Consider the following 124,513-nt stretch of genomic DNA (forward strand, 5'->3'; position numbering starts at 1 on the left):
ATTAATTGGGTCAGATATAAAGTGTGCGTACGCACACGAAAATGTGCGCTCCCATATTTTACACACAAGTCGGCATGTAGAAAAATGAACGTGGCATAAATATACACTAACTCATTACTTGCTGAGAAAATGTGCACTTTTTTATAGACAGTAATAAACTAATAAAGCACCAAAACCCACCTAAATACACTGAATTCTGACTCATTTCAGTGTCATTTAATGCAAAGAGCATCAAACCCAATGTTTATGACTTTAATCTTTTATTGATTAAACTTAAACAATGAAACTGAACCACATACATCCTCATAAAATAAGGTAACACACACACACACAAAATTAATAAATATAATTAAACTAAATGTTGTGAAAATCACAGTCGGATGTAAACAGTAAATTTCCTTGGTTTTCGTCCCGTCGGTCTACGCCCCGAGGCACAGAAAATGTCTGCCAATATTAAGGGGCACATTTATTCTGACTGAAAAAGAAAACATGGTTGGATCAGCAGATCAGCTCCAAACAGGTCAAGTTTGATGATTCTGACGGTGGACAAAGTGTGTTGAGAATCACACCTTGTCCACCACAAAGATGTGTGTAACAGTGGAACAATGTCAACTTTGGCACTAATAGAGAACATCGCCAGTAATTGAGCATGTGTTGAGAGATCATATTGATCTGTTGGGACGTGTTGATGGTTTATTAGTCTTAAGATTATCCAGAGTGGTCACCCTGGAGCTCTGTCCAGAATTGTCCCAGCCTTAAAGAAGGAGCAGTGGGTTAACGGTGCAGCTGGAGCTGCTGGCAGGTCAGACAGTCATCCTGCAGTCGAGCCATTCCAGCTTTCTGAATTCTCTTTTATGAACAGAAAGCATCTCCTTTCTGTAAAGGTGCAATTTATATGAACAGAATTGACTAATAAATGTAGTAGCATGTTGGCCTGGTCCAACACATGATTCCTCTGTTAGCAATAAACTTCCACATTCCCCATTCAACACAAAGCTCTCTCTGAAACACTGTCTTTAAATACCAGCTGAACACTCTGCTGTTCAAACAAGTATTTCCACTTGGATTAATCAACACATTCCATCATTTTATGCTCTAAATGTCCTGTTTTGTTTTCTATTTGGAATGTTTTGTTACATTGGTTTTATTTTTAGTGAAGTGACCTTGTGTGCCCTGGAAAGAGATTTTTTTTTTTTTTAAATAAGTAGTAATTACTGTCAGATGCTACTAGAAGCAGGAACCGTTACCATGGTTATTTGGATGTGGTGTCAGCCTTCTGGGTATTTATCCTCAATTGGGATCTGTGCGCAGCTGCATGCGTAAGAGCGACACTTTTCAAAATTTGTTCCTCACCAACTTTTAGCAGGAAAGTTGTGCATTCTTTTCTACATGAGGGCCCTGATGCTGTCAGAGGGATTCCAATCATCAAATCCAGAAAAGGTAAGAAGATGAGGGTGAAGAACCACATCTCCCACAATGCATTCAAAAAAATGCTGTTTATCCACAGCAGCCATCATAGGATCTCCTATCTGCTCACTGAAACTCTGCAGACTTCATACATGACATTAGGCGATAGGTTTACAGAAAACATTCAAGGGATCCTCGGTTTTATTAAAGCAAACGAAAGAAGTGCATGAAAATTCAGACACAAGTTGGACTTTATAAGAGTTGTGAATGGCTCTAAGACAGTCTCTGGTGCTTCAGGCCATGCCTGTTAACCTCTCACTTACTTCCCAAAGCTTCTTTGCCAGGCCATCATCTCGCCCGTTGGCTCCAACCTGTTGAAGCGCACAGCTGGAGAAGTATCGACCACTGAGCGGCTCGATGCCCTCCTGGAGGGCGCAGTACAGGGTGGTCTGACATCCACCGCTGGGGTCCAGGAGGAACAGCTTGGCTAAGGGCATCATGAGGAGTTGCAGCCACTGGCTCAGATTACGGCACAGTTCTGTGTAGATTACTCCTGCAGTGGTCAGTGGCCAAAACCACAGCAAGCTTCACTGTAAAAGGCCTTACTAAACATTTAAAGAATTAAATGACATCATGAAACTCCAGCAAACCTTTACAGAAGTAGCAGGAGATGCAGCCACTGACCTGGGTGCAGGGTGTAACAGGTAACATCAGTGCCTTCCAGCCGGTTGGCCAACTCCCTGGTGAAGAGCACATTACACAGTTTGCTGTTACAGTAGGCCTGAAGGCTGGACCAGGCAGATTGGGGGGGCACCGCATCTGTCTGTGGAGCCAGCCGCTGGAAGTCGATGCTCCCGATGCGGTGCAGGAGAGCAGACACGGTGATGACTCGGCTGGGGCCACAGAGCCTGAGCCGCTCCAGCAGGAGGTTGGTCAGCAGGAAGTGACCCAGGTGGTTGACCCCAAAAGGCAGGTCGAAGCCCTCCTCAGTGCAGCCAGGACCTAGAACACCTGAAACACAGAACCAATCGTGAGTTATTTTTTAGCTTTTTTTTTATTTCTGTTTTCATGCAACACACAGTATAAAAGTTCTAACTGGGAAGCGACTGGTTGTTCAAACATCACCTGCATTGTTGATGAGGATGTCCAGTCTAGGTTCAGTCTTAAGAAAGGTTTCAGCAAAACTGCGAACTGACTTTAAACTTGCCAGATCAAGCTGCATGAACACCACCTGGGGGTTCCCGCTCTCCTGAAGCACAAAGCATCGGTAAGAACGACTGCAGCAGGAGGAAAATACAACAGCATTCTCAGTTTATATTTTTACTAGTTTTAGTTCTGCTATCTGTTTTCTGCTCTGTGCTGAGCCTCATCTTAAATCACTGATTGCTTCCATTTCTGTCACTTCATATTCATGACTTTTCTAAAATAGGGAGAAATAAAATAATGAGTCCTCTATCCTCAACTTCTGCTTATCTTAGATCAGATCACAAAGGTAAAAAGAATCCTTCTCCCTAATGACACGCTCCAGCTCACTTTGGGAATCCCCAAAGTAATAAATGCACTGACTGCTGCTTTCTGGCTGATTGCTGATTGAGAATCTTTAAAAAGGCCTGACTTGTCGATTCCAAATTTGGCCGATACCACTTTGTTTTGTCTGAAATGTCTCTAAATATAGCAAGAAAGTTGCTGAGATGGAAATAGTGTGGTGACTATTAACTGCAAGCATGTAGACATGACCTGGTGGGCCAGTCTGTCAGTCATACCTCTCTCACTGTAGAGCAGAAGAGGACAGTGGGTGATCTTTAGATCTTTACTGAGGTCGATCAGCAAAGGTTGCTGTTAAGATCGGCTTCACATGTAAGTATCGGCCGATCACCAATCTTCCAAAATTAAGGAAATTGTTCCAAGTGGAAGAGCAGTGGCCTGTACCAGACCAGTCCTGGACCTCTTCAAATGTAAGTACATAAGACCATGGTAAAGTATGGTTGGGGTGGAGTTTCTGGCGTCAACAGTCCATAAATTTATGGAGTGAAAATAGTCTCAAAATATCTGTGCATGTATAAAACGATTTGTACGTGTGTAAAAATGGATTTGTAACTCGTGTAAGTATCTTTCTGTGTAAGTTTGGATAATGGATAGAGTCCCTGTCAAACAGCATTTTGACTAAAGTCCAAAGAGTTGGAGTCCCAATTGACGGCATCTCAACTAAAATTCTACAGATTTTTATTTCTCTTTCTCACTGTTTACGTTTTAATGATGTTTTTTAAATCTCTTTCTGTTTTTATTTTAATTATGTAAAGCACTTTGAAATGCCTTGCTGCTGAAATGTGCTATACAAATAAAATTTGATTGATTAATTGATTGGTGTCTGTGAAACATGATTGGTAAGCCGTAAAAAGAAAATAAACCTTTTCCTACGCCTACAAATGTTGAAAAAGTACGCACAAGTCGCCAAATACACACACAAAACTGCAGTTACGTACAGATCCGGTTACGAGTGCACAACTATTTTGAGACTCTTTTCCCGCTTCCGGGAAAAGAGATGTAGATGGTGCGTTTAGATGCTAGTAGAAAGCTGGGTCATCTGAGTTTTCCTCCGAGTCTAGTGTTTTTATCCTTAGAACATTTCTCACTGTGCTTGTACCAAAGTGGAAAATACGTTAGTTCGGAGGAAAACGGAATATCTGAGCACTTCCTTATAATATTTCAAAATTGTTAATAGACATATTGTGCATTTTGAATAGTACAGGAGACTAGGTGGTCTGAAAAACAACCACTGGGTGGCAGAATGGTTCGATGGCTGGAGGCAAACCAAGACACTTCGGCACAAGCACAGTGAGAAATGTTCAGAGGATAAAAACACTAGACTCAGAGCAAAACTCAGATGACCCAGCTTTCTACTAGCATCTAAGCGCACCATCTACACAAATCTGGGAGCTCCCAAAGCATGAAATGAATCTCAAAAATAGCTGTGCACTCATAACTGGATCTGTACGTAACTGCAGTTTTGTGTGTGTGTATTTGGCGACTCGTGCGTACTTTTTCAACATTTGTAGGCGTAGGAAAAGGTTTATTTTCTTTTTATGGCTTACAAATCATGTTTCACAGATACAACTATCCAAACTTACACACAAAGATGCTTAGACAAGTTACAAATCCATTTTTACACATGCACAAATATTTTTACACACGCACAGATATTTTGAGACTATTTTCACTCCATATAAATTGGGGTACAAGAAGGGTTACAGCCTGCAACAAAGAGCAACTCACGTTTGTTGTTGCAGTAGTATGATGCAAAGAGGCATCAGGTTCAACACTGCCTGCCCAGTGAGAGTCTAGCTGGCGGTGGAAACGCTCTCCTAAATACTCTGGATCATAAAATAGCGTACCAACCCCACCAACCCGTGCTGTACCACTCAGTGGAAATAAACTATTACATTCTGTGAAGTAAAAGCCCTGGCATGAAAGCAATCCCGTTTTGGACAGCAGATCTCTGAATGGTCGGGTCTCTGCTGCATTTTGAACTGATTGGGTCTTACTGAGCGGATGTCAAACGCTGCAGCCTCAGCCTTCTCCTTGTTGCGACAGGCCAGGATCACTCGAGCTCCTCTCTTTGCCAGTTCCAGGGCGGTACTTTTCCCAATGCCAGTGTTGCTTCCTATGCAGTAAAACCAATTCACAAACACATCAAACTCAACAGCTGATACAGCAATTCTTCATCAGAAAGCTAACCAAAGGCAAGACCCAAGATCCTTTTACAGAATCATTTCTGTCCATAGCATACTCACATTTATTGCATATTTTAAATGAAAAAGTGAAATTGATCCATTAATATTACAACCTTGATCTACATAAGGGGAGTAGTAATACTCCTGTAGCTACTATGGACTGTTATCCAGGTTGTGAAGAGAATCTTTCTGTGAGAATCTTTTTGACAAGAATCAATGATTAAAAATAGTGTTCTATGATCAACATCACCTTTCTAAAACAAATTCCATTTGCAGGGATATACCAGTTATTTTGGTTTGTTCAAGGTTAAAATATGTCAGTCGAGTCCAAACAGTTGCTAGTCATTCCACCTCTCCATCATTTCCTGGCTTTCAGGTCTGGTTATTTCATGCCCAACTTTTTCAAGTTTTATTAACCTGCTGCAGGGCGTTTGGTAAATCCAACCACTCACAGATTCTTCTTAAACTGCCAAGTGGACGTTTTCTACCCACATTGAATATATTGTGGTTTATTTCTCCTTGTCTAAATCTACACAAAAATATTTACAGACACAGGAGTGTTTACAGGTACTAAAGTGGAAGTAGAAAGGAGAAACTGACCTCAAGTAACCAAAATGAAATAAATGAGGAGCTGGAAGACCTTGGGACATCAGGATTCTACCAGAATTACTTACACTTTCATAGAAAAATAGACTTTATATTCAAATGACAGAGCTGTATGTCATACCAGACCTTCAGCTGTAGGCTGTTTTTCAATGTGAATCACGCAAAACAAAAAAGTATTTGCAGTGCATTTATTGTTGTTTTTTTTACTGTAAACAGCCAATTAAACACTTTTTATTTTGCTTAATTTTTTTTATCATTATTGCTCATGCTCCCTCAGTCTCATAAATGAGATTTCCTGATCTTTTCCTTGATCCATTTTAAAGCAATCAAGCTTCACCCATCTTAGTCCAATTAGAGTTGGAAAACTAATGCATTTAATTTTATTTTATTGATCAATAACCAAAAGTGAAAAGAAAAATTAGCCCCAAAGTGTTTTATCACTGATAAATGTTGCTCTATCGGGACAATGTTATTCATAGATCTTTAAACTGACCCTATTGCCATACTATTTTACTTTTTGTCAAGCAGTCTGGCAGTCTCACAGCTTAGGTTCAGATTTAAAACTGAATTGCTTTTATTTGACAATTAAAACACCAGGTTTGTCCCTACATGAGATAACCTATTTTCATCATCTGGTTCTTCTTGTTACAAAGCCTAAGTGCTTGCACTAATTACACTGAATAACATCCCTACTTCGTGTTTTCTATAAACTCTGTTACATTCTATTTCCTTTATTGGAAAAGTTTTTTTCCTTTCAAAATGCCAGATTAATAAACCGCATAAACTGCAAATGACCTCCAGGAGGAATGAAATCACACAGCATGTCTTACAATGGACTATGGGTAGAATACGGAAATGACTTTAAATTGATTGTGAAAACGTAAGAAATTTCTTGAGCTGTTTTATCCGCCTTTTCTGATAAAAAACGACCAAAACTGCAGAGGAATTTTTCCTGAAGCCGACGGAAGCGGAAATGGACTTTAGTTTCTTGTTTTGTTCTTTTCCAGAAGTTTTTTTGCATGTGGTTTAAACAAACAATGGATTCGTTTACCTGTAACAACAACAGTCTTCCCCTTCAGCCAAGCGGGACTCAAGCATCTCGTTCCTTTAAATAGGCCGTAAAAAACCAGAACATAGACCCAAACAGCTGCTGCTACCAGATACAAATACATGCTGGTGTCTGAGTCTGTCAGTGTTGGCCTCTCTGTCTTCTTCTTTTCTACACATTTGACTCAGGTCTTATGACTGTTGGGCAAATTACTGCCATCTTGTGGCCAACTAATATACCACTTTGCCAAGTACTCCATATAATCCAGGTGATTTTTTTCGGGTGTACTTTTACCCACAGTATTTGGTGCTCCTGAAGAGAAAGGGTTTAAAACTGTGAGATGGCGGTGTTTTGTGGGTGTGTAACCATCCCACCTCAACTGTTGTAACAAAGAGGTGCAGTTCTTCCACCAGGAGGGGTCAGTGCAAGCAACCTGGGTTTGATCTCCTAAATATTGTGTAAGATGTTCTAAGCCTTACCTGACCTGCTGTGTGTTACTCTGAGCCAGTTGGTTCTTCATTTTCATTGTGAATTCTGCTTTTGCGGTCTGGGTGCCTCTTCTTAGGTCCCAGCTGTAGTTGGCTCTGTCTCCACATCTGGAGGCTGCATTTCTGGCTTTCAACAGATGTTGAACTTTGTTGGTCATCCATAGTTTACGGTTTGAATAGAGTTTGATGTTTTTTTTATATACCGTCACATTTTCAGTGCCGGTTTTGATATAACACAGTACAGCTTCTGTGTATTCTTCCAGAGACTGATGTGCGAAACAGTCCTGCAGCCCAGCCAGATTGCCTTCTGGCCAGGTCTGAATGGTCTTGGTTGTGCCTCAAAACTTTATTCTAACAGCCATGTATGCAGGGAAGAGAAACATATCACATTATATGTGATCTGAATGGCCTAGGTGTAGAAAGGGAACTGCTCTTTATGCTTGCTTAATGTTGCGTTTGTTAAAGAGCAACACCAAGCTTATCTGGTTTTACGCTTTCCCTGCCAGCATCTTGTTCCCCGAGATCAAAGTGGGGAACACCCCCAAAGGTGGTGGAGAATGACCGAGCTAAGATCTTGTGGGACTTCCAGATCCAGACAGACAAGATGGTAATGGCGAACCAACCGGACATTGTGGTGGTGGATAAAGAACAGAGGAAAGCCGTTGTGGTGGATGTAGCAATACCAAGTGACCACAACATCAGGAAAAAGGAGCAGGAGAAACTGGAGAAATACCAGGGCCTCAGAGAGGAACTGGAGAAGGCCTGGAAGGTGAAGACCACAGTGGTGCCTGTGGTCATCGGGGCCCTCGGGGCAGTCACCCCCAAACTGGAGCAGTGGCTCAAACAGATCCCAGGAACAACATCAGACATCTCAGTCCAGAAATGTGCAGCATATATATATATATATATATATATATATATATATATATATATATATATATATATATATATATATATATATATATATATATATATATATATATGGTACTGACAGATATTTCACCTCAGACCTTGACTGGTTCCTGTGGGTAAAACTTCACCAGAAAGCTATGATAATTTAAATGAAGCTCTTTAACAAGGGCCCAGTGTGATTAGTTTATAATGTAATTAAATAAATGATGACCAAATAGGCATTTGCACTTAGTGAACAAAGGTTTCACTGACTGATCCTGGCATGACTAAACATTTAAAAAACTGGGAGGGACCATGGTGAGGGGGAAGGGTTTATTCTAGATTTGCTTTTAAACCTGTCTTTACAAAACAATGGATACTTTGCGAAAAGTCCCCTCCTATAGTTCCACTGCCATCACAGAAAACTGATTGTCGCTCACACTAAACATTGCACAACACTGGTTTTAAGTGAAGTTTCTAGTCCTGAAAACACATCGTCTGTTTTTTGGGCTTACAAACACATTCCTACTGGGAATAGCAGCTTAGTCATAACCAAACCTTCAGGTTCCACTGGTCTGTCAGTGGAAGACGAGGTGTGTGAGCCGACCTCACTTCTATCTGATCTCATCTTTCCTGACAGTTTCACACAAAAACAAAGTACAATTTTGTTCATTTGCCTGCAATACTATCATTTCCATTTTGCGTGAGCCACCTGAACATTAAGTTAGCATATTCTCCAGACTAGTCAAAAAAAATATCACAAAGAGAAGAAAAAAGTATAATTCACGCCTGACTATAAGCGGCAAGACTGGCCAAACTATGAAAAATTAAAAATGTGACTAATAGTCCGTAAAATATGGTATCTAGCATCATACCCACATGATCCCTAAATAATGTTTCAGCTAAACAACAAAACGTTTCCCAGGAAGCTACAGTCAGATCCTAATCTCATTAACACATTTAGCCTTTCTGTAAAAGCTATACTTTAAAAGTCATTTACAAGACAATTTAAATGCACTCACTGATTGAGTTGAAACTAAAGCAGCTAAATAAAGCCTCTAGAAAACAGTAACTAATTCCAACAGAAATAAAAATAAATTGTGATTGGAGCGATGCGTCCAGGTGTGAACCCTGTGTCATCCTCCCATGAGAGACAACACAAACAGCAATGTGGATCCACTGTCTGAAGAATGACGAGCTTCAGTTAGGGTTAAATATTTCCACATCAGCATCACTGTTGTACTTTTCCAGTTAGAGGTTCTTGACTGCCTGCTTGCTAAAACCACGCAGTAGATATGTGTGGTATATGTGTCCTATATTTTATTTAAATATAAGATAATAATACTCTGCAATTCCGGAAAGACAGTGATTAGCGTTTAAGCTGTTTTATATGATTTTCATTAAAAACAGATTGAAGATTTAAGTAATCTCTGTTATTATTGATAAAACAGAATCTTAAATAATCAGGGTCTTTTTATGTCATTTGAAATATCTACTAAAGCATTTTCTCTTACGTCATCCAGGTAAGAAGCTGACAGTTGGATCCTGGCACCCCACCCATCCTGTTACCCCACCAAACCTGCGAAACCAGTAACCACTCAAGAGAAATCTCCCAACTGGTTATTTTCCATCAATGTTTTTTTTTCTCTCTTTAAAAACATTTTGAAATCTTCAGTACTAATTCATTAGTCATTACTAAAACAGATGCAATACATTTAAAACGTGAACACAAACAGGTTAGACTTATGGGTATGAGTAAACGTTATCCTTACACATTACACATCTAACACAGATACAGACGAAGAAAGTTTAATCAAGGGGTTCACATCCGAAACACATCTGAGCTCTAGTGAAAACTGTTGCCTTCAGGTGGCTCAGAAAGACTCTTCTGACTTCCATTATTATACATTTGGTCATGCATTGTAATACTTGCCAACATTTCACCTTCCATCACTTGATTAGTTTTAGCCAAAGTTTTCAGTCAGTTAAATCAAGCGAGGCCATGAAGTTACACCTACTACCAGCAAGCAGAAAACACGGAGGCTTCTCCTACTGCCTTAGACAAGGCCACACAGTCGCTCACTGATCTCCCACAGTTTCTTTGCAGTAGCATCATCCCTGGCTTTAGCAAACAGATCTCTAACGGTGCAGTTGGAGAAGTAGCGTCCACTGAGGGGTTCGATGCCCTCCTGCAGGGCACAGTGGAGGGTGGTCTGACATCCCTGGATGGTGTTCTTGAAGAAGAAGGCGGTGATGGGTTTGAGGACGATTTGTAGGAATAAGCCAGTGTTCCTACCAAGCTCTGAGCTGATGGCTCCTGCAACAACACAAAGTAGATGAGGTGGACCGATAAATGATGCTTGCCACGCCTGGTTGGTAACCTTTTGCACAAATACAGCAGGTGAGTATGTCCCTCCCTGAAATCTCAGTTGTTTTAACATATTTTTAAATTTAATTCAGTGAGCATTGTACCTTGCAAACGCATAAATGTGTATGTGTCAGAGAGTTCTTCATCTGTTTCACTCCTCATAGTGGCTGTTTAACTGAACACGAGCAACATTTGTTCTGCTTCACATCACATTTTGCTGATTAGCATATTTGTCAGGTCAAATGGAAACTAGAAGATCCTCCGGTGGATCAGAGAGAAGCACATTGTTGTTTTTAGCTGTTTTTGGTGTACAGCACAACAGTGTTGTTTTAAAGTGCTTTATAAATAAAGTTGTATATTTTGAAAGTCCTTCCAACAGGAGCAGACTGAAGCTGATTGGCTAACATGCACAGTTCAGAAGCCATTTGATTTGTTAAAGCTTGGTTCAAATTAGTTTATGCTCGCAGAATGCCATTTTGCATTTAGAACAATCTGACTGAAAAATATGGTACAGAGTCTAGAGATGAACTCAAATGAACTGGTGCAACAAAACTATATAAGAACTGAAACTACCTACAAACTGAACTAACACTGTTGAGACATGTGAGTCATAATCCTCCCATAAAGATGAATGGATGAGTGATCAGACCACAGAGATCACCGCTGCAACATAATGCTAAAAATGGTTTGACAACCAAACTCAATAACTCATATTTGAGCCTAACACAAAATACAAATAGCATGATTAACTGAGTCATGCATATCTGAACCTGCTTTATACCTATGAACATGCATTTTAGTAACTTAGACAAAAACTCTATGATGTATAAATGAGTTTGGATCAGTTACTTGACAGTGACCAAAACAGAGATAAAAGCTCTAGTATTCTTAACAGTTTCACTTTAAAACTCTGTGGTCTTCATTACAGCAGTAGCTATATTACTTCTTGATTCATCTGAATGACATCCACTGGGCTTCACTCTGTCCAAACATAAACTGCGCTCCGTTACTGACCTGGGTGGAGAGCGTAGCAGGTGACCTGAGTTCCTCGCAGCCTCTTGGCTAGCTCGTGGTTGAAGAGAACGTTGCACAGTTTGCTGTCGCAGTAGATCTGGAGAAGGTGTATGAAGGATGTCCCCAAGCCCAGAGCTTTGTGACTGTTCAGGCAGTCGAAATCTATTTTTCCAAAGTTGTGCGCCATGGACGACACATTGATTATCCTGCTGGGTCCGCACTCCTTCAGTCGGTCCAACAACAGGTTGGTCAGCAAGAAATGACCCAGATGATTGACACCAAACATTAATCCAAATCCATCCTCTGTCTGACCCTGCAGGCAGACACCTGGGGCCAAATACAATGAGAGTATTCATCAGTAAAGATGTCAAGTTAAAAAGAACTTATCTCATCTGACCTTTCTCAGAGGTCATACTTTTTCCACATTTCAGATGAATAAAACAGTCAGGGCTATCTTGACTTCGCAGATCAAGCATGAAATCCTGTAGACTAAGATGATTGTGAAATAGTTGTCTAAGTATCTTCTATCAAACATTCTTATCATTTTGACAATTGAGAACAAAACAAGCAAACATAGCAGATGGGAAGCACCTGCTTTGAACAAAAGTTTAAAGCAATGGAATTTACTTAAAAACAATCCTAAGAATAATCAGTCTTGATATCATGGATGATAGTGTAGATGGTATGTAGTTGAGCAATCCTACCTGCGTTATTGATCAGAATGTCCAGTCTAGGTTCAGACTTCAGAAAAGACTCTGCAAAACTGTGAATAGACTTGAGATTTCCCAGATCCAGCTGCATGAACACCACCTGGCTACTTCCACTCTCCTGCAACAGGCAAGAACCGGAGAGCAGTCAGTCAGCCTGCTCCAGACTAACAGCTAGTTTGTGACAGGTTGATTTTCCACAAAATGTCTCCATTTATTACAAATATAAATATCTCTATGTATTTGTTATTATCATCACAACCTTCCACTGTTCCTGGCCAAGAAAGAAACAGACAACTATGAACTCCTCACCCTTCTGATCTCCTCCAGAGCAGCTTCTCCTCTCTGCTTACAGCGGCAGGCCAGAATCACTCGGGCTCCTCTCTGAGCCAGGTCTATGGCCGTCGTCTTCCCTATGCCAGTGTTGCTGCCTGCAGATGAGAAGCAGCAGTCTCAGGCAAAAGTAAGGCAGGAGAGAAGAGTAGTAGAAAATAAAAAGTTGAATTACCAGTGACAATCACAGTTTTCCCATGAAGCTTTGCTTTGCTCGTGCATCTCTCGCCCTTCACCACAATGTGACGGTAAATGTAAGCAATTCCTATAACGACGCCAACAACCAGGAGCACAACAGACATGTTTCCTGCCTCTGAGCCTCACACACTCTGAGCTCTTTTCCGTTTAACATTCTGTGTCATTCCAGCCAGGCAGCACCCATGATCTGAGTGGGCGGGACTCCAACCCTCATTATCATCATCACACTGCACCACCCACAGAAAGAAAAGAGCCTAAAAATTCTCAGAAGATCCAGGTGATCCATGGTGACTTAAAATGTAATAATGGGATAACAAACGTGACTTATCAGCTTATTTTTTTTTAAACAGAGTGTCAAGGGAGGTTTATGGTTGGCCAAAGGAAGTTAAGTAGCTTCTTCAAAGATTTTTACGTAATTCTTTTCATCCTTGTTTGGATGACTTTTCATCCATACGGAATTGAATTCCTCCAGTTTACCATCAACAGTTCAGATATTTCTCCTGGCAACAGAAAATCTTTTTTGGTTCCAGATATTCACAGCAGAATTTTATATAAAATAAAACTGTAGAAATCTGATATAGAATCATTCCAAAGAGGACCTCACATCATTCAGTGTAGTGTTAAACATACATTATGTATTTTTAAAATGAATAAAAACAGTCAATAGAAACATAGATAAATGGATTTATTGTTCTTGATGGGAGAGCTGTTTCAGCAATCAAATTAGCAAAGACCAATGAAGTTGATGGAAAATAATTAGAATTTTAAACTTTTCCTTAATTGCAACCAAATTGATGGTTTCTGTAATAGCGATAATCTAAAGTCATACTGTATGATCAATGGTCAAAGAGCCAATAAATGTTACAATTCCAGCTTGTATTAACAACAATCCAAGTTAGGACTTTTACAGTCATGTTAAGGAATCTTGTACATGGAAAGAAAACTGAACATAATGTGCATATATCACAAGCAGATATTTTACTTTTTATCAGTGGTTAGAATCTTATTGCTTTTGTAAAAATAAAACAGGTGCAAAGTCAACAACCTAATATTGTTATATCTCAACACTCTAAGACGTAAATTGCAAAAATAAACTGTCTTTTTACAAAGGGACACAAATGAACAAAATTCAACAAATTAGGATTATCCAGGTGGTGTCCAAAGGTGTGACCAATACAGGAACTGGGCTCTTTTTTAGTGGGACAACGCCAGATGCCTGGCGTCTAATAGAACCAGTTTGAGCAGAAGAATCACAAACTGCATGTTCTGACTTCAGTCTCATTCCTTAATGTCCCACTTATCTAAATACCATGACAGCTCCTGAATAAGATAACAATCACGGTCAAATCGGTGGAGTGTGTTCCACACTGTCAACTTCAACCACCCGGTTAATTCAGAACCACATCAGAGCAAAGATGGTTCTGGACATCAGCAGCCAAAGAAGTCACATGGCAGTGTAGAAGTCAGACCTGAAGGAGAATATCACAGAAATGTTCCTACTAACACAGACACAAAACAAATACAGAACACAATATAAACCAATGAAACGGTCCGAGGTTGCAAAAAATACTACAGAACAATGCCACCTGTCGTGCGTTTATATGAACTACAGTAAAGATGACATGAAGAGCAAAGAAATTACCTGGCAGACCGGAAGAACTGGAGAGGAGTAGCAGAGAGGATGAAGAACCAGAGAACTCAGAGGACGCTGTGACCAATCCGCAGTTCAGCAAACCCAGGATACTAGACCTAAAATGTTTTACCCAAATATTCTGAGTTTAAAGTCCTGGTGGTACCACAGAGCCTCATTATAAAACAGAGAACACAGAGGCAGTACGTGTAGCAGTTATTCTTGTCACCACACCACAAGTACAGTGCAGCACTCTTCTTCCGGTTAATTATTCAGTCACGACAAAATCATCTCCGAATAAAGTAGTGTTTGAGGGGAACAACAGACATTAGTGAACGCGAAGTAAAGGAGGAACTCTTTCAGATAAAGGGCCAACCGCTGCCATTAAAACGTATTCTTGAACATGGAGTGCTTCTCAAAGCCCTACAGGCATTTAGCTCAAGGTTGATCAAATTTATGAACGCTAATGTCGGCTAGCAGATCTGACGACGCCAGTTTTCCTTAGACTGTTTTTGACCATTTTTTTAAACCATAAAATAACTTTACATTGACTGCATTATTACAACTAGGATAGAATTGGAAATTTTGACTTTGAAGCTGAATATAATTAGATTGAATTGTTGAAATATTCATGTATAAAATAAATTGATTTTCTAAAGTACCTGGAGACATTTGCAAGGTGATGACTTGTGTAAAAACATTTTGAAAACTATAATTTTTATAACACTTGCCTGTCATAAGGGCTATTAAAAAAATCACAATACATTTAGAGTTGCATTGTAACTGAGAATGTTTTTAAACCTTTATAGTCTTGATATGTAGTTTAAATCTAAGGTGTTTAGTAGATATGTCCATATCCTTTGATGGTTTCTGTCTGCACATGAGGTTTGTTATTAAAAAGCTTGTACAGTGTGACATAATGCCATCTTTAGCGCTCTCAGTTGCTGCTGGGTAGCTGCTAACAGGTGTGGCTACCTTAGTTTTAGCTCTACATCCCCCACACCCAGTTAGCGGGGGGTTTTGCAGCAGTGTTGTTGCTGACATTTCTGAAATGAATAACCAATCTCCAGGAAAATGTGAATTAACTACAAAACGATAAGCTATCACACTCGAACAAAATTTGTTATTAAAAAATCTTTCTGTATTTACAGGTTTTAACAGACAAGCAGGTACAGACAAAGAGTGCCTATATACAGAGCAACACATGATGTTAAAATGAGTGCTAAAACATTATGGTATAGACAGATGGACTACAGCAGAGGTACACGATTAGAACAAGTTTTATCACAAACTGCAGGTACTCTACACAGTATCACAAATTGCATGAACTGTACAGTTAAAAACCAAAAAATGGTAAATCTACATGAAATCCAAAGTTCCTCCAGCTGAGAAACACTGAATTATTTTACATTTACAGTATGTATACATATAGTGTGTAAGCCTGTATGATTACATACATTTATAGCTACCTGTGGTGCAAAAGCAGCAAAAGAAATTACAATGCATGGAATTCAATACTAGGAGAAAAAAAAAAAGGTCACTGCTAAATGGTTCTGACCGACACAGTAAGGTTACATCATACATAACTAATATATACTGTGGAAAAGAAATGAGCTCAAGTAAATAATCTTTGCTCAAAGTCCTAACGGTCTGAAGTGAAAACAAGGTTACTGTCAGTCATTCTCAAACAGAAGAGATTGTCATTAATACTTCAAGTTCATGCAAATATAAACAATTTGAAATGGAAAAAAATAAAGTATTCCCTGTTGACCATCCTGCTGGGTAGCTTTCTCCTCATAGTGACACAGAAGGTGCAAATAAAAGAGGGCGGGAGCTTGAGGGGGGGTTATGGGACAGAGTTGTAGCGCAGCACGGGCACTTGGTGGAGGGGGGCCAGCTCTGTGTCCGCCTCGTCCTGGCTGGAGGGGCTGCTCGCCATAGCGGTGCTGGGTGGGGGGCGTGGGGGTGTGGAGGTGGAGGCAGGAGCAGAGCTCTGGCTACTGCTGCCGGTGCAGCCAGCAGGGGGCGCCACAGGTGGCTCCTCATCAGCAAACTCAGTAATGCTGAAGACGAACTGCAGGCAGCCCAGCTTGATGTAGCTGCCGTGGTGGAGCAGGGCGGTGCCCTCCCAGCCAGCGCCGCTGCCGCCGATCAGGCTGGAGCCGCTCACCTTGCAGCTGCACGCCGCAGCCGTCGCGCCGCCCTGCGGCTGGCTGCTCATCACGCCGCCCGCTGGCATCACACCCACAACCTTGTCCTCCTCCCTCTTCTTACTGCGACCTGCACACATCACATGACACATAGCAGGTCTGACAGGCTGCAGGAACACGTCGTCATGGTGACCAGCAGAGCAGAAACACTATGCATGTTCCGAGTCAAAAACCAGTCAACACGTTTCTTCTTCTGTTGTTCTAAAGATAAAAAAAAACATCGGAGAACAAATTCTGAACCCTTTCAGTTTCACTTCTTTCACTACATAGATTTTAGAAGCATTTTTATTCCAACCAAAGAAAATAAAAAGTTGACTATTGACTTGTCATTGTAAAACATTTTTTAAACTGCAAAAAACCTCTAATAAAATGTAATAAACACCCATTTTACCATCATCAGTTATCTAATGTCCTACTTATCCAGCAGATGTTTACTACACATATTAAAATGATCAGAAACACAGTTTGTAACTTTTTGCCATCTGAGTTCCAAAGTGCTAAAGAGGAATGAACTGGATCTGAACTCAAACATCCTGATTCTATTCCCGTTTCACCAGAAGGAAAACGATTCATTTTACTGAATATGCAGAACACATATTGAATTGTTCTGGGGATAAATAGATCAAAATTTAATCTGAAAAAGTGTTTTCTAAACAAGTTTTCTAAAGAGGAAACTTAAGGCAACAAGTAAGATGAAAACAAACCCCAGCCTGTCTGAACTCTGGTCCAAACACCACAAGTCAATCCAGATCCAGACCAAAACGATGGATTTGACAAAGAAAAACAGGGAATATTATAGAATTTTTATATTTAATGCTAAATGTGGTGAAAGCTTAAAGTGGCGATGTTCCGTTGCCTGTAAGCCTGGCTGTTCTGTGGCCCACTCAACTGATCCGGGTCAGAGCAGCAGAACTCTGCTTCAGTTCTGAAGTTGCTCTGTTAGGAAAGGTGAAGCAAAGAGAACTGAACAATCAAGCAGGTCTGGACGGCTGAAAAATGGATCACTATGTAAGCGTTTCATAATAATATCGATAATTATTGATTTGTTTTTTGTTTATGATGTCTGAAATACGGCAGTCTGGTGATATGATCTTTCCTCTGTTATCCAGTTTCCACTCCATGCTGTTATTTTTTTTATTTCAAAAACTGCTTCTGCTCAAGTTACTCAACAGAAGCAGTTGTTGCTCGGTAACCCAAGAGTGAGTTAGTTGATAATCACCTTGCTATGAGAGGTTGAGCACCTAAAGTCTTTCCTCTGCCTACATCTCCCAGAATGCTGTGCGGTTCTGGATCAGAGTTCATTGAATATTCTATCAGATATATTTTCTACTCATATTGATCTTGTGTCTGTCTGTATTATTGATTCATAGTCCAGCTCTACAATCCCAGTTAGGAAACACACTTCCCCCATGATCGCAGATCCTGTATGCGGACAGATGAGCATTTACTCACTTTTTCAAGTCGTTGTTTTGAAATAAATAATGAAGTTTAGCATGTTTCATTGACAGACAGTTCTCAGGTCTGACAGCAGTAAGGCAGCAGAGTTCCCCCAATCCAGTTAGATGGAGATGATTGCAACTGAAAGGGACGCCCCTCCTGCAGAGGTTTGCCGTTGTGCTGCTGACAACATCTGGACTTCCCAGGGAGTACTTGGCGTTGCCATGCAGAGGGCGCCACCAGATCTGAAAGCACTAGCTGTTGGTGCAGCCCTCTTGGGTTCCTCTGCCATCTTCATGTCTGTGTTTTTATCCCCATGTTATCAGGCGGTAGAAATCAGCTTTCACTTTGACATTAAAGGGTTTTTTGTCATCCCCCCCACACCACCCTCCAAAAAAAAGCCACATTTTATTGATCATGACTGATCTGTTAAAAGTAATGAAAGTGTAAAGCCTGTTTTATGTTGTTTCTGTGTAATGTGTGGAGTTGTGCTGAGCTTACGGATGAGTCCCTGGACCCGGGCCACTAGGCTGCTGGGCGCCGCCGGCAACACCTTCTCAGAGAAGTCACAGGAGTACAGGACGTTGTCCACTGTGGTGCCGTGTTCGCTGTAGTTCAGGAGCTCATAGTGTTTGGTGTTCTGTAGAACACACACACACACACACACACACACACACAAGAGGGAGCAGATTGATGAAGGAGCTACAGGACAGGAAGCAGCACATGGAGCTGCGTGCGGCAGCCGTACCTCGTCGTAGAAGATGCAGGCGTGTTTCCCCGATATGTAGCTGCAGTGACCATAGTTGGTAAGGCACACGTCCATGTCAGCACCTGGTGGGAAACAATGCAGTCACAACGCTGTGCAGTGCCACCTGCAGTTCACGCTTCCAAAAGTTTCAGATGCATTTCACTCATTTCAAATTTACCGTCAACTCTACAGTCTCTCCACAATGCTGCAACATTTTTTTGTGATTACTGCGGCCTAAAATCACTGCTGAAGTAGGCTTCGATTGCAAAGAGTTGTGGTCAAAGTAGCACATTGTCTTAAGATTTATTTTTAGCCATCACATGATCTTTACAAAAAGTTGAAATTGCTGCACAATTTCAAAAAAGACAGAATTTTTTGAAAGACAAAACAGTTGATATTTACAGTGCAAATAACATTTTCTTCATGAAACATCACCATTAATAAGAATTCCATATTGGTCATTCAACTTTACATGAAGTGTATGCACAATATAGCAGTGATTGGTCAGATTTACTGAAAAGTTGCAATGACTGATGAAAACTGCTAAGTGAATTTGCATTACCGTATTGTCCGCACTATAGGCGCACCGGATTATAATGCGCACCTTCAATGAACGGCCTATTTTAAAACTTTTTTTCATATATAAGGTGCACCACATTATAAGGCACATAGAATAGACACTACAGTAAAGGCTGGAGTTACGTTGTGCATCCACTAGATGGAGCTGCACTAAAGAGAATGTCAACAAAACAGTCCGGCTCCGGTCAGCGAGGAGAGCCTTCCACGACTGGGCCGGGGCGTGGCCGAACGATGGTCACCCTTCTCATTTCGCACACAGCATGTTTGTGGAGAACGTGGTGCTAAATGACCTGCAGACGACCTGATTCTAGACGGTCGGTAGGTATATAGGTCAGTCAAACTTTATTAATAGATTACATTCAGCGTTCTGACAACTATCCCAGCATGCACCGCGCGCTTCTTCTTCTACGGGTGAAAATGAAGTCGGCGGCTGCTTACCGTCGTTGCTAGACCTGTTGTGGCTCAATATTGGTCCATATATAAGGCGCACCGGATTATAAGGCGCACTGTCGGCTTTTGAGGAAATTGAAGGTTTTTAGGTGCGCCTCATAGTGCGGAAAATATGGTAATAGTTGTGATGGAACATGGCAGCTTCGTGGAGGGAGCGACTCTACTGTGGCAGTGAGCCGCTCACTACCGGGCCAGGTCAGACCTGATCCAAGTCTTGCTACAGAAAGAAGCCAAACTAGCAGCAGACGGGGGTTGAAGCAGCATCCAGCTCTTACCAGATCCGATGTAGAGCGTCCTATAGCACATGCTGACCGTCTGTCCTCGTCCTGCCAGGGGACAGAAAACAGCCCGAGCCTGCACCTTCTGACCTGCAGAGACAGCAGCAGAGCTTTAACCGCCCAACTCCGCCCAGTTAAACGGAAAGCAGCGGAGACCTGGTCACTCTTACTGTCAAGGTGCGGTGCAGGGAGGTTTGAGGAAACGCCCGGGGTGAGGAGCGGCGGACTGCTGAGGGCTTTGGGAGGGAAGAGCTGCTGGATCCTTTGGTAAGCCAGGAACCGGATTGTTTCTTCATCCAGCTTGTCCAGCTCGATGCCTGCAGACAGACACACACACACAGACAATCAGAGCCCTGCCTACATCATCATAGCAACCACCATGAGCTGCAATCACTCAATAACTTACCTCCAACATCCCTGGCACTGTTTCTGCAGGAGGAAAGGGTGTTGATGGAGGACAGGGCACTGGGCAGCAGGCAGTCCATCAGGCCAGGACCAGCCTTTACATCTGGAGGACAGAATGCAGCAGCTGATTGGTCAGAGTGGTCGGCTTCATCTGCTCACTTTGTATGACAACAGTCTCTTCAACTCACTAACCAGCTAATGTCAGATAGTTCACCAGCTAATGTCAGATAGTTCACCAGCTAATGTCAGATAGTTCACCAGCTAATGTCAGATAGTTCACCAGCTAATGTCAGATAGTTCACCAGCTAATGTCAGTTAGCTAGCCACCTAGTGTCTGATGCTGTGGTAGATGGAGCGGTCAGTCCATCAGGTGAATCTTCACAGCCAGCTGCTGATAGAGACAGTTACTGTATCAGCACAAAGAACTTATTAATATTGACTGAGATTATTCCAGACTAACTCAAACCGATCCCAGCTATCAACTGGGATCCTGATCAAATTGGTTCTGTGCAGACACATTCCACTAACGGTCGGTGTTCAGACCACATCTGCAAATACGTCATCTTGAATGGCAGGCTGAGGACAAAGTCTTGATTTAACCTCAGAGTTTGGTTTCAAAGATCTTACAAAGATGCAGTGAGAAGTTACACACACGTGCAGAACAACACACACAAGTAGGAATGAGATCAAGTGCTGGGTTTAACTGTTTTCATAAGAAACCAACAGCTGATGACACATTGTCAGTGATGGGAGGAGAACAATGGTCAGGTGTCTACAAAAACTTCGAAGCTTCCTACGTATTCACTGGTGCCATGTCAATAAATTATGAGCCACTGATGAAATAAAGTCTGCAAAGTTCTGCAATAATTGAGTAGATCACCTCGGAGAATATGAGTCATAAACATTGAAAATAATGTTGAGTTTAAAGGCTCCCACATACTGAGGCGTACTGTGTGTTCTGTGAGACTCCACAAACAAAGCCTGACAAATGACAAATTCCTTCATTTCCTGCAATCGTCAGGTTCAATGAGCCAGCTGGGTGACTAGCTGGCTAATATCGGAGCTTCACACCTCCGATATGTAGTTGTGAAGTATGCCTGAGTGTGTGGGGGCCTTCGGTTCTGTGGCCAGCTGAGGGCCAGGGCTACCTGGAGGCGCTGAGTCGGGACCATGCTTGCTGGAGGTCTGCTTGTAGCTGCCTTTAAGTGGTGTGTCTGGGAGGTGGGAGGGAGGCTTCTCATCACTACTCAAACACAATTCCTGGAGCTCCATCTGGCTCCGGTGGTTCTGCTGGCTGCTCTGGGGCCAAACCAGGGGCCGGTTGTTCTGAGCACAGGCTTCAGTTGCGCTCTCTGGATCCTTTTTTACCGTGTCTGTTCCTATGTGGTTCATTAGCCCTGAAGGGACGGCTGAGTCCGACGGTGAGTTTGTGCGAGTCTTTAATCGGTGCTGCGGGTCTGGCGGCCTGCAGGTGTCCGAGGCACTGTTACAGTCTAGGGGTCCGTTGGCTTTGGGAGGGTGGAGCTCTGCCAGGGGTCCGTTGGGTTTCCTACATTTGGGGCAGGGCGCCATGCTGCACTTACAGCCCCCCAGCTCTGCTGAGGCGTCCCTGGCTATGTGGGCTTCCTGGGGGGGTTCAGGCACACCGCAGGGCTTAGAGCACGGCTCAGGGGAAGTTCTTCCTTCAGCCACCTGACTTTTCATCTCCTCTGATGTAACGCATGTTCTCTTTCTCTCACACTCTGGCGGGAGGTCGGTGGGCGTGGCTGAGCGGACCTTCTGGCTGATGGACAGGTGTCTCATGATGCTGCACTGCAGAGCGATGATGTCCTGCAGCCACTGGGGGAAGCAGCACAAACAGTTCAAATGTATTCAGTGAACCAAACAGTGACTGATTTCCTTCTGTGTCTGTTTATTCATCAACATTATCTTCCATTAGCCGTCACAATTCAATAAGCAGTTTTATTTAGGTTTTTGTTTTTTTAAATCAGCCATATGGTTGTTTTGGCAAAAATGTTCCACATTTAAGACTTTGAATAAATTGAAGTTAAACTGAGACTAAATCTTAAGAGTATGTGACAGCTGTGGAATTGTCCCAGTAAAGATCCGACTATCAGTCATTAAACACAAAGAAATGTGACGACTTGCATCACTAAACTGCATGCCATCACAGCATTTAATCATATTTTCAAATGTATTGCTGTTTATTGATACTCTTGTTCAATAAATAGTGGAGAAATAGCAAAAATAAAAAAGGCAATGAGGTCAGTCACAGGAACTGATCCATCTTTTGCCGACTCTTTGGGTTTTGGGAATAGAATCGTCTTATATTCATGACAACCTTTAACTATTTTCTCTGATTATTGTCCACCAAACCTGTAGTTTACTTCTGTTACTGACTTTCCACAGCAGACCTCGTGGTGTGTATCTCCACACATTCCAGCAGTAATAAACAGGCCGTCAGGTATTTTACAAAGGTGATTCCTGGAGAACTGAGTGGACAGTGAAAGATGGCGGCTGTGGTACCCACCTCCTCCTGCTCCAGCTCTGTGGTCAGGTGCTTGGCGGGCTGATGGTGGGGGAGTCCGCTACAAACCAACTCCACCTGATGCACCCCAGCAGGAAGCAGCATAGGGGGGGGATTCTGGTACTGAGACTTGATTGCATCTGGCACCTGGGTAACAACAGCGTCTGTCAGAGGACCGGCCTGGCTCCTACAACCTACCACCTCAACAGGGTCTCCCCGTGTTCCTCGTCTTAAAGCAGGTCACTTTACTGATCATCAATACAATTTTAGTAATCAGACATAAAAAAAACACTCTTAGTCACAGCGCCGTACACTAAAAGAAATAAAACAGACATAAAAATAAAACAATAATTAAGACATTAAAAAATCCTCAAGCTTAGTCAAAAACAAAAGGGAAAAAAAATACGATTTAAGAAAAGATTTTAAAACGTTGAGGCGAATCGGCCTGTTTGGTTTATAAAGGCTACTCATTCCAAAGTTTAGGAGCAGCAGCTGAAAACGTTCCATGACCTCTCACCCTCCTGGTCGACCTTAGAACAACCAGCAAGAACTGACCTGCTGACCTGAGAGAGCATGATGGGACGTGCAGCTGCAAAGTCAGACAGGTGCTGTGGGACAAGAAGACCCACAGCACCTGGGTCTTCACATTGCTTATAAATGTGAACACGTTTATAAGCAAATAAAAGACGTTTAAAGTTAATCTGAAAACGGACTGGATGCAGTGATTTTATCACAGGAGTGATGTGTTCTCATTTTCTCATACCAGTTGAAAAGGGGAGCAGCAGCATGCTGGAGCAACTGAAGCTGAGACAGAAACGTAAAATGCATCGCAATAATCTGAGAAGTAATGAACACGTCAAAGTGAGAGGAATGGCTTAATATTTGAAAGCTGGACTTGATTACTGAACTGATCTGTGTGGTGAGTTTAAAATCATTCTCCAGTCTAACAACCATATTGGCTACAGTCTGCGTGACTGGGTCCACGAAAGAACCCAGATCTGGTTGGACTTCAGAACAGGGTTTAAAGAGTACCTCAGTTTTTTACATATTAGAAACTAAATGGATCAGAAACATCCATGCTCTGACTTCTGAAATGGACTCCTGTATCTGTCAACTTGTTTATATGAAACAAATCCGACAATCATCAGAAAAAAAGTGAAAGTTCGCATTGTGTTTTTGAAGAACAGATTTTAAAGGAAGTTAAAAAAGAAGGGGTCCAAGTATGGAGCTTTGATGGACTCCATATGTAAAGGGACTCAGCAGCTCCAAGTTGTACACAAAAGCTTCTCTCTATTAAATAATATCTGAATCAACAGAGCAGGACCCTGGATAGTTACACTCTTTCACAGAACGTAGTTTTCATACTAATCGTTATCATGGTAAAAGAAGCATAAATTTACACTAAGGTAAAATCCAACATGTAGCTGGTGAAAGACTTCCTCTCTGCGGTGAGTGTACCTTAATGGTTTTCTTGTTCTGCTGGTAGGAAGTCCGGCGATTGGGAGCATTCTGCCGATGGACTCTACGGAGGAAGTTCAACCGGACGGCATGCTGAGAGATCCTGTCCTGGAACTGGTCAAAGAGCTGGCAGCGGCTGGACAGGCTGAGGCTCCTCTGGTTGAGCTGGGTTAAGACACGACATGAGATGAGCTGAAGCTGGCCGCAAACCGGCTGAAGCGAGCTCAAACGGTCAACTCTGAATGCTCTTCTCCTACCACGAGATGCTCAACGTGGTTGGGACACATCCACTTGCCAGCAGGCAGAGCCGTCAGTGGGGGGTCCAGGCAGTCCATGTGGAAAAGAAGTGGACAGTAATCACACTGGATCAGCGGGGCCAACCTGCAACTCCTGCGGAGAGGAAACCCGGGTCCATCAGGACACAGCGTGTGCCGGGATACCAGCCTGGTTAGGCAGCAGAACCCCTTAGTGAATGCTGGTGCCTGACCTGTTGCATGAAAAGCAGACTTTGACGGGCAGAGGGACCAAGCCGTTGGGGTCCAGTTCGTGCTGAGGCCTCCTGAATGGTTTACCCAGCAGCTCCTCTTTTCTCCTTCGTTTACTGCTGCCTGAACAACCAAAAGACACAAAACAACTGAGAAGGCTGGCAAGTTAACATAGCTGGAAGTTAGACCACAGAGCTGCTGTCAGCTCAGCTCTTTGTTCACAGCACAGCTTGGTTGGTAAATTTTGGAGCTTCAGGTTTTATTAGAGGGCATAGAAATGCAGGAGCCACAAACATTCAGCTAACAGTTCATGCAGGAAACCTGCAACCAGCTCACTGACTCTGGACCTCATCAGATACAAGACTGGGATGGGACCAGATTGGGACAAAACCAGGACGGGACCAGACCAAGGCCATACCAGGATCAGACTGGGACTGGTGCCAGACCGAGGCCAGCAGGAAACTAGATCAGGAACCAGACTGAGGCCATACAGGGGCCCGATCTGGACCAGACTAGTGCCAGTTGAGGACAAGACATAGACTGGGGCCAGACCAATACCAGACCAAGGTGGTAACGGGGCAATACTGCGTCGCTCTTAGTCCCTCTCTGTGATGGACTGACCTGGTAGCGCCGTGGTGCAGGTCAGCTCACTGGGCAGCTGGAACTGTGTGGGGTTCCTCTCCATGGCTGCTGCAATGAGCAGCTGGAAGGGCCTCTTGAGAAGACGAGGTGCTGGCACCGACAGCGCCGCGCCGTCGGGTTCGACCGCCTGCACGTCGTCCTCAGGGTCGGCTGCCTCCTCCTCTCCATCGTTCTGCTCCTCTGATGGCGTTGGGGTGGAGGACGTGTTGGATGTCGGGGTCCCAGGACGGCTGCTGGGCCTGCTGCTGGTCCTACGGTCCAGGAGGCGGACCTGAGCCACGCGCAGACCGGGCCCCGCAGCACCGGCCCCTGGGGGAAGGCCATCAAGCCTCAGTGGGCCGGGGCCCACCTCAAGTTCGCCCGTAGGAGAAGTGGAACGCTTGGTTGACGACCGGTCAGGGAAGCCATTAGTCTGCTCAGACTTCTGCTCACGCTTCTGACAGCAACAAGAAGAAACCAAGAGAGAGTTAAAGGTCCAGTCAGGAGAAAAGTTCCAGCTGCTCCTGCATTTTCACGAACCAGTTCAGTTAGACAACATTTTTCCATGTATGATGTTTGTCTTTCTAATTACAGTGACTTCAGTGGTTCTTAACCAGTGCAGATCATCTAAACCAGCTTCTCAGCTTTTTAAGAAGGGACACAGCATTATGCGTTACTGGCAGCTATTCATATGTGAAGCATGTCATATGAACAAGTTATCAAGCCACATGTTGTACAATGTACAAAGTAGAGCTGCAGAAAATTAAGAAAATTTAACAATACATTTGCTGAAAATTGCTAATAAGATATGATTATGATTAATTCCAGGGTGAGGAGTGTAACTGCAAACTTATGAACAGTCTTATTAAAACATTAAGCAATGTTTTAATAAGATGAACTATATAAGAGGTTTATTGTTCTAGAATCCATCCAGTCAGTTCTACAGACGACACTTGTTGTTTCTTAAAATTGAACCAAACTGAAGACACACCAAACCATGACCATTAAATACTGGTTTTGTGTAGTATTAAGCCCCAAATTAGCCCACATTGTTTTACTTTACAATCTCCACCCCCCCAAATGGCACAAAGCTGTATTTTACAATTGGGATAAATATAATGCAATAAATATGATTTAATCCATTGTGCATCTGCAATACAAGGTCTCCAATGTGTGCAAAAGAAACTAGAATTGATAATCAGTTAACACAACTAACCCAACATCTTACCACTCACCTTTTTTCTCATGTTACAGCGATGACACATCCATTCTCCAGAAGGAAGCATTTCTTCACTAAGCGGTGGGTTGCTATGGTAAGAAAAAAAAAGAAAAGAAAAAGATCAGCCATTCACAACGCTTTCAAATCAAGTAGTTTGTCTGCTAAGTTTAAGGACTTAATAACTGTCATTTAAAGAGGTTTATATGTTTCTTAATTTTATGAAGCTAATTCTTTCGTTGTATAGCTTAGCTTTTAATTTAAAAAAATTACAATATAATATAAGCAGTACTTAAGGTTTTGGCATAACATTGTTTTCAATTGTTGTTTAATTGGTGTGTGTTTTATGGTGTGTGTTTAGTTTTGTAACTGTGTTTATATTTCTATATCTATCAGTCGCCGGCTAAATGAAGAAAATACCTCTAATCTGTCTCAAGGCCTTATATAACTCTATAAAGGCAGCTTCCCTGTCTCCACCTAATGGACAAAAAACTGAATTACAATACAAACCGAGCATAATGAAGCACCCAGCAATGCCCGCTTACAGTTGCAAACTGCAGATACTTTAATCATCTGAAGGTTACACAGGATCATCCATATCACAAGCCGTCAACGGATCAATAAACGGAATCCTGAGATGCTCTGACATCGAGGCTCAGCTCTAAACATGAAAGCAGAGAGCCGCCCTGAGCGGAAAACCGGGTGACATGGAGACGCATGCAGTGGACGGATAAGAACCAGCCGTCCCTGAATCTGAGAATGTGTCTCCTTGTATTAGTCCATTTACTGCCTCTTCACCCTTCATGTCGAACTTTAACGCTGACTACTAAGATGGCGCTTGACCAGAAAAAAAGCAGGGAGGTCGCCATATTGTAAACAGAGGAATGGTGAACACCATTTTTAGCAACATTGCCTACACTGCTAGCAGCAAGGAGACAATTCCACCCCCTACCGGACTGGAGAAGCACCTACAGTGTTCTGGTATCATCCCTGTATGCCTATTAAACACAGTTATATTCAACAAGTTCTGTTTATGTTTGAGCGCTGCCTGCGACACGCAGCCCTGTACCAGAGGAAAACATGGCAGTAAGCAACACGAAAGAAGATGCATCAGCGGAAACTCAGAACTTGTTCTATTCCTCAAATCTATGCCAGAAACAAAGCGTTGAGACCCTCTGAAAGGTGATATTGAAATCAACATTTATTCGCTTCCCAAAAAGAAAAATCCCCCGGGAATTTGGCAATGTGGTCACAAAGATAAAACTGCGTAGTTTATTTTAAATCCCTAACAAAAACCAGAGGTGAGGCTAACAGCACTTTCCGGTACAGCTGCCTTCCATTGGTCAAGCACTCACTCCTGTAGCTCCTTCCCTCCCTTGGATCTTACCAGCACTGTAAATGAAACGCAGCCGGGCAGTGGTCGCAGCACAGCAGGTCTCCCCCCTCCCGGCAGCTGTCGCAGGTGTCGTGGTTGGTGGCCCTGCCGCTCCTCCGAACGTCTCTTACCAGCTTCCGACTCCTCTTCTCCACGTCCTCGGACTTCGGAGGCGCCAACAGAGTTTGGATTTGCTGTAAAAACAACCCAAGTCGTCGTTAATGAAAGCCTCGGCTGCTGCACAATGGGTGGAAGGCATGCAGCTGAGTACCCTCAGACACGGTTCATGAAGCGCCACAGCCACACTCAACTTCTGGTCTCCATTCCAAACCAGAGAGCTGACTTTACTGGGAGATCAAGATGCTTGACAACAGAATTGCCAAGTTTCAATTGTTAGGATAACCAGAACAGAGTTACAGGGAGGGAACCCGAGCGTATGCATAGAAGTAACTCTACTGAGGCCTTCTAGCTTAGCAACCTCACCTCCATCAAGCCTCCAGAGGTATCCAGATCGTACACAATCGTCGGGGTCTCCATTTTGTCCCACATTCATCCAGAGGCAGACCTCGCAAACGAAATCTGTGGTACCGGTACCAGTGTGGTACCAGACCGTGAACGTAGATCCTCAACAAAAAGTTTAAATCCAACTGCTTTGGTGGCCAAGTGATCGCTAGCTAGCCAACGGAGCTAACTACTAAGACAAGACGGCAGCCAGTCAAGGTTGAGAAGCTAGCGGGCTTGCTAGCTTCTGTTGTTGCCTTTAACAAAACTGCGAAAATGGAAAATAATCGTGCTATAAACGTGTCGGCTCCGTAGCAGCTGCGACAATATAAACGCACAGAGAATACATCCAATATTTTATCGCCAGTCGACTCTTGCTCATGGCGACAAAATCCATCTGCGGCCTAGCTGGCAAGCCAAGATTCTTGTTTCTGCTTCTGCCAAAAAACAGTCCAGTAAAGCTGCAAACCCATCCACTCCCATTGTCAAAAGAAGACAGAACTATAAATATGTGGACGTGCTGAGGTTGTGATCCAAAGAGCGAACCCTGGTGTGTTCTCGAAGCGGAATCCTCAGTTCGTGGATGTGGAGATGCAAATTTTAGTGAATGTTATTGTTGTGAAAAGGCTGTGCATCTACACTGGCTGCTAGCAACATCCTCTTCCAGTTGGCGCAACCGCGAACTGCCGGCCGCGCATGCGCTATAAGAGGCAACAGATAGTTTTCAAGGATACTAATCGCATGTAGTTGCAGGCGGTGGCTCTGCGTTTACAAGACTTCTCGTGTCTTCAGTATTTTTCTTTTGAAAAGAAGTAATTTGTTGGCGCTGTTCTGTTAAAGTTGTTGTTTTTAAAGAAGTTAAGTGGCGGTATTAGTATTTCAACATCTATTTTTTTAGGCCACCGCGTACTTCAGACATATACCGTGTACCGTATGCAAGGAATTACAGATCTTCGGTTTATGTGTTTTCCTTTTGTTCACTTTAAAGGTATCAGACTACTTTGTATATTTTTAAACTGGATCACTACTTTTCTATTAATTTAGAACAGAAATGTAATCATTTCCACAGCTGTACAATACAAATAACCCATTTAATTTGTATTTAAGCATAGGAAATATTATAAACTGGTATTATTTTTCAAGTAAACATACTGAAAGCTAAGAATGCTACTACATTTTACTAATTTGATCTTGACAGGTGGCAACACAATTGCACATACATCTAATAAAATTAGAAAATTATGAAACATTATTGCTTCTATTTCAGTCTTTATTTCATATATTTTTATGGTTATGATTTGCAGATAATGAAACAAAAAACAAGCAAACAAAAAAAAACAATGTCAGATCAATAAAAAACTTAATGTTGCTAACATAAATGTCAGGTTTCTGATATGTTAATTTTTATGAACCCGGTTCTTGGTTGGGGCTCTCTTGGCTTGTTGATGACATGGCATCCCAAACCATCGCTCACTGTGGAAACTTCATAGTACTCAAGCAACATGGATTCTGAGACTATCCACTCTTCCTTCAAACTCTGGAATGATGATTTTCAAATTAAATACAAGCTTTAGTTCCACTTGAAAAGAGAACTTTGGACCACTGGATAACAGTCTAGTTCTTTTTCTTCTTATCACAAATACACTTCTGACATTATTTCTAGATCAGGAGCAGCTTGACACAAGGAATGCAACATTTGCAGCCAGAGGTTGTGCTACACTTTGTTGTTGTCTATCCATCATTCTGACTGTTAAATATAGACAATGTGGTGAATAAATATATTTCTTTGTGAAATGCCTTGTCAGAATATATAGTCAGAATATATACTTTTTTATATAGTTTTTAGTTACAGCCAAAAGAAAAAGCTTTGTCCAAGTTACTGTGTCCAAATAAAGCCTTGTTGTTCTTAAAGCCTTATGGGATGTGGTGTTTTTTAAAAGCTCATAATGAGAGGCTTCTGCATTTTGCATGCTGAGCGGAGTGTGTCTGTCTGTTCACTTCAACACAACTTGTGTCGTCTTTCTGGTGGTTTCTGTACCCAACCTACCTCTGCATATGGTGACAGAGGTACAGTGGTGTCTCTGGAGGTCTGTAGCTGAAGGGATGAGGTCAAAGGCCAAAGTTAATATGGTGCACTGTAATATACCCGAGTCTTAGTGAAATGCCATGCCATAATGTTTTTGATCAATACAATAAAATATGTAGTTAATTTAAGATTTACTTGACTCTTTTTTTGAACCCCTTGCTCATTATATTGCTTATTGAACACATTAAAACTGTGCTTTGTGGTTGAATTAGTAACAAAAGGAGCACTTACTATAACTGGAGAGCTCCCTCTGGTTTGCTTACACAAATTTCCATTTTCCAGTCTGTTCGAGAATTATGTTGTTAAAAGAGACAAGGTCTATCCTAGTTTACACTTGAACATACAGCACTATAAGGTTGGGCTGTCTGGAGTATAATCTAATATTTATTACTCTATCTGTCCGTCCATCCATCCATCTCTATCTACAAACCGGATTCCAAAAAAGTTGGGACACTAAACAAATTGTGAATAAAAACTGAATGCAATGATGTGGAGGTGCCAACATCTAATATTTTATTCACAATAGGACACAAATCACAGATCAAAAGTTTAAACTGAGAGAATGTATCATTTTAAGGGAAAAATATGTTGTTTCAAAATTTCATGACATCAACAAATCCCAAAAAAGTTGGGACAAGGCCATTTTTACCACTGTGTGGCATCTCCCCTTCTTCTTACAACACTCAGACGTCTGGGGACAGAGGAGACCAGTTTCTCAAGTTTAGAAATAGGAATGCTCTGCCATTCATGTCTAATACATGCCTCTAAATCGTCTTGGGCCTTCTTTATTGCATCTTCCTCTTTATGATGCGCCAAATGTTCTCTATAGGTGAAAGATCTGGACTGCAGGCTGGACATTTCAGTACACGGATCCTTCTCCTACGTAGCCATGATGTTGTGATTGCTGCAGAATGTGGTCTGGCATTATCTTGTTGAAAAATGCAGGGTCTTCCCTGAAAGAGATGATGTCTAGATGGGAGCATACAGTATGTTGTTCTAGAACCTAAACATAATTCTCTGCATTTATGGTGGCTTTCTAGACATGCAAGCTGCCCAGGCCACAAGCACTCATGCAACCCCATACCATCAGTGATGCAGGCTTCTGAACGGAGCGTTGATAACAACTTGGGTTATCCTTGTCCTCTGTGGTCCAGATGACATGGTGTCCCAGTGTTCCATAAAGAACTTCAAATCACGACTCATCTGATCACAGAACAGTCTTCCATTTTGCCTCCCTCCATTTTAAATGACTCCTGGACCAGTGCAAACGGCTGAGCTTGTGGAGGTTGCATAGAAATGGCTTCCTCTTTGCACTGTCAGCTGGCAGCGGCGGATGGCATAGTGGATTGTGTTCACTGACGATGCTTTCTGGAAGTATTCCTGAGCCCATGCTGTCATTTCCTTGACAGTGGTATTCCTGTTTGAGGTGCAGTGACGTTTAAGGGCCTGGAGATCACCAGCATCCAGTAGCCTTGACCCTTACGCACAGCGATTGTTCCAAATTCTCTGAATCTTTTGATGATGTTATGCACGGCTGATGATGATAACTTAAAAGTCTTTGTCATTTTTGAATCAACATATTTTTCCTCTAAAATGTTACATTTACTCAGATTAACCTTCTGATCTGCCATCTATGTTCTATTACGAATAAAATATTGACATTTGCCATCTCCACATCATTGCATTCAGTTTTTATTCACAATTTGTTTAGTGTCCCAACTTTTTTGGAATCCGGTTTCTATCTATCTATCTATCTATCTATCTATCTATCTATCTATCTATCTATCTATCTATCTATCTATCTATCTATCTATCTATCTATCTATCTATCTATCTATCTATCTATCTATCTATCTATCTATCTATCTATCTATCTATCTATCTATCTATCTATCTATCTATCTATCTATCTATCTATCTATCTATCTATCTATCTATCTATCTATCATAATTGTAGCACAGTTGAAGAAATGATGGATTTTCCACTATTAGTTTGTCCTAATAGTGGAAAAGCTACAGAGAAAACATACATAAAGGTACAGCTTCATGTCCTGATATTATCATATGGGATATCAACTGGGAGTCTACATTAGGTAATCACTTTCCAGTGAGTACAATAATTAATGACAGTATAAACAGGTAAGAAGATTTCCTATTAACAAAGCTAACTGGCAAAAATGTAAAATAAACTTTGAGAAATCCAGTCATATGGTAACATTAAAAGGCAACATTGAAGAATGTACAAGTCAGATAACAGAATATATTTTAAATGCTGCTAATTCTATCATACCAAAAATAAAAATAAAAGGTAAGAAAAAAGTAGTTCCTTGGTGGAGTGATGAATGTTGTAAAGCAGTTAAAGAATGTAACAAGGCATTTAAAATATAACCAAAAATACGACAGCTGAAAACCTTATTGGATATAAAAGGAAAAGGCAATGACTCATAAAACTACTTAAGATGCAAAAAGAAAAAATTGAAAAAATGTTGTCTTTTTAAAAAGAAAAAAAAAACTTTATTCTCAGACATTCCAATAACGGTATAACGGAGTGAAACATTTGTTATACCTCAATGTGGTGGATGCTCCTACCACCACCACATCGTGTTAGTATTTTTTTCTTTATTAGTATAGCTTATAGTCTGTTTAAGTTTATTTCATTTAGACATATATTTCCTAATGGGTGCACACTTTAGTTAATGTCTGTTTGAATGGTTTACTTACACTTGTTTTTTGTTTGAGGTGCTGCTGACATAAACCAGCTGGAGGAGGAACCTGGATCAAACCATTTTCTGAAAGACTGAAGGGGGGAGACTTCAAGTGGATTTTAATTTAATTTTGTCACTTAAATATTCACTTATTGTTTGTGCTAAGTTAAAGTTAGTTTGCTTTATTTGTTTCATAAGATGCCTTAGTTAATTTTGTATTTATTTGTTCTTTTGTTATGTCGTACCTCCCTCATGTGGTAGATTTAGGTTACTCCACTCCTATTTAAGCAGACTTTTGTTCTTTGTTTGTAGGTCAGTTTTGTTTGTGTTCAGTTAGAGTTCAGTTGACCTCAGTTAATTTGGATCCAAATATGTTACTTATCCTTTGATTTATTCTTGCTTTAAATCTTTATGCTTTGTTACTGATTTTTTTTTTTTTTTTGAAGAATTAAACTCATTTGAGTCTGGTCCCAATATCAATCAATCAATCAAATTTTATTTACATAGCACATTTCAGCAGCAAGGCATTTCAAAGTGCTTTACATAATTAAAATAAAAATAGCATGTGATAAACAGTGAGAAAGAGAAAGAGATTTTGAAAAAAAAAAAAAAACATTAAAACCCGCACCCCTTTTAGGACTTCAGTCAAACGTAGTTTAACTGAAGTCCTTAGAGTCCCAGGTAAGGACTCTAACACGTTTTCCGGGGGGCTTTACATCATTAAAACGTAAACAGTGAGAAAGAAATAAAAAGCTGTAGAACTTTAGTTGAGACGCCGTCAACTGGGACTCCAACCCTTGGGAATTTAGTCAAAACGCCGTTTGACAAGGACTCTAACCTCTCAGACTTTAGTCAAAACGCAGGTAAATTCAGGTAAATACAGATATTTAGCATTCAAGAAAAAGAAAAAGCTAAGAGGCTTAGGTTCCTAACAGTTCATTCAAAGCAGTACAGATTTTAGTTGTTTTAAGCTATTTTTTTCTCAGAGTCTTTGATAGCCCAGATATAAAACTTTACTTATTGTAAAATGCAGCAAAGCATGACTTCCTTTCAGAGTACCTGGAACAATGAATATGATATTTGGCTAGTAACAATAAAGGATTTGTGAGAATCTCACAATTGTTAAGCATGTTTTTACCAATGAGGCCAAGCAAGACGTCTTCCCATAAAAGCATAAGTTGTGCTTCTATGCTGTTGTGGATAAAGTCATAGAAATTCTCCCAAAACGCATTAACAAAAGGACAGTACCAAAACAAGGGGAGAACAGTTTGAGGTTATGAATCACAAAACATACAATTTACATTCAATTCTTTCTTGAATATAGAATTAATATATACCTTTGTAGGATAGACTTTATAAAATATTTTATATGAGACTTCTTTAATCTTCCTGCATCACTGAACCACTGAATCAAACAGGTTGATCATCAGCTGTGCAGCTTCACGCCTGCGGAGGTCTGGCTCCAGGAGGCTGCAGCTGTGTGGCGCCATCTAGTGGAAAACTTTAAGAACTGAGAAGAGAGAAACCCACAGACTCCTGACTTAATGCTTGTATGAGAAAAAAATATCTACACAATAAGTAAATAATTATTTAGCTTTTGAAATAAAATTTGAAGTTGAAGAATTAAGTGAATACTGACTTCAAGTTTATTCGAGCATCTGCCATGTGTAAAGGCAGTGGTGAAAATGTTTGATTGTTCTCCTTTTTGGCCCTGACCACTATCTGCCGTAAAAGTTAATTTTGAAGAAGCGATGAGTTTTGATTTTACTTTTAAAAAAATCATTTTGGTCTGATCAAACTTAAGGTTTAATTAAAACATGTTTAGCAGTTTATTTTAAAAAGTAATGTTAGACCAACAATGATAAGATGACGGGACATAAAGGCCTGCAGTGTAAACTGGGACTTTTTAGTAGGAGCACTGAAAACTATTGCGGAAAAACTATTAATCATTGTTTTGATAGCGAATTTAGTCAATAAAAAAATCAATATGTAACTATTTTCTCCAGCTTCTTGTTCTTACACAACAGCATGACATCCTTTGACTCAACAGTTTTGTCACTCTGTAGTTATTACTGCACATCAACCCAACAGCAGATGAACCCAACCATTCTTAATGAGTTTAACAGTCGACTTTAAAAAGTACACAATCTTCTCTGTTGCATACTCTAAAATATTTCAACAGGTGTCAACTGAACCAACTTTTTGTCCCACTGAATCCATTTCAGTGTCACTGTGGCCTTCTACTTATTTATTGTTCCTCTGATTGGCTAACTTTCACACGGTGTTCTCTCTTTCACTTTCTTCAATCATCACCTCCTCATATAAACATTTCAGAACTGTTCATATGTTAGTAAATTGCCACCTCAATCCTTTACACATGTAACCTGGTTCACATTTTGCTTTTCCTGCTCAGATGAGCTTAGAAATGATACATTTAACTCAATCCTTCCTTTTGGTTCTTTTGTCTCCACACAGCCACAGCATTTATGTCTTCACATGCAAAGCAAAACAAAGAGCAGAGCTGCATTAATTTCAAGCACAAGACGAGTTACACCTTAGGCAGCGTGTTGCCTTCGTATTCCTCTCTGTTCAGAGCAGAAAGCTAGCCTGGCTGCAAGCTTTCTAAGAACTTGACTTTCCAGTGGCTAGATATAAACACTTGCATTTTATGCAACATGGGGTAATATTGAGTATTGCTGTTGGTGAAAAGATTTATTAGCAACTTGTTTGTATAATAAACATCAAAGGTATTAAATGATGTATACAGGGCAGAAATATTCCAGTGTGCAATGGCTGCATTTCTCTAAGGTTATTTTTTGCACATCTACAAGAAAAACTGCAAACAAGTGACCAATGGCTGAAACTGGCTGTCTGGTGTGATATGAGTCTAACAGCTGCCCTTTGATCAGGTGTGAAGTTGGATGACGAAGGCGCAGGAAAAAGCCAGATGGAACTGGAGCATACCCTCCATGACCCTCAGTCCCAGAACCTGGCAAACGGCCAGAAAACAACCAATCAGCCATTACATATGCATTCAAATCCTTTAGAGACATGTTGGCATGTAGCTGATTGCTTCTACATTTAATGCTTTTCTGTCTCCTCTTGCAAAGATTTTCAGCTTGGTCTGAATTTGCAGCAGGAGAGATTTTTTTTCAGGTTTGTTCAGCAGCAGCGAAAAGGAAACAATCAAGCAAACTGAAATACTGAAAGGCCGAAAGAATGCAAACAAACAACTCTTTAGGATCTGATATTTCCCTGAAAATTTCAGTTACTCACTAGCTTTTGGGTTAGAAGAAAAAGACAATCACAAAACAGGAGCAGCTACTGACATGTTCCTGTCAGGCCGTCGGGTTGCTCACAGAGAGCCATTCATTATAAAGGAGGGACTACAAATGAAGCAGCGCAGTGAGCAGTGATCATCTGAGAGGCAGCAGGGAGAGACAACATACAATATTATATTTTAACAATTCCTTAAAACATGATCCTATTTAAAACCATGGCTTCAGGCATACTGTTTGGTTCCAGGGGAATGTCAGGAAGACAATTATGTCAGGTAAAAAAAATAAAAAAATTAAAAAAAGCATGCAATGCAACAACCAAAGCAAATTAGCCATCAATCAAAAAAAAAAAAAGGAAAACATGTTTGTAAATTAAATAATGCAAGCAAAACAAACACAAAAAGTAAAGAATAAATAAATAAATAAAAACACACTACAAATATTGGAACAAATTGTTCTGCTCCCCTTCACAGCAGGTCAGAGGATCATGCTCTGGCCAACCAACCAGCTGCCTTGGCAGAAACTGATGCAGTGGAGAAGCAGCTGAGTTATCACCAACCGACTACAAGACCAGACAGCAGAGCGTCCATTTAAACTCAGCGTGCAGACGGTCATGCAGAGGATAAGTAGGTCAAAAGCCATAAACCTCAATGACCTCCAGCTGCACCTGGTAACTCCAGCAGAGCAACAAGAGATCTCAGATGATCTGATCAAGAACTCCAGACAGCAGACATGACCCTGACCACTGGGTTCTCCAGTGAATTATAAGCTTGGGTCCTCCTCCACTGATCGTGGGCGGAGAAATAAAAGGCTGAGAGTTGAGTATGACTACAGTGTGTCATGAAGAGTCCGGCAGCATGTCTGCTAAGCAGGACTATGACTGTGTGGTGATCGGGGCTGGAGTCCAGGGCTCCTTCACGGCCTACCAGCTGGCTAAACACAACAAGAAGACTCTGCTGCTGGAACAGGTGAGGTGTGTCTCACACACACACACACACACACACGCACACACGCACGCACGCACACACACACACGCACGCACGCACGCACACACACAGACACACAAAAACCTACAGCCTGTTGCGCTGATGACACATTTGTACCAACTTTGCAGCTCTGGCATAAGATAATTATTCAGAAACTGAATTCAAAACCCAAAAGTCTTGGGTCTTGAGTTAGCTATTGTACCCTTTATACTAGAATCACATTTACTTCTGCAGCTGTTTACCCGTACTGTGTAGCCTGTCACTCACCTGGCATATTGTTTAAATTAAAATGCTTACAGATTGTAAAAGCTAAAGGAACAAAAAAAGGATTTCCATAAATCAATAGAAAGATGTAGATGCTGACTTTAAAATGTGAGAATTCTGAAGACTGTCAAATATTCAGAATGTCTTTGAGTTACTTCAGTGTAAAATATCATTTATTTTTGCTTTGAAATTGTACTTGTGACCATATGAAGTGTATGTGAGCCTTTTCTGTAAAAACACTTTTTCTGCTCATAAACTGCAGAGAGTTTTGAAGTAAACTGCAGAAAACCTGCTGAAATGCAATAAATTAGCAGAAAGATTACAAAAGCAAACCCTGATCTGGTTTAAATACCATGGCTGTTAGCTGAAAACAGCTGAACAAGATGAAGTTACCTTAAAACTACTCGCTGGTCAAGACAGTTGTTGAAATGTATAAATTGGTAGACAATTTTTATTGGTAGCAGTTCTTTATAGCTTTAAAAAGCTATATAGCTATAAAGAACTGCCTCTAGAGAGGAGCTAGCAGATAAGCTAAAGAAGAACAATATTCAGAAACAAATAGCATAAAAATGATCACGTATGTCTTCAAACAGCTGTTGGAATGTAAAAAAAAAAAAAAAAAAGATTAAACCCGGTTACTGTTAGAACAAAATGAAGTATTTGCAGTAGAAGACAAATAAATTCAGGTAGATTTGACAAGGAGTAGAGGAGATTCAAGTATGAAAAGAGGAGGAGTGAGAGAGGAGAGGACAGAAGAAGAGAGGAGAGGAACCTGATAAAACCCAAACCAGGAGTGGTTGGGGATTAAAGGGACATTATGACCAGGAGAGAAGGAAGCTTCCAGTTACAAGATGTAACATCTAAAGGCTGACTGAAGTTCAAAAACAATATCACTTCAAGGTAAACCTTGACAGTGAAAGCTGTCATTCAAAGAAAAGGATTACAAAAGTGAAGGTGGGTCTTAAACAATTAGTGGTTTATCATATTAAAATGAGCTCCAATTGATTAATTAGAGAGAAGAGAGGCTGCCGTGCTGCGGCTCCACTGGGCCCTCCGACCTTCACCAACAGGTTAGGTGGGTGAAGCGTGAAACGTCCTGCTCAAGGACAGAACAACAGAGTTGGACGGAGAGTTGATCGAACCAGCAACCCACCAATTGCGGAACAAAGTTTTAGGAAAGTTTTAACTTTCCTTCAAGAACAACCACAACGTGTCTGAATTGGAAGCATGCCGAACAGCACATACAGTGTCATTTGTAAATCTGCGTAGATCAGGCTGTTCTGATTCACATTCTTTAGTCTGCATGATTTTATCCAGGCCTGCAGCCAAGACTGTAAACAAGTGACCCATAAATGAGGCGTACTGTCTGGTGTTGCATAAGTATAACAGGTGCACTTTGGTCTGCTGAGAAGCAGACAGTGGAGCGAGTAAAGGCCGGATCAAACTGGCTTCTTAATCGTCTACTACGGTTACAACAGAGATCGACTGTTTGTCACTTTGACAGACAGGGTCAAAAAAATCCTCACATAATCTATTTTAATAATAAATATTGAAAACGAGAATGATGGCATATTCAACAGTATTTAATTTTTATTTATTTTTACTAATACTCGGCTCGAACAAGCTGAACTGACAATAAACAATGTAAATGATTGCAAGGCAGTGTTGCCTCTGTCAGGTTGCCCCAGAGCAGCTGAGGCTACAATGCAGTAGCTGGTAGCCACAGCCATTCAAGTGTCTGGATGTAGGGTTCTCTGGACTTGATGAAGAGCTATACAAGTACAAGACATTTACTATTTTCATAACAAAATCAACTCATCATGAATTGGTTTGCTTCTTACCAACTGGAACCAATGAAACGACTAAAACAACAATTATCCTGTGAACATGCTCTACAATGCGCCAAAGCTTGATTAAAGTTATCTGCATTTTATGTCTTTGAGACATGCATGTAGTTTACTTAACTGACTAAATTAATCAGGATTTATGGATAAAATATAGCTGAATATTATCATTATGATTTGATATTGTCCTATGTTGTCTGATAACATTCCCAAGTGTTTTAGCTCAAGCACTGAACCCTGTGGTACTCCACAACGGACATTGGAGTGTGAAGAAGTTTGATCATAAACATGGAAAAACCTGTAACCTAGTTTCAACCAGCCTGCTGTTCCCTTGATGCCCACATGTTCAAACTGTTCTAAGAAGACATTGTGATGGATGTGTTAAAATCAGCACTGAGGTCCAACAGGTCCAGTACAGGCACCAGTCCTGCAACTGAGCCAAGGAGAGCATCAGTGACATTTAGCAGTGTGCCTTTAGTGTTATGATGAGCTCTGACAGTCATTACTGTATAGATGTTCACACTCTTGATTAGTAACTCCTTTCAATAAGACAGGACGATTAGAAAGAGGTCTGTAATTTATTAAGCTGTCTTGATCAGCTTAATAAATTAAGCTGATCAAGAAAAGTTGATCAGCTTAGATCAAGAAAAGTTTTCATTGGTAAAATGAAAAGTTCAGCTGCAGCTTACTTAAAACCATTTACTCAGGACAGAAGAATCATTTCTGAAATGGGGGCAGAAATTAAAGGATCCATTTCTTTACATTATTTGATTGGGTCCAACATGCAAGTTGAAGGTTTTGATTCAGCTAATAAAATCTAAAGGCTAGTAAAACAGATCAAGTTTTACAGTTTTCTCCAGGACTACCTCACTACTACAGACTTAGTAATCATATTTGGGATGATGCCGATGATTTTATTTCTAATAGAATACATTTTATTGACAAAGATTTACATGAATTCATCACTGCTAAGAGCTGATGAAATAAACGGAAGTGAAAAAACTGTTTTCCGTCTCTCTACAGTCAAACCAATAAAAAAATTCTGACAGCTGAGATTTTATTGGTGGCTGAGATGAAAAGCGCCGAGCTTTGAAATGGGCTCAGAGCTTCTACTGTCATCATCTCTCTTCTTCTTATGTAACATTTTCAATACTGCTCAGTCTGACCGGGTGTGTTTTGTGGACGGCTGCCCGCTGTGAGTCAGAGTCTGTTCAGGTTTTCTTTCTGTTAAAGGGACGCTGTCATTGTTTAACGCAGGATCCGATAGGAATACATTCATATGGAATCTGCCTATGTGAATTGGATTGATTTGCATTCTTTTTGTAAAGTGCTTTGACATGATAATCGTTGTGCACTGTAAAAAAAAAAAAAAAAGGCAATATCGCTGATTTACAGTAAAATCCCGGCAGCTGTGGTTGTCAGAATTTTATCGTATAAACACCGGCAACCACAGCTACTGGGATTTTACCATAAATTAGAGATGTATTTATTTAACAGTGTGTGTTGGGGCTGTATAAATAAACCCGAATGCATTATTAAACAGACAAGCCTCAAAGAGATTCATAATCTTTTTTTTTTTACACTAATCAAATCATTTTCTGTACTTGAGTAGATCACAGCTGCAGTTGTTGTATACAGTAGGACATGCTTACTTCACTTCAGCAGCAGGTTTTCTCTTTCCTTAACCTGAACCGTTTTTGTCCAGTTCGTTCTGCCTCACACCAGAGGGAGCTCCCATGGCCAGACTCGCATCATACGTAGAGCCTATGAGCAGGATATTTACACGCAGATGATGGGGGAGGGCTACCAGCTGTGGGCCCAGCTGGAGAAGGAGGCCGGAGTGACGCTGTACAGGTCAGATATCAGCTAAGATGCAGAGTGGAAAACTGTTTAAACACAACATGAAGGCTTGCCCAGACTGAGAATCAAGAAACTGTAAATATTAAATCTAAAACAATGTAATATTGTGGAAAAAGTTCAATATCTTTTGTCAGTCATTTCAAAAAGTATGTACATATCGGTTACCTTTGCAGGGCTGCAGGGAGTGGTGGTCAACAATGGACAAACAATCCGCACGCACACGCGCACACACACACACACACACACACACACACACACACACACACACACACACACACACACACACTCAAGGAGAAATTAGAGAAACTACTTAACCAAACATTGTGTTTTGGGGGTAAAGAACCAGGTCTTGCTTGCACAGGAAGAACATGCAAAATGTTTCACTTTTTCCACAAAATATTTTTTTTTTCCTAATGTAACTGTGTGCTGCACTGATATTAATATGTACTTTTGGATGTGACACTTATAATATTAGTAGTGGCCTTTCACTTTTACATTAGCTTGTTTTCTATTAGTAGAACAAATTGTGTGTCTAAACTGTCCGTCCACCCTGCCGCCTTCATTTCTCCTCACAGACAAACTGGACTGTTAGTCATGGGACCAGAAACCAGTGGGGATTACCCGCTGGTCAAGAACACCTTGTTGAAGAACAAGGTTCCCACGGTGATTCTGAGCCGTGATAACTTCCACCAGCACATCCCCAACGTGGTTCTGTCTGATGGCCACGGCGCCCTGCTGGATGTAACCGGCGGCGTTCTGTTTGCAGACCGGGCCCTGAAAGCGGTTCAGGTACGGCTCAGCTTCACTGCAACGCAGGCATCTCATTTATATTCATTTAACTTTGTTTAAAAGTATAGCTACATGTTGGAAACATTAACTTAATGTAGCATAAAGTACAACCATATGTTTTTTGCAATCTTAATTCTATAAGATATCCAGACATGATATTAAAGTTATTTGTGTTAACCTGATTTATGAGTAGAAATACATGTTTACTTTATTTCTTAAAAAAAAGAATCCTGTCTGCACAAGAACTACTAGATGACATGATGCTTAGAAATAATGTCCTGATATAAACAGTTTTTATTTTTTTCTTTAATTTGAAACATTCCTGGAACATGTTTGGTTTTGTTTCTCCAGGATCAGTTTCAGAAGTTGGGTGGGGTCATACAAGACAACGAGAAGGTTACAGAAATCAAGCCTGGTCCTGTTGTCAAGGTGACGACCTCTGGAGGAGTTTATCAAGCGAGAAATGTGGTGATCACTGCTGGACCCTGGACCAATAAGCTCCTGGCTCATACTGGTTTCCAGTTACCACTGGAGGTATTCACACATGGTGTAATGTGTAATAGTGTTGAGATGATTGTATGCCACATGCCACAGAATCAATTTGATTATATTAGCTTTATTAAACAAAATGCAACGTATTTAAATATCAATATCACAAAGTTAGAATACAGGGTCTATGCTGAATGTTGATTCAGTTTTTCCTCTTTTCTGGCTACATATTTCCTGCCTTAATTGCATATTAAGCATCACTTTAGATAAAACTTAGTTTGTAAATTCCTACAAAGTGATTTAAATTCAAACAGTTTAATTAGGAATCTGTTAGGTCTGTAGATGGTTTTCAGCAGCCTTCCTCTGATCCGTCCGTCTCTCTGAACTCCTCAGGTTTCAGTATGAATCCCATCATTTTCAAAGATGAGTGACTACTGCACCCACAGGGATAAACACAACACATGTTGCAGGGCTGGAACGGACCTTTTCATTAATGACTGGTACCAAACCAGAGTCACTGTCAAGGGAACCTGAGAAATACAGACACAAGCCCCAGTTCAGTTATCCAGTAGAGAACCTAGAAAAGCCCCCAACATGAGAATTCCCATTAGAAATGGTTATAAATGTATCCATTCTGCAGTTTACAGAAGTTTAGGACAAACTCTGCTACTTAAGGAAACCCAGCTGACGGTTCTATTTGACTGACTTCACAATGATCCCCATTCCTGAATAAATGAATACACCTGTCACAATACACCACAAATCAATTAAATGCATAATAAATGACAAGAAACTCAATCATTTTCATTTTCTTGATTCATCATTTTTCTCTTTTCTCTGTCTTTCTACCAAAACTGGTCGTCAGTCTGGTGCTTTGGTCTCAACTATCCCTTTTTTTTATTATTGAAAGACAATTTTGTTTACAGAGACTTTATAATTCATTTTATTTGTTGTTTCTGTTGTTTCATTCTTTCTTTTGAATATTTCAAATGTTCTCCAGTTCCAGTGTTTAAATGTTTATTAGAATTTAAAGTTTATTGATCCTTGAGAATGTGTTCTTGCTTTATCATGCCATTATTACTATCAGAGCACTTCAAAATAGTCTCAAAACAACAATATTATTGTTTATCGCAATACATTCTGGCAGGGCCGGCCCAAGACATAGTTAGGTTATAATGATTTTCATTCAGTCAGGACTTTACGCTGACTTAGCCACATGCATCACAGGTAGATTCTAATAAAGCATTGATTAATAGCTGAATAAAATTAGTTAACTGGACTTGTAGCCATTATTTTGTGCCCATGTGGCTGGACACCACACGGCACGATTGAACCCGATCGAACCGTTATGCCTAGGATTTTTGTTGGCTAATGTGTCTCTCAGGTTTTGAAAATGGGCCGACAACTCGTGCAGTGTGAGCTGGACATTACACTAAGGAAGGGAGGGTCAGTGGAGAGCACCGGAGCTGAGCCTTTTTTCATTCAGTGTCACCAACAGAAAGAAAAAATGGCAGGAAGAGACGATAAAGCCTAATTAAAATGAGGTCGGTAGGTTTAATTTATCGTGTGATTAATTGATTTATCGTTTATCGCGACAGGCCTATTTCTGGGCGCTGATTTCTTTAATTTTGGGGGATTGTGATTGGCTGATACTTACACGTGAAGCCCATCTTATCCCCTAATCTTATCTTCGTCAGCAAAGGTTTATAAATCAGTCTCTGTCCTCTTCTGCTCTGCAGTGAGAGGTTTGACTGACAGACCGACCCACCAGGTCAGGTCTGAACATTTACAGTTAATATTCATCCCACTGTTGCCAACAGTGACTTTCTTGCTATATTGCTATACCCTACATTTCAGACAAAAAAAAATAAAATATATCAGCCAAAATCAAAATGGGCAGATCAGGCATTTTAAAGATTGGTAACCAGGGATCGGCCAGAAAACTGCAATCGGTGCAGCCCTACACACATATTCATGATGTTCTTTGATTACATTAATTCCTCCTAGGCGTTACTCCAATAGCTAAAAATTTAATTTATACCAGGTGAGTCTTTCTCCCCTGAGAATATGGACTGGTACCGGTACTGGACTGATTCTGAGCCTTCAAATGATGTTAACAGAAGTTTCACATAACTTAGAAAAATAATGTTTGTTTTATTAAATTATTATAACCAGCAGCAAACAACAAATCCCCAACTGCAGCATAGAGCAGATCATCGATGTAGCAGCTATGTAGCCTGACATAAAAACATTTTGCTAGACAATGTCAAACATTGGGAAGGTTCAATTATTGTTATCAAACTCAGCGTTTTGAAGCCAAAAATACCTCAGAAATATACAGAGCCAAGCAGGAGAATAAACTCATTTAAAGTTAAAACTGAGCTTCACACAAACACAAAGACCCTAGCATAAATGTTTGGCTGTTGAACTGGACCGTTCCAGGTCGCTATCAAGCTAATTTTCTATTAGCTGCTCCAGTAATCTTTCTGTTAAACATTACCAAGGCTCATTGAAACAAACCTTTATCTTGGCTTTTTTCAGTTCTTCCTCTTTCTTTTCTCCCTCCCTGAAGGATAAGTCCTTTTTTGAGACATTGTTTTGCTAACTTAACTTCTGATGGAAGCTTTGGACGTTTGGCTGCTCTGCTCATTGCAGCTCATGTAACACCGGTGAAGCATGCAGTACATAGCGCGGCCACCAGGGGGCCCCCAAGAGCAATTTTTTTTCTTCTTTTTATCAATAAAATAATAATTTCTACATACATTATCAAATATATATTATTGTAAAAACAAATCACTTCATAGTGAAATTGTGTGTTTTTGATATTACAATGACATAGAAATTATTACTAAAAGAAAAAATCAGCTCCACTGAGGGGACCCTTTGGTGGCCCTGGGGCCCTAATGCCTTGGGCCGGCCCTGCGTTCTGGGACAATTTATCATCCAGCAAAAATGCTTAGCAACCATTTTGCTGGACGGTTAGGATAGCATGACATGCATGGTATCCTAAGCATGCATGTCTGACTGAGCTATATTGCTGTCTTTGCACAACAGACTGTTAAGATCAATGTGTGCTACTGGAAAGAGAAGACTCCTGGGACTTACGGTGTGAAGCAGCGTTTTCCATGCTTTGTGGTCACTGGGAGTTTGGAGAGCAAAGAACACATTTATGGCCTCCCGTCGAATGAATACCCAGACTTGGTGAAGGTGGGTGAATGTGTAATACACATCCAGCATTTCCTCAACTATTGAAAGTGAGGCTGCTCAAAATATCATCGTCGCAATATCAGTGTGTGCAATATTCAGATCGCAAAGGAGCGTTTGGAGTGCAATAATTGTTGGCCCATGTATTCCCACTGTGTGTACAGATATGCTACCACATAGGCAGCAAGACTGACCCGGATTACAGAGACTTGCAGACGGACACGTCCGACATCGATATCCTGAAGCGATACGTTTCCAGATGCATACCCGGCCTGGTTCCTGAGCCTGCTGTGGTGGAGAGCTGCATGTATACAGTAAGGGTGGAGGAGAAACCCTCAGAAGTATTTCTGCCTTGAAGTGTCACGTTCTGGGGTTGTTTTGGGTTTGCTCTGTGTTAGTATTTCTACTCAGGCGTAAAGTCTCTGAAGGTCAGGCTGAACATCTGAAATCAGTTTTCCTTCTTGCAGCAGAGGGGTGAAAATCAGATCATTTTGTTCTCAGCCTCATATCATTCACGCCTTCTTGTGGTGAACTAAAACTGTCCTTTTCTGAGAGTTGGCCTTTTGGTATTAGTGAGTGTTGTCTGTTCTTCCAGAGGCAGAATTTTGATTATTTTTTTAAAAGGGCTTTAAAAATAGCTGCAGAGATTTAATAAATGAGGCAGAAAATCTGAAATTGCAGGGGAAAAACATAGATGTGCATAATTCAGATTGCCTTTATGTATCAGTAAAATATTTCATATATGACTTGTTCTATTTTGCTTGTTTTATTTTTGTAGCTAACACCTGATCGCCACTTTGTGTTGGATTACCATCCGAACTACAGCAACATCGTCATTGGAGCAGGATTCTCAGGTATATTTCCAAAAACATCAAAGCCAACTAGAGTCATATATTGGAAACCAGGATGCCATGACAGTTACTACAACCTCTCCTACCGTTGATCACCAGATCACAAATCTAAGTGTTTTTGAAATCATTGAGCCAGGATAACTTGTTTCCTTTTAATGTTTGTATCCTGCTACAGCTCCTCCTGCTGTTGTGCAGGGGGGATTTTTTTTAGTCAGCAGACTAATGTATTTTCTTTGAATTACAGAAAAATCTCTCTGTTCAAAGTAAAATATATCAAGAATTTATTTTATTTAGGCCTTTTCTGAAAGTTCATTGTACAAAATGTGGGAAGCTCCATGTGATTCATGCAGAGAATCTCCCAAAATGTTGAGCATGTAGTTACACTGTGGAGGCTCAGCCGTCTCCTGTTAGCCTCGGTCTTTAGTTGTTGTCTTTGTTGTGACATGGATCTTATTTACTTTTTTTTTTTTTCTTCCATGATTCCTCTCCTTTAGGTCATGGCTTCAAGTTCGGCCCAGTCATTGGTAAGCTCCTGTGTGAGCTCAGCCTGGGAGAAGTGCCCTCCTTTGACCTTTCATCTTTCAAAATCAGGCGTTTCCAGTCACACATGAAATCAGCTTTGTAGGATCGGGTCTGGATTCATGAAGCCTTCCTCCAACTCTTTCATTCAGTTTACATGATGTCACCAGTTTTAGAGCTCCTAAAGACAAGGTGTGTTTAACAGCCAGACATTTACACTACATGAATTTCTCATTTACTTTGCTTACTTTATAGTGACTTCACCATCTAAAGTTTAAACCTTAGTAACCACCTGAAGAGGATCTTATTACAAAGCAAAAACACTTTGAGTCAAATAATTTCACAAGTGAAGTTGTTTTTCTCTTCCTATCACTTTTAAATTTTGTGACATTCAGACCTTTCCATTTTTAGTCTGACTTGATATATGAGAATAAAATTGTATCTGAATGAAACTTCTTCCAACAGTAACTGTTGATGTAGATCCTCAGTAATTTCATATGTGTGTCAACAGAAAGATTTTCTTATTTTACTTCTTACATGTAAGACATACCAGCTGTTCTCAGAGCTTCCTCTTGGTAACGAGCTGCTGGAGCTTTCCTTTTCTGCCAGGAGACATTCTCCTGTCTGAGTTACCATTCATTATTTTTATGTGTGAAAATAATCAATGAGGAAGACTCTTTAGAAAGCTGACAGCAATAACTCGCCGAGTCAGAAAAAGCGCTTCAAGTCAATAACTAGAATTTATTTACAATATTGCAAAGATAAAATTAACAAGTGGTCAGTTTTTCAGTGAAGAAAAGAAACGAGAGTTTTCCAAAGCTAAAATGAATCATACATGTTTTGTATATAAATACAGTGAATAAGGGGTTAGCCAAAAAAAAAAAAAAAAAAAAGAGGTGCATGTCAGTAAAAATACGTTCACTTTTGTGTCGATATCAGATATATTAAGAAAGCTTCCAAAAATCACATATTGTAAAATTCCACCCAAATCTCTCAGACAGACGACATGGACTCGCCTTTGACCGGACCCAAAACGACTCTCACACTGAAACTCATTACCACACGTCAAGTAACTGAACACATGTTCAGATTTCAGAATAGATTTTCTTGTCGCTCAAATTAAAATGAGCAAAATGTGACATAGTAAAGCAACTCCACCAAACGGCTTAAACATGATTTTGGTTCCACAGACTGTGGGTTAGTTAGGAATGATGGAGACGTGTGGATCGTCGACGCCAGAACCAATAAAAGATCCAAACATGATGCTTGGAGTGGGAGCAGCGGCTCTGCCTCCTGGTCACAGAGAGGTTGATCGGGCCGCTCTGCCTCAGCCTCCCACTCCGGCTCTGTACACTAAATATTTTCCAGTGTCTCATTAATCCTTTCAATCATTTACATGCCGTTACCTTATTACACATTTACACCATTTTAATATACAACTCTGACTCAGTCATGTTGCCGAGTCAGCAGAAAGATGACATCAATAAGTTTTGTTTTTTCTTTGTATTTTTTAACTTAAATTAAGTAGTTTATAGGCAGTTTTAAAAACATCAGTATGAAAGCAGTAAAGCAGATGCGGTAATGTGTAATTCATTCACACACACACACACACACACACACACACACACACACACACGCACGCACACACACACACACACACACACACACACAGCAGAAATGTGAAGCTAAAATGATGTCAGAATCAGGAAGTACCACCTGGAACTGGTCATGTGATCAAGTAGTGGTTACTGGGATGGGAAGGGGTTCTCTGTGCAGATCAGTGCTTCCAGCATATGAATGAGGCTGTCGCAGGGCTGTCTGTGTTTTAAGAACCTTTTCTGGTTTCTAGTTGGGAGTGATGCACTAAACTCAAAGGGTTGTTCAGCTCATTTAAAACACACTGGAACATAAAACAGGGTCTTACTGGGGATTTTTATGTTGATGATCTAATTCCTGAATTAGTCCACTTTACTGAGTAAATTATAAATGTGTTAGATTTCACTTGAACAATTCAGGAAGTTAAACAGTTTGAGTAACACTATCATGCTAAGTGGTTGGTAGCACATGCACACTGCCAGACTGCTACTACACCCACATGGTGACAGGTTGCCATAGAGCTTAAGTAGCTGCCCTGGCAACGACAAGCTGTTCCATGGCTGTGTGTGGAGGTGAAGGTGTTCATGTGAAGAAGCACCAGAGGAAAACCAGGCATGGCCTTGTTCTTGCTGCAGATAATGAGCGTTTCATGGTGTCCCACCGAGACTGAACTCCATCAATTCTTTGTTTAAAAAAAAACAACAAAAACAAATAAAAACTTAACATTTTGCTTTCATACCTGGGCTGTATTATCGCTTATTAGCAAAAAAAACAAAACAAAAATAGGTCCCTGAATTTTTTCTTAAAAAAGGCATTTTCAGCATGACAGCATGCAAGTCAACTAATTCTGGGAAAACAATAATATAAAAAATAAAATGGTGCAACATCCATGAAGAAGGAAACTATATCAAAGTTAAAACAGTGTGTGAATAGCAAATGCAACAACAAAGCCGCTGTGTTTTAATCTGGTATTTACTTTGGAAATTCAAGTTAACTTCAAACTGTTAAAGTTTTCAGGAGGAAAAAAAAAAGATCCTTGTAGCATCTAAGTGATGCAGTCTTCTCTCTTTGGGAGGAGTACAGGATGAGGAGATACTGCAGGAAAACAAAGAGCAGACTTTATGAGACTACAATAAGTACATGATAAAGAGTGTCATGGATTTACAGTGCAGCAGCTCAGGAAGCCGGACAGTCCACCTGTCTGCTTCTTAACATGGCACTTGTTCAAAGAAAGAAGGAACGAATGCTGGTGCTTTTCTTAGGTCTTAGCATTCATTGTTAAACGGTTACAGAGTGTACACATGTACGGCTGGCTAATGCTTTTTGGCAATACATGGAAACCTGTAGGATTTTGGTGTTGAATGTGTGAACTGTGGACAAAGAGCTTGTGTGTGGCAGAGCCTGCAGTTCAAGCAGCTACCAGCGTACACTGCTGCATCCGCTCTAGAGCAGACCACTGCATTACTGTTGTGCATGATTGTCCAACACTGTAGCCAATTCTGCATGCAAAGCAAAGTGTTACATCTGAGTGAGTACACTATGACACCTCCTCCTCCTCATCATCATCTTCATCATCTTTCAAATGACTGCTGTATCTGTATCTGGAGCGGGACGAGCTGGTCGTCCCAGGACCGCCCTCTTTCACTTCTTCTTCTTCCTCATCAGACCTGTCGTAATGGGAGCGTCTTCGGATGGGGGAGCTGCAGCAGCACACAGAGGAGACAATCTGTTAACGAACACGCCAACAGGGAAAAGATCGCAAACAACCACAGTGCTTCATTTTCACAAAGGTGAAAAGAAAACAGAAGCCAACAGAAGCGCAGACTGTGCAGTTAGCGTGATCCTCTACCAGTTCTGTCAACAGAAAGTTTAGTTTGACCAATCATGATCTCAGACTTTGTTGTTCTCTCGTCCCAGGAAGCCTGTGACCCACTCTGTACTCCACACTCTGTTCTTGTGACTGCTGCCTGTCTCCAGCAGTCAGTGGGCGAGAGGCAGGGTCCGCTCTAGACAACAGAGCGGACCCTGCTCTGTTGTCCAGAGACACACAACCATGCACACACACTGACACCTAAGGCCAGTCGTGTGTTTGGAATGTGGGGGGAAGCCAGAGCGCCCAGAGAGAACCCACACATGAACACATGCCAACTCCATGCAGGAAAACCAAAGGCTGGGATTTGAACCCAGGACCTTCTACCAACTGCTCCACTGTGCAGCCCACCATCAACATCACTGTCCATCTTTTTGATGGATTTATTGTTTATTTTTATTTTGTTTCCACAGAGATTGGTGGACAGTGAGGCTGGATCAGCTCAGTGACAGAAAGAGAGGAATTTATTTTAACTTTGTTCATTTGAGAGATTCCAGTTCTAGTTGGAAACGCCACAGAGTCAGCAGGTTGGCTGAATTCTTTCAGATTATTTTCCACCTAATCTCTATGACCACAGCACATTTGTAATGATAAACCCCAACACTTTGTGGGAGGTTCAGTTCCTCCAGGTAAGGGCCGTCTGCTTCACGACAAACTGTGATTGCTGATTGGTCAGTTGCTGAAAAACTCACTGGATTGACTGACGGGCAGCAACATGTCACTGAGAACCACTGGGTTAAAGAATATCTGATGTTTTTGCTGCTACGTCAGCTTGTCAGCAGAAGAGACAGGAGCATCGCTACCTGCTGTCTGCACCCATTTAGTCCTGGTTTAGTGGTGGAGACAAACATCTCAGAGTATCAAGGAGGATGAAAGTATTCCCCCATAAAAGGCTGTATGAGATTCTCCTGGCATCAGATACATACAAAATGGAATATGTAAATTTGAAAAAAGGCAAGTATTTTATAGACTTTGTTGGAAACAGTTGTTAAACATGAAGTGATCGACTGAAAACCCTCAGCTCTGTGTACCAGAGATGATCTAGACCAGTGTTTCTCAACCTTTTTTGGGCCAGCGGCCCCCTGGCCTTTATCCAGGTCCCTCACCGCCCCCCAACAAAGAATTTGTAGGATACTTTACACTGACTATTATTTTATTATTAATATTACTATCACTATTGTAGATGTTTTGATTTTTATGCTTGTTTCTGTATTTGTCATCAAAAATAATTTCCCAGAGAACAAACAAGCCATGGGAATAGAAATTATTTTCACAGGTGTTTACAAAAAATGCAATGAACATTCAAGTTAAAATCGGTAGGCCTAACAGCAGCCAATCAGAGTGGAAAAATATTCTTATTCTTTGCCATTTTCTAGTTGTTAAATATTCCACAAAATGAGCAGATAAAAGATGTTCAACATGCCAGTTTAAACTTTGAACTATTTGCAAAACGACTGAGCTCTGCAATATTAAAACATGGATAGAACTGTAACTACATTAATCATAGCTCTTCTTCTCTTCAGTGTTTGTCGGTTTCTGGTGGTGCAGCTCTGTGCTGCCTTCAGGAGAATGGGACATCAGAGTATCATCCATAAAATTTCACCCACATAGCATTTATTATGCAAACCAGAGCTTTCAGTGGAAAAACAAAAGTTCCAGATCCTTTTAATGCCACACAAATGAGACAGAAACATGGATAATATCTTTATATAGACCTGTCTATTGATTATAGATTAATAGTTTTACTGGACAGAAATTACAAAGATCAAATCTGGTTCTTAATCAAATCCTAATGAGTCAAATTGTAAGTGTCATGGAGTCATCAGCCTCATGACATTAACAGACATGAAAAATAATATTGAAGAAATAAATATATCAAATCTAATTAAAAACATAAATAAGTGATCAGTTCTTTACTGTTATGGCCTGTAAGATATTTATTCTCAGATATGGTCTCAACAAACCCATGGCACTTCAACAATATTATTTTACCTTTTATCTGGAAATAGTGTCTGTTTATTCTTGCCATACAGTCTCTGTATTAATTATTGCTCTAAAGGTCTTGCCATACCAGTTTATTCCTCTGCATTTACTTTAGTTTCTTAGTTTATTCTTGCATTTTGTTCTTCATTCATTTAGTATTAGTAATTATCCTCTCTTGGTTTATTGCTATGTCCACTTTAGTTTCTTTCCTGTTGCTAGATTTATTTTATCGTTTATTGTCCATCATTAATCTTCACTCATCACCTGCTGCACCTCCTAATCATCATGTGTTGATTTTTCACAGTTCAGCGTCGGATTCTCTGTTTTTATGCCATAATTCACATCTAGTTTGTCACTCCGTTTTATGTCCCGCTTCTCCTGTTTCAGAGTTTTGCTCAATGTGCGCGTCGTCTTTTTTTTTTTTTAACCCCTTAAGGTGCAGGGCAGCCGGAAAACGTATCGATGGGGAAAAGGCAGACGGACATAAACCTTTTAAAACAACGGAAACAATTTCGGTATTCTGATTACTGAAATGTAAAAGTGTTGTGGTTCCGTTGTTCTATCACACCCATTTCATACCGGACCACTTACAGCTCCGGTGTTAACGCTATAAAATGAACGCTCTCTATCGAGGTATCACCATGGAGGGATTTCTTTATTAAAATGGGTTCATTTTTCAGAGGGATACAAAGACCTCTGAACGCACCCCGGGAGGCGGTACCGCCCACGTTGAGAACCGCTAATCTAGAGTGAAAACTGATCGAGAGATAAACACAAAGTGCTCTGAAGAAACTGATTTAAAATGTTCAACATGCAGTAAACTGGGCGGGATATTAACCAGCTTCTGGTGCTTCTCCCTTTAGGACAGATATGAGCTACTCAACAACAGCACAAAGCTTTAACCCCGTTAACCGTTGTTTCAGTTAACGGGGTTAACTGAAACAAACCGGAAGTCTCATCCAGACTGAGTAAATGTCTGATAATGTTAGTCATTCTGTGATTGGTTAGGTCACACCATGCTTCACAGCATTCTTCAGGCCAGCAACCTACTGTCTGCCTCAGTCACTCTCTGTCCTGTACAAGTATTTCATCATCAGGCGGTTCAACTTCTTCTTCCTTTGTTTTTCGTTTTTCTTACTGATTGGCTGCTTCTTGTTCGGTGGCAGAGTTTCCTCCTCATCTGGAGTGGGAACCCATTTACCTACGGCTGTTTTCACACTACTGTAACTCCGGGAGGATATGGTAGATGCGTCAGAAGTTGATGTAAAGTTTGACCCAGAATCTGATTCTGAAGGTACTGATGATGGACGTTTCTCTTGTTTCTTGGACATTTTATGGGACTTTTTGAGCCATCTTTTAGAGTTGTTTCTTTCAACAGGATCGTCTCCAGAACTGTCAGAGTCAGAGCTGTGACTTCTCTTTTTCTTGCTCTTTCTTTTGCTCTTGCTGCCATGGTGACGGCTGCTGGTACTGCAGGATGATCTCCTGCAATCCACAGCAGATTCAGAACATCTAACACCTCTGGTGGGATACATCCTCTCTCCATTCTCCATCTTTCGGCTCTCATCTTCATTACTCCTGGATCTTTCATCATCTTCAGAGTCTTCCAAGCTCTTGCGCTTGAATTTTATCAGTTTACAACTCAGCAATTCATTGATGGCTTTCTCCAAGTCAGGGTCAAGGTAGTTCTGATGGCTGACTGGCCGAATGTCCAGGGTATGAATCGGCAGATCAGCAGAAGTGGGCCTGTCTCTGGGTGGAGGCATTGATAAACTGCGACCAATGGAAGACAGAGGACCGAACATGGACCTCTCAGTTAAGGCCACACTTCTACTACCATCTAGGTCAATGCCACCATTAGTGAGGTAACTGCTACCAACTAGGAATACCTGGGAATCAAGTTGGCCAACACTTCCAGGACTCTGACTCCTTGATCTCCTACTGGGAGGGCAGCAGCTGCTGCTGGCCCCATCTGTACCAGAGATGCTTTGATGGTGTGTGTACAGGCCTGACGGCCCCAAGCTGCTGCCAGGATGAACCTTATTCCTCAGGTTTATCTCAGGAGGGGTGGAAGATGATCCTTGCTTAGTGAATGAAAGATTAAACTGACCCCAACGGCTGTCCGTACCTTTCCTGATGCTACTGTTAGCCTCTGAACGAGCCTGAGAGATGACTGACTGACTGTCACTCAAGTCATCCGGTGAAAGAGGAGGTCTCCTGGAAGAGGCTAAATAAGGGTCAACATGACATTTCTGGTTTAGCAGCTCAGTTTTGCATCTGCTTGGGATGTCATCTGACTCTGCTTTCTTCCTGGTAGACCGGAGGAGGGAGTCACTTTTGTCTATGATGAAATCCAGGTCAGGATTTTTTCTATAACTCAGAGAGGACACAACAGACACCGGCCTGATTATCTGTAGCTCTCTCTGCTCTTTATGTTTCTCCTTAGCCTTTTTCCACTCTTTTCCTTCCTTTAAGTCAGTTTTTACAGCACATCTAGAACAACACAGTGTGAAAAAGGTGAATGAAGGAGGATACAGGAAAGCTGACGACAAAGATGAAATACAAAGTTGAATCAAGCAAATGTAGAAGAAAATGGACTAAAACATATTACTTTTAATATGTTTTAGTAATATGTTTTAAAACATATTACATAAACAGGGAGGAAATGAAGAAGACGGAGACCTTTCCGTTTTATATGACACTAGGAGGACATGTGAAGGTCGTAAACTATGACCCCAGTATTCCTTTCTTACCATTTAGCTCTACTGCTTTAGAGAACTATGTTTCTCTGTGAAGACAAGAAAAATTGAGGAGGGAAAACCTCGTCTATAATGTTTCTTTTTAAAAAAAAAAAATCAGACAACATTTTTCAACTCAAAATATTGATAACAAATATGAGTGGTTGTAAAGTTAAAATAAATTTAGTTAATATGTTTCTAATGGACAGAATCAGTGAGATAACTCCTGTGGGATCTCCTGATCATTTTCATCAGGCAGCAGTTGAGGGAACCTATGTCTGTGACTGGATGGTGTCATATTCACATCAAATGGATTATAGAGAAATTCAACCTTTAAGTCCTCTAGTTTAGCTTCAACCAATCACTGAGTGAACTTGGCACCACGTGTGCAAAGTTCATAAACTAAATGAGCAACAACAGAGACTGTCTACCATTTGTTTCTGGAGCCCACCTCATGTTTGGCTCATTCTGCTTCACTTCCAGGCTTCAGCAGGAAGTGAAGCAGGAAGTGAAGCAGGAAGTGAAGCAGGGCTCACCATGCTGTCCAGCCATGTATATTGTGGGATCTTTGCTATAAGTGGTTGTTTTCCTCCAATAATTACAACAGATAAATGTGAAATGTCGTAACATAAATCACATAAATTCATGTTACGTCCCTCCACACTGGCTCTCAATACATTTTTGGATACTTCTTGGCTCTGCTGCTAGCTGGAAAATTTGTCTCTTTTCCATTATAGGAATAATGCTAGGAGTGTTACATATTGCAGGTGTAACCATGCTTTACCAAAAGTTAAGTAGTCGTTATATTTTAAATAATTCAAATCAAGACTTAAATCACAATGATTCAACCATGGAAATGCCATTTCAGGGAAAAGGTTGCCTCATTTAAGTTTTACATATATAAATATAAATTGTAAAATATATAAATGTATTATTTTTCTATTCTACAAGCAAACAGAAGTGAATATAATTAAAAAAATACCTATGGTCAGCTAATCCGATGAATCAGTTTATGTTGCTTCTACTGATGTGTGTATAAGACAAGCATCTGCTGCAGAGAGAACTGACACATTTTCACTGACCTGTCCTCATCCGACAGGTTCTTGACAGTGCCATCATTTTTGGACAACCAGGACTTCACTCCATCCACACGGTCCTCCACTTCAGAGTCTGTGTCTGAGTGGCCCTGACTGCTCACCAGTTAGGGAAAGGAAGAGAAGTTAGAGGCAGCCATGGATATGTTAGTCAAGAACAGACAGGTCTTCTGACATTCAGAAAGGAAGAACAACGTTAGAGTTCAACAGGAGCAAGCCCAGGAAAACGTCTTCTGTCGTTACAGTTGATGAAGAACGGGTTTAGGGGTTAGTGCGGGCCAGATGAGGGCGTTAGCATTATATCTGGAGAAAAGGCGGACAGACAGAGAACATCTAGAAGCAGACAGACGGAGCTGCATGGAGCTACAGGAGAGGCTGTGGATCAGGAGGCTCAGGAACTCTTTGTATCACTTAGTCGTACTTACGAGGGTTCATGATGCCAAAAAAGATTTCTCTGTGAGTTACTCAGAAAAGCATGAAGAATTTTCAACACAGTTTTTTTGAATAAAACGTAAATAAAAACAGATGTATTATTTTGTTTCTAAACTGATCATTCTTTTGTTTATAAGTACCCGTCTCAGTTCCTGTCAGAGAATTGTTGGTTAAAGAAAAATAATTTTTAATCTAAATCTACAGGGTAGCTAAATAATTTCAGGCCTTACCTTTATAAAAGCAACAGCAACAACACCAAACATATCATCACATATTTTTTTCCCAAAAGCATCATAACATAAACTAAGAAAGGTCAACCTGTAAAGGTCAAGAGGCTTCATACTGCAATTTTCAATTCAATAATCCCTGTGGTTTTTTGAGAAGATTCATTTAGACATGCAGGTTAGCTGCAAATTGTCATAAAGAATAAAATACAGTAAAAATGTGCAACATATCTACTCCTGGTCTACAAAATGAAATCCATTCTGCTTCTAAGCTATAGCGCCAATTCACAGCAAATGTCGTCTTGAGGCAGTTTAAAAAATACTGAATTTCAATTCAGTCATGCATACAATTTACATTGTCTTGTTTCCTATGAAACAAACACTGTTGAATGGTTGAATGAAGATGATTTTCCATCTACATCTGTTTGGGGTATGAACAACTGCTGACTTATCTGGATGTATTGTGTCATGCTAGCTCCAGATGCTAACATGAGAGCAAACCAATTCACTGTCAGGAACCTCATCAACGAGTGCTTCAACGTTCCCATCATGCCTCACCTGAACCTAGGTTGATATTATTCTACCAACTGTCATTTAAATGGTTCAGATATAAATATGTGGGACACAACCAGATATAATACATGTATTGTTTTGTTTTGTATGATGAAGATTCCGGTGTTTCCTGAACCTTTGGGAACACCTACCAGTTCATTCTGATTGTGTTTTCTTAATATGTAATTAATAACACAGAGTCTGATGAATGTGTTCTGCTCTAAAGTTAGAGTAACTGCTGAAAATCCTATTCAAGAATGAATTACTGGTAGTCACTTTTTATGTCCATCAGAAACAGACTTAGGATCAATGCAGAAAGGTGGGAAAAGGTGAGCATTGTTAAGTGCAGTGCACTTAACTATTAGCTGAGATCTAGGGTGAAATCTGTGGGAGCAGAACAGACTAACTGCTGTCTGTTCAGGCAGACTACAACCTACAGTCTAATACTTTGTTTTTTCCTCACTTAAACATGAAAAAGCCAAATAGGTTATATGTCTTTTCTATGGTACAATCTGAATGATCCACAAAATGAAATGCAGTCATTCAGATGGTAACCAGGTGGTAAAATGCCCACATATAACCAGGGATGACTGATTACACATCAGCAACAACAAGGTGAGGTGCATGGCCAAAAGCAGAGCTGCTCACACTGAGGAAACTCTTCCAACAACAGAAAGCGTCCTTCAGTCAGGCAGAAATGAGACGTATTTAGCTAGAAGCAGAGCAAACAGACAACAGGTGATTCAAGGTGTCTGGGGCACCTTGGTGTGCTGCACACTGGCTGAAGCATCAGTGAAAAAACAAAATGAAGACAGATGTTTATTGCTATTAAAAGCAGAAATTGTTTCATAGTGCAGTTAATAGCTGTAATGCTAATTCAGCTGGATGTGAAGGCATGCAATGGAAAATCACAGGTGGGTTGAATGTGTTCATGATGCATTTATGACACAGTAAACCTCACTGTTGATTCCATGAGAAAAACTGAGAAGTTTTATAAACTAAATGATGGAGAAAATAAAAGCTAAGCTTTGATCCGTCATGTGATATATGCATCATCACTTCCAGCAAAGAAAGAAACAACACAAGACCATGATCCTCACATTCGGTTCCTTCTTTTCTGGTACTTTGCCACCATATCCTGCAAACTGGTCACAGTGATGATGATGGTTATGATGTAAGGAAGAAAAGACAAGAAAAAAAAGAAATAAAAGACAACAGAAGGACATAAAATGAGAGTCATGTGAAGCAAATTCCAGAAATGAGAATAAATAAAAAAATTGGATGAGTGTCTGACGCTGGGATGCTCCTCTCTTTAGAAAATCTGACGGGCTTTGAGCTGCATCCAGAAATAGTATTTGCTGGTAAACCCTGGACAATGTTATTCACTTGGAGCTGAACTGAGTAATGCAGCTCATATTAAAGTCAATTAAACACACATTTTTGGGGGGGAGGGTAAAGGGAAGACAAAGGTTTAGTCTAAGTTTTCAGAAGCAAAATTTGGATATTTCCCTGAGGCAGAGCTGCAGAATTTCCAACCAGGCTGCACACTGCACACACTGTGTGTGTGAACATTAATAGACAGCATATTTAGCTTTCACATGTTAATAATTGTTTTAAGCTGTGCTCCCTTTGGTCTCACTTTCTACATATGGATATCAACTGAAGGCTCAGCCCAACCCTGCAGCCTATCAGGTCAAACTGATTTGGGGGTTTTGAGCCATTTTTTGATGTTAATAGACGAGTGACAGAGCAAACACACAGAGAGAAGCTGCAGCTTCCTGCTCTGAGCTCTGACCATCCTGCAGATAAACAACTGAAAGAATATTACAGAATGAAGATTCTCTCAGCTTGTGGGTTAAGAAGTAGTATTATTTTTCTATTATTAAGGGCAAAATGATTAATTGGATTAATCATGATGAATTCATTACTGAAATAAGTTTCAAGCAATTTAGTGATCGATTAATGATTAAAGCTGCAGGGTTTAACTTTTATAAAAATATATATTTTTACATATTCATTGAAACTGTCACTATGTCATGACAGTATGTTAGACAGATGATATGTGGAAAAAATGAGCTCCTCTGCCTTCTCCAATGCTAACTAGAAACAACCAATCAGAGCCAGGAGGATGGTCTTAGTGCTGTCAATCATCCTCCATGTGGTGCTGCTCATTCCACACTGCCTTTTGTCCAAACCAACAATTGGTAATTCAGAATTATTGTGGACTTCTGACAGCAAAATGATAGGTTGAAGAAAAAATAAATCAAACCTCGTGTCAAACCCTGTCTGAGCTGAGCTGGTGGTGATTTACACTTAGATCTGTTCTCAGTTTTCTGTTCATGAAATGATTCCCATCTCAAAATCTGGTCTGCTGTTTTAGATAGAAGAAATGGAAGAGAACTAGTTAAATTTGTGAGCTTAGTTTAAAACATATGAGTGGTAAACTATGAGCATCAATCCGTTCATGTTAACCTGGCTTCACTGATATAGAGCTGGCACAACACAGGTGTTATCACTTTGGTGTTTTTCAGGTCATGGGTTTTGTACCTGTTTATAAGGTCTTCATTGTCATCACTCTCCATCTCGTCCTCGATGGCCGCCTGCAGGTCACCTATCCTTTTGAAGGCCAGCTTAAGGTCCGCCTGCAGGCTCTGGTTTGAAGCCTCTAGGCTCTCAATGTCCATCTCCTGTTAACAAGGCAGAGGGACACCTGGTCATGTTAGCTGGTGCTAAGGAGCGCTCCAACCTCAAGAGTCCAGTCTGTGGGACAGGAGTAACGCTGATGACTGGAAGCTGTTCATCCTTACCAGCTCGTGTTTCTTGTGGCTTGCCTCTGCTTCTTTTTTGGCCAGTTCCCCCATTTCCTCTTTAATGTCTCGGATCTGCCTCTGCAGCCGCTTATTCTGCTCCTTCTCACGATTCTCGCTGCTGATGCGCTGGTCTCGCTCTTCTGTCAGCTTCTCCACGTTCTCCTTCAGACGAGCTACAAGATTCTGTACAGCAAGACAAAAAGTTGCAAAATATACACCAACCTAGTTTTCCACATGTCTGGACGTTGAACAGAACTCAAAATAAGGTAATAAATGAGCTCATTGTGAAGATAATTTTCAGGTTTTAGACACAGTTAAGGGGTAATCTGTTCATCCTTTTGGCCTCCTGGCTTTTCTTTTAAAGTCACTGTGTAAAGTTTTAGGAAAGAGAGCGCTATTAACTCTTTCATGAAGGATTCTAGTCCATTCTTCTTCTCTGCTGAGATGCCACTGCATTAATCATTAAAGCTGCAGTATGTAACTTTTATAAAAAGAGGTTTTTATATATGTTTGTTGAAACTGTCACTATGTCATGACAGCATATTATGAGACAAAAAAAAAGATCAGGAGGTCAGTAAAACCACTTCACTACATAAACAGACCTCTGTCGTTAGCTGTGTACATGTACATACTGATGACTACTTTTTCCTGCTCATGTCCCACTTTGGCTCCTCACCTCCAGCCGTTTGACCTGCGACTTCTCAAATTCCATCTTGGTTTCCAGTTCTCGGATCTTGGCCTCCTGACGATTGGCTAGAGATTTCTCAACCATGGATTGCTCCTGGAACTCCAGCTGGCTCTGGAGGACCTGCATCTGATTCAGAGCAGACCCATATCAGTGCTATTAGACCAGAGTGGATTATTAACTTAAATAATATGAAGTCTTTAGTGCTGCACAGACTGTCTTTAAAAATGAGTGAAGCTGATGTTTTAACCCACAACTCATACATGAGCAACAGCTTCATTTTTTAGCTGAGACAAACTGCAGCCACCTGAGTGAAGAACATGTTTATTTCTACGATACTGGAAATTAGAACTTCGGGCTATAACCTGGTTCAGTGCATCTCTCCTCTTATGGTTAATATATAGTGCATATTGTCCCTATTCTAACTAAAGTAAATTGTACAATTAACACTTTAATGACCATGAATAAAAACAAATAGCTAATATTTTCATGCATTAGTAATTTTCAGTATGTGATGGTGAGCATACCTTAGATTCTGGATACTTGCAACAAAACTAAAAGTTTATACTCTGAGGTGTTATTGTTTTCTCTGTATAGAGACTACCCTAACCCCCATCATCAAAGTAACATTGGTCTCCCCCAATGTCACTGTGTGGATGACTTTGGCTGCTCACCAATAATACAAGTTGGGTGTATCACAGCAAATGTAAGTCATCATACAGTAACTACATGAGCAGTTCAGACGCAGCTTATGGAAATCCTCTGTGAAGAGGTTTCAGTCAGATGCTTACCCATCCCAAAACTTTTTTTTTTTTATAATTTTTTTTTGGCTCTAGTGGCCTTTATTTGATAGTTAATTGACAGGAAAGTGGGTAATGAGAGAAGGGGGAAGACATGCAGCTAAGGTCGCCAAGGCCAAACCTGCGACAGCTGCGTTGAGGACTAAGGCCTCCATATGTGGGTTGTGCTTAACCCCTGTGCCACCACAGCACAACCACCCATCCCAAAACTAACCTTTTCCTGAACCTCCTGCTTCTCCTTGAGGGCCTCCTCCAGCTGAGACTGCAAGTCATTCATCTGAGCCAAGTTCTGAGCCAACTGAACCACAACACAGAGGACAGATGACAAAAGTCAGCAAATGAAGTGAGTTTACATCAAATATGTGATGCTTTTGGTTTCAATAAAGCTGAACAATCCTTATCGGATCACTGTTAATTACAAAATATAATGCTAAGACCAAATCAGACTTTTTAAACTGTAGTTGGCACTGAAATGTGCTTCAACATGAACTGTATCAAACAAGCAAACCTGGTAAAACATCTAGAGGAGCCAATTAAAAGTTGTTTTTTTTTCCATTAGCACTGGAGAAAGACACTATAACTCGATATTCCTGATTATTTTTAAGTTCTTTCCAGCGGTCTGCCTGGAAGTCACTATCTGACTATTTCTCCTGACCTGGGCCACAGCAGCCTTGTGTTTCTTCATCAGCTCGTTGAGGTCCTCCTGATCCTCCTCCATCCTAGACTGCAGGTCGTTCTTCTCTCTCTGAAGACGGCTCTGCTGTTCTTCCAGCTGATAAAGACAAAAAGCAGAAAACTGATCAATGTGGAGACTGTTAGACCAGCATGAGTTTTAAATTAATTCTTAAAACAGCGGGGAGAAAATGCCATCTTTTTTCCACAGATTATAAAATGGGGAAAGAAAATACTCTTGTGCTTCCATTATTTTGCTAATGTCTACATAAAAAATGAATATAATGTGATATTTTAGCTCTTTGAACAAACTAAATTAGATGTTAATGTTAAATAAGATAATAATGTCACATGTTTACAACTGAAAAGCAGATATTGTTTGAGATCTCAAAGGAATTTTCTAAATAATTCCAGGCTGAGTAATGACACGTTTGAGTGTTTTGTGTGTTTAAGCTGTCTTAGTAGTTACAGGACGTCTCCACAGCCTGAGGCTTCTGGAGGACACAATGACCACATGATGACCACTCTGTAGGCTGTCCTACTCTCCAGTGTTTATGATCTTCTGCGCTTGGTGTGACTCTAATGTGTTGACTCTGTCTGGCACAGTTTTATCAGTGTCTGGTATTGTGATAAACCTGTCAGTGATTTTCACCTCATCAGTGCTGGGTCATTTTTATTTTATAACACATGGAAAGTCTTCTAGCTTAGCACTGCTGAATTTTGTGTGCCTGCTCTGTTTATTTGGTTATTTGTAAAGTGCATTGAGACAGCTGCTCTGAGTTGGCACTACATCAATAAAGTGAACTGAAACAAACTGAACTGGTAGAGTTCCCCATGGCAACTCTACCAAGAGAAGAGCAGAGGGAGTGTTGCTATGGAGAGAGATTCCATCCTGGACCCGATCTTCAATGAATGAAATGAATAAAATGAATTTATGAATAAAAGAATGAAGAAAAGAAACTTGGAATGGCAATGTTAATACTGACACTGGGTTCATAGAAGAGATACAATATTAAAGGAAGAGTGTAGAAAAGAAGCTTCTTTAGTAGTGATGAGAGGCATTGCAGAGAATTGTACCATCTGCTTGGCTTTAGAGATCTCCTCCATCTGAACATGCAGGTCTTCTATCTCCACCTCCATGGATTTCCGAGCTTTGACTGCAGCTGCACAGGTGAACTCAGACTCCTCCAGCTGTAACAGAGACAAAACTCAGTGTTTGATGTTAAATCCAACTTCAAAATTCAGGTTAGCCATTGAACTGAGTTTTAGCTCTTTTTTTTCAGGCGATGTTTATCTAAAGCTTTAGTTATACAGACCATGTGCTTTGGACCAGACAATTCCTTTTTAAAAGGAGGTGCTGGCTGAAGATGCATCTTAAAGTTTGTGATCAGTATCGTTTCAGATAACTAGCAGTCCTTGCAACTGTTTTTTTTTTAAGGCGGGAGTCAGTACCTGGTTTTTCAGCTGGGCTATCTCTCTCTTGCTGGGTGCGTTGTTCTTTATGTGGTCCAACATGATCTGGGCATCAGCCAGCAGGGCCTTGGTCCTCTTCAGGTCCTTCTTCAGGCGTTTCTCAGTCTCTATGTCACAGTTTGTCACCTGGGCAGAAAGGAACGGTCAGGTTGCTCTTCCTCGTTGCTTTTCTTACTTTTTATATGGAGCGACTCCCAACCGTTTATCGTCTGTTCATTTGTATAAATTTAGGTAAGTATAAGTTAAAATAATTCACAACCATGCCCGTGTTTATGATGCGACCTCATAATAAAGGTGCATCTAGAAAGAAATTTTCTGTGAAACCTAGAAGAACCTGGACAAACTGTCTTAACCTGAGCATCACTCAGATGAAGACAATCACCTGCACTTTGATTGTGTTCAGTGTTTGAACTGTTTGTTTAAAGCTGATCAGACACTCATCACCATCAGGTGTCTTTACCTTGCTCTGTGCTGACAGAAGCTTCGCCTCCAGCTCCCTCTTCTCCTTCAGCACCTTCTGCTTTTCATCATACTCTTCTTCAAGCTGGACCTCTATTTGCTTCAACTACACAAACACACATGCAAACACTGTAATAAAATACACCTACACATAAGATACATTCTTGTGTCTATATGCGTGACAATGACATTGTATGACATCATGGGGATGTTTCTGTCTCTCAAAGTTCTCTTGAAGGCCCTGTAAGGCTGTCATGTTTAGATGACAGGATAAATGATAACATGCTCTCTCTTGAAGTCAAACTTATGTTTCTAGTTTGAAAAGTTGATGTGACATGGGTAGGGATCTCGCTTGTGTTCATCACGGCGCTCATGATTAATTAACAGTGCTCTACAGTGAGATCAGCCCGGCTGACTCCTTGTGATAGAACTTTACTATAAAATCTTAGTGACTTTCCTGAATGTTTTATTGTTAGCACTGTTGTCATGTGGAGACGCTGCATTTAGATTAGTGTTGCCCTAATAATCTTTGCAAACAGGTCAAACGAAGGCGTTTAGGAACCTCTAATTCTAACTTAGCACCCCTAATAAAACTCCTGTTATGTGGTTTTCAGTTTGAAAATGAGCCCTCTGGGTCAGGTAGTATAAAGCTGGCTCAACTGACTCTCTCTTAGACATTTCCATCTAAATGCTAAAGGAAGGAATGAAGCTTGTCTAAACACAGAAAATGTCAGAAAGAAAATTAAACACCAGAAGCACTAAAACTGGAGTGACGTAAAATGTTTCAGAATATTTCAGAGTAATAAGGAATTCTATAAAATGACAAGTTCTACTGGACTGCAGTATGTGCTCCTACAGTTTCTCTCCTTCACTGTACTGAAGCCTCTGAGAGAACTGAGAAAACAGTGCCCCTACTGTCAGACATAAGGTGGTGCTGTTAAGGTGAAACATTAATTCTCCTGACCTTCTTACTGCATGACTGCCTGATCTCCTCCACCTCATCATCCTTGCTTTCGATCTCCTTAAAATGTGTCTGACGCAAACGTTCCATCTCCATCTCCAGTCGCAGCTTGGCCTGAAACACAGATCAATCATCATACACACACACATCAGGGTCAGCCTGACCACTCCTAGAGGAAGGACCCCAGTAGGTTTACTCCCAGACTCCCATCATTACATCCCAATACAGAGGAATAAAACCCAGTTTGTTTGCCAAGAGTCAAAAAGCTTCTATACGCCATCAGATTTTGTTTCATCTGCATAATGACTGAGTTAGCCAGTGTGACATATGCTGTCTGACTACAACCTGTCAACATCTGTACCTGCTCCAGCATCTGGATGGTGCCAGCTTGCTCATCCAGCTCTTCTTCCTGGTCCTTGATCTTGGCTTCCATGTCCCGAAGCTGCTTCTTCAGCTAAATCACATGGGTGGTCACAGATGATTGCAGAGGAATCACCTGAACAAAAACTGAGCAATTTGACTTAGTCTATTGCCAAAAACCTTAGCAAGAGATGCTTCATCCTTGGATTCCTGGGAGTTAAGATCCTGCAGCTCCGCTTCAACCTGCTCCAGCTTCAAATTCACTGTACGCAGTTCAAGGTCCTTGTCCTACAAAACACATGCAGCAGTCAGACCACATTGAGTGAGAAAGAGGAAGTGAATTGTAAATGTAACACGGGAAGCTTGAGCAAAGCGAAGGAGGAAGTCAGACCAGTTATAAAACCACACGTAATTGTATGCCTGCCTTTTGTAGAAGTAACAACATACAGTTTGAAACTTCTGCAGACGCTTTTTACCAACTCAACTCAACAAAACGGAAAAGCTTGGACCCTGCTAGTGCCACATTTACCGGTAATAAAGCTTCCTGTTTGTCCCTCACCTCCAGCAGAGATGCGCAGTACTGCTGCTCTTGTCATGAAGGGCCAGCCTAGGGGTCCCTCTTCCAGGTAAGAACAGCAGCGTCACTAACAGTAGTATCCGATTGTTGCTATCGGATACACAATTGTTGCTATGGTAACACAACAATCTAACTCTGAAGATTATTTAACAAATTTAACAGCATTGATATTCTCAATAAACAAATGTTAAAATTCTAGCTCTATGGTACCCTGCAACTGGCAACTTTGTTTTCTCTCAGTAATTTTTCTCTTCAAAGAAGTTACACCTGGTCTGATGTTCTGTTGTTTATACTATTTACAGCAGTCTGTCGCCTTCAGGTCTCTGCTGGAACCTGTACAGGTTTTTATCTCGTACAATCCCACCGTGTGATTAGAGGTGTAAGCTGTTAAACTGATGTTTAATTGAAACACCCTTTGCAATATCAATTATGATTAACCCTCATTTACCATTACTGAATCTCCACACCAATAGCGCAAGCTCCTCAGCTGCTAAAGAAAAACTCCTTGTGAGGGAATTAATGCCTCACCAGGAGTGAGGCATTAATTCAGTTCTTAGTCCTCTCAACTAAGAAGGGAATAAATGACAAGAAAATATGACATACTAACAAATACTGCATCCAATCAGTACTTTGTGACTGATATTTGACATACTGATACTGCAATGGTGATTGATATGATGCACAACTCTAGTGAAACAGTTCAGTTAAAGAAAAACTTTGATTGTAAAGTCAAGCTTTCTGCTGAAGTCTGGACAGATTAGGATTGATATTAGGATTGTGACAGAAACAAGCAATGTCTGCTTGTTTCTGTCACAAGCAGATATTTAGTAGTGAAAGAAAAAAGACCAGGGAAAACCCTTAAACCTGATCAAACACCGTGTTAACATAAAGCTTTGGTGTTTGGCAAAAGTTCATCCTAAATATATTAACAACAGCTTAACATCCCACTGAAAGCACATGGACACACACCTCCAGCTGCTGTCTGAGGCTGAAGGCCTCCCCACTCTGCATGTCCTTCTCCCGGGCCAGCTTCTCCCTCAGGCTCCTCTCCCTCTGCACCTCGTCCTGCGCTGCACTCAGTTCACCATCAAACCTACACACAAGCAGCCTCTTGGTGACGGGAACAGAACACAGACACTACAGCTGACAGCAGCTGGGCTAAACTTAGAGGAGCTGTGGGGTCAAACACATTGTACATATTATCTCTGTGGAAAGCTCAGTGACAACAAGTCAACAAGGAAGCCAGAGCTCTACCATTAGGAACAGAAAGATGCTACTAATAATGTGGAGCAGCCTTCCTGGCTCACTGGCTAGCAACCTGCTAATGCATGTTTATGAACAGTGTAGTGTCAAAGTTTGTGTGTGAGGACGGACTTCCTCTGCTTCTTCTCCAGGTCGTGGTTGCGGCTCTGCTGGCCCTCCAGGTGAAGCTTGGTGTCCTGCAGCTCAGCTACCAGCCGCTGATTCTTTTTCTTTAACTGCTGGATGTTTCGCTGAGACTCTTCATTATCAGCCTGCAGGTCACTGATCTGCAAAACACATGCATGTTTTTATTGCACCAACGTCATAATTTTGTATTGATTTCTACCGATTTTAGCAACTGTATTTACACTTAACCCTAAACAGCTGAAAGGCTTGCAGACTCAGGGACCACTACTGATTGGTCCTGATATTCTGCCTTGGCTCTTGCGATGAGGTAGTACAACATCCTGGACTAGCTCTTCGTACAATTTAGGAAACTAGAAGACTTATTAAACAATGAAAATAAGTCCTTGAATAAGAACAATGTAATCAATTTTAAAAAATAAAGCAAATCTGCCAGCTGTCAGTCTTCATTCTGCAATTACATTGTGACGTCACCACAGAGAAACATACACATGAGAAGAAAGCATCAAACCAAAGAGGAAAACATGAAGAAAAGAGATATTCAACCAAAGTCCACTTCCACTACCTGGTTTTTGTACCTGCAGACCATGTAAGGCAGTGGTTCCCAAACTTTTTCTCCTGGGCCCCCCCAGTGGTTTCCAAACTATTTCTGGGTCCCCCCTATGGCTTACAAATAGCTGTCTGGTTGAACGATAAGTGTGAGCGAAGGGGGTGGGGAGTGGATTCTTAGAGACTCCCTGTTATACTCAGCCCTGGCTCCAGACAAACAAAGGTGGGGGGATCAACGTTTTTGGGGGCAAAATGAATCGTAGCTGAACATAAACACCAGTAGCCTATAAGCTACTTGTTAACAAGCTTAAGGTGCTGTATTGATATTAGCTAGTCATCTTTTAGCTAACATTACCTGCATCCAACAGCTTTACTCAACTCAGTCGGTTAGTTTGGGGGAAAAACTGTGAAAAGTTCTTTGCGTTTTGCTGGTTTGCTGCCATGATTCTAACACACCTGCGTAGCTCTGCACAGCAGCAGCAGGTCTCCTTCACAGGTGGAAACCCAGCGTGAACGTCGTAGCGCTCATGTTGTGTTTAAAGGCGGGTCGGATGAAGAGGTTACGACATGTTAACAACGGATTAAACAGTTTTAACTGCTGATAAAAGTGACAGAGAACACAGATATGGGAAGTGCGGAAGACCCTACTGTATCAAATTGACATAGGAATAACAGAGTTGGCCATTCTAAGGTAAAAACCCAGCGCATACAGCGATCATGTTTTTTCTTTTTTTTTTAATTTGTCATACAGACGGCCTCCCGTGCCACCTAATGGGGGCGCGCCCCACAGTTTGGGAACCTCTAAGTCACAGTCCCACTAACAGCAATACAGAGCATAAGATTTTCGATATTTAGACTCTAAATTCAACCCATCAGCATCTTGGTGTGTATTGGAGCAGTCGTGTCCACTCACCCTTCTCTCCAGCTGACGCTTGTTCTGATGTTCAACCTCCAGCTTGTCATCAAACTCCTGCTGCAGTCTTTTCTTGGTGAACTCGATCTCCCTGATGGCTCGCTCATACTTTAACCTCCACTCTCCTCCTGCTCCAGAAACACAATGACAGACTGCTTCATATGCTACACCATGTTCTGTATCAAACACAATATTTGTTTGCTTACCTACTCAGAGACTAAAATGTAAAGTCTATGGTTAAACTAGGTGTGTAAAGCTGCAGTGTGTAACTTTTACAGAAAACATACTGATGCTATATGAGACAGATAATCTGTGAAAAAAAGTTCTTTCTTCGCTGTTAGCACATTTAGCACCGAATACACGAGAATGATTATCAGCGTTAAGACCAGTGTTTCTCAACCTTTTTTGGGCCAGCGCCCCCCTGGCCTTTATCCAGGTCCCTCACCGCCCCCCAACAAAGAATTTGTAGGATACTTTACACTGACTATTATTTTATTATTAATATTACTATCACTATTGTAGATGTTTTGATTTTTATGCTTGTTTCTGTATTTGTCATCAGAAATAATTTCCCAGAGAACAAACAAGCCATGGGAATAGAAATTATTTTCACAGGTGTTTACAAAAAATGCAATGAACATTCAAGTTAAAATTGGTAGGCCTAACAGCAGCCAATCAGAGTGGAAAAATATTCTTATTCTTTGCCATTTTCTAGTTGTTAAATATTCCACAAAATGAGCAGATAAAAGATGTTCAACATGCCAGTTTAAACTTTGAACTATTTGCAAAACGACTGAGCTCTGCAGCATTAAAACATGGATAGAACTGTAACTACATTAATCATAGCTCTTCTTCTCTTCAGTGTTTCTGTCGGTTTCTGGTGGTGCAGCTCTGTGCTGCCTTCAGGAGAATGGGACATCAGAGTATCATCCATAAAATTTCACCCACATAGCATTTATTATGCAAACCAGAGCTTTCAGTGGAAAAACAAAAGTTCCAGATCCTTTTAATGCCACACAAATGAGACAGAAACATGGATAATATCTTTATATAGACCTGTCTATTGATTATAGATTAATAGTTTTACTGGACAGAAATTACAAAGTCAAATCTGGTTCTTAATCAAATCCTAATGAGTCAAATTGAAAGTGTCATGGAGTCATCAGCCTCATGACATTAACAGACATGAAAAATAATATTGAAGAAATAAATATATCAAATCTAATTAAAAACATAAATAAGTGATCAGTTCTTTACTGTTATGGCCTGTAAGATATTTATTCTCAGATATGGTCTCAACAAACCCATGGCACTTCAACAATATTATTTCACCTATCTGGAAATAGTGTCTGTTTATTCTTGCCATACAGTCTCTGTATTAATTATTGCTCTAAAGGTCTTGCCATACCAGTTTATTCCTCTGCATTTACTTTAGTTTCTTAGTTTATTCTTGCATTTTGTTCTTCATTCATTTAGTATTAGTAATTATCCTCTCTTGGTTTATTGCTATGTCCACTTTAGTTTCTTTCCTGTTGCTAGATTTATTTTATCGTTTATTGTCCATCATTAATCTTCACTCATCACCTGCTGCACCTCCTAATCATCATGTGTTGATTTTTCACAGTTCAGCGTCGGATTCTCTGTTTTTATGCCATAATTCACATCTAGTTTGTCACTCCGTTTTATGTCCCGCTTCTCCTGTTTCAGAGTTTTGCTCAATGTGCGCGTCGTCTTTTTTTTTTTTAACCCCTTAAGGTGCAGGGCAGCCGGGAAACGTATCGATGGGGAAAAGGCAGACGGACATAAACCTTTTAAAACAACGGAAACAATTTCGGTATTCTGATTACTGAAATGTAAAAGTGTTGTGGTTCCGTTGTTCTATCACACCCATTTCATACCGGACCACTTACAGCTCCGGTGTTAACGCTATAAAATGAACGCTCTCTATCGAGGTATCACCCATGGAGGGATTTCTTTATTAAAATGGGTTCATTTTTCAGAGGGATACACAGTGAAGGTATCGTGATTTTAATAATTACATGTTTATAAGAGCGATTTTCTGTTGTCCTTCCATGGAAGCGGGCAGCTTTCAAACGGAAATAAAACACTTTTTGCTGCTTTGACATGATGACAGAACTGCCGAAACATCTGTACAAAAATACCAGACAATGTGAATCACAGCAACGTCATCAGCCGGTGAAACGCTGAACTGATGCGGTGAAGCTACCAGTAGCAGGAGAGGAGCTGCACCAAGAAGCTACAAACACTGAATAGAAGGAGAGCTGCCATCGATACAGTTGCAGCCAGGCATGATTTAATGTTACACAATACAGTTTTACAAAGTTACTCAAAGTCTAAACTGGTATTGTTGTGATTGTAAGGTGTAAAGTTTACCTTCGACCAAACGCCCCCCAAAGGAATCCCAGCGCCCCCCTTTTGTAAAAATTTCCGCCAGCGCCCCCTGCCGTCCTCTGAATTCCCCCCGGGGGGCGGTACCGCCCACGTTGAGAACCGCTAGTTAAGACCCTCCTTTGGCTAGCAGCAGTAAATTTCTTCAGATGGCAATAGCAGCTCAGAGAGGTGATTGATCTTGTCACATAACATACTGTCACAACATGGTGACAAAGCTCAGCTGCTGGTCCGCCCTGTCACCACCCATACATACATGTAAATTAGTATAAGGCCACAATGTGGAAGCTTATTCGAAATAGAGGAATCATGTGTTGGACCAGGCCAACATACCTCTACATTTATTGTGTCTGACCTGTGTCGTCATCATCCATCTCTCCATTGAGTTCAGAAGCCCTGATGAGTCGAGCCTCCATCACCTCCATCTCCATGGACTCCGTCTGTTTCTTCATGCAGTCAAACTTTGTCTTATTGAAGAGAGCAGATCAGTTGTTACCATGACAACAAAAAAATGTCCGTGAGCAAAGCAGCTGATGGTTGTACCTGCAGGTCCTTCATGTCCTTCTCCAAGCGGAGCCTCTCAGAGGTCTCCGCCTCCAGCAACTGGGAGGCCGACTCAGCCGTGTTCCGCTCATCAGCTAGCTCTGTGGACAACTCTGTCATCTGAGGACACACACACCAAGGCTCACACATATGCTCCGACATGGTGGGTTTGCTAGCATGCAGTATATACCAGAAGTTTATATACACAAAATAAAAAAGCAGCTCAGTAACTGAAAGCTTTTAGTTGTGCATTTACCCTGCTCTCCAGTCGGTCACTGTTCAGCCTCAGCTCGTTCCTCTCCTTCTCCATCTTCTCCAGCTTCTGCTTCAGCTGCTGAATCTCCTCCTGAAAGAAACACACACACACCCGCACCCACACACATGCACACGCGCACACACACACACACACACACACACACACACACACACACGCACACACGCGCACACACACACACACACACACATACATGTTTGCGTGGCTATCTTTGTGGGGACTTTCCATTGACTTCCATTCATTTCTACAGCCTAAACCTTACCTTTACCCTTTTCCTAACCCTATCCATCACATACCTAACCCTAACCAAAACGCAATTCATACCTTAGCCCTAAATCTGACCCCTGACCCAAAAACAGGGTTTCCGGTCCCCACAACGTAGTATATGTCAGGAAAATCGTCCCCGCAAGGTATTACAAACACACACGCACACGCACGCACACAAACAAACAAACAAACACACACACAGCTTCAGGGGAGAACTAACTAATGTTCTGAATGGATGTTAGCTTACACCTAAATGCTGACCTGTTTATAGTGTTTCAGCATTATATGTAGACATAATGCTGATTTATAGAAAATTGATCAAAATGTTTGAATATTTGCAGTAAAACGGTCAGAATAACATGTTTTAAAGAAAACAGGAGGAGCCATTCCTTTTGTAGTATTCTGATGTACCAATTGATTCAGTTTTTACTGCAGTTCTAGTGGCGGTACAGCAGGTATGAGTGAATAAGCTAAACCAAAGAAACTCACATCCTTTCCACGGATCTGCTCCTCAGTGAGCTGCACCTCTATCAGAGGTCTAACAGTGGTGAAGAGCTTCCACCATGGCCAGCCCTTCACACCGCGGTTCTTCTTGATGTTCTTCTGGATGCACCGGATGGCAAGATCCTGGATCTGTTCAGCAGAACCAAACACCACACGCACACACATACACACCTGTTACCAGTCTTACTGTCACACGCGAGGTGAGATATGATTTCAGAAAGAAAATATTCATTCAACCCTAACAGAGTGGAATAAAATAAATGTCTGCTGATGTTTTCTTTTCAGTGCAATGAGCTCCTGTAATGCTGAGGTGATGGTGATGTGTAGTAGGGCCTGAGCAATCCTGTGGGTTTAGGAATGTTTTACTTCTTATTTTTAGTTTTTACTGACCAACTAAAGTTGAATAGAAGCAAATATTTTTTTCTGCTGAATTGCATAAGCGGTGTGTTGTAACATTTGTACTGCAGGACTGTCCAGTCTCTGTTTGGATGGATTAATAATGGTGTGCAGCTAAGAGAAGGAGGAGAATTAGCTGCTCTCTCACTGACCACCTGATTGGACGACAGAAAATAAACAGAAAGTACACCCTGCCTTTCATTTGTAGAATAATGTGATAGGACTGATCAGGCCACTTACATGTCAATGCCATCAAGCATCCACGAACAGGCAGAACATGAAGAATGTTCTCCATGATATAAGCGAGCACACAGCTGTCCTACCTTCCTCTTCTTGAATGCCTGTCTGGCCAGGTAGCCTCTGCATGCAGCCTGGAACAGAGAGATGTTCCTCCTGGTCTGGACATCACGCTGCTCCTCCAGCATGGACAAAGTCCCAGCTCGGAAAAACACCTGGAGGACAACGGCAGAGAGTTTTTCAGCTCCATTTCAAGTTGACAGGATGTGCCTGACTCCCTCACCTTGCTTAGCCCCAGGTGGTAGCTGCTCTTCTCCAGCTCCAGGGACTCCAGCAGCTCCTGCACCGCCTAAACACCAGCAGGACAGTCAGTCAGTCAGTCAGATGGAGAAACAGAACCTGAGATTTGCTGTGTTTTTAGCATTGGAACATTGCAGGCTGTTTTCCACGTCATAGTACTAGGCACAGGCTCATGTTGAAGATATGCTCATGTTGAAGGACTCCACAGAGCTGGATAGCACAGCTATCCAGGCTCACACCATCAGGACCTTGCGAGAGCAGAGTCCAACCAGCTGACTTTTAACATCTTCAGAAGTGATGTTTACTGTAGAGGTGGCCGGCTGAGGGTTGGGGGAAGGTCACCGAGTAGAGGAGGAGGGAAGGAGGCATGAAGGTGAGACTCACATGGGGATGAAGGACTATGACTTTCCACTCTCAGTGCGATCCCAGTCCTCAATGGAGACACTGACGTCAGGAGTGTCTGTGTGGAGCCATATCTTCATAAAACAAATTCAGCTACCCTCCCAGTACTCTCTGATGCTTGGCCAGTGCTGTTAACCCCTCCATTTTGCTGACCAGTGATCTAATGTTGCCCATGGTAACCGAGGGGAGAAACGGCTTATAGCTCCTCTTCTTCATAGTTTCTTCCTTATTTCTCTCCTCCACTGCTTGTTTCCTCCTCTGGAACCTGGATGTGTCCTTCTCCAGATCTCTTCGGGAATTTCTCTGGGTCTGGTCACTGTGTCTCCCTGCTTCAGCTCAATCAGCTGATCCCTGGTGCCAATGAGGCCAAGTTGTGGCCGGCAGAGTAAAAATAGTATTTCCACAGCAAAGAAAGAGATCCAAACTCTCCTCACTAACATTGTTGAAAAGGAGCTTCTTGTAATTTTCAACAGGAAATTATATATATATAATATAAAAAACTTAATGGTTGGGGAAATGCTACTAAGTTGCTCTGTCTCATATAACACTAAATGTCTGAATGCTGAGCCTGCTCAGCATAACAACATAATGTTAATTGCATTAACATTATGTACTTATGTTAATTACATAATGAGTAGTGTGGCAGGGTAACCCATGACTACAGATGAGTAACCTGCATGTACAGGAGATCAGAAAGTAGACAGCAAGGAGAATATGAATGACAGCACTTTTTACCTCTATTAGCTGCCACAAGCAGTTTTAGCAGAAATCAGAAACATTTCAGGAAGGAAAACATGATGAACTGCCAGTCAAAGGGGAAGCAGAGGACAAACTGAACTCACTCATTATTCTCTGTTTACCCCTCAGCAGTAACTAACTAGCTTCACAAAAGAACTGCATAGAAACAGACTCACTCTCTTCTCATCTGGGACTATGTCATTGCGGCCATGTTTTTTGGTCAGATGTGGCGCTAGAACATCAAAGCGTCTGCGGAACTCTGAGAACACCATGTGGTCTGGGTAACCTGGCAACAGGGAGAGAGCAAACGGTCATTCTCATAGAAAACTGAAATCAGCTTAACTGGAAGTTCTGGTTTTTTAAATGATTTTGGTAGCATGATGTAACAGTTGCTAGCCATGCTGCCATCTGTGTCGTCTTCTTCCAATTGTTGTTCAACATTTCATCAAGTGAGCCGAGTTTGGACCCAATCTCAAGCTGCTGAAGCAGCCTTTGTGCAGCTCAGGTCCCTGATTCAGCTGCAATCAGACAACTCCTCCCTTCCACTGCACCTCCAAACCACAGCAACTAACAGGGCAGCTCATCATTACTGCTGCTGCAGGAGCTATGGCTCTGGTGAGGACAGGACCCACAGTCTGGTGCTCTTTTGGGTGCCTTTAGTCACCATGGAAACAGGCAGAGACATGTCTGGATGTGAGCCAAATCAGTCTGCTGCTTCTAGTCTAGTCTGGTCTGCAGCTGGTAACTCCTCCCAGACTAGGAAACACCAGAATCTCTTAAAGTGACAGTCACCTCCAAAAGAGAAGAACCCACTGGACAAGTACAGAAAGACGCATACTGTGGGACTAATGTCCTAAAGGGAGAATCGTGCATTAGGAGTTATATACAGAACTTTAGTTATGTCAATCATGATTTTACTACCTGACAAAAGAAACCAAACATGAGGACACTGCATTTAAAAGCTACTGATTCTTTTGAGCATGGGCATGACATTGGTTTTATTAACTGTTAGGTTTTATTAACTGTTAGTTATAGACAGGGAGATGCTGCCATCTGATCAAGATCCAAATAAAGGTAATTCTGATCAGGACAGTTTGAAATCCATCATTCTCCAGATAAACAATCTTCAACCAGGGTTGGATCAATAACTTCATAATACTTGCTGTAATTTCAACCACCAAATAAACCAAGTAGCTCCTCTGTTTGCTCCAGTCTGAACTCTGTGGTAGATACCATCTTGAAGGTGTCAGAATACCTCACCTTGCCTGTAGATGCGCAGGGCATCTAGCAGCTTGGAGCCCCGGAGCTGAGCTCTCAGGAGGCCCACGTCTAAAGTCATCAGCCCCGAGTCAGAGCTCTCTCCATGGGGAACACGGAGGTCGCTGCCCCCCACTGACTCTGCTTTGGGCAGCAGACAATGAACAAAGTGGACCTTGGAGCGGCGCACCATGTCAATCAAGGCATCCTGAAGACACAAAGATGGATCTGTTGGTTTAGTTTGCAAACAAGATAATGCACTAAGCCCATGTTGCAGTCTGTGTAGATGGTGATGGTTCACTACTGAACTGAATGCTGTTGACAATCAACAGTGTAGCATGTTTTCCTTTGCTGTGGCCTACTAGAGCTTCTTCTCTATTAGTCAGATGCAGCTTCGCTATGTTAAGAGTGACTAACGTGTTGCTTATAACACAGGAGCAACTGGAAAGTCTGCACACAGCATGAGGGTTAAAGTCAACCCTCCTGACAGATTCAGATTCAAACAGATTTTATTCAGCCAAGAATATCGTTTCTGCTAAGAAATGAGGCAGGAATCTCTTTTTAGATAATCAGAAGAATTTCAGAAGAATTTTATTGTCATTGTCAGAAAGACAACGAAATTGCAGTTCCAGTACAACCATCCATTGGGGGATAGTTGGCTGAGGCCTCGCAGCCCGACAGGCGCCGCCTTAACTGATTGCAAAAGGAGGTTTGATAAAGTAATTAATCTGTCTTTATTTACATTTTAATAAGAAAAACATGTTTATTATTATTTACATCATTTTCAACAATGACAGAAAAAAAGAAATGTGGAGTGTCAGGTGAATTTGTGAATATATAAAAATGTGAAAATATAAATAAGTTGAAGTGAATTGAATTGAATTTGGGTCTGAATAATTCTGGGCTTTACTATTCCTGTATTCCCTGTTTGTTTAAGTAGAGTAGTTTATTATTTCAGCTTGTTGGTTGCTTCCATGTGAGCCAAACACATATGGAGGTAAAGATTTTCTGCCTAATAACCACTCGGTGTTTTGTGCCATTTCATTAACTCACCACTTGGAGTTTGACCTGGATGCAGTGACTCTTCTTCTTGACAGCAGCGACCCCTGTGGTGAAGGTTTTCCTCATGCTGGTGGCGCGGCGCAGAGCTAGCTGAGAGCTGCCCTCCAGGCCGGCGATGGAGCCAGACAACACTGTGGCCCCGCTGGCCCGGCCCAGGAACAGACCGCTGATGTTCTTCCTTTGGTCACAAAAACACAGCTGTCATTTGCAATCACGTGCATCGCTAGGAGGTTGTAGCGCTGACTTTCTACTTGATCTGTTCTGCTAATATTAACCTGTTTCAGCTTATGAGGATATTGTAGAGGTAAACCTAGGTTAAAATGTTCCTAATGTTGTTCTAGATGACGAACATGTGTAATCTAACATTAGACTCCACTTGGAGCTACAGGCTCATAACAATGTGGGTGTGTGGGATACTCTAGCCAGCTCAGGATGGCTGATTAATCAGTGAGAAAAGTAGATATAACCTTTAGTTGTAGTTTTCCAGTCAGCCTTTTACAAGCTAGATCATTACTGGAGTGTAAAATACTGCCTTTACTCATGAATGGAAACTGAAATCCATCCTCCTAGAGAAGTGCTCAGCAGCATTATTGTAATTCTGATAACCAATTATCTTTACTCAGCACAGATTGTTTTTAATAACATGACATTGTGGGAGTGTTTGCTGAGGAAGGCCATACTTCTGAGAGTCCTGGAGCAGAGTGGCAGCACTCTGGGCTGCAGGGTTGCTCTTAGCATGGCCCAGCCAGCCCTGAACGTTGTACTCCACCCAGTCCGTTCCATGGCTGTGGCCCAGAAGGAAGAGGTGGGACTTCTCCCCTCGCAGTAACAGACTGGCTTCTGCAGTAAGAATGACACCGGTCAGTTTTTATGATCTGTGGAATCCTAGATGAGGAGGTAGTGTAGAGAAGATGACCTTTGTTTTCTCCCAGACCAGAGCTGTAGTAGCTAAAGAGTCTCTCTAGCATGATCTCCTCTGATCCTCCAGGTTTAACCCCCTCCTCCTCCATCAGCCACAAAAGGCCTCGAGCCTCTTCCATTCGGGCCAGAGTACGAACCTGCAGGGAGCACAGAGGGAAACTCAACGAGGACTTCTTTGATCTCAGCTAGTAGAACACTGAGGGCAGAGCAAAAAGAGGAACACATGTTTTCCTCTCACTAATAGTGTGTGAAGAAAGAGAAGGACATTGTGACTGTCCAGTCCAGCTAGTGGCTGTTCAGAACAGGGTCCAGATCTAAGCAGACTTCTACAATCTGAAACACGTCCAGTCTCAGAGATGTCACCACTTTTTGCTGATGCTCTTTTACAGACTTTTGTACATCACAGCTTTTGTTACAACTAAGACACTAACTGTTCGTATCCTCTCCATAGTACATAAAAACACTACTGAATTATTCCTGTCCAATATTTTTATTTATATCTGCATCAAGTTATAGGAAACGTACATCAAGAAGACTATTGGACTGAATCAGAGTCAACAGGGGCTCTTGACAGCGCTGAACACACCTGCCCCTAAAGCATCTTTTTATTATTATTCTGCTCCAGCTTTCCATCTGCTGGTGTTTATCAGAGATCAGCTGATCAGGACTGTGAAGTGCTCACAATCACTAAAACAGAATAAGACAGGTAGGATCAAAACACCATAAATGAATGAATGAGGTGTTTTGTAGCTCTGCCTTTGCTCTGAGCTGCTGGAAGAACAAACCAGAACTGGGTCGAGCCTCAGCCCTCTCAAGAACTAGAAACCTGTGTGGTAGAAAAACCCTTCAACCCACAAATTCCCATAATGCCTTCATATAACAGCAACATACACGCGTGAGATGTACTTACCAGAGCTTGTGGTGGGGCTTGATCAATAGCAGCTATAGACAGGGAGGAACTGGACTCTACGTCATCTAAAACAAGCTCTATGTTTTCCTAGAAGCAGGGAGGATAACAGCTGAGGTTAGTGATCTACATCACATTCACACAGGAAACATGGAATGAGGCTACGCAGCTCAGACAGCAAGAGACAGAGAAAGAGAAATGAACCAACTGTGCATTCACCGAAAAAATTTTCAGCATTAAGTCAATAGTTTAATTAGATATGGTGTAGACAAGTTTAAATCCAGAACTCTAAGTAATGCACACAAAATAAGGCACATGTACAGAAGACCTTGGAATGTACATACCTCCAGAAAATATTGATTATTGGAAAAGGATTACATGTCATCCTATATACATATGGGGTATAGCAAAAATCATGCTCATAATAACAAACTGTTGCTTTGGTGGTCATACTAAGTAATAACCCCAGCACACTAGCAGAACAAGTCAGCGTTGGCCCGGGGACGGGGTAAATGACCGGGCCCTTTATGTCCAAATAATAAAGCTCATGATAATATAATTTTACAACATAGACATGCCTACAACAGCGGAGCTTACAAGCTTCTGCACCACAGAGAGCGTCTATGCAGCTGGGCTGATACAATTTACAATCAGTCTGCAACTAACTCGCACATTGTGAATAATGATGGTTAGAAATGCTACCTGTAACTAACCCGGCTCCCTGGCTGTGCTGGCGGGCCTGAATCGCTGTCAATCACTGGCCCTGCCTTCTCCAGCTCTCGTCAGACGTGACAGAGGGTTGGAACCCTGAAGTTCTGCACTGCCCTCCCGCCCCCCCCTGAAGCTCCACCCCTACCCCAGCATGTTGGGCCAACAAATGAATCAATCAATTGGTACATGAAGGGATCCACACACACCAGGTGTCAGCCTGCACCATGTTGGAAAAAACATCAGCTGCATCATCAACCGCCTGACTTTACACAAAGCCACAATGTGACCTCTGGTGACCAGTAGGATCACTGGTTTGGTCCTACTGTCAGAAACCTGAAATGTCTACTGGGACCCTCTGATGGAAACCTTCATTAACTGTTCTGACTGACTGTAAGATGCTACAGGAACTGCCAGCGTGACACCATCACATCACTGGTAATGCACAGGTGTGCCGGCTGCTGACTAATCCTGTCGTTTCCATAGCAATCTCTGGTCTGGATGTGGGACAAGTTTTGTCCAAATCAGATAATTTCTTCTGAGGGATGGATATAGCGCTGACGTCATTGTATCAGTGAGAGTCTGTGTGTGTTTGTGACTGTGTGTATAATGCCATGATCTGTTGTACAGGTGCACCTCCTTATATCTTTCCAATTCCTGGACAAAGGTCCGTTCATGAAACAGAGTCTGCAGCCTCTCCTGGGTGTAGTTATGGCAGAGCTCCTCAAATGTAGCTCCTCTTTGCTGCTGAGCCAGGCGAGGGTTCTGAAAACCCGGCGTGTCCACAATCAGAATGGAGCAGAGGGAGTGCTGGCTGGACTTCAGAGCCCTGAGAACAAAGATTTGATCATGATGAGGGGTTACCAAGAGAGGACAACGGAACATTTCTTCAGAAAAAAGCAAATCTAGAAGTCATGCTAGTAATTAACTGTATTTATTCCTGTCTTAAGCTATATATTTAAAATGTACACAAAGTATTTCACTTGCTCTAAATAAAAATGAATACATAAAAGTTATCTTTGAGCTTAGCTCCCTAAATGGATTCTAGTATTTAATGAAGTCATTCCATTCTTCACCTGCTTTTAAATGTTCCTAAAATGAAATTAATACATTTGTTTGTTCACCAAACAGTGGCTCTCTGATCCAAAGTCCTACAAAAGCTGATTGACAGCATGAAAAGGGATGACAAAAAGAAAAAAAGGAGAAGGATACATCAAAAATTGAAAGCAATCAGTAAATTACTGAGTGACAAAGAAGAATGTGAGCTTAGCTTCTAAGAGTGAAGCCAGAAACATCCAAGCTAACATCAATGCTGAAAGCATAGCAAAGTTACAACTGGCTGAAAACAAAAAAAGACCTGCACAACGAGAGGACAGTGTGGGCAAAAAGCTAAAAGCTGTTGCTAATTCGATAGAGCAGGGGAGCAGAGGGGTGAACACGGAGATAACTCAACTACTGTCCAGAAGTCATCGTTTTACAGGTCACAAATACGCTTCAAATCTAAACACCAAAGAATTGAGTCACATTCCAAGTCTCAACACATATGAGTCTCAGGTCATGAAGTTTTTAAGTTTTTTTGACAAGCTTATGTCATTAAGTCAGAGCTATAAACCATTTAAAAATTTAAATTACAAGTTTAGAAGTATCAGAAAATCTCTGCTGATGCTTTTAAATATTAACCTGAAACAAAAACAGCCAGAAAATTAAGAACGCAAAGAGCAAACTGATCCATCAGAAAAAGATTAAGTCCATGTTTACCAACTACAACAGTACAAACCTGTTTTTATAATTTTGACAAATTAAACTAAGCCCAACCCAGCAGAACCAGCGATCCACCTGCAGGGCAAACTCCTACAGTCATGGGCTCTTTGCACCTGAGCTTCCGCGTTCGGGGAAAAGCGGCTCAATTGTTTCCGATCCAATAAAAATATCATTTTACACCAGGGCTTGGCCAAAGTTTGTACATCGATCCGAAGCCCCAACAAGTCAGCTGGAGAAAGGCTTTAGATGTTCGCCTCGTTATACATTCACTGACACGAAGGTGAGTTTAACTTAAACTTTGTGGCTAACATTAACGTTAGCTTATGCTAGTAGGCAATATTCTCGGACATTGTTCTTGTAAAATGTGCTATTTAAGTATCTAAACATTCTAACGGACAATGTATTTATCTTATTTTCAAGTATATTATGTGTGTGTGTATTGTCGTTAGTGTCACAGACTAACGGGGAGGTTACGGTTCGGACTTTTTACTTCCGAAGCACAACGAAGCACAACAAGCCTCATAGCTTAACAGTAGCGCAGCTCTGGTGTCAGAGATCTGGTTCCGCTGACTGTTCAGGTTAAAAGTTGCTGCTTTTAGAAAATATGACCGTGTCTTTTAAGGTCTCCGTGTTATTTCGTTTTATTACCTTTGCATGTTTCTTATGAAGAGCTCAGATAGGACGGTGTTTACAGCAGTATCTACAGGCGGATCAGTTGCTCGGCTGTCTGCCTCTGGTCTGCTCTCTCGTTCCCATAAACTCTTTCAGGCTGAATATAGAAGTGATTTCATGGAAATAACTCAGGGAGGCTCCTTTATTTATCATCCGCATCCCTGGTATTTTTAGGCTGATCCGGAGTGAAGTGAAGGCTGTAAACTTTGTGTTGTGCAGCGTTAGCTTTAACTGGTAGTGGCAAATATTTACAAGCAAACTTAAAAGCCCATTGTATTAGGAAGACCACAACGTTCATAGTATTGCGTTTTTTGCATCTGAAATACAACTTAGTCTTTTCTACCAGTAATGGTAACTCAAAGCGGAAAAAAGTGAGCCGTATTAGCTCCTGGAGATGTGACGTCAACGCCGTAGGTGCAAAGAGCCCATTGCCACTATTGCCCCAAATGAATGATGAACAGGCTTCAGCAGCACTTGATGGCTGCAGAGGAGATTGAGATGTGTGTCTAAAACATGCAGACCCAAAGGCCCCTGAGGACCAGGGTTGGGAGCCACTGCTCAGAAGCCTTTCATCTCCACTTTCCCAAAACCACATGATTGTTTTCAGTTTGTCATATTTACTTATTTTACAGTACAAACAACATAAATAAGAAACACTTGAGGGGGAGACTCAGAGGAAAGACTGCATTTGGAAAAAGAACAAATTAAAGCAATTAAATTACAGTCTTGAACAGACTCAAGACAGTAACTGAAAACTGCGAGAGCACGAGTTGATGTCAAAACACAGTAACAACAAAAATCAACCCCAAAAAGAAACCTTAGCAATAAATAAAAACAGAAAATATGAACGAACTAGGTTTGAAGAAAAGATGGTGTCAATCAGAGGGTGTTAGCCATTAGCTGCAGTCATAATGATTATACTTCACCTGTTTATGAGAGAGATGACCACTGTGAAGACCTCTGAGTACAGTCCTGCTGCCATGGACTCCAAACATTCCAGAGCTGTGAATTTAGATCCTATGAGACAAAGTGGTCAGGGGTCACGACACAGCTGCTTAGAGCCAGAACCAGAACCAAACTACCAGCAGTGCCACTCAGCTGAATCAGGGTGGAATGTTTTATTATTTGGCTCATTAATAATAAAAATATAGCATTAAGAAATCTCAATGCTTCCTAAATATAAACACAGATGTACCATAGTACCATAGTTCTAAACAGCGGGAATTTTTGATTATCACTGAATGTTACTGTGACTGAAATGAATCATGCTGAATATATAATGCTCTCCGTAGAACTGTAGATAACACCAGTTATTATGTGTATGAATTATAGAGTTTATTCTCTAGCCTAAGAATGGGAGCAGACACATTCATGGCAGCCTTTTTTTGCTCCCATCTAACATGCTTTATTTATAGACAGACAGAAAATGCAAACTAGGAGTGCACCGATTTATCGGAGCCCATTTTCTAAATTTTGGGAGATTGGTAATAGGCCGATACTCACATGTGAAGTTGATATCATCCCCGCATCTTACCTACCTCACCAAAGAGCTAAAAATCAACCACTGTCCTCTTTTGCTCTGCCATGACAAAAGTTTGACTGACACACCAGCCCACCATATCTACATGTTTGCAGTTAACAATATTCACCCCACTGTTGCCAACTCAGTGACTTTCTGAAAATTGAAATCTCAGTTTTAAAAAAAAATTGGTATCTGCCAAAATCGGAAATGGCAAGACAAACTTTTTAAAGATGGGTTATCAGCGATTGGCCGGAAAATTGCAATCGGTGAACCCCTAGTGTAAACCATTTCAAAAATTATACACCAAGAAGTCAGCATCAAAGACAGCTCCAGGCTTTAAAGCTGATGGTTTTTACCTAAGTTGTCACCTGTACCAGCATCATCCGGGCCCCCTCTGAACAGTGGCTGCATTCCCCGGGTCTGGTTCTTAAAGATCAGAGAGGACAACTCATCCAGGGTGCAGCCTAGCAGGTAGGCTGCCTTCTGAGCCCATTCATGGTGGGCAAACTGCCTGCGTCCTGCTGAAAAAACACAAGTATTTCTAAAGCCTTAAAATCCGCAACAACAAAGACAAATCTGGTGAACAGAATATAACAGCAAAGATAATGAAAAGGAAACATAAGACTGGACTAATAGACTTCCTGCTACTGTTAGACTTGTGTTGAATCTGGTAACTTAGATGGCAGCGTACAGATGGGTTACAGGGTGAGCAACAAACACAACGTCAGGAATGGGTTAACCTCAAGAGGACAGGGTGGAAAAGTGGTGATCTGCTGCTACCTAAGAGAGCTGACATGGCAGAAACACGCAAAACACTAGATAGAAGGAAAAGCAGAGGAGGAGGAAGAAGATGAAAATGCAAACAAATGAAGGTTTGGACCAAATGAGGAGGGAATCAGGGCTGAGAAAGCAAACGTACAGACTCTAAAACCAAGTCTTGTAAGAGGAAAACATTCATTCCATTACCTTCATCTTCGTCTGCTTTTGATAGGACGCAGCATGCAAACATGCAAGTAAAGAGAGGAGTTAGACAAAACAGTTTATGGATGCAATTATTCATATGAGAACCAACCAATAGAAACTACCAGGAGCCATGAACAACCCCAAAAAGCCACTGAGACACTTTGCAAGTGTTAGTTGATCATTCTGAGGTGTTTTAAACATGTCCCCTGTGGTAGCAAAGATAAAAGCAATACAACATCCTACTAATGAAAATGTGGTGTATTTAAACATGGAGAGGTGGGAGTTCCTACCTTTAGTGGCTCCTGCAGCCCCTAAGTGATAAATGGCTCCTAGAATAAGCCAGAGAGCCCTCTGTTCCTCCACAGAAATGCCCAGCACCTTCATGGCCGCCTGCAGCTTGGTGAACTGCTGCACGGCCCGCTGCTTGTCTTCAGTCTGAAAACCAAATCGGATCAAAGGTCCCAGATTACTTAGTGGGGTGGGACATGTGCTGGGGGAACCAGCAATGAAAAAGGTAAGCAGCCATTTACCTTGGAGTGTGAGTGAATCCCAAAAGCGCTGCTTTCATTGAGCTGGTTGAGGTGCAACTCAGTTCTAAGAGGAAGGTCAGACACACAGTGAGCTCCTATTGGCCGTAGAGATGTAACATCATGCTCACTCTCCCTGTTAAACCACAGTGAACCACTGGGTATCGCTATTGAGCTATCAGAAAGAAAATAATGGAAGCCAGCGCTCCATCTCCCTGACAGTTAAGAGTTTTTCCAGGACCGGATCATACAAGTGGAAAACATTTAAGACGGCTGCCAGTGCTTCCAGGAGTGGAGCAGCCGCCACATTTACCTCAAGTGTACCACAGGTGTTCCCCAAGGATCAGAACAGTCCATCAATCTTTACATCAATACTGTCTTATTGGCTGAATTTAAACACCATCTACTTGATCATCGCTTCACTTTCTCCATTTCTACATGTTTTATTTCTAGTTAACTTTAACTTCTGACATGACTTCTGTGTCTTTTCAGAAACCTGCAAACAAATCATTTAAACCCAGCCCCTATGCTGAAGATCACAGCATTTTACAGGTTTGTATGCAAGTCCATAAAATCCTACAGCCCAGGATTTTCAGTGAAGAAGAGATAAACGTGCTCCTAACCAGAATAACTAATAATAATAATAGTAATAATAATAACCAAACAAAACTGATCAAAGAACAGGCTAACAGTAAGTCAGCATCATCACCTCAGAGCGCTGTCAGCTCCAGCCATCACATAGTAAAACACATTGAAGGTGGACTCTGCTTCAGGTCTTCTGCTCACCCTCAGTTTGTCCAGCAGCATGGTCTAAATAAGAGGAGACAACTTTAGTATTAAATTAAATATTGTGATCAGAGGGCATTAAAACCATCTGACAGCTTTGTTACCTGGATGGAGGCAGAAGCCACCTGTCCAGCCTGATCAAAGTCCAGGGACACAACATGAGAGAAGCGGCTGGCGTTCATGTTCATGGTTGTGGAGCAGTTGCCAAAGGCCTCTAGGATTGTGTAGACCGCCTGCCACTTCTCAGCTGTTTCAATTGGAGATGGAGAGGATTAATTCCCATCCCTCATTCTGTAGAAGTGTTAGCAACTGTGGCAATCATTTAAAGAGAAGCTTCAGTTCTGCTCTAACAATATAAACACTTTGTCTACCTGCTGAACTAAAGAAGGATTTTTGAATGATACAGCATCACTTTGAAAGAACGGATAACTAGTTTCTGTTAGGCCAGGAACTACCTTCAGTCTCTGACTGGAGTCAGAAAATCTGTGCTCTACTCTGGACTACTATCACTCTAATCACTGTTATGGGTCATTCTCTGTAGAATTACAATCATTGGGTACAGTTAATCCCCAGATCATTCACACCTCTGGTAGGTTTAGGTTAAAAGAGTCGGTGACAAAACAGAACCAAGACACCATTAGCAAGATGACCTACTGTGCTTTCATTCTGTACACACAAAGCTTTTAATAATAAATATTTCACGCAGAGTACTGTAAATTCCATGGCACTGCAGAGTTCACAGTTTTGTCTGTAGTAACTGGATCAAACGGGGGCGCCATCTTATGATGTAATGAGGGTAAATCAAAACGTAAACAACTAAGGCTGAGTCAGTAATTCCAAAGATTTGAGCGATTTATCTGCAGTATTGGAGGAAGAAGCTAGATGGAGTGATGCAGAGGACGGAGCTGGTTCAAATGAAGAGCTGGAACTATATTTACTAAACCACAAAGTTCAGGAAGCAACAATGACTCCAGTGTTTTTGGGGAGGAAGGGTCAGATGGTTAAGGGTTGGAGGTAGACATCTATCACCTCCAAATCACTGAATGGCAATAAGCAGATCTATGAACATGAAAGTTATTCATCTTTATTCTGGTTTAATTCAAATAATCCAATAATTTAAAGTAACTGGTTCAAGTTCTGCGTGTGTTGCAAACTATAAATGTTCTGTCCATGGTGTTCAGTGACCAGCCTTCCTATTCCTCCTATTTCCACATCTTAAGTTTGATTTTTATACTTCTGATAACTGTATATCTATGTTATATTCTTGTACAGTACAGAGGGATTGAGTCGGCGTCGCACTGCGTTAGCACTCATTGTACTGTGCGTATCGCCAAAAAAAAAAGCAAGAGTATGTTATTCTAGCTGTTTAAACTATTTAAAATTAGGTCAATAAAATTATTTACAACTTGCAGCCAGCACAGGTCAACTCTTTTTGCCTGTCCACTGCTGCAGATGTTGGAGGTTTTATTTTTTTTATAGCGTCTCTGTACCTCACACTGCCTCCTGTTGAGCCTGCTGCACTTTTGATTTCTGTAATAATTTAATCTGACCAGAAGTGGCTCATTACTTCCAGTCTGTGAGCGACTGCAGTCACATCACAGATATGACGAAAGCATCACCTAATTTCTAAGTTTGGTTAATGTGTGTTGTTTCTTCTTGTGGATGGGTTACCAGAGAAGATCTTGCCCGTGCTTCCAGCTATGGAGACCAGGTACTGGACCAGATGCTGGCAGTTGGTGGTTTTACCGCTGCCAGACTTCCCTAGAAGCACAATGGACTGATCCTGCTGGGTAGTGAGCAGGTTGCGGTAGGCTGACTGGGCCACGGCATAGACGTGAGGGGCAGTGTCCTCCCGCCGACAGCCTTTGAACATGTGCATGACCTGTTGGCAGGAAGGGCAGGAATAACCAGAAAAATATTTAAAGTAAACTGAAGCCAATGCTAATACAGATAAACGTGTCACATTGTAAACTGTCCTGTTCTGTTGCTCTGTTACCAGCTGTAGCACCTATAGTCTCCACTCACCTTCTCAGAATACATAGAAGGTGTACTGAGAGGGTTGATAACGACCATGTTGGGTCCAGCGAAGGAGTGGATGAGGTTTCCTCCGTAGCGCTGCCTCAGGCAGTGCATCATGCTGGACTCATTTAGGTAAACAAGTGAAGCCAGGTCCTCTGAGCGGTCATATGTTGGTGGGTTGGCCTGCACACGGACACAAACACATGACAAAGCTGACAGTCATGGTACCTAAAACCTCAAGGACTGTTGTTTCTGTGAGAAAGAGTTTTATAAAGGAAAATACATACAGATATAATCTGAGGCTCTGTAACTTTGTTTAGGCCACCCAGGGACAGCAGGCTTTATCTGAGCAGCTTGTCTGAGATTCAGTGTGACCAGAACACAATATATGGGTTCAGATGACAGTCAAATATCATTTAGATCATCAACTGAAAATCTGAAAAATGAATAACCAAGAGGAATTCTGAGCAAATTCAGGATAATGGAGTCCCCTTTCCTGCTGAAGGCAGGCTCCTTGCTAGGTTCTGATGAAGGTTTTACCACTGCCAGACTTCCACCGAAGCACAATGGACTGATCCTGCTGGGTGAGTGAACAGGATCACTCACCCGAGTATCCGAGTACAGTCTCATCGAGATAAACCTGCTCATTACAAACTGATTGTAGTGGGGTTTTTTTAAGATAACAATTTTTCTAAAATACGTATTAAAAATTAGAAGCTATATTTTTTAAAAGGTCGGGTAACATTTGCTACTAGTTTATTCAACTGAACTTTGAATTGTAAAAGTTACAGACACCTGCTATGAAGAACTTTTGTACTCAGACACATTGAATAGAAGCTGTTTAAGTCAGATTCTGATTGGTGACCATCAGTACTCTGTTGTATCCATGTGGTACTCACCTTTTCTATGTCATCCTCATCCACATCAAGTATTGTTCCATCATGCTCCAGCTTGATCTTCACCCTTCCCTCAGGGAGTGAGCCACACTCTGTCTTCAGCACAGTGGCTGCAAGAATAAAGTGCAGGAAACATGCAGTCATGTTCAAAATGAAAATACTAGTGAAAACGTTATTTATTTCAGTAACTGAATGCACTAAGTGTGACACTATATAGATGAAATCCACTTTCACACCTTTATTTCTATTATGAGGATTTTCTGCCTAATGTTAATGAAAGCATGACTTTTAATATTAGAATATTACATCAGACCTACACTATGCTTACCTATGCTTAAAGCCTTTTAAAAGGTTATTTTCAGAAAGTATTTTGAATTTTACGAACGAGCCTCATCAAAAAGGATTTTTTGGGGCAATAATTTTAAACCTGAGGTTAAAAAAATTAGGCCAATCAAAGAACCTGGAACACGACAGAAGAGGTCGTTTTGCTAGCAGAATGATTAATAACTTGTTATTTCTGTTAATAGAAGTTAAAAACCCTAACTCACCGAGAGAGAAACCCTCTTTGTGAACAAGCCAGACCTTCTCTGATCCGTACCAGGCCTGCTCTGCTGTAATCTGCTCCTCTGTCTTCACCTGAAAACACAACGATTTCAGGTTTAACACAGAAGGGACAAAAGCTGCTCATCATCACACTGAAGAGGTCTCAAGTCACTAGCGGTATCCATTTTGATCCCAGTGCATGCTGGGAAGTTACAGAAAGAACCTTGCATCAGGGAGGGAATGTTAGCTAGTGAGTGAAACCTCAGGCCAAACACACACCAGCTGTAGGGCTATGTGGGAGGGGGGCTGCGTTGGAACCCCAGTTCACACATTTTAAATCACCTTAACCAGTGAGCATAAGCAAGAAGAACACCTGTGAAAATATCACACCAGGCCACAAAATAAGAAAAACCACTCAAAAATAAGTTAATGAAACATGACGAATTTATAAATGTGAATCCACAAACATTACATCATGGCTAGTGATGTTCCATCAAATAGGTTGGATATTGTTGGAAACATGCACTTTGCAGGCAAAGGGAGGGACAGAGCAGAGGACCTACATGCCACAGTGGAGAGCAATTCTCTTTAAACCTGGTCCCTGCTCGTTTCCCATGTTTCCCTGCTTCAACACTCCTGATTTCAATCAGTGGCTGACAAAAGGGATGATTTACTGAGGACATCTTTTACTATTAAAATCTGGTGTGTTTAAGTAGAGAAACATCTAAAACATGCATTACAGTGGGTTCACAGGATTGAGATTAATGTGATGAGCTGGAGCTTTTATGACAGGCATGGTCCAGGCCACACTGGAGGTTTCTTAACTGCAACATGAGACGTCTGGAAAGGAGAAAACTGATCCTCTTCCCCTGATTCCTGAAGATGTTGGCAGCATTAAGAAGTCAAAGCACAGTTATATATGGGCAACATGCTAAACACACACACACATTCGCACACACGCACACCATAGACCCCTAGCATCTTATTGTTTCCATCCAGAAATTTTGGACATGTGCACAACGCTGGAGGGCTAAAAGACTATTCTTTTGCATGGCATCCATAGCTGCGCCGCCACGTTATAATTCCGTTAACTGAATGAAACCTAGAGATGTAGGTATTATTAATTCAGCACAGTGCACCACAGCAAAAAAATTACACAGAAAAGGTGTTTAAGAATAGCTCAGAACAACTCATTCTTGTGTTTTCTCATTCAACAAACTAGTTGCCATAGCAATTGACAACAATGCCATTCTATGCGTCAGGATTCAACACCAAAAAACACAAACGTTTTACACACAAGGAACAGAATATTCAGTCCATTATAGTATTCTGTTTTTAAGCTTGATGTTTATTTTGCGATTATTAATAAGTGATCTCCGTAATGGCAGATTATTGATGATAGCTTAGTTATCATCAATAATGATTGCTGAGGTAGATTAGCTGCTATTAGCTAATCCAACAGCTAATAGCTAATTTAAATCCCTGCTCTACCAATGATCTGTCAGAGTTGGTCTTTGGAGTTCTCTGACTTCATAAAGCAAGGGTTTAATGAGGACACGACCTCTAATGAACTGTTTACACCTGCTTGTTGGAACACCTCTTGACCTGCACAATGTTACACAATCTTGCAATGGTGATATTGGCAAATACTGAGATGACAACATCAGATGTGATACATACATATTTCTTCACTCCCTTGGCATTTTGAGTAACATCATTAGTGTTGTGTTTGAGCATCTCCTGCTGTCAGACTCTGTCCAACTGGGTGAATATTACATTAGCATGAAGGATACATGTTCATAAAACGAGAAATACACTGACCAGCAATCATTCAAGTTGCTTCAGAACATAGTTAGACAACAAAGCTCATGCTTTTTGATAGCATAATTCACAATGCGCTGTGAGAAAGCAAAAAAGGAAGGAGCTACCAAAGCAACTTAGAACGACATTAAAGCTGATATGTCTTAAAAGTGAAAAGTTAACCCAAGTTCAGGAATGAAGGCAAAACCAGTTAGCTATAGTTCTTATCTGCACTACTATAGCTCACACCTGACCTTATTGTAAATGGAAGTAAAGCAAACCTGCTGGCTCCCTGTTTTATACCATGTGTAAACACCAAATCAAGAGTACAAAAAGCTCTTCTCACCTGGTCACCATCACACTAATGTACTCACAAACACTTTAGCAAAAATGGTACACAGTTAGTCAAACGGTGAACCAAACCAGTCCATGCAACTGATTGAAATGCAATGTCTGTTATGTCCTTCTGTCGGCTGGGAAATATTCACAGAGCTTGTCAACACACAACAAACACTTCGTACCACAAGTATATACATATAACTCAAAACTAGAGCTCAGATTCAATGTGCTTCCTCTTCAAAATAAGATTAAAATTAAATAGAAGGCTTTATGAACAGTGCTCTGTTCAAACACTGAAGCTGTGAAAACCTTCCTTCCTTTAACCTTTCATTATGCACGTTCAAAACTGGTCTCAAACAAAAACACATCACTTGAGGAGTTAATTCACAACAAACAAGCTCACACATCCGTCACTTCTGATCTGCCATTGTAAATCATTCAGACATTAAGCACATCAGCAGTCTCTACTTGTACTAACTGAACCATGCATTTCTTTTTACAGATTTTGTTGGCTCTAGTGGCCTTCATTTGAAAGTAGTTTGACAGGAAGGAGGGTTATGAGAGAGGGGGAAGACATGCAGCAAATGTCACCAGGCTGAGAATCGAACCTGCGACCATCGGCATGAGGACTAAGGCCTCAATACATGGGTTGTGCTTTGCCCCTGCGCCACCCCAATCATGCATTTCTAACACCAGGGTCTCATACATACGTAGGTCAGACATGTTGCACAGGGCCACTGGAACTCTTCCTGACTTCCTGCAGCTTGTTGAGAGGGATTTGCACTAAGGGCAGAATGCAGTCGAGGTAAGCCCGAGGATTTACAGGCAGTTGGGAGTGGAGTGGCTGAAGAGGTGGCAGATGTGACACCTGTACAGGAAGTCAGGGGAGCTGACTTGGGAGGAGCCACAAATCCCTCAACTGAAAGGAGAGAAGATTGTCTAGAAGTAACTTTGGAAGCCGTCTGAGGTAAGCCAATACGAGCTGATGAAGTCTTCTTTAAATATGTGAAATAATCGGTATCCTGTAACACCTGGGTGGGTGTACCCTCTGTACACTCCCGATTTGTTTCTATTAGCTCACTTTTCTTCTTCTCTTCAGATGGTTTCCCTTTCTCTACTTGTTCCTTCCTGGTCTGTGAGCAAAGCCCTCTTCTTTTGTCACCGATCATAAAATGTGTCAGTGTTTGTGGAATACCCACTTTATTTTCCGTTTTGATAATGTCATGTTTAAAGAAGAATGCTGGCACTGTCTTTGTCAGTGGAGCTGTTCTTGGTGCTTGAACTGTTTTGACTGCTTCATCTATAAATTTGGCTTCCTCTTTAGTTTTTCCTAAATTTTTAGTTAGCATCTTTGCCTCATCATCCTGTATGGACACAACATTTTTAATAACAAGAGGAACCACATTTCCTTCCGTTTTGTGTGCCGTCCTCTGTTCATCTGTAAGGTCCATCTGGCTGGTATTGGTGTCCAAAGGATCGACATTAGCATTGTTCAGACCATTCAGAATACTTTCGCCATTGTTTTCATTGTTTCCATGCCCAGAGCTAGCTGCCTCTATCGTTTGGACTTGTGAAGGCTTAGATCCGTTTAATTTAAATGTCATCTTCAGTGGTGTTTCAGGGCTTTTGAAGAGCTCAGTTACTTTAACAGGCACTGTGATGATTGGTGGGGAGGAACCTCGGGCAGGACCAGCAGATTCATCCCAGGAAGCTGCTGAAGGACTTTTTGCCCTGAATATCACTCTGCCAGGATCTAGACCAGGGACTGATTGGGCCCGGCTTGCCAGCCTGTCAACTTCCAACTAATTACGGAGAGGAAATACAGAAAGCAAAAGTGTAAATGTTGGGAAGGAACTTTTTTAAGCCAACAGACAAATTATCAATTGGTTATAGATAGGGCTCCAAGAACAAATTGATAAAATGGATAAAAATCAACTACTAGAAGTCTTGGTAACAAATTTCATTATCCATTTCTTACACGATTTATGTGTCACTCGCCATGTCGAGGGGCCGTTTCTTCACCAACAGAGCTTTGCCAATGCTAACTGAAATAAAGTTTAAAAAAAACTCAACCTGCACAGGGAGGCAGGAGAGCAGGAATGGTGTTTTCAAAAGAAATTAAGTAAATTCTAGAAATTTAAATTCTAGCTGGCCTGATGCTGCTGTTTACTTTTAAGATTAACTCAGTCAATGATGTTGACTGAGTTACTTTTATTATTTAACTTAAGCAGTTTTTAAATGTGCTTCATAAATACATTTACCACAATGATGACTATAATTATTAAGCTTCAAGATTTAATTTATCAACAAAGTCTAAGTGAAGATGCTGCACTGTATGTGAATGTACATGTTGCAGGAGGGGGGTAAACAAACATGACCAAAAGAAAAGAGTTCATAATGTAAGAGGTCCAACTTAATGATCTGCTCAGTCTGATCTGAGTGACTAACATCAAAAGCTCCAATAAAAACAAAAGTTAGGAAAATTGCATTTCCATGTGAAACTTTTAAAAAGCACTCTGCAGTATTTACTTACACTTTTGCCTCCCACCTTGTTCTCTTCTTTGATCTAGAAAGTGTTGATGTAAAGAATGAAACCAGATCAAAACCTTCTTTTTATATGAAGTTCATGGTGACAAACTGGGCCAACCTCAAAACATGCAAAGATGCCACCACAACCATTTATTTTCTGTCTTCACATACAGTGTTCTACCTTAAATATACAACACATACAAGTGATGCAGTCAGAACATTATTAGTGACATAATTCAGCATTGTGCAAAATCACAGCAGATTAGGTTAGAAAAGCCAAAACTTTTAAAAAAATAGTCAAAAGCTATGAACAATTATGTTAACTACCTGGGTAAAATGCTATTTTAGCATGCATTTAAAGTGTGTGTTTAATGACATTTCTATGTAAGACTTTCCTTTTGCTCCCAGAAGGAGAAGCGAGATGAAAATGCCATGTTGTTCTGCTGTCATTAGTTGGGACTGACAATGGAACAGGAGAAGGAGGAGCTAGAACAGGATGAATGGAAAGAATATATAGAGTTAAATCACATGTCAGAACAGATGACTCAAAAACTCTTAGGTGTAGATTGGAAAATCTTTGGCATGATCTCCTGAATCCTTTTTTACATTTAACTCTGTAAACCCAGAAGTTGATAAATATATGATGAAGATGAAGGTATGAGTCAGACTGGGAAAATTACCAATAACTATAGAAATAAAGAACTTGATAAAGTAATTAATGTTGCAAATATTAAATGGTACAACTTTCCAAACATATGTGATTATTCAGTGACAAAGTAATATTTGTTTATAAGTTTCAACAATATTAAGGTAATATCACTATTCTTTCATTTTCCTTTTCAGTATTTAATGTAATATTTTATTTATTACAACTTTTCATTAAATTATTTTTTCTATATTCTGTATATATTTTTATTTACTGACACTTTTTTAACAATCATACATTGATCTATTTTCTCCTCTAATATTTCCTCTTTCCATTTCCTCCCCTCCAGTTTGAAATCGATACTTGTGTAACATTTATTATCATTGGGTTATTATTATCATGTAAACGGAGGAAGGCAATATCAGCTTCAAGAATCAGCCCCAAAAACACTCAGCAGAGATCGATTCAACTGATGTCAAAATAATCAGCACTGGCCTTAAAAATACTTGTATCAGTTGATCTCTAGTCTACAGTTTCCCCTAAGGTGAGATTGTGCAATTTTAGGAGAAAGTAGATTGAACTTACAAGCTACATTTCAAAACATTTCAAACTGTAAGTCTCAGGTAGTAGGTGACGCTCTATAGTCTGTGACAATATAATCAGGAATGTGCTTAACAAGTGTGTCTTGTTTTGGAAGGCTGTAAGAATAGAGCCTCCCCTTTCTGATAAGGACACTCAGCTGTGCAGCATGTGGGAGGAGAATTCATTATATGGTATTGTTTTGGACCTAGGAACATTACAGTGGTTTATTATGTACACATTTATGGAGAATGCTTTACACATTCATGCTATGCCAAATGTGAGCCCTGACATCATAATAATAACAACAACAACAACTTACACCAACAATGGACGATGCGATAACAAGCACCTCTCCATGGTTGGTGTCAATTATGGATGAACTGATCTTGCAATGATCTGAAGCACAGCACCTCAACCCAATTTTTGCATCAGGCTTCAAGTAGGACGTGATGAGGTGAAATCCAAGTTAGTTAAAGGCTGCTACATATTATACTGAATTGCTTAGAGGGGTTTCCTCTCACTCTGAGCTGAAGTTATAAATTACATTGGGAAAGCGTTTTCTAAATCCACATTTAACATCTTTGCTCTGAATTCTAAATAGTAAAGATGTTCAAGTTTAAGGCATAAATTACAACTTAAACGACAAAGTTTAAGAAGTGAATAAAAGACAGTGTTGAACTTCTGAATGAATTGAACAAAAAGTGCTTTTTATTTAGATATTTTCAGTCTGAAATGGAAAGTCAGCTGTACAGCAAGAGAACATCAGGGGTAAGTTATGTTCCAAAGTTATCCAAACTTATTTAGTAGTAAACAAGCTCATCCTTTCACAGTAAAACATCAGTAGAAATTATTTTAAAATTAAAAACTGAAAGTTCATCCCGTTAAGCGTTTCTTTAATCAACAAGGTTTTGATTAAGAATTTTCTGCCTGACCCTTTATAGGACTTGTTTTCTGAAAATCCATCCATCCATTATTTAACACGCTTTCATCCCTGCAGGGTCTGAAAGAGGGCTGCAGCTCATCTCCAGTGGTCAATGGGTGAGAGGCAAGGTGTTTTCTGAAGATATCATATTAATTTAGGCTTATATTTAACTGAAGCAAACTTGAAGAGTTTGCAAAGAGAAAAAATTGATTGTGAATTACTTTGTGTCAAGTTGTTTTCTCTATCTGGTTCTACTAGCTACAGAATCACAGGGTGTGTTCTTCCTATGTTGAACAGGACATTACTCAACAAAGCCTGTGATTACCTTACCTTTTAATTGCCTGGTTGGAATCAAATTATCACCTGAAGTGTGATGAATGGAATGAATCTGCTGGTTCGATTTCCCCACTGGTTGCTCTTCTATCTAAACACTTTGCTCTGATAAAGGCTCTAAATAGTTTCCATTTGGAATGACCTAATGCAGAACTCTGGGAAGGCATGGACACAGTGGACTCTGAGCATGAATGAAATGCAAAGTCATTCAAATACAACACTGCTGCATGGTTTGAAAATACAACAGATAGCAGAGAGACATAAATTAAATGATAAATAATAGTGCTACTTAAGCAACATCTAGGACTCTTACTCCATTTTCTTTTATTAATCAATTACTGTTCCATCTTAATTAGAGTCTACTATTTCCTTAACAAAACACATTATAAATATAACAAGAAGATCATTTCATAAACCAGAAGCTTTCATTGGTTCTGCCAGTCTACAAGTACTGTTAGTAATGTTTAGCTTTGGCCCACTAGCAACCACATTACTTTGTCTCTATAACAAGAAAATACCAACCACCATTCTGAAAAATGGTTTTGGCCCAAATAATAAACAGAAGTAAGAAACACCAACCTTCACATATTAATCAGCTCACTTACTCAATGCATTGAACAAAAAGAACTCGGTTACTTTACGTAAGCTTTTAGTGTGCTGGATCAGTGTAGAAACCAGAAAAGTGACATTTCAACATGTGAAGGTGGCCATGGGTGAATTTCCAGAAGATGATAACCCCTCCAACCTGTGGCCCACAGATACCCACTGACACCACCAAGGAAGCAACCAGGAAATAGTCATTTCAGGCAAAAATTCCTCAAGCTGACTCCTTGGAAAACACAATTTAAAAAACTGTACTCCTTACTGATATCTGATATGCATCACAGCTCCAGTATTGTTAGACTAATAAAGACAAAGTTAAATGTTCTACCTGTAGGTGAAGCAATTGTGTCAGAGAGTTCTCAATAGAGAGCCATACAGATCAGCAAACTAACTTAACTGCAAAAAGACCCAAGTGACAGGCAAGAGGCAGACCAGAGAGAGAACCAAGGCGAAGGTTTCTGATAGGTCAGCTATTTAAATCAATGGTCAGACAAGGGATGTGAAGACAGCTGTGATTATATGGAGACTGTTGACTGGGATAAATATAGAAGCCCCACTGATCTCCCAACCAAAGACCACCACAGTCCAACAACACCCACACATGCCCCTTTGTGTGTGTGTCCATTAGACTGCAGTAAGTGCTATGTACAGTGGACAACATCAACAACACAAGCTGGCTGACAGGGTTTAAAGGTTTCTAAAGGAGAACTTCCAGTACAGATGTTGGGGTGGTATAATCTCCATATCTACCACATTCCAAGAAGAAACAACACCTTAAAGCTGCAGTATGTAACTTTTATAAAAATGTTTTGTTTTTTTTTACATTCATGATAAAATTGTCACTATGTTGTGACAGTATAATATGAGACAGTTACTCTGAAAAGAAAAAAAAATTCAAGCTATCAACTATTATTGCAGTCTACAGCCAGGCACTGCTCCCGGTCAAAAGCAACCCATCAGAGCCAGGAGGAAGGTATGAATGCTGTCAATCAAACTCATGTTTGCGCTGTTCAATCCGCTAATGGCAGAGAAACAACTTACTAAAAACTTAAAACTTTTTATCTGCCGTCATCGGTGGCAAATGCCTGAGCATTCACAGCAGGCTCTACTAATGGGGAGAAGCTGTAGCAAAGCAGACAGAAAGGGGAAGGGTATGAGCAGCATGTACATAAGAATGACTGACAGTCCTAAGGACCCTCATCCTGGCTTTGATTGGTTGTTTCTGACTTAGCGGTGCATTTCTACAGTTAGCAATGGGAGCACTGAAGGTAGAGGACCAGATTATCTTTCTCATACTATACTGTTATGACATTGTGACAGTTTTAACAAACATGTAAAAACATATCTCATATAAAACCATTACATACTCCAACTTCAAGGCAGCCATCTCCATTTATGGCCATTTCTGCCACAAGATGGCAGCAGAAGGACAGCCAATGAGGCTTCTGTGGCTTTAAGTACTTGAGATCACCCTAAGTTTTGATCAGTTTCATAGTCATTGCCATGATAATTAAGGGAAGTCACAACCCAACAGAGATGGTGAGTAATTAATGCAGCGGGGCCCAAAAACTCCAGCCACTCAATACTGCAACAGGAAGTAAAGTGGGTGGAGTTCAAAGGAGTAGAATGAAGAGCAAAGCAGCCTTTACCCTCAGGCAGTTCAATGCTAATCCTACTAGAAGTGGGTTCATGTCTGAAAATATGCCATCTTTTTTACTGAGAAAGTTGTAGCAGAAAGTACATGTTGAGAATCCACACAACTTTGCTTTTGTGGATTCTCATATTATGTTGTGAAGTCTGAACGCAGACTTCACAACAAGTCTGGATTCAGTGCTAGTTTTTATTTCTTTTTGGTGGTTTGGTGACTCGACTAAGTTCTGCACAATAATTCCAATGTACCTGGATAGAGCATGTGTATAATCAACAAAGAGATTCTAGATATTAAACTATTTCTACTCCTAAGGGGAAAAAAACCCCAACACAAAGCAGCAGATGGTGAATGCATAATTTATAGGAGGAAAAATGAAGAGCTTTTCAGTGATTTCAACCTGACCTTAAAGTCACAGTTTGTAACCTTTTTTTAAAAAATTATGTTTTTTACATATTTGTTAAACCATGACAGTATGTTATGAGACAGATAATCTGTGAAAAGATCAAGCTCTTCCACCTCCTCCATGAGGTGTTATCGCCATCTGAATTAATGCACCACTACTGGTCAAAAACTACCAATCACAGCCAGGAGGTGTCTTAGAACAGTCAATCAACCTCGTGTATGTGTCCTAACGGCCTACTAGTAATCTGCCTTACTAAAACATGAGAAGCTACAAATGTCTCATCACTCCGTTTATCAGACACGTGTTAACGCCCTTCCTTCTGAGGAAGTTGTGACTCAAAGAGATCCAAAGTCTCCAAACTTGGGATCAGCAAATATTGATCCTAAGGAACTTCACCCCAATTTGCAAACTGATTTGAACATGGCTGCATGAATGTGTTGGTTGGTTGGGTCAATATGCACTGTAGTGTAACAGCACTTTCAGTAGTCAATATTAACTGACCCATTTACAGTTTGGTGGGATGGAGTAGTAGACATCTAGCCAACCAAATAGCCACAAACATCCAGTTACAAGACTAGTGACCACCATTTGTTCTTGCTCTCCAACAGGAGAAGGTCCCCTAATCACTGCATAACACAGGATAACCGGAAGATTTGAGACCGTGCCTTGGTATATAAAGGTGCTAATTCACTAGACCGTCTCTAACCCAGCCACACTCATTAGGACATCCAGCTCTGCCTGGCTGTGCTCAGATTTTCATATGTATTTCAGAGGCAGTACTAGCAGAACAGAGCAGTGTAAGGCTCCGAAGCAATTTGATTGCCAGCAGACCGCATTGATTTATTGCCATGATTTACATCACTGAAAACTTCAAACGACGATATAGATTAGCTGTGGACTGCAGACATGCTGTCTGCTATCAGGGAGCTGCTCAGTACAGAACACATGCGTTAAGTTTGGCAGGAGATTGGCTGTGAATTAGCAGCACTGCTAGCAGCTTGTCACTTTGAAGAACGGACACCAATAAAGAAGAGAGTAACGGTGAAGCTGTGGTCAGCTTTGTCATGGAGCTGCATTTTTACGACAAAAGTGTGAAACACTGAAACTATATTAGGTTGTGATGTTAATTTTATTTTTCCTTTGGATTTAAAAAAAAAAGTTCATATATTTATTGGTTTATATCTTTTGACTGCATCGCTTAAATCCAAAAGGTTGCGCATTTAAAAAAATAAAGTGCCAGACTGTAATTATATTTATATGTATAGTCAAATAATCAGCTGATTATCATTATTATTGGGCCAGAAATTAATTTCTATAAGACAAAATGACATATCTGAGTTGCAGTCCATCAGAACCACAACCTCCAGGTTCTCCATAGCTGAGTATTAATGCAAACATCAGCAGAGAGTTGACCACAGTTGCTGTGCGCTCACATCCTGCCCACAATAGTGAGGAACAGAGCATATAATGGAGAAGCTCACTATCTGCGGTAGAACTGAACAGCACATTGACCGGTTAGGGTGTGACCAGTGGAAAAGCACCTTAAGAGGCTATGAAGGTAGCAAAAACCATTTAAGAAGGAATTAGGATTAAGAGCCTATTGAGGTTGGGTTAACCCTCTTGTATCATAAATTAGAAGTATCAGATGCCAAAGATCCTCTTAATGTAACAGCATAAGCTTCACACCACTTAGAATGGTCAGCCTCAGAGACTTTCTCCTAAATGCAGCTAATCAAAGAGACCTGACAACAAGGACCAACTAGGTTGGGAGTTTTGACAGTGTGCATGGATGTGTGTCAACTTATCACCAAGGAGGAAAGATATCAGCAATGTCTAAGAGTATTTTTGCTATACTTATGTCCCGAAAGTGTCACAGGACTATTCCCTAATATGAAATGTATAAATCTACAATAAGAAATGTTTTTATAGGTGGACTTTACACCAAATTCAAATTCAATTTCAAAAAGCAATGTGTCAAATTCCGTGAGGCATTACTTGGGGGTCTGAGACGTTAGGTAGGATGTTAAACTTCAAGTCAGTGAGATGAAAGAGAGCACATAGTTTATCCATAAAATAATTTCCTTGTCTAGGAAAGAGACATTGTTAAACCCAGAGACACCAACAGTTCTATGGTCTACAAGAAGAACAGAGGACAGGCTGACAGCCATGAAGAGCACTGTAGTTTGTGATGCAGAAAAACCATCTATTTGCACTGTGGTGGAGGTTTCTGTGCAGAGAAAGGAAAATGTTGCCACATCGTCACTTTTGGTACTAAAATAACCCATGAAGTTAGGATTGTAAAAGCAGGACAGACTATTTAATCTAAACTTTTAAAGAGGAAAAATTATTCTTCAACTTTTACAATTTCAATTTAGCAGAGAAATCTTTGCACTTGTCAGAACTAAAACTTTGCAAACAAAATCCTTGTGGGTTCTCATTCATCCTTCTATGCATCCCTGACATTGGCTTACAGGAGTAACAGATAAAGGAGGGAAACTCAGACATTTCTCCAGCTTTATGTTGGGCATCCCAGAGCTTTCCCAGGGCAAAAGGGATATTTTACCATTCCAACACATTCAGGGTCTGCCACAACATGTCTCCTCAATAGGATACCCCAGAAACCGCAAAAGAGATTATTCATATGACCATAAAACCTGAATGTGTGTATATATTGTACATGTAATGTGCATATATATATATATATATATAAAAACTGGGACCTGAGTCCGAATTTTGTACAAACAACAAAGCTAGTATGATAGTATGACAATAAAAAGTCCTTGAATCCTTCTCAAGCCCAGCCACCTAGACCAGTGGTCCCCAAACTACGGCCCGCCTCCACATTTGCTCCAGCCCCCTGAACAATACCAGAGAGCATTCAGATTTTTTTTCATATACCGTATTTTTCGGACAATAAGCCACTACTTTGTTTCCTAAGCTTTGAACCATGCGACTTATAGTCCAGTGCGGCTTATATGTGGATTTTTCTTCAACCACCAGGGGGCTCTTTAGCAGAAAGTGAATCAATGGAAGTCAAAATTGGAAATAAAAGAAGAAAGTGCCCATTAAAACAGAATTAGGTTTTAATAGGGAATGGAAATTTGAGAATGTTGTTGATCAGTTAAATAGCATTGAGGGGAAAAAGGAGATTTTTCATTTTTTAAAATAATACTGGGATCATTATGAGAATTTGAGGTATAGATATTAGGATCCAATAGATGGCAGTAGTGCAACAATAATGGATGCAAGCTGCTGTTGAAATCTGAAGAAGAAGAAGAAGAAGGCGGCACCCAGTTTCATTTAGCTCATGCTAGTAGCAACACGAAGGATCAGCACTTTTATTGTTACAGTTACCGTTCAGAAACTACTGTAATCAGTTCAGTTAAATCTAAACTTGGCAACTTTTTCTTTTTCAACTGTAATAAATGCGATATGCAATTTACCTTTTATGACTCAAATGTTGGCTGTCCGCCCCCCTCTGCTGCTGCATCATTGTGGAAAACCTAGAGCAGCAGAGATATCTGCGGCTTATACGTGCATGTTTACTGTTTTTTGTTTGTTTTTTTAACTATGGGGGTGCGGCTTATAGTCCGTAAAATACGTTATTTTCCGGATTATGCAATCTGTTATTTCCTGGATTTTTTCTCAGAAGAACCCAGAGAGGGTTATGTGGTTATTATTTATTTCATTAATAGTGTTATTATTTATTTCCTGACTTTTGTTCTGTGAAGAACCCAGAGAGGGTTATTTGATTGTGCTTTCTGGAAAACAATAAATTTTTACATTTAGGCACTCCTGCAATCATCACACTTTTTCTGTTACAAACTGACTTCGGCCCCCCACCAAGGAAGGGAAAAGTTATGTGGCCCTCACAGGAAAAAGTTTGGGGACCCCTGACCTAGACCCATAGCAATTTCATAAAGTCAACAGATTCTGCTGTTTACAACTTACAAACATGTAATCTTCGTGTGAGTTTTGACTGAATTGTTATAACTACGAGGCTAATGTTGGTCCTAATCCAGTTTTAATTATAAATTATATATATATATATATATATATATATATATATATATATATATATAGATAAAAGGCCGAAAAAGTCCAGTGAATCTTAAAGATAGACATTAGTTCTGGAGACAGATGTGTACTGCATAGAAAACAAAATGATCCTTTTAGTAAACCACATTCCCACACATTAAGCTGTTTCCCCTCCTCCATTTCCTGCATCCACAGAACTTCATTACACTTCCCTAAGAAGAAAATGTCAGATGGACGGGGTCAGGAAGTGGCCTATTTGTTCCAGAGCAGATTCCACAAATACCAGAAAGCAATGCAAAAGGAGGGGACTGCTCTTCAGCAGCTTCCGTTAAACCTGTTAAGTCAAGTAAACATGGCCTCTTACTTTTAATATCTCTTCTAACTTTATTCCTGCTGTAAGTTTCACATAATTAAGAAGCAAAAGCCCCTCCTCTGCAAGACCCTGATCAGGCTCATCTTGTGTGTAACAGAGGGAGTGACGGCATGTTAAACTCCAAGCAGCAAAGGAAGACACTAGTTTTCATTCATGACAAATGTAACTTGTGGAATTTGACTTTTACTTAAAAACTGCTTCAATACAAATTTCAATCAATAGCTAAATAAAATATGTAGGTACCCACACACCCTGTATGTACATGAACATCAGGATAGGCTGATGGTGTGTGGCAGTGGTACTATGGTACAACCCAAAACTATGGCAAGTTTAACAGTCAAAAGTGTAGGGAAATGTGCTTTACATGCATTATTATAGGATTTATATAATAAAAGATACTTCTGCTGAAACTAAAGCAAAATTAATGATTGCTTCTCCTCCATTACCCTCTTATTTTACCATCCGCAACAGTACTGTATCTACTATGGATCATTCCTTTCCAGTTTCAAAGAACCTCTCTTCCTCAGGAAGTTTGAAACCTGGCTAACTGAACTTGTAAATAGCCTACATGTGGAAAGACTGCGATATGAATTTTCTAGGATATGGAATCCAGTATTGGAACATGTGAATGAGCAACGATGCTCCCTTTACTCAACCACCTTACTTAAGTAGCAACCAGATAAGATGGACTGCAAATAACACAGTTGTGAACTCTGCCCCAGCCTTTAATCTATGTATTCATTAGTTATTTTATTATCATTTTATAATTTATTTGCTTGTGTAATATTGGGAATATGTTGTTTGAATTTGTCATGCTGTTGTGATATAAATTTACTTGAAAATCTTCATAAATCAAGTGTTCAAAAATAAAAGTTTGTTTTGTTTGTACAAGTCCACAACACTGGGAGACTTACTGCCAAGCCTTAAGAGCTCAATAAAGGAATTATTTTCAGTTCAAAGTAGCTTAAACCAAAATGTCTGTTATATAAAAAAAACACAGATTTGTGGTAATATGTTGACTACTAGTAATCTACACATCAATTAAGACACCTCAACACATAAGCACACAAGAACTGATTCAGTTCAACTTAAATCCATGACAAAAAGAAAGGTAAAACAAATTGCTTTAATCAACTTAACTTAATAAACCCTGTGGCCAGGAAAAACCTTTAGTGTAGCCCAGCTCGAGCTAATAATAAGCCTCTGATTGTCTTATTGTTCAGTCAGGTTTAATGCTTTGTTAGGAATATCCTGTACAAACACGTCACAGCTGAGAAGAATAGCAGGATCCTGTCTGTGGGCTATATTCATGTCTGTGTGGACAGACACCATCCTGCTGGAAGTTTATAGTGATCAGGCAAAAGGTTGGTGTGTTGAAAACAGTTCCAATTTATTTCATTACAGAAAAATAATACTTTGATGTCCCTGCAAAGGTTTTTACTAAGGAGCTGTCAGGTCAAAATTAGATTTTTTTTTCTTCCACAGGAGAAAAAAAAACATTTTCTTATATAGGGTGTTTTTATACACCTTTTCAAAACTGAATCATTACTGTTAGCTTCTCCTTATTTAAAATCGTATTCTAATGCCATCTGTTATAAAAAGGAATCTATTGTTTTTTACATATGCAGGACAAAAAACAAAGTAAAACCTCCTTTATCCAAATGTTTTGTGTTCCAGGACTCTGAGCTTGTATCATGTTTGACTGAATCAGTCGAGTCATTCTGGAGTGATTTTGTCTCAAGTCTAGTTGCAACTTATAATTCCTCACACACTAAACAGAAACAGAATTTCTGATAACAAAAAGATATGAAAATTTTATCACGTTGTTAAATAAAAAATGTAAAGAATGGTTGTGGCACTGCTGTCATTTGATCACAACGAACAACAAAGTAGTCCTCAGTGTGCTGTGTGGAAATCATTAGAGTTGAGCCTCATATGACACAAAGCGAGTCTTGTCCTCAGTCAGAGTGGAATATTTCCACAGAACAAACTGGGAACAAATACTTGCTCAGTGTATCAATGCACCAAGAGCACAATATGGATTGCACAGTCATCCTGAACAGAATAGGGGGCTAGTGCTTAAGCGTCAGTCAGAATAATTTTAAATAATCAATCTTCTTCTTTAAATAATGACAAGAAATAAACACCATCCTCCTGGAAAATATTTATCTACTCAAAAGCATGTACGTTAATCTACATTAAGGGTTTTCTTTGTTCTCAGTGTGACGTCCATAATTTGATCAAGTCCATCCCATCTGACCAGGGAGGATGAACATGGGAGAAATATCCATACAGGTGAGAAGGCAATCATGGCTCTACTAAGCTTTAGCTTTCCATTCCAGAGTTGGTGCTGCTCATGGTAGCAGCATATTTCAGTAGCTCTGCTACATCAGTTCTGATTTGTTTTTGGGGTTTTTTTGTAAACATATGTTCATCATTTTTTTTGGTTGCATCATTTTATGTTTGGATGCTGTGCAGCTGGAAGGATTTATGCTGTTGCTATTTTAGTTCTTGTTGTTATATCATTCTTATTACATTTTGATTTATTGAGCAAGATATGCTGAATGTAGAAGGAATAACTGTGCTTCCCAGATAAAACAGATGTTCTCTATGATTAGACAAGTCAGTTTTAGGTACTACGATGTTCCTGACTAAATGATATAGATCACTTTAAATCAATTCATTAATGACCTATCCAGCCTCACACACTCCTGACCCCAGCATTGCTATTTACAGCATACTGACTCTGCTGCTGGACAGATGAGCTTGTTGCTTTGTGCTTCCATCGTTAGCTGATCCAAGGGGCTACACATAGGGGAGGAAGGGACATTTTGGGACAATGTCTTTGTAAATAAACGACTATAAGAGTTAACTCAGGTAATCTGCTCATGGACTAACTGGTAAAGCTACAGTACATAACTTTTATTTTTTTTTAATGTTTTTTTTTTTTTTTTACATATTTGTTAAAACTGTCACTATGTTGTGACAGTATGAGACACAAACTACTCCACTTAAACGAGTAGACTACTTTGAGGTTGAAATGAGGTGGAAAGAAAAAGTAGTTAAAGATAACATATATGTGATAGAAGGAAATGTAGAAGCACTGCTAGGCAGAAAAACAAGCTTTTAATAACATACTTAATACAGGAGAAAAAGTGAACACAGTAAGGCAAACAGTCAGGTTTGACAAGCTCGTTAAAGAGTACTCACTAGTTATCAAAGGACTTGGAGAGATTAAAGGTCAAAACCACAAGGTTACAGTCGATGAAAAACTCCAGCCTGTAGCACAGGGTTTAAGGAGGATGGCTTATCCCATGTTAGAAGCTGTAAATCAGGAGCTAGCTAAGATGCTTGAACCAAGTATAATAGAAGAAGTGAATGAAAGATCAGAATAGGTTTTTAACATCTAACAAAGACGCAAAAGAAGTGAGGCCATGCAGAGACCTTAGGGAAGTTAATAGAGCAGTGATCAGAGAAAGACATCTATAAGCCATAATTACCAACTGTGTAGCATCTTACCGGCAGTACATGGAGCAGAAGTGTTTTGCTAAAAGATGCATAGAAGGGATTTGGGCAGAGCGATTTATCCACAGAATTGAGATCACTGACGACATTCATCACACAAAGAGGCTGCTGCCACTTCAAAAAGTCTTTCAGAGATTTGAAAACAGAGGTTTAACCCTTAACAGACACAAGCACATCTTTGGATTGCAACAGATTGAGACACTCGGACATGTAATTACAGACACAGGAATTAAACCAGACCAGAGAAAGGTCAAAGATATCTACAAAGGGCCTAGACCTGAAATTCTTACAAAACTATGCAAACTTATCAGAACCATTGATAGCCATGTTTGTCCTTTCCTTGTTTGTGGATGAGTGAAACACAATTATCATTTTAAGTAATTAAACAAGCATTGGTGAGTGAGCCATGCCTGGCCTACTTCAACTGTTGTCATTAGTGATGCTGGTCCACCAGGATTAGGAGCAGTTTTGCTACAGACCCAATCAGATGGACAGAAGAATCCAGCAGCTTATGCAAGCCGTTCATTGACCCCAAAATAACATAAATATTGTCAGAACATGAGGCTTTAGGATGGGCATGGGCGCATGGGCTGTGGAATATTTTAGACCTTATTTGTGGGAGGGCATGCTTACTCTGCAAACTAACCATAAACTCCTCAAATACATGTTCAACCCAGAGAAGGTTACACTGTCACCACCATGAATACAGAGACTTGATTTGAGGCTACAACCTTATGATTATAAGATAGAACAGATAGTTGTAAAGTCCAATGTAGCAGATTCACTTTCACAACTTTATTTACCAGAGACAGAGAACAATGAGTATGTAGAAATAAGTGGACAGAGTGCTGGCAGTGGCGATGCATGAAGTACAAGCCATGAAACTTGAGGACATGAAACAGTAAATGACAGAGGACAACACAAGGAAACAATTAAAGACAATCGGGGTGACAGGAAAATGGCCAAACCTACTTCCATCAGAGCCACAGCCTTATAACAGATGTGCTGGGGAGTTTAAAACATATGGTGGACCAGTGCTGAGAGGACACAGGATAGTGCTACCAAGAGCAATGGTGAAGCAAGCAAGCATTGGACATCAGAGTATCACCGTATTATCCAAAGAGCAACGGGAAAATTGAGGTTTCACAGATACTTCAGAACATCCAAGGGCACAGGGAAGAAATGGCAGGAGGAACTTCCAAAAATACTGGTGACTTACCTTCCAATTAACCAGACCAGGAACGAGACAAGAAAACAGACATGGTGACCGAAAGAGTATTGGAACATGAGTTAAAACATAAGCATAAAATGAACGAAAGGACTGTTTATTTACACAGCAAACAGATGTAATGTGCTAATTTTATGTGAAACTGAATTCAGGGTTATTATCTATAAGCCATAATTATCAAAATTACAAGAAAACAAGCCCTTAAATATTGCAAGGTGTGTGTCATCAATAAATACGTTTCTCTTCCTGAAATGAGTGACAAAAGAAAGTATATTCTAATTGTAAACTTATTCTTCAGATGTACCAGTAGACCCTGTTCTAAGAGAAATGGGAAACAATGTTTTCTTTGGCTTTACATCATGGTCTATTTCATGCACAGTAACAAATGTCCATTTATAATTGCACATATGTACACATTTAAAGAGCCTCAGAGAAAACGTGTTTATACATTCTTAACTTTTTGTTGCAAAACAATTATTGAAAATCAATCTATTAATGCATGTTCATGTTTGTTGGAAGGCTGAGATGGGACTGTACATGAAAACGGACCTTTGTTAACCAGACTACCAATACAAAAAAGACACAGTCAAAACTGTCAGATGAACTGCCGGAGAAAATAACTCAAAAACAGTCATGTAATAGTCATGTAGTCATGAATGTAGTTTTTCTTACTTTCCTTCTTAAGGAAAGTTTCTGTTTATGTCTCAGATGGAATGGAAAGAGATGGAAAGCCCATGTTTAACCTGTTTTGCTTTTGAATTTTGCATATAGGTTTGTGGTGCATTTGTATCATTAAAAAAAGATACAAAACTTCAGATATGTTACTAATGAGATATTAACATACATGGAAAAAACTTATATTGTAGCAGAAAGATTTTCAGTATTCTCAATGCCTCATGAACTGACCAGTACATTATTGTGAGAGATCGCAAAATCTTGCAAGAGAAAAAAAACATTCCCCATGTTCTCTAGGGGGCTCCGTACCGTTCAGCACACATACACTTATACAAACAGCCCACAAAGCTAACAATTCACACTTTTAGCATTAATTAAATGTTAATTAATGTTAATGTTCATTCATACATAGAACTACTTAATGAAGCTCAACAAAGTGTGCAGCCTCTCTCAGAGCAGAGAAGAGTTCAGTGGTTGACCTTTGCCGAGATGGATAAGATAGATTTCACATGTAAACATCAGCCGATCTCCCAAAGTTAAGGAAACTGGGGCCCATTTATCGGCTAGCTGATTTATCTGTGCACCGCTAAAGAATGCTCCAATGGGTCCGCAGCTCTTTAGACCCCCTGTTGTGGCTCTCAGAGCTGTGGTCAAAACTTATTAAAATTTAGCAAAATTTTATAACACGTAAATATCAGAAATAAATGTTAGCCTTTTCAGTTTTTTTGCATTATAGTGTTAGGAATACTTTTCTATTAATTCTTTTTTTCTCTTCAGGCGGCAAACCACACTATATTATATTCTTTAAGTTTTGAAAGAAAATTTTAACTGTCCTTTTAATGACTTTTTTATGATTTTCTTTATTAACCAATCTCAAAAGAAAAAGAAAATGTGTTTGCCAATATAAAACGTCCTAAAAATTCACTATAATACAAAATAATCTTTATAACTCAAGCCACGCATCAGTTAAATGAAACAGCTGGACTGAAGGCAACAATAGTTTCAGTTAAATGGTTGCTAACTCCTGGTCCAATATCTGATCTGAAGTCATTCTTCCAGTCACAAGCTCATAGGTTCAAATCTCAGTATCTCTTTCCCTGTGGACTTTCAACGATGCTCCGGTAAATTTATCTGTTACCAACTAGTCAAGCTGACAAACTAGAGCATTCTGAAGAGCCCAAACATCTAGCTAGAACAGCTAAATGTTGTCTTCCTCTGCATTAGCATTAGCTCCCAGGTTAGTAGTTACAGAAGGAGAGCTCTTTTAGTTTCTTTTTGCTGAAATGGACTAAATGTCTTCCAAAAGTCTTTTTATGTTCAAAGTAGAACAACAGTTAAATACTTTGAACTGTATGATGGTGTCTGTTGAAAACGATGCATTCAATGAACAACCCAAACGTTTTTTTTTTTTAAAGCAAGGTAACTTACATGCTTCAGTAGTACCTGTATTTTTAAACAGGAATATTAATTATATTAATAATTTAATACCACTTTGCTATTCATTGAAAGCTAAATCTATTCCTTCCCTCAACAGACGTTCTGAGCAGGAGAATAGAACTACAGTGCATAGAATGGAACAGGTGATGCACAATGTCTCAACAACATTGTCTAATGCTTTCACAATGTAATATCATGTTGTAATGTTGTCAAGTTTCTCTCTAGATGTAGTAAAAAAAAAGCTGCTTACATGTCGGGCCTCTCTGCGCAAACCCTCGATGTTCCTCAGCCAGCAGCGGCTCAGCTCGCTCAACTCCAGGATGGGCTGGACCTTCAGCCTCACTGTGTCTCCTGACTGACGGATCATCTCAACTATCTCGTCACGGCTCTTGTTCTCTACATTCCGGCCGTTTATCTCCACTAGCCTGTCGCCAGGTACAAGTCCAAGCGCCAAGTCCTTAGTGCCAGCACCAGGCTCGGCAAAGTGGACCACGCGCCTGTAGACCCCTCCATCAGGGCTGCGATCTAGCATAGTGGTACGGCGTAAAGAGAACCCAAAGTCACCAGTGTTGCGTCTCTGCAGCTCCAGCTCCCGTGTTTCTGGGGCACTTGGTGCAACCACAGTAGGCAGCTGCAAGGGTGCGGGAAAAATCTTATCAACCAGTTCAGGGATGAAAACTTTTTTGGTGTCTGCCACCTCTGGTTGAACTCTTTGGCTGTGCTTGCGAAGCATGTTGAACACTTTGCTTTCGACCTGCGGTGATGGAGCAGCAGAGTTCTGTCCAGAAGGTGTGGAGCCCTCTGACGGGCTCTCTTCCTTGCTCCTCTGGGAGAAGGAGAAACGTTTCATCATCTGCCCCATCTGTGAGGAGTTCTGCTTGGCAAGAGAACCAAAGTGAGCCACACGGTCCCGTACAGAGCTGCGATGTCCGTCCTGACCTCCTCCTTCTCCTTTCAAGTCATCAGTGGAGCTGGCCACACTGATCTGATCGTCCAAGGCCATGCTGCTTCGGTTGCTGAACTCATCCGACTCGATGTCGGTGAGGGACAACTCATTGGTGCTGGCCACTTTGATAGGAATGGGGTTGGAGATCTCCACTTTGTTCTTAGACTCCCGCTTAGCCTCCCTCTTAAGATTGAAAAAACCCCGCCTCATGCTCATCTCCTCCAGGCTGCGCAGCTCTGCTGCAGACATTCTCTCCTTCTTCTCTTTCTTCTCTTTCCTGCTCCCTTCCTTCTCCTTGTCCTTCTTTATCAAATTAAACATGGTAACTATCTAAATCTCCCTACACAGGTTGAGTCATGAGTCAGAAGTCTTGTTTCCAAAAGAAAAAAAAATCCCCTGGAAAGGGAGACAGGAGAAAAGTGTTAGAAACTACTATAAAACACTGACAACAAATGAATTCATTCACTCATTTAACATTAAGCATACTTTATTGTTTATAAATATGTGTAGAAATCAGGGATGTAATGGTACTAAAAATAAAGCCATAATTCGCTACACAGCTGGGATTTAATGTCACAGTTTGGCAAGTTTCAAACAAGAGAAACAAAAATGTAGAAATATGTTTTTTTCTTTAATCAAAATGTTCTCATTTTCTTTTCTTAAGTTTTTTTTTTTTTTGCTCTAGTGGGATTTATTTGAAAATGCTAAGACAGGAAAGTAGGTAAAAAGAGAGAGGGAAGACATGCGGCAAAGGTCACCAGGTCAGGAATCGAACCTGCAACGGCCGCGTTATAGACATGAGATGCTTAAATTTTGCTTGATGTCCTTAAATTCAATGTGTGTGTTTTGTTGATCTCGATAACCACCTCCAGTTGCAAAATCCTCAAGTCAGACGTAGTCTGTAGAATTTTGTCAATATCCTCCATGTCAACAAGAGACTCCTTGGCACCTTGTTCAGCATGGAAGTAGAAAAATAGTGTAGTGTAGTTCATACTCCACTAAAGTAAAAAGTAAAACTCCCACAATCCTTAGATCTGAAGTAATCCAGTTATGAGGGTAGACAATGTAAGACTAACTATAAAAAGTGAGAATACTGAATAGCTTTAACAGACAAAAACTATCAAATGAGGATGTGAGAGAACAGGATAAGCTGTTCCTCTTTCAGCCAACAAGCCAATAATTCCACAAGCTCTAATGTGTTGCCATAAAGCTTAGGTTTGCTCCATCTTTCTTACTGCAGCATCACCTCAGCTGAACGAGAAACATTTATGTTCCCAAATAACAGAAGTTAATGATGGTTACCGAGTCCTTCCTGCTATACTTTGGTGGAGCTTTTCAAGATTGTGTGGCGAATCGCAGGATTCTGCACTTTGATTCCAGCCATAAAAGTTCTGTATGTGCACAGGTTATAAAAAAGGCTGTTTGCTCGGTACACCTACCTGTAAACTCAAATAATTCTACAATAGCACCACTAGGCCTGTCACGATAACAAATTTTGCTGAGTGATTAATTGTCTAAAAAATTATTGCGATAAACGATGATATTGTTTCAAGACCTTTCGACACTGATTTAATGGAAATGACTAATAATGCATGTGATTTCCTGCCATAGATAGATACACTTTATTTTCAAAACAACACATAACACTGGAACTGATAAACTAAATAAACAAAACAACCAAAAACAAAAATAAAATGGATTCTCAGTCTCCATTAACAAAAAACGTACTTGAATAAAACCTAAACAATATAAAGCCAAAGTGAAAATAAATACGGCATTCAACCAAAAGAGTACAGATTATGAAGTCTGTATACTATATTGCCCTTCAGTAATGACTAGATTTAAGTAGAGAAGATGGGCACATCCAACTACCTGATGCAATAGTTCACACTACACAATGTTTTGCCCCTATTTTCTTAGTATGTTGGACGATCCAAGATTGTTGCTGGTGATTTCTTAACTGATCATCCTGTAGTGTGGATCGTCGTGGCCGCTCGGATCTAAATCAGGGGTTTTCCCCGACTGGGAGCTTAACGCTGCCTGTTGAATGTGACAGGTAGCCAATCAGAAAGCGCGGATTCTCCTCCTGCTTTCTGAGGGGAAATTACGGAGGGGAATCCCAAACAGCTGACACGGCGCAACCCGAAGTCCAGCGGACATTGGAGATGATATGTGGAAACAACATTAATATTTATTCAACATTTCGAGAAAGAATATAGAAATGACAAGGGGAGGAGTTGGAGCCAAATTGCTACCGCAGTTGATAAACCCGGTAGGTTTTCAGCTGTTCTTCGTTAACGTGACATAAATAGGTTATAATGATTTTCATTCAGTCAGAACTTAACGCTGACTCTAGCCACATGCATAACCGGTAGATTCTAGTAAAGCATTGATTATTGCCCGATTTTAAAATTAGTTAACTGGACTTGTAGCCATAATTTTGTGCCCAGGTGGCTGGACACCACAAGCACGGTCGAAACCGATAGAACCGTTACCTAGAGTTTCTGTCGGCTAAAATGTGTCTCTCATGTCTTGAAAATGGGCCGACAATCGGCCGACAACTCGTGTAGCGTGTGCTGGACATTACACTAAGGAAATGAGGAAAGGAGGGTCAGTGGAGAGCACCAGAGTGTTAGTGTCAACAGAAAGAAAAAAACGACAGGAAGAGACGATAAAGCCGATAATTAAAATGAGGTCGATAGGTTTAATTTATCGTGTGATTAATTGATTTATCGTTTATCGCGACAGGCCATCGACAGGCCTAAGCACCATTCACCATATTGGCGTGTTGGAGAAGCTCTGCTATCTTAGCAGATTTGTTCTTTTCGTAGACCGTTGTTCATTATTTTTGGTTGAGGCATTCGGACTGTTGTCATGACGTGTAACTATGGCAACAAAGTATCTTTTACAACTGAGCACAGCAGATTACTATCTGAAAATCTCAGATAATACTTGAACTACAACTCCAAATCCCAGAGGAGTGGAAATGGAGACTTTACGGATGCAGACCCAAGAGCAGAGAGAGGACATTCAAATCATCTCATTCATTCATTGTGATGGACAAGGATCAGATTCAACATCTCTGGGCCCGTATGGCCAGACAGATTTACATGGGAGCAGTAAACGCAAATGGGGTGGATCAGCAGCGTTTGCCAATGGCTGACAGTGTCATCCAGGACATGTTACAAAGAAATATGGTCTCTATTGTCTGGATATTGAGATGTTAGCATTTCATGATGGCTATGAGACTGTTACACAGCAGCAGTCTTCAATTAGATGCCTCTTCAGTTGCTACCAGAGATCCTTCCGGCCCACAGGATCACCATTCACTACAACACTTTGAAGTCACTTGGATGGTCGGAGTTACAATAACATTTAATTTCGCTTTGGAATAAGTTAAATATTTTTGAACTGAACTGATAATAAATTGAATTAAGAGGGCTGTTCCAATACATGTACCATTGTATCCTTAATGGAAATATTACTTTATTTAAATGTTAAGAGAAAACAATGGAGTCTTTGATGAGCTTCAATTATGACCAGCAACGTGTTAGGCTGTGTGCACTATAAAACTTAAATCATTCCTATTTAAAACTTATGAGTGAAATGAAAATAACTAACCACATGATAGAGACTCAAAACATGTTGGACAAACTAATGACATCCTTACTGCAACTACAGAAGGTTATGTTCAGCCAGTTGAATAATTTCATTAACTTGTGATCAACACTGTTTAGTATTTAGCTATGTGTATAAGATCAACAAGAAGCAGACATCATCAATTGTTTGACAGGCAACAGTTGCAGTCAATTACACCAGGTTACAAAAAAATATTTTTTTTGGAAGTTGTCTGTTTTTTCATCTGAATTATAACTATTTTGCACCACTGAATCCAAAAATGGCATCCATTTTTCGCAATCAGGTCAGGTTTTTATTCTAATTTGATTTAGGGGAATTTGATCTTCTGACTAAATTGATGACATTTTTTGTGACATTATCAGTTCATTTCTGTTAATAATCCTCATCCAAAAAAAGGCTTTAAGAGAAAAAAATGTTTTCAAACAGAGTGTATTAATTAAATATTGCAAACTTGGATTTCTGCAAATTGAATAATAAACAGTGATAAGGGTAAGTACATGTGACTTGAACATTACGTCTCCATCTCTTTTCTGTCCTGATGGAATCTCTCCTCCTGCTCATCACTCATTGATCCAGATTGTCAGGAAACCGATCCAGATGTGAGAACAAGTCATGCATTTTGATGCTCATAGTTAGTTCAGAAAGTTGGTCTGTGATTTTTTTTTTTTGATTAAGCATATCAAAATGACCCTAAAACTGTTGAAAAACCTCAGAAAACATTTTTTCTGTTGACCAGTGTTACTGAAGTTGAGCCTTTTTTTTATCTCTCAGGTGTTCCTGGTGTTAAAGGAAGCACAGAAGTGGGTAGGAAGCTCTACTGGAAACACTCATTTTCTACAGCTGTAAATATGTGAAGCTACTGTGGGACAACAGATAGAGGTTTTCAGCTTCAGCTGTGGTTCACAACATTTTCTCTTTGCTTGTTGTTCCCCATGTTTCTAATCCTGTACTCCAGTTGGGACTTAATGTCTGAGTCTGGTTGTTACATCTGCTTGTCTGTCTAATTGTAGCGTGAGTTTGACTCTGCTGAGATGACTGTTTTCATTAAACCACATCAGTGTGTAATAGAAGTGTATATTGTTGGGAGACCCAGTTACTTGTAAACTGAAGTTATCATGAACAGGAGAGCTTGATGAAAATCTTCAGTCAGCTTTTAGAAAATAATTCAGACAGTAGAAGCTTCCAGCTCTATCTCCAAGGTTGTTATAGTAATGAATTGTTTGCATTTTGTCTTGTTATTGGGTAATAAACACTCGAGGATTATCAGAAAAAAAGCAAAAAGAGTATTTCTAATTCTATTTTTATCTGCTCATTAACAGGCTGAAATGATCAACTGTTTGAACCACAATCCACAGCAGCTGATTCTACTGAACCAGAAGATAGGATTCTCCTCAAGCCCAAAAGTCTTGAGCAACACTAAGTTGAGCTTTGACTTTTTCAGATGTTCTCATTGTGATTTTCCAGATTTTCCACGTTAAGTCGTCATTTAAGGCACTTTTAGGTCTGATGGATCGACCTCAGAGTTCTCCTCTTAATGACGAAGGAAGTTCTCATGCAGCAGACCCATAAAAACAATGGTGAACAAGTTAAAGAAACTGGAGAAATCCTATTTTGATCTGGTATAACCAATTCCAATGAGTGACAAATAGCATTTCTCGCTCAAAGACGTTTCTGACCAGGCCTTTTCCAGTCATCTCAGGGTGAAGTGTTGACACTGACAGCAGCTGGAACATTATCGTTATGTTTCAATGTCGGGCCGACTGGGGGGTGTTTCAACCACCCTCCTATGTGACTAAATATGTTCAGAAGCTCAGGATAAAACCTGAACTAGAGGAGACAAAAGCATGACAGGGCTAAAATAGGTGGAGCTACATTAGCAAGCTAAGCTGCTGTTTGGTTTGCTTGTCTCGGTTTTCTAACAACAAATAGGACTGTTATTCCACTCGGCACGAGAAACACTACTGGCGTAAATCCATGCAAGGGTTTTAGGCTTTGTTTTACTTTACTTTAAGCAGTCTAGCTAGCTAACTAGCATAATTGGCTCAGGTCACAGCATTAGTAGTTTGCCCTCATTTTTCACAAGGCGACACTGGAACAAAACACCGGGATAGTGTGAAAATGTTTCACTCTAGAGCGGCCTCAGTACGGCTTCTTTCGCACTATCTGGGTCACCTCACTTCTAGCACATAAACAACAATGGCAAGAAATACTCACCGTTCTCCAAACAGGGCTGGTACCTTGCTTATGGGAGCAGCTCGGTTCGTTTGGAACATAAACCACAGAATATAAGAACTGCCAGCTCCCTGTCCGCCTCTCATGCAAGCGAGACCGACTGGAAGAGGTCAACCTGCGCCATCTGTTGGGCATTCAGTAGAATTACACAAAGCTCATCTGCGTGTCAAGAGACTGGAATGTAGAGTTCTTCCCCGATTAGCCCAGACGAACGGCTCTTCGTTTTTTCCTTAACCCTTGTGCGTGCGAGGACTGAGGCAAACGTAGAGGACTATGGCAAATGATACAAGTTTTATGTGTGGGGGGTCAGTTAGACCCCATTTCTACATACAAGGGTTAAGGCACTTTACTAAGCAGCGTTTAGATGCATTGGTTGTGAGAATCACAACCAAAGTTTTAGGATTTTAATCTTAAAAAATTCCTAATGTCCCATTAAAAGACCTGGCCTCCACAGTCACCGGACCTGAACCCAATCGAGATGGTTTGGGGTGAGCTGGACCGCAGAGTGAAGGCAAAAGGGCCAACAAATGCTAAGCATCTCTGGGAACTCCTTCAAGACTGTTTGAAGACCATTTCAGATGACTACTTCTTGAAGCTCATCAAAAGAATGCCAAGAGTATGCGAAGCAGTAATCAAAGCAAAAGGTGGCTACTTTGAAGAACCTAGAATATAAGACGTATTTTCAGTTGTTTCACACATTTTTGTTAAGTATATAATTCCACATGTGTTAATTCATAGTTTTGATCCCTTCAGTGTGAATCTACAATTTTCATAGTCATGAAAATGAAGAAAACTGAATGAAAAGGTGTGTCCAAACTTTTGGTCTGTAGTGTAGATCAGAGGTTCCCAAACTGTGGGGCCCGCCCCCTAGGGGGGCACCGTGCCATTGCAGGCGGGGCACGGGAAGGCGTCTGGATGAAAAAAAAAAAAAAAAAAAAAACGTGAACACTGTATGCGCTGGGTTTTTACCTTAGAATGGCCAACTCTGTTATTCCTATGTCAATTTGATACAGTAGAGGCTTCCACACTTCCTATATTTGTGTCCTCTGTCACTTTTATCAGCAGTTAAAACTGTTTAATCCGTTGTTAACATGTTGTAACCTGTTTTTCCGAGCCGCCTTTAAACGCAACATGAGCGCTACGACACTCGCGCTGGGTTTCCACCTGTGAAGGAGACCTGCTGCTGCTGGGCGGAGAATCACTGCAGCAAACCAGCAAAACGAAAAGTTTGGGAACCACTGCTGTAGATGTTTGCAAGAAACGGCCACAAACCTTATGTCTGTTCCACAATGGAAGCTTTAATTTTAGCATTTCCTCTCCTCCACATACTTTGTTGCCAGATGTATAAAATCTACAAAAAGATGCAATTTAAATGTAAAAGTTGCACATATGTAGATTATTCAAGAGAAGCTTTTTACAATAGTTTTTACAGAATTCTACACAACATCAATTCATTTATTAATAGATACATATAGATATTAATTACAGGATAGATACACAAAGATTTCATTTCTAACACAGCTGCTTGCAGTAATGAGTGTTCATCTAAGAAGTGTGGCTTGCAGGAGCATGGAGGCTCTGTACTGGTTTGTCTGGTTTTAAATCAAGAGGCCCATGATAGGTTGACGTTAGGCAGCAGATGTCCTGCAGCTGATTGACTGAACCTGCCATGGACAGAGGAACAAGACCATCCCAGATATGGTAGGTTGTTAGGCTACTGTTGAGAAAGATGGACAACAAAACAAATGGAGAAGTTATGAATCACATCAGAATATGTAAATTATTTGGCAGATAGCGCTTAAGTCAATATTTAAAATGCTTTTCTAAACAGTGTTGGAAGATGTCAGTGATTTTAGTGAAACTTTTAACGTTACAGCACTAACAGGCAGCAGTGTATACGTTTCCTAACTGTGGCTAAAGCTGGTGCTAGATGGTTTACTCTCCAATCGGAGGCTGGTTCCTTTAAATACAGTTGGAGAATGGAGAATGGTCAATTGACAATGACTAATAACGGCTAACACTTAAATACTCTTTAATTAAAGTTAATACAGAAAGCGAACCTTTAAACGTTACAGGACTGACCAGGGGCGCCGCCAGGAAGCGTGGGCCCTCTGACAAAAAATTTGTTTGGGCTTCCCCGTGCTGTTAGAATTTTTGGAGTCTATTTGACCCATAAAAACCTATTTTAAAGGCTTGCATCTGCCTTGCTTTCTTTGGTTCAATACTGATAATTAGCACAGTATTTACTGCTCATGAATTTAACATCCAACAGTCCACATCTAGTATGCAAGTACGTTGCTTAAATTTTTGGTAACACTTTATTTGAAGGGGGTTGAATAAGACTGACATGACACTGTCATAAACATGAATAAGCCTTCATGAATATTTATGACTGTTGTCATAAAGCGTCATTCGGTAAATTATGACACTTTTAATACAAAGTTGACATTATTCAAAATGTCTTTGTTATGACAACTTGACATTAACCAAGAAATCATTACTGATATAAATTTGTTATAAAAGTATTACTGATTGCACTTTAAAAATTAGGTAACTTTATGTTATTAAAGGTAAAGTTTAAACAGTACAGATACCATTGGAACTGAACATTCTATCTACCTCACAGATGTCAAACTCCAGTCCTCAAGGGCCGGTCTCCTGTAGTTTTTAGATGTGCCACAAGTATAAAACACTGGAATGCAATGGCTTAATTACCTCCTCCTTGTGTAGTTAAGTTCTCCAGTGCCTTGCTAATGACCTAATTATTCTGTTCAGGTGTGGTGCAACTGAGGCTCATCTAAAAGTTGCAGGACACAGGCCCTTGAGGACTGGAGTTGGCGCCCCTGATCTACCTTATTCCTTAAAGCACAGGTGTCAAACTCCAGTCCTCGAGGGCCGGTGTCCTGCAACTTTTAGATGTGCCTCTGCTGCACCACACCTGAATAGAATAATTAGGTCATTAGCAGGACTCTGGTGAACTTACCTACACAAGGAGGAGGTAATTAAGCCATTTCATTCCAGTGTTTTGTACCTGTGGTACATCTAAAAACTGCAGGACACCGGCCCTCGAGGACTGGAGTTTGACACCCCTGCCTTAAAGGCTTACTGGGAAAACGATTACGGGTCTTACTTCCGGCGCCCACCGGAAGTAGCAGAATTTCATTGTAATTTGAAATACTGCTAATCTATATTCATGATAGAAGTTACATCTCTCTTTTCGGTTATTGTACAATATTTAATAAAAGCCTTCATATTTTTTTCACAACAGGTAATTGCTGTTTTGGGCATTATATGACAGGTTTAACCCAACCACTATTACACATGGGATTATTGTGCCCCTTTAAAATGAAGTTTATTGAAAATTTCAAAATAAAAGCCTCAATATTCCTCTCAAGTTAATGCACTGTCTTAGGCAGTGCACTAATATTAACCTTTTCCATAAAATAAAAATCTCCCAGGTTAGTGCACTGCCTTGCACAACATTCCTCCACTAGAGTGAGACTCCAAACAGTTTTTAACTTGCCTTCATGCCCACAAATAAGGCTCTATTCAATAGAGCCATAGAGCCAATAGAGTCTATTAGTATGAAAGTCGGTCATGATGACACCATCTCTCTCTCTCATTGCTGCTATTACTGTGAATGAGGTACAGATATGAATTGCGGTACTATCAAAGATGAGGAATAGCCCTCTCGCACCCTTCAAACAGTTTTCGAATACGTCTCACGGTTCCTGAATGGGAAGGAGTTGTTCGGACTGCTTTTTCAGAGAAACTGACTGGGTGTCTCACAAAGATAGAATTCTTTCTCCACCTTTCTGTCTCACACACATGACAGTTGGCTGAGGGCAGAGCTGCGCTTTAGAACTACAATGATGGCTGAAGGTTAGAACTACATTAGTGGCGGAACAATCAGTTACTAGAGAGGAGGGCTGGCAGTTTAGAACTACAATGATGGTGGAACTCTGAGTTACTACAGAAGGAGGCTGAGCAGAATGTTAGAACTACAGACACGGCAGAATGTTTTGGGCATTATTTATAACTGATTTAATCCAACCACTGTTAGTGAGAGGATTAGTGTAGCCATTTAAAAATAAAGTTTACTGGAAATTTCAAAATAAAAGCCTAAATATTCCTCTCATGTTAGTGCACTGCCTTGCACAGCAAGGCAGTGAATTAACATTAGCACAAACATTAGCATTTCACTGCCCCCCCATTAGCATTAACCTTTTCCCTAAAAAAAGCTTTTAGCTATTTTTCTTATTTATTAGTCATGCTTAGTATACTGATGGAGTAAGTCAATGTAAGACAACATGCTAATGATGCCCCACATGCTAATGATAGCATTTAGGCTAATGTTAGCAATTTGGCTCATTTTAACTTGTACACTAATTTCAACATACTGAATGGCATAAGCTCATGTTACTCAACATGCTTGTGACTCTCCACATGCTATTGAGTACATTGCAACTTACTTTAGCATTGATGCTAATTTGAAACATCAGAATGCTGGGTATCAATCGACGGGCACACTTTGGCAGACCCCGTTTAAATTTCTTCAGAAATGTTCTAGTTTATCACTTATTATTAATAAATGTTCAACAATAATTCTATGCCCTCTCTATTATCTGATCATTTTGATGCCTCATAGGGCACTGTACACTTGCTGTGATACAGGTACCTGCTCTTTCTTTTTTGATAAATGGATAAAAAAATATTGATCTTGCAGGAAAACAGCAGCATAGATCAAAGTTACAGAGCAAATATTTAAGTTAAAGTGACAGTTCTAAAAATACTGCGTTCAGAATTTGGATTAAATGTATAGCATCAATAATATTAAAAAAGCAAAATTAGGGGAGTTGCATAACTCCCTCAATTACGTAACGAGGTCTGTAACCTAGAGCGGGAGCCCATAGGTTACAGACTTTGACTCAGCTGTTTTGAATTCAACTGTCATCCTTGGTTCCTTTGCTGCATGTTGAATGGAAAATTCCTCTGTTACAGTATTGATAATAATTGGGCTAAAATGAGGAGAACAGTATGGCTATGCAGAAAGAAAAGAAACATAACATGTCTGCTATAATGAACAGTGATTTTATCTGAATCCTATATGAAACCATAACACCTATCCATAGGAGAGTTCTTCTCTGCTGACAGATTAAACCAAACCTACAGTCCAGGTTTCTCCTATAGCCCCCTTGCCTTCTTAACTTCCTAGCTAGTCTCTAGCTAAGAATTTGACAAGGCTGTTGAGATATAATATAGTTTCCTAAGTATGATGTGGCAGAGGACACAAGTGGAACTGCTCTAATACAGAGTCACCGGCTGTGGGTAGATCTCTGACGCTTTGTATCTTTGAACCCTGCTAATGAATATCTGAGCCCTGCTGAGACTCATTGTAATCCCCCTTGATTTTTTATTCATATGCTGTTTTCCTTTCTGTAGCCTATATGAGTGAATATATATGTGTAAAAAAAAAAAAAAAAAACAGAGAGCATGTGAGAAGGAAAACATGTTTGTTCTTGTGAAAGTATTGGAATGTGGCTTGTCTGGGTGTTCATGAATAACTCATTGAGGAATGTTTGTGTTGTTGACTCACTCAGTCTGAATTGAGGGCATTCTTACCGCCCTGTAGATCCCCATCCAACCTGACTCACTGCATTCAAGAACCACCAGACTTTTAAATGTCCTTTACATTTTGGGCAGTTTATAACTGAACTGGACAACAATTTTGTCTGTTTGATGCAGCTTACTGGCAGTTCTAGTTGCTACCTAAATAAATCACCAGCTATATCTCAGCTAGAGAGGAAATCTGTGGGTGAGATGGTTTCAGAGTATATATTTAAGTTGCATCATAACGAACAGAATATTCTAATAATTTGGACTCAGGATTTCATGGACTGGTTCTGGCTCAACATGGGGAATACCAAGGAGCTGGTGGTGGATTTCTGGAGGTGCAGACTCACCTCACTGACACTGCTGAACATCCAGGGAACTGACATTGAAAGAGAAGATTCTTAAAAGTACCTGCGTGTTCACCTAGATTGGAGTCATTACAATGAAAAGGTCAGGTTAGGGTCTACCTGAAGAGAACCTTGAGGCTTTTTGGAGTACTGAAACCTTTTTTGACTCATCTGTATGTTGGAGCAGACGCATCTGCATCTAAGAGGAAGCAATTATAAGCTCATCAGAAAGGCCAGCCCTAGGATGCTCCCTCAACCCATTGTGGGTCCTAACAAACTTAAGAAGTTTTCCTTTTCTTGTAAATAAGTCTACTCTTG

At 40.6% G+C, this 124,513-nt stretch overlaps 6 protein-coding genes and 1 long non-coding RNA gene across 13 annotated transcripts; 2 read left to right on the top strand and 5 right to left on the bottom strand.

Moving 5' to 3' along the window:
* Nucleotides 1-243: 243 nt before the first annotated feature.
* On the bottom strand, nt 244-7,049 carry LOC106933395 (dehydrogenase/reductase SDR family member 13-like). Of its 2 annotated transcripts, none has more exons than XM_015012610.2 (5): nt 6,796-7,040; nt 4,950-5,068; nt 2,533-2,656; nt 2,092-2,418; nt 244-1,960 (listed from the first exon to the last, which is right to left on the bottom strand). In XM_015012610.2, the coding sequence occupies exons 1-5, from the start codon at nt 6,914-6,916 to the stop codon at nt 1,701-1,703; spliced, it is 951 nt and encodes a 316-aa protein (XP_014868096.2). In that variant the 5' UTR covers nt 6,917-7,040; the 3' UTR covers nt 244-1,700. The 2 variants fall into 2 exon arrangements, with proteins under 2 accessions (XP_014868096.2, XP_087867568.1); XM_088011442.1 differs by having other exon boundaries at nt 1,798-2,012; nt 6,796-7,049.
* A 1,441-nt stretch (nt 7,050-8,490) lies between these two features.
* On the bottom strand, nt 8,491-12,943 carry LOC106933392 (dehydrogenase/reductase SDR family member 13-like). The gene is made up of 5 exons (XM_015012605.2): nt 12,769-12,943; nt 12,573-12,691; nt 12,258-12,381; nt 11,554-11,880; nt 8,491-10,488 (listed from the first exon to the last, which is right to left on the bottom strand). The coding sequence occupies exons 1-5, from the start codon at nt 12,893-12,895 to the stop codon at nt 10,229-10,231; spliced, it is 957 nt and encodes a 318-aa protein (XP_014868091.2). The 5' UTR covers nt 12,896-12,943; the 3' UTR covers nt 8,491-10,228.
* A 2,597-nt stretch (nt 12,944-15,540) lies between these two features.
* LOC106933394 (PHD finger protein 12) lies at nt 15,541-29,409 on the bottom strand. The gene is made up of 15 exons (XM_015012607.2): nt 28,694-29,409; nt 28,223-28,404; nt 26,855-26,927; nt 25,620-26,076; nt 25,001-25,121; nt 24,771-24,903; nt 24,514-24,678; nt 23,059-23,202; nt 21,677-22,367; nt 20,530-20,631; nt 20,294-20,440; nt 20,121-20,213; nt 18,817-18,899; nt 18,570-18,708; nt 15,541-16,701 (listed from the first exon to the last, which is right to left on the bottom strand). The coding sequence occupies exons 1-15, from the start codon at nt 28,757-28,759 to the stop codon at nt 16,268-16,270; spliced, it is 3,030 nt and encodes a 1,009-aa protein (XP_014868093.2). The 5' UTR covers nt 28,760-29,409; the 3' UTR covers nt 15,541-16,267.
* A 7,381-nt stretch (nt 29,410-36,790) lies between these two features.
* Nucleotides 36,791-48,054, top strand: pipox (pipecolic acid oxidase). The gene is made up of 8 exons (XM_088011449.1): nt 36,791-37,748; nt 41,580-41,728; nt 42,310-42,523; nt 42,875-43,057; nt 46,067-46,219; nt 46,381-46,530; nt 46,995-47,070; nt 47,562-48,054. The coding sequence occupies exons 1-8, from the start codon at nt 37,605-37,607 to the stop codon at nt 47,690-47,692; spliced, it is 1,200 nt and encodes a 399-aa protein (XP_087867575.1). The 5' UTR covers nt 36,791-37,604; the 3' UTR covers nt 47,693-48,054.
* A 253-nt stretch (nt 48,055-48,307) lies between these two features.
* LOC106903484 (unconventional myosin-XVIIIa-like) lies at nt 48,308-118,363 on the bottom strand. 6 transcript variants are annotated; one of them, XM_088011445.1, is made up of 42 exons: nt 118,218-118,359; nt 111,669-112,760; nt 90,340-90,427; nt 89,795-89,901; nt 88,902-89,078; nt 88,548-88,758; nt 86,981-87,123; nt 86,800-86,900; nt 86,094-86,157; nt 85,854-85,998; nt 84,957-85,121; nt 84,005-84,095; nt 81,282-81,474; nt 79,941-80,027; nt 79,026-79,167; nt 78,790-78,949; nt 78,101-78,287; nt 77,051-77,255; nt 75,967-76,076; nt 74,634-74,699; nt 74,437-74,565; nt 73,703-73,846; nt 72,929-73,018; nt 72,673-72,792; nt 72,485-72,596; nt 69,721-69,848; nt 68,247-68,401; nt 67,842-67,965; nt 66,476-66,583; nt 66,297-66,389; nt 65,939-66,049; nt 64,976-65,080; nt 64,495-64,641; nt 64,120-64,233; nt 63,026-63,142; nt 62,585-62,668; nt 61,562-61,699; nt 60,883-61,068; nt 60,623-60,762; nt 59,176-59,220; nt 56,856-56,963; nt 48,308-50,882 (listed from the first exon to the last, which is right to left on the bottom strand). In XM_088011445.1, exons 2-42 carry the CDS (start codon nt 112,683-112,685, stop codon nt 50,720-50,722), a joined length of 6,120 nt encoding a protein of 2,039 aa, XP_087867571.1. In that variant the 5' UTR covers nt 112,686-112,760; nt 118,218-118,359; the 3' UTR covers nt 48,308-50,719. The 6 variants fall into 6 exon arrangements, with proteins under 6 accessions (XP_087867571.1, XP_087867572.1, XP_087867573.1 ...); XM_088011443.1 differs by having other exon boundaries at nt 50,828-55,528; nt 118,218-118,363; XM_088011446.1 differs by lacking the exon at nt 59,176-59,220.
* Nucleotides 66,741-68,696, top strand: LOC148155658 (uncharacterized). Its single transcript, XR_015764990.1, has 2 exons — nt 66,741-66,921; nt 68,267-68,696. It is a non-coding gene; the product is annotated as an uncharacterized LOC148155658 (long non-coding RNA).
* On the bottom strand, nt 92,642-94,184 carry LOC148155659 (uncharacterized). Its single transcript, XM_088011450.1, has one exon. The coding sequence runs from the start codon at nt 94,075-94,077 to the stop codon at nt 93,160-93,162; it is 918 nt and encodes a 305-aa protein (XP_087867576.1). The 5' UTR covers nt 94,078-94,184; the 3' UTR covers nt 92,642-93,159.
* Nucleotides 118,364-124,513: the final 6,150 nt, after the last annotated feature.

Source organism: Poecilia mexicana, unplaced genomic scaffold (assembly GCF_051168715.1).
Source record: "Poecilia mexicana isolate PSO_F unplaced genomic scaffold, ASM5116871v1 scaffold_13, whole genome shotgun sequence".
NCBI classification, from domain to species: Eukaryota; Metazoa; Chordata; class Actinopteri; order Cyprinodontiformes; family Poeciliidae; genus Poecilia; species Poecilia mexicana.

Bases quoted from the DNA above. Each gene is read 5' to 3' on its own strand.
- LOC106933395 (XM_015012610.2), bottom strand. From the start codon at position 6,916: ATGTATTTGTATCTGGTAGCAGCAGCTGTTTGGGTCTATGTTCTGGTT. The intron at 2,419-2,532 runs GTGATGTTTGAA...TCTGTGTTTCAG, and splicing joins CATCCTCATCAACAATGCAG to GTGTTCTAGGTCCTGGCTGC. The intron at 1,961-2,091 runs GTCAGTGGCTGC...TGACCACTGCAG, and splicing joins CTGTTACACCCTGCACCCAG to GAGTAATCTACACAGAACTG.
- LOC106933392 (XM_015012605.2), bottom strand. From the start codon at position 12,895: ATGTCTGTTGTGCTCCTGGTTGTTGGCGTCGTTATAGGAATTGCTTAC. The intron at 12,692-12,768 runs GTAATTCAACTT...TCTCATCTGCAG, and splicing joins GAAAACTGTGATTGTCACTG to GCAGCAACACTGGCATAGGG. The intron at 11,881-12,257 runs GTAGGATTGCTC...ATTTGGCCCCAG, and splicing joins CATTCTGATCAATAACGCAG to GTGTCTGCCTGCAGGGTCAG.
- LOC106933394 (XM_015012607.2), bottom strand. From the start codon at position 28,759: ATGTGGGACAAAATGGAGACCCCGACGATTGTGTACGATCTGGATACC. The intron at 22,368-23,058 runs GTGGGTACCACA...TGCTTCCCCCAG, and splicing joins CAGAGCTGGAGCAGGAGGAG to TGGCTGCAGGACATCATCGC. The intron at 20,214-20,293 runs GTAAGAGTGACC...CTGTCTCTGCAG, and splicing joins CCCTGCACCGCACCTTGACA to GTCAGAAGGTGCAGGCTCGG.
- pipox (XM_088011449.1), top strand. From the start codon at position 37,605: ATGACTACAGTGTGTCATGAAGAGTCCGGCAGCATGTCTGCTAAGCAG. The intron at 46,531-46,994 runs GTAAGGGTGGAG...TTATTTTTGTAG, and splicing joins TGGAGAGCTGCATGTATACA to CTAACACCTGATCGCCACTT. The intron at 47,071-47,561 runs GTATATTTCCAA...CCTCTCCTTTAG, and splicing joins CATTGGAGCAGGATTCTCAG to GTCATGGCTTCAAGTTCGGC.
- LOC148155659 (XM_088011450.1), bottom strand. From the start codon at position 94,077: ATGACATTTAAATTAAACGGATCTAAGCCTTCACAAGTCCAAACGATA.
- LOC106903484 (XM_088011443.1), bottom strand. From the start codon at position 112,685: ATGTTTAATTTGATAAAGAAGGACAAGGAGAAGGAAGGGAGCAGGAAA. The intron at 64,642-64,975 runs GTAAAGACACCT...CTTTCTGCCCAG, and splicing joins TTCTGTCAGCACAGAGCAAG to GTGACAAACTGTGACATAGA. The intron at 64,234-64,494 runs GTACTGACTCCC...TCTCTGTTACAG, and splicing joins TAGCCCAGCTGAAAAACCAG to CTGGAGGAGTCTGAGTTCAC.